This window comes from Schistocerca piceifrons, chromosome 4 (genome assembly GCF_021461385.2).
Source record: "Schistocerca piceifrons isolate TAMUIC-IGC-003096 chromosome 4, iqSchPice1.1, whole genome shotgun sequence".
In the NCBI taxonomy this organism is placed as follows: domain Eukaryota; kingdom Metazoa; phylum Arthropoda; class Insecta; order Orthoptera; family Acrididae; genus Schistocerca; species Schistocerca piceifrons.
In genome coordinates this window covers 302,140,942-302,262,837 of record NC_060141.1, presented here as the reverse complement: position 1 = coordinate 302,262,837, position 121,896 = coordinate 302,140,942, and the positions used below count along the sequence as shown (strand labels likewise).

The 121,896-nt window shown below is 41.9% G+C and overlaps 1 protein-coding gene, 1 non-coding gene and 1 pseudogene across 4 annotated transcripts; 1 reads left to right on the top strand and 2 right to left on the bottom strand.

The window, feature by feature from the left end:
• Window positions 1-1,695: 1,695 nt before the first annotated feature.
• On the bottom strand, window positions 1,696-80,753 carry LOC124795091 (UDP-glycosyltransferase UGT5-like). 3 transcript variants are annotated; one of them, XM_047258922.1, is made up of 6 exons: window positions 80,649-80,753; window positions 53,479-53,626; window positions 52,559-53,401; window positions 32,067-32,286; window positions 3,187-3,406; window positions 1,696-2,746 (listed from the first exon to the last, which is right to left on the bottom strand). In XM_047258922.1, the coding sequence occupies exons 3-6, from the start codon at window positions 53,399-53,401 to the stop codon at window positions 2,476-2,478; spliced, it is 1,554 nt and encodes a 517-aa protein (XP_047114878.1). In that variant the 5' UTR covers window positions 53,479-53,626; window positions 80,649-80,753; the 3' UTR covers window positions 1,696-2,475. The 3 variants fall into 3 exon arrangements, with proteins under 3 accessions (XP_047114878.1, XP_047114879.1, XP_047114880.1); XM_047258923.1 differs by lacking the exon at window positions 80,649-80,753 and adding an exon at window positions 80,242-80,618; XM_047258924.1 differs by lacking the exon at window positions 80,649-80,753 and adding an exon at window positions 79,684-79,957.
• Window positions 11,644-11,718, bottom strand: Trnat-ugu. The gene has a single exon. It is a non-coding gene; the product is annotated as a tRNA-Thr (tRNA).
• LOC124796623 lies at window positions 42,392-42,509 on the top strand (annotated as a pseudogene).
• Window positions 80,754-121,896: the final 41,143 nt, after the last annotated feature.

The following is a 121,896-nucleotide window of genomic DNA, read 5'->3' as shown; positions in this document are numbered from 1 at the left end:
AGGAAGCAGGCAAGGAGATTTCATATCATTTAAAAAAATCTCAGCACTCCCAGAGGAAGTTTTCAGATCCTTAAACTAGAAAAAATGATGAATGATTATGTTATGAAAAGGATAGATTGCTACTCACTCTGCAGACAGACACAACAAAAAGACTGCTACACGTTTAAGTGTTTGGTCAAAAGGCCTTCTTGTTAAATATATAGCAGTCTTTTTGTTGTGCCTGTCTGCAACTCAATATCTCCTCTACTTGATAAGTCACAATTTATCATTTTCATAATATTGTCATTATTCCATCCTGACTTTTCCATTGTTTGAAAAATGATGAATCAATATTTGTTACTAGAACATATCTGAGCCACCTCCATTTTACATGTGATGTTACACTGCTTCCTTCTGATACAGATAAATATAACAATGAGTGAAATAACTTATTAGAGCAAATTTGTAAGTAGATCTCAAAATGAGTTATAATAAGACAGAACTAATTGTGATGGAAGTTGTATGGCAACAGTTCAACAGCTTTGTCCAACTAGTTTCGTGGCCAAGGGTTATACTGATCTGTTATCTGTCCTCAATTTCTTCTTCTGAAATTTTTAGTTGTTGCAGGACTTCTTGTGTTTCTTTCATCCAACTGGTCTTTAATTTGCTTGCATGAATGATGTTAAAAATTTGCTTTGGGAGTCTGTTTTCATCCATCTCCAATAGGTATCCATAGACTTGTTGGTGTCTTTTCCTAAATTTATCTGAGATGATGTTCGTGTGTTCACAGATTTCCTATGTAGATCATCTTACCCAAGTTTCATCTTGGAGAAGAGCGCCGTATATTTTTCTATGAATTTTTCGCTCTTATTTCTTTCTGTTATGACTTTTGGTCATCCCTGCAATAACTGTGGTTTCTGCTGCATACAAGGCTTCTGGTAAAACAACTTTGTTGTAGCGCCAAAGTCTTACATTACAAGACACTGTCAGTTTGTGCCAGTGATTCCAAGTCAATTTGTACATCTTTTCAGTTTAAATATTCTTTCTGTGTTTGAGATTGTGTTCATCCCTGTGTTGGATGGTTTGTCTTAAGTACCTGAAGTAAGTGACCTGTGAGACAATGTTTTCAGTGGAAGTTTTCCACTTGATTTGGTATCCATATACTGAGTTTTTTTTAAATAGGAAATTTGGAGTTCAGTTTTACAGGAGATTTAATGTACTGTAGTAGATCTATCAGTAGTTCAGCTTCATTTTTGTTGTTTGTTAATATAGACAGGTCATTAGCAAAGGCCAGGTACTTCAGTGATGTCCATGACATGTCTACAGTGTATGTCAATGATACTTAAGTTAACGGTATTGTGCGTTTCTGTGCTAAAAACATCCAACAACGCATATTCAACAATCAAATGCTCACAAGGGAACTGTAATTCCCTGCCCCCTCCTATGCTCAGGGTGGGGGTATTTTGTTGAGCACGTTGCTGTTTGACATATTTTTGGCCATTTACCACACAAAATGGAAAATATTACCACAACTTTTTTAAGTGTGGATCATAAACAACTATTGCAATGGTATCATTGAAAAAGTAATGCCCAGATTTATTTTCATCGAATCCATAATTCCAACAATGAATTGTTGAGGAAGTTTGTATTGTGATTTGCTTAGTTTCCATAGACAGTAGGAATAAATCAATTAAACAAAGGTTTCTGATTGTTCTTGTTTGAACTCTAAGCTGTAATACACTGCATAGTTTGAATATTTCACATAAGATCTAATGTAAAGAAAAAGAACAAAAACAAAAACTGCATATCTGTTATTACGTAGAACCATTAGTGAGATGCTATTAAGTTTCCTCCTGATCTAACAGACTGGAAATTTACAGTTTGAGTAACAGTAACACTTGGAAGCTTTTATAAGTAAAACAATAACACTGATCATCATTGTAGTATTAGCTTTAGTTGGTACTGAATAAAACAGTGTACAATTAAAAACTGCATCATATAACAACATATTTGGCATCATGTCTGACAAAATTATACTACACAATAAATATAGTAATTACTAAAATCACCAACCTCAATAATATACACAGATTCATCATCTCAGTTTAATAAAACATGAATGAACAAGCTGCTACTAAACGAAAATGCTGTTTGTTGTCCATGGAAATTGATGGACCAGAAGCAGCAACTGAGAAGCTTTAATCATTTGTAATACACTTGCTAATTTTTGAGATCATTATAACTATACCATCCTCAAGAAAATTCTTCATTTCTGAACCTCTATTTTGAGAAGCATTTCACAATAAATAGTAACAACAAAATGTTCACGTCACTGGTAAACTACATGACTTCTGATGCAGAAGTGCAAAAATTGTTATTACATTCTGTGTAGTTCATAAACTTTGCAAACTTAACTACTGACATACAGAACACCGTTTCATTACCCTCCACTGCCCTCCATGTCAGTGAGTTCCTGCTTTCATACCAGTCCATATATCATAAAAGTTTCTGTTTGGGACGTAATACGGAAAGCAGAATTTTAAAACAATAGCCAAGGACTACTAAAACAATGATACTAAAAATCAACAGAACAGCCACTACATCCAAGAGAAGGTACTGAAATATATTGAGTTCTTTAGCTGCTGACTGTAAATGTGGTGCACCTCCATGTCGAAGAACATATTCTGTCCAGTAAACTGCAGTTTCCATTGGAGACTTAGGACGATCACGAAATATCTTAGATGTCTGTATCGCATTCTCCTTATAACTGAAACAATATGTTAAAATAGGAATTTTTTGTGTTTCAGTCAAATTGTCACAAGCAATAATTTTGCATGGAAAAAATAAATGATTCATTTTTAAAATATCAGAAGCTGCTTACAATCTTTAGCTGAAAAAAAAAAAAACAGTTTAACACTTGGTCCATCAACTTTTGACACAATGAGAAACACTACATGTTTACTACATCTGGCAAATAACAGATTGAAAAATATTTTAGAAATAGCCCTTAACTAGAAGTAATAATTTTCCTTAAATTTATAGTAGTTAACTATGGGGAGTGATGTTGTGAAACATTTTACTGTGACAAGAATAGGGCACTTACATGTCTTACATTATGCCAGATTACATACACACTAGTCTTCCAAAGCTTGTTTTGCAAACTATTCAGGTTTAAAATTTTTACAAAAAATGTTGTGAACTACATACCTCATATTGTAAATTACTTGGTTCAAAGCATTCAACAGGTTTGCCATTGTTAAATTGCTATAGCTTAGCTGAATACCTATCCCTTGTCGAACAATATTCTTAGCATTGTGATCCTGATCTCCAAAGAAAGGTATAGTCACCATAGGAACAGCATTATGTACGGCTTCAATTGTGCCCAATAATCCACTGTGTGTGACAAACGCTTTTACATTGGGGTGATCTGTAAGGACATAAATAACAGAAAAAACAGTTTTATTAAACTATGTAGATGCACAGAAATAGCAGAGGAATAAAATTGAGAATGGGGAGGGAGGGAGAGAGAGTTCATGCAGTTACGAAATGGGAAGATAAATATCTCTATCTCAAGCTATTGTTTGATGGCAAATGGGAACACACTAACCTAAACATAGAGACTGAATGTGAAGTTGGTTCTGAAAGCATGTGATCAGCATAATCCCCTTGTGCTGTATAATACTGATGATCTTTCAAAATTATTCATTCTGTACACCCATAGTTAAAATTGCATAAAAGTTTAACAAAACTTGATAAAATTCACCTGAAGATATGTGACTAAGACACTTCTTCAAGACTGTCAGTGCAATATGTGAATTATCTTGAAATAGCAGCCAGGGCAGCCTACAATGAAGTACAGGGTGATTATAATCAAAGTTCCAGTCTCAAAATGCCATAAAAAAAAGAACTACTGCTCAGAATGGCATTAAATTTTAACAACATATTATGGAAACGTTACGGGGGAAAAAAAACCTAGCAAAAACTCTACCTCTAGATGGCACCATAAGTAGCAGAATATGCAAAATTGTCTGTTGCCAATAAAGCTCTTTACAAGAACCATGACTGTGTGCCACTAACTCTGCAGACATTCTGGACCCCCAATGACGTGAAAAAAAGGCATTGGTCTGATGTCTGCCAACAGCCTGGAGAAAATGATTATGAAATTAAAAAAGAAAGGTTCTTTTGAATACCAATTGGCAGGAAAAATTTAACAAAAAGTGGTGATGGTGGTAGTGGGGTGCAAATATGCAGTACAGGGAGAATTGCCTGAACTCTGAACGTACCTGCAAGTAAAGTGCAGAAAAGATCCTGCATTATTGTCCATATAAAGTCACCCATGCTCAGGAGTTGTTTCATGGTCACCTGCCAATAAGACAAATATTTGCCCTAGCATTTCTTGCTTGCATGGAAGTGGACAATGACTGCCCATGGAATGCTCTGTGGACAGACGAAGGCTGTTTCCATCTCCAAGGACATGTCAATACAGAGAACTGCAGCCTATGGGCAATGGAAAATCCACTCGCATATCAGCCAGTACTGCTTCTTTTTGCAGAGGTAACTGTGTGATGTGGGTTGATGCTTCATTTTGCAGAGGTAACAATGTGGTGTGGGTTGACAGTATCGTTTATGGTAGGGCCATACTTTTTCGAGGAGAATGGTTAATATACCCTCACTGGTAAATGCTGTGAGAGTTTTTTGTGCACCAACATCATTCTAACCCTTCAGCAGCATGAATGTGTGGATAGGATCCTTTTTATGCAAGATGGTGCTCCTCTGCACATTGCATGCCTGTGAAGCAGCAAAGGCATTTTGGAAATGGTAGAATTAACAGCTGTCATTTCCCTACAGCCTGGCCATCCAGATCACATGATCTTTGCCAGTGTGACTTCTGGCTGTGGGATTATCTGAAAGATACTATGTTTGGTGCTCTGATTATAAATGCAACTGGATTGCAGATGTGCATTGTGCAATACTTTCTGAACATTGTCCCTAAGACCTGTTGTCGAATAAGCTGTTTCTCGATTTCAACTTCGGGCAGAACATATCTTGTGCCAGTCTCATCACAACTAAAAACTGATTTCATTGTTGGTTTTCATGCCGTTTGTGGCCTTTGAACAATTAAAAACCAGTTTTTCTCATCCAATCTGGTATAACCTTGCTGTTGTGGATGGGCTTACCAAAGTAACAGTGCCACAACTGTTGACTACCGAACTTGTATGCCAGTGCACATTGCATAATACAGTTGGTTTAACATGCAACGGTCATATTGACTCGCTTCCCACGCCCGGGTTCCCGGGTTCGATTCCCGGCGGTGTCAGGGATTTTCCCTGCCTCAAGATGACAGGGTGTTGCTGTGTTGTCTTCATCATCATCATTCATCCACATTACGGTCAGAGGAAGGCAATGGCAAACCACCTCTGCTAGGACCTTGCCTAGTCGGCATCATCCCCTATGCTTCTCAATGTATGGGACCTCATCATCATCATCATCATCATCATCATCATCATCATCAATGTTTCTCCCATCTTTCATAACATTCTGTCCAAATTTGACGTCATTCTGAGAGTGATTCTTTTTTTTACAGCATTTTGAAACCAGAACTTGAATTATAATCACCCTTTATATACCACAGAAATCTAAAAAAATCCTTATAACTGTAATTGCTGGTCCCCATTTGAAAGCGAGGTGAATTAAAAGTAGCATGACAATGATCAAAAACCCTCATATGTATTTCTCTGCTGAGAATCTGCATCCTATATGTTCTGTGCACTCTACAAGCCCTCTAATTTTGCGACTGCAACTGGTAGTGTCTTGGCGATGGGATGGAGGAGGAACAAAAATGGTAATAATAAGGAGCACTGCACTGTACTACTTACTGTGTGTGCTCTTGATGGCATGGAAGAGAGGGTTATGTTCAAAAATGAGATGCTGTTTATATAAGAAAGCAAGTCATATGGTTACAAGTGCATTACCAATTGCAGGTAGGTGCCCATGAAACTGTAACGGAAGTAACTACGGAATTTCCTGGCTTCCAGGAGTTGGACCATATATTTTTATGATCCCTGGTTTGAGCAGGGGAGAAAACTGTCTTCCTGCAAGTGATGATAAATTACACTGATGAGCCAAAACAGTATGACCAACTGCTTTACAGCTTGTTTGTCAGTCTGGAATGAAATATGTCACACATTCTGCATATCGCGATTTCTTGGTAGATTTGTGGAGGTATGTGGCATTACATGTCTATGCACAGGTCACGTAATTCACAGGAACCGCTGATTTGCATATGCGGTAATGGCACCTCCTAGCGACCCAGATCGGTTCCATAGGATCTACATCAGGTGAAATTGATTGCTCAGCTATCAATGTGAGTTCACAATAATGCTCCACATACTACTGTAGCACAGTTTTGGCTCTGAGACACAGACAGTTATACTACTGCAAGATGACATCGCCATCGCGGGATACATCAAGCATGGAGTGATGACGGCAGTTCACAGCTGTCAGCCTGTCTTCAATTACTACCACAGGTCCCATGCAAGTATAGGAGAATGTCTCACGTAGCATAATACTGCTCCCACCAGCTTGCGTTTGTGGCAGTGGTGTGCTGTATGTTTCGAGCCACCATTCACCTCGATGACAGATCGACCTAATCCAGCAAAAATGTGATTCACCTGATGAGCCAACATATTCCATTGATCAACAATTGAATCCTGATGGTACTGTACCCACTGAAATTGTGATTGATGATGTCATTGGGTCAACAGAAGAAAATGTAGGGGTGGTGCTGTGGAGCTCCATGTTCAACAATGTATGATGAACAGTGTGCTCCGGAATACCTGTGCATGCACCAGCATTGTGCTCTTTTGATAGAGAAGCCACATATTACCAGCTACCCTCGTTTACTGAGCAGACATGCTTCCGAACCACATGTTCTATGAAGAGTCGTGAATGTCCAACCGTTTACCGCCTAACGGTAGTTTCGTTGACCAACCTCTTTCCATAGATGCTCACATCAGTAGCGGGTGAACATTCAACCAGTTTCACTGTTTTTGAGATACTTGTTTACAGGCTCTGCATAATAATAATCTGCCCTTTATCGAAGTCGTGTATCTCAATGGATTTCCCCATTTGCAGTCCAATCTTCACTATGACGATCACTCGTCTGTTTGTTCTATTTCCATACTTTTGTTATCGCATCATGTGCTTGTAATGCTACCAGGCGGCATCCATTGTCACGATGGGCAGTGGTCATAATGTTTTGGCTCGTCAGTGTATATTGTTTACCTTATTTTGTTAAACAGTGGAAGTGATCATTTGATGTCAGAAAAGTTAAAGGTACTACAGAAGCAAATCTGAAATGGCATTTAATAACAGAAGGCAGACTGAACTAAAATCAGGATACCCTAGCATTTGTGAACCTAGAGAAAGACTTCAACAGTTTAACCACATCAGTTAAAGACTTGAACGATTTCCAAGGGATGTAAGTAATTTTGATTATTCTTAAATTGCATCTGAGTTTCCTTCAGTAACAATATTTTCTTGTTTTTAATCAAGTCTACACCTAAATTTCCTCCCCACTCTCTCAGCAGTAAAACGTATGTCCTGATTTAAATTCTACTCGGTCTTCAATTTTTTCAGTACCCTTCTGATAACCTTATTGAATCCTATTTGATCTTATTAAATTACTGTTCCAACTCCACTCATCTGCCTTCAGACCCTAGAGTACTGCAATTTATTGTTCTTAGATACAACAGCAACTCAGCATAACCCAGTGAATGCTCCATGAGGTGCAGAAGACTTGTGCTTTTCAGGGATTTTTGGGACCTTGCCAGGACACAGTACAGAACAGGATACGGCATAAAGTAAATACAACTATAACCAGTCTGCATCCTAGTTACCTGTAGATTTTACACTAAGCATTTCATGTCTTGGAAAGAAATCGTTAGAACTTGAGGTAACAATGAATGATACAATTATTGACTGCATGTGCATTATGAGGGACTTTTGTAGAAATTTTGAACTAAACAGCATTAACAGCATTTAAGTTAGCAAGTTAATACAGTAAAAAGAATCCCAAAAATGGAGGTGCATGTATTTTTACCAAATTAGGTATCAGTTTTAAAAGAAGGTGTGAAGCTGAATCACTGAATGCAGAAAAGCATTTTGAAGCAGCAGCTGTGCAGTCACAATCGTAGTCTTATAGCAGTATACGGATCACCTACTGAAGATACAAAAATAGTTATTAATCAGTTAGAAACAATACTTAAAATTGTATTTACTGCAAGAGCCACTATATTGTGTTAGGGGATTTCAGTACAAACTTTATGAACAAAAGTAGGCTGAAAGACCCATTCTTATATCTCTGACATAGTTTTAACCTATTTCCTAACTTTTTTGACCCTAAGAAGGTAACAAATAATACTAACTGTCTTACATGTAATATTTTTTTTAAAATGTAGGTCCTACAGAGATAACCAATTTTGTTTTAGGGTTATCAGAGCACAATGATCTTGTCCTCAACATTCCTTCAGTGGCATTGAAAGAAAGAAAAGCACACTTCATGTATACAAGAAATTCTTCTACAAAAAAAATGTGCAAACTTTGTAAATATCAAAGCATTGAGTCTTGGTCAGAAATGCAGTCCAAAGCTAATACAGATGACGCATATAATTCCTTCTCCTGTTTTTTGAGATGTGCTTTCCAAAGAAGCTGTCAAGAATCAGACCCTATGGTAATGCACAGGCAAGTCCCTCTATCACATCTGGCATTTAAAAAAACCAGTTGTAGAACTCTTAAAAAAAGAACTGTGTTTGTCAGATAATATTATCTGACCTACATTTTCAAAAATAATATCTCTCTGGCATATAAATGTCAGACTGTTTCTGTACGTAGTAGCTTCACTAAATCAAATGGTGATGGCACTTTTTGCCCGTACACCACCTCATATGGAAACAAACCGGTATTTGTATGGACTTTTGCATTGTATGCACATACAATATGCTTTGTGTGTCTACAACGCAATTTTGTAAACGTTTCTATGGCAACATCTCTTTGTAGATGTATAGATGGTTATTTTTTTCACCTATAGCCATTTGTGCTTTGCAGTTGAAAGCTGTCAAAAGTGCTGCCAGGTGTCAGCGATTTCCTCAAGTTGACTCATATTGCCTCAAGTTGGCTTGACTGTAGGAGTGTCTTACAAGGGAACCTCCCCATCGCACCCCCCTCAGATTTACTTATAAGTTGGCACAGTGGATACGCCTTGAAAAACTGAACACAGCTCAACCTAGAAAACAGGAAGAAGTTGTGTGGAACTATGAAAAAAATAAGCAAAATATACAAACTGAGTAGTCCATGCAAGGTAGGCAACATCAAGGAGAGTGTAAGCTCAGGAGCGCCGTGGTCCCGTGGTTAGCGTGAGTAGTTCCGGAATGAAAGGTCGTTGGTTCAAGTCTTCCATCGAGTGAAATTTTCATTCTTTATTTTCGCAAAGTTATGGTCTGTCCGTTCGTTCATTAATGTCTCTGTTCACTGTAATAAGTTTAGTGTCTGTGTTTTGCGACCGCACCGCAAAACCATGCGATTAGTAGACGAAAGGACGTGCCTCTCCAATGGGAACCGAAAACATTTGATTGCAAGGTCATAGGCCAACTGATTCCTCCACAGGAAAACACGTCTGTTATATTCTATATGACACTGGTGACAGTATGTGCGTCACATGACAGGAATATGTTGTCGACCCACCTAACTTGTACACTTGGCGAATGGGTAAAAAGATTCGCTACCTTGCCCGATTTAGGTTTTCTTGTGGATGTGATAACCACTCCCAAAAAAGTGATGAAAACATAAGAGTTTGTCACATAAACTGCAAAAAATGAATGCAACAGTTTCACAGTCACACAGTTTTCACTGTGCTCTGTCAAAACATTTGATTTTAACGTTTTCAAATTTTTCCGTGTGTAGACCATCAAATCCTGCATATGCCCAAGCAAATCTGAACATGTCTTGGAATTTTGGAGAGTGAAGTTGATTATGTGTGAGTGCCTGAACTTTGATAATTGTCTGAAAATAAAAAAAAAAAAAAATTTTCACTCGAGGGAAGACTTGAACCAACGACCTCTTGTTCTGTAGCTGCTCACGCTAACCACGAGACCACAACGCTCCTGAGCTCACACTATCCTTGATGTTGCCTATCTTGCACATGGACTACTCAGTTTGTATATTTTGCTTATTTTTGTCATAGTTCCATACAACTTCTTCCTGTTTTCTCAATTGATCTGTGTTCAGTTTTTCAAGGCCTATCCACTGTGCTAACTTATAAGTAAATCTGAGGGGGGTGCGATGGGGAGGTTCCCTTGTTAGTAGTAAACTCCAAACATGATGTGGCATTTTTTCATGCATCTCAGTGTTTATGATATCTCTTGAACCATGTGTGGTACCATGAGATAATTTTGTAGGCACATTTAACTGCATATGTGGATACTGTCTGCGGAATTAATTTTTATAATATGTATCAAACAATGGAAAATGCAGCATGGAATAATGACACTATTATGAAAACGGTAGGTTGGTACTCACCTTGTAATGAAGATGTTGAGTCACAGACAAGAAGTCTGGCCTTGCCAGCCTGAGACAGTGGTCATGTGTGTGAGTGCGCGCGCATGCATGCAGGGGCAGGCACGGGTGTGCGCGTGTGTGTTGTCGAATTAACATGAAGGGCTTTTGGCTGAACGCTACTTGTTTAGCACATTTTTTCTTTATAATATGTATGGATGTTAAGAACAACAAGAGGGTATATTGAAAAATAATTGCTAAGGCAAATTTCTGGCTAATGATAGCTCCATATGGCAGTTTGAAAACAAATCAAATGCTATTTGGGGAACTGTGAGGACAAACAGAGAACAGATGCGGACCAGGTTATCATTCTCAAAAATGTAGAGAATATTAATATTAAAAAATAAAATTTGCCAAATTGTATAAACAGTTATTCTATTAATGGAACCACTTTATTCAGCTTGAAATTCACAATTCAAGAAAAATCAGAGAACGTTCAAAAGCTGTTTGTAGTGTGAAGGTAGATTCAACAGACAAACAAGAAGCATTAAAAGAGATTAAAAAAAATCCTTGAGACATAAAATGTTGGCAGGGGTAGATGAGGTACCAGTAGGTTTATAATCAAGGCTGCTCCATGTAATTACAAGGTCCTTAGCATACATAGCCACCTGACCTTTTAGTGAAGGAGACTTTCGTAGAAGGTTGAAGACATCACAAGTGAAGCCAGTGCTGAACACATTGACTGCCACAAGGCCACCAGCAGACACAGCAGAGGTTCATGCCATCACCCTGTGCCTGCTGGTAGTCACACAAAAATGTTCAAGTGTGTGTGAATTCCTAAGGGGCCAAACTGCTGAGGTCATCGGTCCCTAGACTTACAAACTAGTTAAACTCAAACTAACTTATGCTAAGAACAACAAACAAACCCATGCCCGAGGGAGTACTCAAACCTCTGGCAGGAAGGGCTGCGCAATCCGTGACATGGCACCTCAAACCGCACAAGCAGCCATACAGCCCACTTCTGAATAGACGACTATATTTTTAGAATTATATATTAATACCTTCAGCTGCTGTTGGCGTTGATATATATCAACGGGCACAGGTGAAAATGTGTGCCCTGACCGGGACTCGAACCCGGGATCTCCTGCTTACAAGGCAGACACTCTATCCATCTGAGCCACTGAGGGCACAGAGGATAGTGCGACTGCAGTAAGTATCTCACGCACGCCTCCCAGACTATCGGCCATGACGTTCATCTTCTGTGTGGATGCACACATATTACCCGACTCCTAAGGGACCTGGTAAGAATGTCTTCCATGAGTAATGAGTGTGTTGGGTAGGGACACTACAAATGTAGTGTGTGGACATATAAGGTGAGAATGTGGGTCTTGCGGGAAGCATGTGCAAGATAGTTCCTGCAGTTGCACTATCCTCTGTGCCCTCGGTGGCTCAAACGGATAGTGTGTCTGCCATGTAAGCAGGAGATCCCAGGTTTGAGTCCCAGTTGGGGCACACATTTTCACCTGTCCCTGTTGATATATATCAACACTCATCAGCAGCTGAAGGTATTAATATATAATTCTAATTTTGTTATAGATGGTTGCAGGTCATCAATGGTGTTTGTTCTTTCAGACATGTCTGAAAGAACAGACACCACATTCATATAAATATATAGTTCTGGCAATACTGGCCATGGCCTTCTTCTTCCATGCAGATGCACACATATTACCCAAACTCTTATGGGACTTGGTAAGAATGTCTTCCACGAGTAATGAGTGTGTTGGGTAGGGACACTACAAATGTAGTGTGTGGACATATAAGGTGAGAACGTGGGTCTCGCAGGAGGCGTGCGTGAGATAGTCCCTGCAGTCGCACTATCCTCTGTGCCCTTGGTGGCTCAGATGGATGAAGTATCTGCCATGTAAGCAGGAGATCCTGGGTTTGAGTCCTGGTCGGGGCACACATTTTCACCTGTCCCTGTTGATATATATGAACGCCCGTCAGCAGTTGATGGTATTAATATATAATTCTAATTTCATTATGGACGGCTGCAGGTCATCAATGGTGTCTGTTCTTTGACTATATATTTAAATGGCACCATTCTAAGGAGAGTGGAGCATGTGGTCACTGGTGGATGCATTGCATCACGTGTAAATCTCTGTTGTGTCCGCCGGTGGTCACATGGTAGTCAACATGTCAAAAGCGGCGACACGGATAAAACAGCAATCAGCATTGTATAAGTTGCTTGGGATTCATGTCGATGAAAACTTAAATTTTAATGACCATGTAATAAAACTTGTGCAGAAACTCAATTCAATCTGTTTTGCTCTTAGCATTATCACCAACATTTGTACATCAGACGGTTCCAGGACAGCATACTTCTATTGTAACATATGGAATAATGTTCCGTGGTTCAACCACTTGCCACCTAAAACAATTTTTTTGTTACAGAAGAGAGCTGTCAGAATAATAATTCACAATCTCTGACAGACATACTGAAAACCCATATTCTGAAAATGTAAAATACAGGGTGTATCAGAAGAATCATCCAATTTGGCACGTCTGTATTTCTGAAACTAATAAACATATACAGTGAATTTTGTTTTTTGATGACAGAAAACTCAAAAAGCTTTTTTCAAAACTTTTCATAGCTGTTTAATATTCCCCCCTTTAGATGCACGGCATATGTCAATGTGGTATTCAAACTGTTCACACACTGCAGCGAGCGTTCTTGAGTTACATTCTCTACAGCTGCTGTTATGCCATGTCCCAGTTCACACATTGTTGTTACCCTCACAAGAAATAATCACATATGGTCAGGTTTGGTGCCCTTGGAGGGCAGTAATGTAAGGTTGAATCATTTGGTCCAGTGCGACCAAACCATCATTCAGTAATCCCTTGATTTAAAAATTTCCCCACTCCCAGATGTCAGTATGGCAGTGCCCCATTCTATTGATAAATGAAGTCGTTTGAATCAGTCTCCAACTGTGGGAAAAGAAAGTTCTCAAGCATACTGAGATATGTGCTCCCTGTAACGGTGTTCACAGCAAAGAAAAATGGACCATATACCTTATCTCAAATAAAATATAGTTATGAAACAAATACTAACAAAGAGATAGAGGGGCTGGCCAGTACTTACCTCAGCTCAGTACAGCCGATAGATACACATAAAACAGAACTGAAAATTTACATTCCTAGCTTTCGGAACTTTGTTCCTTCATCAGGGAGGAGAGAGGGGAAAAAAGGGAAGAAGGGAAAGTGGATTCAGTTACTCACAACCCAGGTTATGAAGCAACAGGGAAAGGTAAACAGGGAGGGTGCAAGGATGGAGGCATGGTTGTCAGAGGGAAGCCAAAGATATTCTACTGTAAGTACCGTGCCAGCTTCAACCAAAGAGGATGCATACAGAAGTAAAGAGGTATATAGTATAAAGATAAACACAACTATGTAGGATGAAAAGATGCGTGAATGGCTAAAGAGGAAAGGGAAAGAGGAGAAGACTGAAGAGTGAATGGGAGTGAGGTTGTTTAACGTAGGTTCAGTCCAGGGGGATGGCGGGATGAAAGGATGTGTTGGAGTGCAAGTTCCCATCTCTGCAGTTCAGAGGGACTGGTGTTGGGTGGGAGAAGCCAAATGGCACATACGGTGTAGCAGGTTCCTAGGTCCCTAGAATTATGCTGGAGGGCATGCTCCGCTACTGGGTATTGGGCATCTCCTAGGCGGACAGTTCGTCTGTGTCCGTTCATGCGCTCAGCCAGTTTGGTTGTTGTCATGCCAATGTAAAAGGCTGTGCAGTGCAGGCATGTCAGTTGATAAATGACATGTGTAGTTTCACACGTAGCCCTGCCTTGAATTGTGTATGTTTTACCAGTAGCGGGGCTGGAGTAGGTGGTTGTGGGCGGATGCATGGGGCAGGTTTTGCAGCGAGGTCGGTTACAGGGGTAGGAACCGCTGGGTAGAGAAGGTAGTCTGGGAATATTGTAGCGTTTAACAAGGATGTTACGGAGGTTAGGGGGGCGACGAAAGGCAACTCTGGGTGGTGTGGGGAGAATTTTGTCAAGGGATGATCTCATTTCAGGGGTTGACTTGAGAAAGTCATATCCCTGGCGGAGTAATTTGTTGATGTTTTCGAGGCCAGGATAATATTGGGTGACAAGGGGGATACTTCTGTGTGGTCTGGGGGTAGGAACATTGTTGTTGGATGGGGAGGAATGTATTGCTCGGGAAATCTGTTTGTGGACAAGGTCTGCAGGATAGTTGCGGGAGAGGAAAGCACTGGTCAGGTTATTGGTGTAGTTGTTGAGGGATTCGTCACTGGAGCAGATACGTTTGCCACGAATACCTAGGCTGTAGGGAAGGGAGCGTTTGATGTGGAAAGATGGCAGCTATCAAAGTGAAGGTACTGTTGTTTGTTTGTGGGTTTGATATGGACATAGGTGTGGATGTGAGCTTCAACAAGATGAAGGTCAACATCCAGGAAGGTGGCTTGGGTTTTGGAGAAGGACCAGGTGAAATTCAGATTCGAAAAGGAGTTGAGGTTATGGAGGAAATTAAGGAGTGTTTCTTCACCATGAGTCCAGACCACAAAGATGTCATCTATAAACCTATACCAGGCCAGGGGAAGCAGCTGTTGGGTCTTCAGGAAAGCCTCCTCCATGCGGCCCATGAAGAGGTTGGCATAGGAGGGAGCCATCCTGGTTCCCATGGCCGTTCCCCTGATTTGTTTGTAGGTCTGGCCTTCAAAAGTGAAGTAATTATGGGTGAGGATGAAGTTGGTAAGTGTGATAAGGAACGAGGTTTTTGGAAGATCTTCGGGTGGGCATTGGGAGAGGTAGTGCTCAAGGGCAGAGAGACCATGGGTATGTGGGATGTTTGTGTAAAGGGATGTAGCATCTATGGTGACAAGAAAGGTTTCAGGTGGGAGAGGAGTGGGAATGGTTTTGAGGCGTTCTAGGAAGTGGTTTGTGTCTTTGATGTAGGATGGGAGTCTGCGGGTGATAGGTTGTAGATGCTGGTCTACCAGAGCTGAGATACGTTCGGTTGGGGATTTGAAGCCTGCTACAATGGGACGGCCAGGATGGTTCTCTTTGTGGATTTTGGGTAATAGGTAGAAGGTAGGGGTACGTGGCTCAGGTGGAGTGAGTAAGTCTATGGAAGCCGTTGTGAGGCCTTGTGAGGGACCTTGGATTTTTAGGATTTTTTGCAGCTCAGTCTGGATGGAGGGAATGGGATCCTGGGTAACAGCTTTGTAGGTTGAGGTGTCAGAGAGTTGCCGCAGTCCTTCTGCCACATACTCCACACGGTCAAGTACGACAGTTGTGGAGCCTTTATCCGCCGGGAGGATAACAATAGAGTGGTCTATTTTCAGCTCTTTAATGGCACGGGATTCAGCTGGGGTGATGTTGGGGGTTGTCGGGATGTTCTTCAAGAAGGACTGGGAGGCAACACTGGATGTGAGGAATTCCTGAAATGTCTGCAAGGGATGGTTTTGGGGGAGGGGAGGAGGATCCCTTTGAGAAGGCAGTCGGAACTGTTCTAGACAGGGTTCAACACTGGGTCTAGTACTTGGGGGGGGGGGGGGGGGGCTGTGTTTGGGTAGTGAAGTGATATTTCCAGTTGAGGTTCCGGGTGAATGAGAGGAGATCTTTAACCAAGGCAGTGTGATTGAATTTAGGTGTGGGGCTAAAGGTTAAGCCTTTTGATAGAACAGATGTCTCTGGAGGAGAGAGGGATCTGGATGAGAGGTTTAGGACTGAATTGGGACTGGTGATATGTGGCATTTGACTGTGGTTATAGTTGAGATTTGGTCTGTGTGGGGTATGTGCTGGGATGGGGAGATTGAGTAGGGTGGCTAGGCTAGGTTTGTTGGCTATGAGGGGGGTTTGTTGAAGGTTCTGTTGTGGTTGGTGTTTGTGAGGGATAGGGAGAGGGACCCCACTTCTTAGGTGTTGCACTAGCACTGTGGATAGTTTTTTCAGGTGTCGTGTGGCATGGAACTCAAGTTTGCAGCTGGCTTCTAGGATGATGTTCCTCAGTGTGTTCTCCAAGCAAGGGTTTGAGAGGTGGAGGACTTTGAAGAGAGATAGGAGCTGTTGGGAGTGGTGGTTACATGAAGTAGTGTAGAGATTCAGGACAAGTTGGGTAAGGGCTAAGTATTGAAGGTTCTGGAATTCCAGGAGAGACTGGTGGAAGGAGGAATTGCACCCAGAGATGGGAACTTTTAAGGTAAGCCCTTTAGGGGTAATTCCAAAGGTTAAGCAGGACTGGAGGAAAAGTATGTGAGATTGCAGTTTGGCTACAGTGAATGCATGTTTCCGGAATGAATGTAAATAATGTGGTATAGGATTAGGGTACATAGTGGGTAACTGGTGGGTAGGGAAATTAAATAACTAAAGTTGAGATAGTAATCATAAGAAGGAGTAAAACACGGAGGGAAGGACGAGAAGGAAAGAAATTGTGTGGGTAATGTTCAATACCAAAGGAAGACCAGTAAATAAGAAAAATACGGAAAAAGTTGACCAGACCAAGCAACTATGTCCAGATCAGGGGAAAAAAGAACACACGTAGCTCAAAAACAGAGAGAGCGAGTGGCAAAAAAAGATCGCGCGTGCCGCAAAATCGATCGCGCGTGCCGCAAAAGCGATCGCGCGAGCCGCAAAAGCGATCGCGCGAGCCGCAAAAAAGATCGCGCGTGCCGCAAAAAAGATCGCGGGTGGGGCAGAAATGTCCCAAAATATTTTCTTGTGGCAGAGAAAGATAGCCAATGGCACAAAAGTATCGCCAGCAACAAGAAATCGACGGAAATGGATGATACTGGTAGGTGTGGAAGAGATTGTTGGCAGTGATTGTTGGCTGGGAAACAGCGAATAACGAACGTTAAAACTATGGAATGTTGAATAAATAAATCAATAAATAAAAAAGAGAAGAGGACTATAAACGGAACAAGATAATAGGAGGAAGATGAAACTAGCACAGTTGGTGACGAAAATATTTATTTATGTATATATTATAAAACACTGAAGGAGAGAAAGTGTTAAGATGACAGACGTAAGTGATAGCTAACAAAAGGGACAAAACAATGAAGGATGTGGACCATATAGGTGATCTAAATGATTAATGGAAAATCTCATATAAGATGTGAAACAAATACTAACAAAGAGATAGAGGGGCTGGCCAGTACTTACCTCAGCTCAGTACAGCCGATAGATACACATAAAACAGAACTGAAAATTTACATTCCTAGCTTTCGGAACTTTGTTCCTTCATCAGGGAGGAGAGAGGGGAAAAAAGGGAAGAAGGGAAAGTGGATTCAGTTACTCACAACCCAGGTTATGAAGCTATCTTTCTCTGCCACAAGAAAATATTTTGGGACATTTCTGCCCCACCCGCGATCTTTTTTGCGGCACGCGCGATCTTTTTTGCGGCTCGCGCGATCGCTTTTGCGGCTCGCGCGATCGCTTTTGCGGCACGCGCGATCGATTTTGCGGCACGCGCGATCTTTTTTCGCCACTCGCTCTCTCTGTTTTTGAGCTACGTGTGTTCTTTTTTCCCCTGATCTGGACATAGTTGCTTGGTCTGGTCAACTTTTTCCGTATTTTTCTTATTTACTGGTCTTCCTTTGGTATTGAACATTACCCACACAATTTCTTTCCTTCTCGTCCTTCCCTCCGTGTTTTACTCCTTCTTATGATTACTATCTCAACTTTAGTTATTTAATTTCCCTACCCACCAGTTACCCACTATGTACCCTAATCCTATACCACATTATTTACATTCATTCCGGAAACATGCATTCACTGTAGCCAAACTGCAATCTCACATACTTTTCCTCCAGTCCTGCTTAACCTTTGGAATTACCCCTAAAGGGCTTACCTTTAAAGTTCCCATCTCTGGGTGCAATTCCTCCTTCCACCAGTCTCTCCTGGAATTCCAGAACCTTCAATACTTAGCCCTTACCCAACTTGTCCTGAATCTCTACACTACTTCATGTAACCACCACTCCCAACAGCTCCTATCTCTCTTCAAAGTCCTCCACCTCTCAAACCCTTGCTTGGAGAACACACTGAGGAACATCATCCTAGAAGCCAGCTGCAAACTTGAGTTCCATGCCACACGACACCTGAAAAAACTATCCACAGTGCTAGTGCAACACCTAAGAAGTGGGGTCCCTCTCCCTATCCCTCACAAACACCAACCACAACAGAACCTTCAACAAACCCCCCTCATAGCCAACAAACCTAGCCTAGCCACCCTACTCAATCTCCCCATCCCAGCACATACCCCACACAGACCAAATCTCAACTATAACCACAGTCAAATGCCACATATCACCAGTCCCAATTCAGTCCTAAACCTCTCATCCAGATCCCTCTCTCCTCCAGAGACATCTGTTCTATCAAAAGGCTTAACCTTTAGCCCCACACCTAAATTCAATCACACTGCCTTGGTTAAAGATCTCCTCTCATTCACCCGGAACCTCAACTGGAAATATCACTTCACTACCCAAACACAGCCCCCCCCCCCCCAAGTACTAGACCCAGTGTTGAACCCTGTCTAGAACAGTTCCGACTGCCTTCTCAAAGGGATCCTCCTCCCCTCCCCCAAAACCATCCCTTGCAGACATTTCAGGAATTCCTCACATCCAGTGTTGCCTCCCAGTCCTTCTTGAAGAACATCCCGACAACCCCCAACATCACCCCAGCTGAATCCCATGCCATTAAAGAGCTGAAAATAGACCACTCTATTGTTATCCTCCCGGCGGATAAAGGCTCCACAACTGTCGTACTTGACCGTGTGGAGTATGTGGCAGAAGGACTGCGGCAACTCTCTGACACCTCAACCTACAAAGCTGTTACCCAGGATCCCATTCCCTCCATCCAGACTGAGCTGCAAAAAATCCTAAAAATCCAAGGTCCCTCACAAGGCCTCACAACGGCTTCCATAGACTTACTCACTCCACCTGAGCCACGTACCCCTACCTTCTACCTATTACCCAAAATCCACAAAGAGAACCATCCTGGCCGTCCCATTGTAGCAGGCTTCAAATCCCCAACCGAACGTATCTCAGCTCTGGTAGACCAGCACCTACAACCTATCACCCGCAGACTCCCATCCTACATCAAAGACACAAACCACTTCCTAGAACGCCTCAAAACCATTCCCACTCCTCTCCCACCTGAATCCTTTCTTGTCACCATAGATGCTACATCCCTTTACACAAACATCCCACATACCCATGGTCTCTCTGCCCTTGAGCACTACCTCTCCCAACGCCCACCCGAAGATCTTCCAAAAACCTCGTTCCTTATCACACTTACCAACTTCATCCTCACCCATAATTACTTCACTTTTGAAGGCCAGACCTACAAACAAATCAGGGGAACGGCCATGGGAACCAGGATGGCTCCCTCCTATGCCAACCTCTTCATGGGCCGCATGGAGGAGGCTTTCCTGAAGACCCAACAGCTGCTTCCCCTGGCCTGGTATAGGTTTATAGATGACATCTTTGTGGTCTGGACTCATGGTGAAGAAACACTCCTTAATTTCCTCCATAACCTCAACTCCTTTTCGAATCTGAATTTCACCTGGTCCTTCTCCAAAACCCAAGCCACCTTCCTGGATGTTGACCTTCATCTTGTTGAAGCTCACATCCACACCTATGTCCATATCAAACCCACAAACAAACAACAGTACCTTCACTTTGATAGCTGCCATCCTTTCCACATCAAACGCTCCCTTCCCTACAGCCTAGGTATTCGTGGCAAACGTATCTGCTCCAGTGATGAATCCCTCAACAACTACACCAATAACCTGACCAGTGCTTTCCTCTCCCGCAACTATCCTGCAGACCTTGTCCACAAACAGATTTCCCGAGCAATACATTCCTCCCCATCCAACAACAATGTTCCTACCCCCAGACCACACAGAAGTATCCCCCTTGTCACCCAATATTATCCTGGCCTCGAAAACATCAACAAATTACTCCGCCAGGGATATGACTTTCTCAAGTCAACCCCTGAAATGAGATCATCCCTTGACAAAATTCTCCCCACACCACCCAGAGTTGCCTTTCGTCACCCCCCCTAACCTCCGTAACATCCTTGTTAAACCCTACAATATTCCCAGACTACCTTCTCTACCCAGCGGTTCCTACCCCTGTAACCGACCCCGCTGCAAAACCTGCCCCATGCTTCCGCCCACAACCACCTACTCCAGCCCCGCTACTGGTAAAACATACACAATTCAAGGCAGGGCTACGTGTGAAACTACACATGTCATTTATCAACTGACATGCCTGCACTGCACAGCCTTTTACATTGGCATGACAACAACCAAACTGGCTGAGCGCATGAACGGACACAGACGAACTGTCCGCCTAGGAGATGCCCAATACCCAGTAGCGGAGCATGCCCTCCAGCATAATTCTAGGGACCTAGGAACCTGCTACACCGTATGTGCCATTTGGCTTCTCCCACCCAACACCAGTCCCTCTGAACTGCGGAGATGGGAACTTGCACTCCAACACATCCTTTCATCCCGCCATCCCCCTGGACTGAACCTACGTTAAACAACCTCACTCCCATTCACTCTTCAGTCCCTCTTTCCCTTTCCTCTTTAGCCATTCACGCATCTTTTCATCCTACATAGTTGTGTTTATCTTTATACTATATACTTCTTTACTTCTGTATGCATCCTCTTTGGTTGAAGCTGGCACAGTACTTACAGTAGAATATCTTTGGCTTCCCTCTGACAACCATGCCTCCATCCTTGCACCCTCCCTGTTTACCTTTCCCTGTTGCTTCATAACCTGGGTTGTGAGTAACTGAATCCACTTTCCCTTCTTCCCTTTTTTCCCCTCTCTCCTCCCTGATGAAGGAACAAAGTTCCGAAAGCTAGGAATGTAAATTTTCAGTTCTGTTTTATGTGTATCTATCGGCTGTACTGAGCTGAGGTAAGTACTGGCCAGCCCCTCTATCTCTTTGTTAGTATTTGTTTCACATCTTATATGAGATTTTCCATTAATCATTTAGATCACCTATATGGTCCACATCCTTCATTGTTTTGTCCCTTTTGTTAGCTATCACTTACGTCTGTCATCTTAACACTTTCTCTCCTTCAGTGTTTTATATATACATAAATAAATATTTTCGTCACCAACTGTGCTAGTTTCATCTTCCTCCTATTATCTTGTTCCATTTATAGTCCTCTTCTCTTTTTTATTTATTGATTTATTTATTCAACATTCCATAGTTTTAACGTTCGTTATTCGCTGTTTCCCAGCCAACAATCACTGCCAACAATCTCTTCCACACCTACCAGTATCATCCATTTCCGTCGATTTCTTGTTGCTGGCGATACTTTTGTGCCATTGGCTATCTTTCTCTGCCACAAGAAAATATTTTGGGACATTTCTGCCCCACCCGCGATCTTTTTTGCGGCACGCGCGATCTTTTTTGCGGCTCGCGCGATCGCTTTTGCGGCTCGCGCGATCGCTTTTGCGGCACGCGCGATCGATTTTGCGGCACGCGCGATCTTTTTTCGCCACTCGCTCTCTCTGTTTTTGAGCTACGTGTGTTCTTTTTTCCCCTGATCTGGACATAGTTGCTTGGTCTGGTCAACTTTTTCCGTATTTTTCTTATTTACTGGTCTTCCTTTGGTACTGAACATTACCCACACAATTTCTTTCCTTCTCGTCCTTCCCTCCGTGTTTTACTCCTTCTTATGATTACTATCTCAACTTTAGTTATTTAATTTCCCTACCCACCAGTTACCCACTATGTACCCTAATCCTATACCACATTATTTACATTCATTCCGGAAACATGCATTCACTGTAGCCAAACTGCAATCTCACATACTTTTCCTCCAGTCCTGCTTAACCTTTGGAATTACCCCTAAAGGGCTTACCTTAAAAGTTCCCATCTCTGGGTGCAATTCCTCCTTCCACCAGTCTCTCCTGGAATTCCAGAACCTTCAATCCTTAGCCCTTACCCAACTTGTCCTGAATCTCTACACTACTTCATGTAACCACCACTCCCAACAGCTCCTATCTCTCTTCAAAGTCCTCCACCTCTCAAACCCTTGCTTGGAGAACACACTGAGGAACATCATCCTAGAAGCCAGCTGCAAACTTGAGTTCCATGCCACACAACACCTGAAAAAACTATCCACAGTGCTAGTGCAACACCTAAGAAGTGGGGTCCCTCTCCCTATCCCTCACAAACACCAACCACAACAGAACCTTCAACAAACCCCCCTCATAGCCAACAAACCTAGCCTAGCCACCCTACTCAATCTCCCCATCCCAGCACATACCCCACACAGACCAAATCTCAACTATAACCACAGTCAAATGCCACATATCACCAGTCCCAATTCAGTCCTAAACCTCTCATCCAGATCCCTCTCTCCTCCAGAGACATCTGTTCTATCAAAAGGCTTAACCTTTAGCCCCACACCTAAATTCAATCACACTGCCTTGGTTAAAGATCTCCTCTCATTCACCCGGAACCTCAACTGGAAATATCACTTCACTACCCAAACACAGCCCCCCCCCCCAAGTACTAGACCTAGTGTTGAATCCTGTCTAGAACAGTTCCGACTGCCTTCTCAAAGGGATCCTCCTCCCCTCCCCCAAAACCATCCCTTGCAGACATTTCAGGAATTCCTCACATCCAGTGTTGCCTCCCAGTCCTTCTTGAAGAACATCCCGACAACCCCCAACATCACCCCAGCTGAATCCCGTGCCATTAAAGAGCTGAAAATAGACCACTCTATTGTTATCCTCCCGGCGGATAAAGGCTCCACAACTGTCGTACTTGACCGTGTGGAGTATGTGGCAGAAGGACTGCGGCAACTCTCTGACACCTCAACCTACAAAGCTGTTACCCAGGATCCCATTCCCTCCATCCAGACTGAGCTGCAAAAAATCCTAAAAATCCAAGGTCCCTCACAAGGCCTCACAACGGCTTCCATAGACTTACTCACTCCACCTGAGCCACGTACCCCTACCTTCTACCTATTACCCAAAATCCACAAAGAGAACCATCCTGGCCGTCCCATTGTAGCAGGCTTCAAATCCCCAACCGAACGTATCTCAGCTCTGGTAGACCAGCACCTACAACCTATCACCCGCAGACTCCCATCCTACATCAAAGACACAAACCACTTCCTAGAACGCCTCAAAACCATTCCCACTCCTCTCCCACCTGAAACCTTTCTTGTCACCATAGATGCTACATCCCTTTACACAAACATCCCACATACCCATGGTCTCTCTGCCCTTGAGCACTACCTCTCCCAACGCCCACCTGAAGAACTTCCAAAAACCTCGTTCCTTATCACACTTACCAACTTCATCCTCACCCATAATTACTTCACTTTTGAAGGCCAGACCTACAAACAAATCAGGGGAACGGCCATGGGAACCAGGATGGCTCCCTCCTATGCCAACCTCTTCATGGGCCGCATGGAGGAGGCTTTCCTGAAGACCCAACAGCTGCTTCCCCTGGCCTGGTATAGGTTTATAGATGACATCTTTGTGGTCTGGACTCATGGTGAAGAAACACTCCTTAATTTCCTCCATAACCTCAACTCCTTTTCGAATCTGAATTTCACCTGGTCCTTCTCCAAAACCCAAGCCACCTTCCTGGATGTTGACCTTCATCTTGTTGAAGCTCACATCCACACCTATGTCCATATCAAACCCACAAACAAACAACAGTACCTTCACTTTGATAGCTGCCATCCTTTCCACATCAAACGCTCCCTTCCCTACAGCCTAGGTATTCGTGGCAAACGTATCTGCTCCAGTGACGAATCCCTCAACAACTACACCAATAACCTGACCAGTGCTTTCCTCTCCCGCAACTATCCTGCAGACCTTGTCCACAAACAGATTTCCCGAGCAATACATTCCTCCCCATCCAACAACAATGTTCCTACCCCCAGACCACACAGAAGTATCCCCCTTGTCACCCAATATTATCCTGGCCTCGAAAACATCAACAAATTACTCCGCCAGGGATATGACTTTCTCAAGTCAACCCCTGAAATGAGATCATCCCTTGACAAAATTCTCCCCACACCACCCAGAGTTGCCTTTCGTCGCCCCCCTAACCTCCGTAACATCCTTGTTAAACGCTACAATATTCCCAGACTACCTTCTCTACCCAGCGGTTCCTACCCCTGTAACCGACCCCGCTGCAAAACCTGCCCCATGCATCCGCCCACAACCACTTACTCCAGCCCCGCTACTGGTAAAACATACACAATTCAAGGCAGGGCTACGTGTGAAACTACACATGTCATTTATCAACTGACATGCCTGCACTGCACAGCCTTTTACATTGGCATGACAACAACCAAACTGGCTGAGCGCATGAACGGACACAGACGAACTGTCCGCCTAGGAGATGCCCAATACCCAGTAGCGGAGCATGCCCTCCAGCATAATTCTAGGGACCTAGGAACCTGCTACACCGTATGTGCCATTTGGCTTCTCCCACCCAACACCAGTCCCTCTGAACTGCGGAGATGGGAACTTGCACTCCAACACATCCTTTCATCCCGCCATCCCCCTGGACTGAACCTACGTTAAACAACCTCACTCCCATTCACTCTTCAGTCTTCTCCTCTTTCCCTTTCCTCTTTAGCCATTCACGCATCTTTTCATCCTACATAGTTGTGTTTATCTTTATACTATATACCTCTTTACTTCTGTATGCATCCTCTTTGGTTGAAGCTGGCACAGTACTTACAGTAGAATATCTTTGGCTTCCCTCTGACAACCATGCCTCCATCCTTGCACCCTCCCTGTTTACCTTTCCCTGTTGCTTCATAACCTGGGTTGTGAGTAACTGAATCCACTTTCCCTTCTTCCCTTTTTTCCCCTCTCTCCTCCCTGATGAAGGAACAAAGTTCCGAAAGCTAGGAATGTAAATTTTCAGTTCTGTTTTATGTGTATCTATCGGCTGTACTGAGCTGAGGTAAGTACTGGCCAGCCCCTCTATCTCTTTGTTAGTATTTGTTTCACATCTTATATGAGATTTTCCATTAATCATAAAATATAGTTACGATTTTTTAAAATTAGATGATTCTTTTTGAGATGCCATGTAAAACTCAAGAGTTTGCTCTTTCCAACAGTAAATTGCTCATGCCCATATCTCAAATAACATGATAGTTATTTTTTTTTTTTAATTGAATGGTTCTTTTTTTTGCACCCTGTACTAACAATACCTTCACTATACATATACTGAAATGTTTCATATATCAGGGCCCACCAAGAAGATTTCAGTTAAATGCTGGCTTTCATACTTATTTCCAGTGTATGTCAGAAAGTTGCAAGATGAAAATATATTTAAAGTAGAAGTTAAAAAAAAAAATACTTGAATAATGTTTTTAATCAGTGAGTAACTACACTGTTTGGTAACATTTTTCTGTTAATGTTTACATTAAATAAAAACTCAAAATACTGTCTCTTCCCCAAAACATTTTCATTATATTTACATATCTAACAGACAGCTGTTGGATGATATAAAACCTTTACTGCTCCACTGTTGTACAAAAGTACTTGCTGGCTCAGTATTAGTCTACCACAGTATTATTGAACCTGGGAATGAGGGCACTTCCGTCAGTTATTGTGAGCTTTTGTCATGATATTTCATGAGGACACAATGAACTACTTGATAGTATTTGGACAACTGTCTTGAAATCATTCACAATGCAATGGTTTTCCTTAGTCACCACTGTACTTGTTTACTGTAAAACACTACTTGTTTTTGATATCAGTGACAGGAGGCCAAGTGCAATAATATTGTGGTGGAGTAGAACTGAAGAACTGACAATAATTTTTAATAACAGAAGCATATCTGTGTATAAATTTGTATTACTATATACTTATCACCTATGTATTGTATTTGTCTGTTCTTTTATGCATTGTATTTATATATTATTTTGTGTACATATTTGTATCTTCCATTTTCTTGTAATGGTTTCATATAAAATTATCATGCGCTTTTGGACAACAACAATACAATATTTACTGATGACTGACAAATAATGAAAAAATAAATATTCATTATTTGGTCCTGATGCTCTTGAATTTAATGTGTTCACAGTCAAAATTACTGGATATGAAGTCTGCCTGTTACACAAAACCCCATGTGACCTAAACATGGTTCAACATCTCTGTGCCATTATCAACAGATTTTCTTTATCAAAATTTGTGAAATGTGAACATATTTTAACTGATAACTGATCTGCAAAAATAGGGCCTAAAGAATAATTTTTGTAATTTTTTTGTTATTACCTTAATTTTACATTATATGTTCATTTACTTAGTGCTTATGTACTTGTGCATGTATACTTAGCATACTGTCATGTACTGGTAGCGTGTTACCTGTGACCAAATGATGGTAATGTGAATTTGGTTTGAGAGTTAATCTTACAATGTAATTTTGTTGTGCCAGGATATTTCACGCATGTATCTGCTATTAGTTACATTTTGCTTTGGCAGATCCTTTTTCTTTTGCATTTGCATGAGTTACTGAGAAGCACAAACAAACTCTGCACATATTTTGCAGAATTTTGTTTGTAATGAGTGCTTTTCACTTCACCAAAACATAGTGTAAATGTTTTTAATGTGTGCCCTATTTCATGGCACCGAATTTGAATTTTGTTTACCCCCCCCCCCCCCCCCTCCCTCTCTCTCTCTGTGTTTGTGTGTGTGTGTTTTAAACTTCCTGTGCTGTCTTTTTGTAAAGTTCCTTTGCTGTGTTAAATAGTGTACCTTTGTATATTGTAGTGTACTCATTTATAACCTGTTTCCTTCTGCTACTGCCTTCTGTATGCAGAAGCTTTCCTCTATTGTTAGTTTATGGTAGAGGCCATGGATGTATTTTAGTACTTTTAAATCTGTTTCTACTGCAGTTGGGGTGATGGATGTGTTATATTAGGTGGTCAGCAGATCTGCTGTGGGAGCTGTTACTTTTTAGAGCTCTGAGGTGTCCTAAATATCTTGTTTTAAAGTTCCTCCTTGTTTGTCCTATGTATACTGTCTGGTGAGTTTATATGTGCCTGATGAGTTGAATCTGTGGATGTTTCCAGTGTTCAGATCATTTTCTATATTGTGCTGTCTGTTCTGTACCCTATGCGAGTCCACGGCTCCTGGTCTTGGGGTTGTGTTCTCGCTTCCTGCGCACGAGGTCCCAGGTTGAATTCCTGGCGGGGTTAGGGATTTTCTCTACCACGTGATGACTGGATGTTGTGTGTTCATCATCATCATTTCATCATTATTGACGCACAAAGTTGCCAAAGTGGCATCAACTAAAAAGAACTTGCAATACGGCAGCCGAACTTCCCCGCATGGGGCCTCCCGACCAACAATGCCATACGATCATTTCATTTCACTTTTGTACCCTATGCGAAGTCTCTGTTTTCTTAATATGTTGCCTATTATTGTAGGTCAGTAAGTGCCATTTAGTTTCCTGTGTGTGGTGTTTTTCCTGTGTGTGGTGTTGGTCTTATGTGCCGCACATGCTCATTGTCTATATTTTTAATAAATGTGTAGAATTTGAAGTTTTTCCTGATGCACTCAAGGTATCAAAAGTTGTCCCAGTTTTTAAAAAAGGAGACAAACATCTCCCCCAAAGCTACAGACCAGCCTCCATTGTTCCAATATTCTCAAAGGTATTTGAGGCGCTGATACACACACAAATAAGCAACTTCTTTGAAAAACACAATATCCTATGTAACAATCAGTTTGGCTTTCGAAAGGGGAAGAACACAACAGGGGCCATCTTGGAAATCATTGACCAAACCTTAACAGCTTTTGAAAATAATAACATGGTATCACTGGTATTATGTGACCTAAGCAAAGCTTTCGATTGCATTCCTGTTGACATACTACTGGGGAAACTAGAGTTTTATGGGGTGAGAGGGAGCACTTTATCTGTGATAAATTCTTATTTAAGTAACCGAAAACAATTCGTTTCAGTCAGAAATTTAAATTCTTCCATCATGGAAATCAGCACAGGTGTACCACAAGGGTCTATCCTTGGACCCTTCTTCTTCATTGTCGCTATTAATGATTTACCTAAAAATATAGCTCACTCTGTTGTGTGTTATGCTGACGATACAACACTACTTACGACACATCAGAACATTTCAGATCTGAATAAACCAACAAAAGATACACCAGATAAGGCCCTGGACTGATTTGCAGCCAATAAGCTCCTATGCAACCCTGACAAAACACAACAACTTTTAATGGGAACATCAAATGAAGTAGGCAATAAGTCGGTAAAACTCTTAGGTATTCACATTGACTCAAAACTATATTGGGAGGAACATGTCAATCATGTATGTGAAAAAATATCTCGGGTGGCATACCTTCTCTTGAAACTAAGGGAGGTAGTGAGCTTGGAGTACCTCAGGGTGACATACTTTGGGCTATTCCAGTCACATATTTCATATGGTCTTATTATATGGGGGCACTCCCCTCACATCAAAAACGTATTGAAATTACAAGAAAAAGTCATATGTATAATATGTAAAAGAGGTCATAGGGAGCACTGTCGTCCTCTTTTCTCCAGACTCAGAATACTTACAATTATAAATTTATACATCTATGTGTCTGTACTCTATATTAAAAATAATATTTCAGAATTTATTGCCAGAAAGGAAATACACAAACACAACACCAGGGCGAACGGTAATTTAGACATACCGCGCCACAGATTAGCGAGAACAGGAAATTCCCACAAAGTTAACCCACTCAAAATGTTCAATAAACTGCCAATTCATGTTCAGTCTATGGATACAAATTCTTTTAAAATTAAGTGGTACAGCTGGCTGTCAGATCATCCATTCTATGACATTAAAGAATTCTTTGAGATGCCTGAGGAGAATATAAGCGTTTAAAAGTTGTCTGTAGTTATTATTTTGTGCTGTGGTTAATCGTGTGTAATTACAAAGTTTATACTATAAACAATATATTAGATTATAAGATAGCTTGTTGTGTTAGCTTTTAAAAGCTATCCTTTGTAATTTGGTACACTGCCATGCTTCAAATGTATTTATAATGTATTGACAGAAGTTTATTTTGTTATTCTGTATGTACTCGTACATCTCGTATGATGAAGCCAATATCATAGTAAAATGATCTAGGGTGAATAAAATTCTTGAAATTCTTGTTGTGTTCTGTATTGCGTAAGGTCTAGTGTGCACGTGGACTGCTCATTCCTTCTCCGTCTACATATTTGTTGGTTTATATGAGTATCATAACCATTTTCCAATGCTATTTGTTTTATTGTGTTTAGTTTCTGTGTGTAGTTCTGTTTGCATATGGGTGTTCTGTTTACTCTGTGGAGCATGAATATGAAGCTTGTGTGCTTGCGGGCCAATGGGTGGTTTGATTGTGAATAGTGATGCTGGTGGTTGTTGGTTTCCTGAATATTGTGAAGTCTCGAGTGTTGTTTAACTTTTGTATGTTAAGATCTAGAAAATTCAGTAGTTGCCTTTTTCTGTTTCTAATGTGAGATAAATTTTTGGGTGTAAATTGTTTATTTCATTGTGTAGCTGTTTGTGTGTGTATGTGGTTCACCAATAAAGCATATATTATGTCACTGAAATAACGGCACCAGTTTACATCTTTGTATTTGTTTGGTTTTATTATGTTTCTGAAGATCTTGTTCTTCTAGTTCTCTGTCGAACACAAAGTAGTTTTGTGCTTTTATGCTCCTCAGCATAGCTACTATTTCATCAATGTGTGCATCTGATATGCCTCCTTCTTGTTTCAGTCTTCGTGTTATGATGACAATTGTTTCATCAATTGGAACGCATGTATACACAAATGTGACATCAAATCATATAAGGCTTATTGTGTCCGATATATTTATGTCCTGCCACCTCTAGACCCTGCACGCTCCACCGGGTGGCGCTGATTCCTCTTTCCTCACCTGTACCCTGCTATCCCTCCCCCTTCCCCACTCCACCCTGGATTTTGGTTCCCGTTCAATGTGTTTCTGTTCCAGTGTGACCAAAGTGGACAGAGGTAGTGGTCATATGTGTATGAGGTGTGCTCGCTCGTATGAATGTCTGAGCATTTGTCTTTTCTGAAGAGGGCTTTGGCCAAAAGCTAACATGTAGCAGACTTTTCATCATGACTGTCAACAGCTCAACACATAATTTTTATGGTGAGTAGCAATCTGCCATTTTCATAATATTGTTGATATTCCAACCTGAATATTCCATTGTTTAAATCATTAACTTAATTTTGCAATATTTCTTCAGTGCTTAAGCTTATTAATTTTGATTCTGAGATGTATATATAGCTGCAAAATATCCATATAAGAATATCATTAAAATAATTTTACATTATTTGTGCATAGGCTGACATATTACGTACTCATATTACTTACTATTTGTCAAGTAGAATGAGATATTCTCAAATATGATTTCAAAACATGTTAATGCGTCCACTGATCACCTCTCTTCCCTTGCCTTCAACATTGTGCGAATAGGATGGAACTGGCTGTCACTTCACTGTACAGTACTTCTCTTGTGGGCATTCATCGGCAGCAATGGTGTAGAGTGAGCCAAACAACCAGTGGGTGCAAAAGTTTAAAAACTGTACTTCCAATGCTCATAACTGTGTACCCTCAGAATTATGGCCCTAGTTTTCACATGGAGTTAATTGCTGGGACTCATATCTTGCAAGTATGGTTTTGCTCTCCTTAAAATATGAGGTCAAGTTGGTGATGTTTCCCTGTAAGATGGTCACCAGCTGGAGATCCTGATGGGGGACTATTTCACCTTCAGAATATTTTATCAACGAGGATTCAATCATCATTTAACTATACAGTAGAGCGCCATACCCTCAAGGAAAATGACGGTTGTATTTTCCTGTTGCTTTCAGCCATTCACAGTAATGGCACTTCAAGGCCATGTTGCCTAATGTTACAAGGCCAGATCAACCAGTCATCCATGTTATTACTTCTAAAACTACTAAAAAGGCTGCTGCTCTCTTCAGAAACAGTAGGTTAGTCTGGTCTTTCCACAGGTATCCCTCTGTTCTGGTTGCACCTAAGTACAGCTATCTGGTGAGGCCTGCAAGCCAACCCACCTTGGCAAGGTCCAATGTCCACAAGGGTTACATAAATATAGAAAGTCTTCATTATATCACCACTGAAGAAAGATCACTATAATCAAAAGCCAATTACATAATGTGGTTCGAGGTTTTGTACTCTGAATAATCTGTGCCGGAAGTTACAGGAATAGCAAAGAAAAGAATCAACTCTATGTACTGATAACTTTATAAGAGAAACACATAACAGAATATTGTGAATTCCTGCATGTTTCTTCTTTTCCATTCATCTCACGATGAAGAGATGCTAGATTTTGAAAACTCCAAATTTCTGTAAGCTACTGCTCTAACTTTGTTTCTTTGATTGGTAAGTAACTGCTATTCAAATTTGTATTTAATATAAATAAATAACATATTAACTGAAGAATATTATTTCCAATTGAAAACTTACTGAGTACATCAAACTGAGGTATCCAAGATTTTGTCATCAGATTAGCTGGACGTTCATACAGTTCAGATGACCATCGCCAAAGTACACGCTGTTTGAGACGTGCAAATGCGTGGACCATTGCATCGCGTTTTTCATCTGGCAAAGCATCTATTTTCAGTAGTGAACCAAAGCTAACATACACAACACCATGTTCTGCTTCATCCATGAACTTTGCTATGTCCTGAAATTAAGAGAATTTTTAACAAAAGTTCTGGAAGTATTAGCTTTATACATTACGTAAATAGAAAAGGAGCAAACAAGATATAGCATTATGCAATGTTTTTGATGCTTTACTGTGAGGTATCACAATTTCCATCTTTCATTTTTTCATTCAGGGCAAACTCTTTGCTGCAAACAATAGCACAACTGGTGTAAATATGAACATTTAGAAATCTGCTGAATGAGGTATGTGGTTACAGAAGTGTGTAAGGGTACAATATCTCAGCCCCTGGTGCTATTTGTGCTGATGCAACTCTTACTGGAAGGAACTGACTCTTGTAACTTCCTGTAATATGATGTGGCTCTTCTGATGACAGACACTGTTGAAAAGTATTGATGATACATGATCCGCACATGAAAGTTGGAGATAGGTACTAGGCAGTCAAGTCATGCACGAGCTGTAAGGAAACATTTCAATCATGTGACTACAAATTGTGGTTAAGTTTCATTACTCATCCATTATTTAGTTTGTGGCGACTATCAATCAAGTCGTATGTAATATCTTTGTTTTGGCAAGCTCTTTGTGGTAGTCTGTGGCCGCGCATGAAAGTGTACACATGTGCAGAGAGAATCAAGAATGTATATAACTGTACATGTATGCTTCCGAGTAATCAAATAGTGTTTATTGCATGTGGTATAGTGTGCATATTGGATTCGGCAGACCTACAATACTAAAACCCATACTGGTGACCCTGAATTTTGTTCACGAGTGCTACAACGAACTCTCGTACCATCGAGCGGTACACAATGGATCGCTTGCCACCCGCTACACCATACACATGCCAACTAAGTCTTCCAACGGACGCTTTGGTATGGTTTTCCAATTATCTATCTTGTGTTTGCAATAGTTCGATGCAGTTCTCGAACACACTGACTAGCTGTACTCAACAGGACAGTGCTTCTACATTGCCACAGCCATGTGTGCTGGCATCAGGTACGAACAATAACTTTCTGTTACCGTACATGAGTCAGCAGTTGTGTAGCAGTGTTCCTTACCAACAGAACGTTTTTCGTGCACAAAACTTTGAATGCAAACGTTTCACATTGAATATGAACTTCCCATGTGTTCCAAGTGCACAACAACGGCCGGCACAATGTACTCAAACCCCAGTGACTATGTTTACGGGTTTCCCAAGTGCCAGTGTGATCTTTCCACCTGAATCAGTGGCGGTACAAATCAAGCCGGACACTCAAGATGGGAAATTTCTTGTTTATCCTGGAACTCCAGATTTTGCACCAGCCACCTCTAGCCCCCCCCCTATACTACCAGCGTCTGCTTTACAAGTGTTTCCAATGGCACATGCTGTTCCTGCCATGTCTACCGTGTGTGTTCCACAAACATTAGGTGATTTTAACAGTTTCAATGCACCTGTAGGGGAGGGACTTGGAAACTGTACTCTGTCGTTCTCTGCACATCGGTCGACTACAGTTGACTCTACCACACTGGTCCATTCTATGCCTGTTGGCATTACTCCGTCGAACGCCCAATTTGTTGATTTCTCGGCCAAGGTCGAGGCAGCCACACCTACCATGCTGCGTGTCACTGACAGTGTGGAAGCTGGTGCACCGCTACTGCACCCGAGCCAATTACGCTGCAGAACTATGGACAGGGAGTGACAGTGTCTGATAAACAGTTATGTCAAGACTTCCCCATCCGTTGGCCAAAGCTACCACCCCTTCGCGAGGACCACCCACGCACATGGTTTGCCCTGGTTGACCATGTCTTGCAGCAACACGGCGTTGCCTATTACAATTCGAAGTTCCTTTACTTACTATGTCACTTCCATGATGAACTGACCTGATCTGCGATACTGTGTGTGGCTTCGTCCCCCATGACAGACAAATATGTTTTCGCCCGACGCACCATCCTTGAAAGACTATCCACATCAACAGAGGAAGCTATCCACCTCATCAGTCAAAAGTCGCTGGGTTCCAGATCCCCGTCGCAGGTCTGGCGCCATCTCCACGCCATGATAGACACACATCACATGCCAGACATTACGCTTTGGTCCATCTGGTTGCTCAAACTTCCTCTGGAAGTTCAAATTCAACTTCTCCATGTGACTTCAATCCCACTAGACGCCAGACTGAATATCGCAGACCAGGTTTACAACATTCTGCCCGCCCCACATACCCCCCCACCCCAAGACGGCCCTACAGAGTGCGCACAACTTGCTCCGCACATGTGAGCAGGCCCAACGCCACCTGGCAGCCACCACCGTAACTCCTCTCCCACCAGCACTACTGCAACGACACCGTCGGAGAAACCTACAAACAAGAACCCCTCCACTGCCACTTCCACCTCAGCCAGCACAACGGATGACACCACGTGCTGTCCAAGTTGGTGTTATTTCCATTCCAGCTTTGGTGACACGGCTAAGAAATGTCGTTCTCCATGCTCATTCCCAAACTAATAATGCAACCCAATTCAGGCGCTGCGGGCCGCGTTGCACCGCACAGACTCCTATCACTTAATACTTCTTCATCTCACGCACAAGGACACTTGTACATGAAAGACCCAGTGGCTTGCCTTTAATTTCTAGTCGATACAGGGGCCGAGGTTAGTGTGATACCTTTGTCCGCAGGTATTAAATTCGAGCGTCAGCCTTGCCCCCGCTTCGAGCTCCCAATAAGTCCCAGATCCAATCTCACAGAATAACTAATTTAAGTCTTAAACTGCAGGACATTAATACCCCCTTACAGTGGACTCTTGTTATCGTGGAGGTGGATGAACCTGTGCTTGGGGTAGATATTCTCTTAGCCTACACACTGTCACCCAACTTACAACAAGGTACACTAACCTTTAACTCGATAGACCGTACCACGGGTTCAGGCATCTCTTCCCTCTAATCTGAGTGTGCCACTCTATTGTGTGAGCTAGCTGAAACCGCTGTTGCAGTGCTCTCTCTTGGATCACACAATGACGAACTTCAGGACAGCAATGAAGCTCTCCATTTATGCATCACTGCCATGCAAGCCAAGCTCACGGACACTCGTAAGCAGGTCGCCCAACTGTCACACACAGCCACGCCCCCCACCCCGGGCACCGCTTACTCGCACCTGTCGCTGACACTGTGTGACATTTCTACTGCTGGACAGAAGCTGTGCCTGATACACTACCAAGTACCCCACCGAGCTCTATAACAAGGACTACCAGTGGATCATGGCCACTGCTACTGACCTGCCAGTCTGGGACACACAAGCGTGTGCTTTACAGGTTAGTCATAGTCCATCAGGTGTGGTTCCATCATCCCCATCAGTGTTCACGATCAGCAACGGTACTGTCCACAGAATCAATACCACGGAAGGCCCACCATACGTGCAAAGGCTAGGTGTTTAAACCCGGAAAAACTTAAACACGCCAAAGATATTATTCAGGAACTTTTAGATAGTAAAACTATTTGCCCTTCTTCTAGAAGTTGCTCATCACCCATTCATTTGGTGCCCAAGAAAGAAGGCACTTTTCGCCTCTGTGGTGACTATCGGGCACTTAACACCAGAACAATTCTAGATAATTATCCCATACCAAGTATTCAAGACTTTGCTTCCCAACTGCATGGGGCACAAATTTTCAGTGTAATGGACTGTCACAAGGTGTACTACCAACTGCCAATGGCACCAGAGGATGTTGAAAGATCCGCTATCACCACCCCATTCAGATTGTTCGAGTACGTGTTTATGCCATTTTGCCTTAAAAATGCTGCACAGACGTGGTAACGGTTCATCGACTCATTAGTTGGAAAACTTGACTTTGCATATGCCTACCTGGACAACTTGTTAATTTTTTCTTCCTCCCTCGAGCAACATGAACTCCATTTAAATACAGTGTTCCAACTATTAAAAGCAAATGGTGTCGCAGTGAACAATGTTAAGTCACAACTCTGCCACACTAGTGTCACTTTTCCGGGCCACGGGGTTTCTGCCGACGGCATCCGCCCCATACCCAAATGGGTCAAGGCCATTAGTACGGTGCCATTGCCCAAAAATTTTCAGGGCCTCCACCACTTCCTTGGAACGGTAAACTACTACCGCAAACACATCCCCCTTACTGCCGACATACAAGCCCCACTGATGGGTGCTCTCACAGGAAAAAACACTTCAGGGTCTCGGGCAGTCACATGGACTCCAGATATGCGTCGTGCATTTGATAACCTAAAGTAAGCCTTACAGACGGCCGTTAAGTTTGCTCACCTCATTCCTGATGCTCCCATCTCACTTACTACAGATGCGAGTGATACAGCATTGGAGGCCGTACTTCAGCAACCTGTGTGTTGTGTTGTACAGCTGCTCAGATTTTTCTCCCACAAACTGTCCGCTTCCCAACGTAAATGGGCAACCTTTGACCAGGGACTGTTTGCTAATTACGCTGCCATCAAATATTTCCAAGACTATATCAAAGGTCACCATCTCGTGGTATTTACCGACCATGAACCATTGATATACACTTTCCGTAACCCAGGAAAGGACTCATCCCCGAGACATTTTTGGCATATGGACCTCATATGTCAGTTTATGAATGACATACATTACGTCAGAGGGACAGACAATATCATTGCCGATTTTCTATCTTGTGTGTCGGTTTTATCTCGACAACTGGACCTCAGTGAACTCCCTAAATTGCAGACAGAGGATACTGAACTCGCTGCATTGCGCTCAGATGTTAAAACAGGACTCAAACTAGAGTGACAGACACTTCCTGGTTTTTCATCACCCATCTGGTGTGACATTTCAACAGCATGCATACATCTTGTGATTCCTACACCTCTCTGCTGGGACATTATTAATAGTATCCACGACTTGGCACACCCTGGCATTCGCACCACCACACATCTGGTATCTGAACATTTCATTTGGCCCGGGGTTATAAAACAATGTCACAGTTGGGTGTGAACATGTGTGGCTTCTCAGTGCGCAAAAGTAGGAAGTAGGACGTCATGCATGGCCCCCCATGGGTACGTTCGATGTGGCAAAAAGAGGATTCCAGCACATACACATTGATATCGTTGGGCCCTTACCCCCCTCGGTCCTCTTCTGTTACACACTCTCTGCCATTGACAGGTTTACCCACTGGATAGAGGTAATTCTTCTCACTACTGTCACAACCGATGCAGTGGCCTGAGCCCTTTTATTAATGTGGATCTCGCACTTCGGCTGCCCAGCTTCTATCACCACTGACCAGGGTCGCCAGTTCGAGTCCGCCCTCTTCCGACAGCTTTGTGAACTCTGTGGGGTGAAACGATTTAGGACTACAGCATACCACCCCCAGAGCAATGGGCTTGTTGAACGCTGGCACCGAACGCTTAAAGCATCCCTGATGTGCCACGGAAGTGAGTTGGCCAACGCCTTACCATGGATAATGTTAGGCGTTCGGACCGCGTACAAAGATGATCTTGGCGCATCCCTGGCATAAGTACTATATGGAGAACCCCTCACACTCCCAGCAGATCTAGTCGAGCCTTCACTTCCTCCAGATGAAATCTGCGACTCGACATTTGTCGGGCATGTCAAGGAGCTAATCACTAACATTTGCGTGCCTCCTCCTTGACCGCACTTGCTCCCTCCCGTACTTCCGCATATGGACTTGGTGTCGTGCACTCCCGTCATGGTGTGCGATGACACCGTCCGACCAGCACTCAGACCTCCATACTTGGGCTCGCACAGAGCCATATCGCGGCGTACCAACATGTTCAAAGTGCTCATTAACGGCACACCTCAAACGGTATCTGTCTGCCACCTCAAACTGGTGTGGTCTCTGGGAGAACTGCCCGATACCCCACCCAGTCAGCCTCAACCCCTTGATACACTCGCCTTGCACGAGGCATCTACCGACAGTCCGCGGATGAGTGACGCCCATTCCCAAACTTGTGACATTACCCATTTCCAGTCATGTGACAGTGCTACAGGTGCATGTGACATTCCCATACAGAGTGATGCATGTGACGACTCCAACTCCTAAAGGCAGCCCCCTGCCTCTCCTCTGTTAGGATTCAGTGACATATCAGGGGCCAGCCCCAGAACGTGTGATGTTGCCGACGACAACTCGTGTGGAGATTCTGTCAGCCCTTATATGGAAGTGGTAGTGAATGTGAACACAGATTTTATTTGCAGCTCTAAAGTGTTTTTTGTTATGCAGGTGGATAATGTGTGTATCTTCTACAAATGAGCCAGCACCCCCAATGACAACTTAACCCAAATTCATCTTCTCCAGTCTGTCTCATTGCCTCTTGGTACTGATCCATCAATGGTAAAAGTACTATGTACTGCAACAGGTATTCAGGTCCACTACTCCAGCTCCTCAAAACCCCTCCTCGGATCCCTCGACTGCTGTACGAGGATTCAGCCAGTCAGACACGACCATCCGGCCCCCTTGCTGGCTCGAAGACTTCAGTTACTAATGTAATGTAATGTAAGGTATGGTTTCAGTTTAAACACTCCCCCCCCCCCCCCCCCCCCCCCGGGTGTTTCCTTTACATGTATGCCCCAATATTTATGTTTTTTGCTCCACACTCTAGGGGGGGGGGGGGGGGGGGGGTAATGTGGTGACTATCGACCAAGTTGCGTGTAATATCTTTGTTTTGGCAAGCTCTTTGTGGTAGTCGCGAAAGTGTACACACATGCACAGAGAATCAAGAATGTATATAACTGTATATGTGTGCTTGTTGTTGTTGTGGTCTTCAGTCCTGAGACTGGTTTGATGCAGCTCTCCATGCTACTCTATCCTGTGCAAGCTTCTTCATCTCCCAGTACCTACTGCAACCTACATCCTTCTGAATCTGCTTAGTGTATTCATCTCTTGGTCTCCCCCTATGATTTTTACCCTCCACGCTGCCCTCCAATACTAAATTGGTGATCCCTTGATGCCTCAGAACATGTCCTACCAACCGATCCCTTCTTCTGGTCAAGTTGTGCCACAAACTTCTCTTCTCCCCAATCCTATTCAATACTTCCTCATTAGTTATGTGATCTACCCATCTAATCTTCAGCATTCTTCTGTAGCACCACATTTCAAAAGCTTCTATTCTCTTCTTGTCCAAACTATTTACCGTCCATGTTTCACTTCCATACATGGCTACACTCCATACAAATACTTTCAGAAATAACTTCCTGACACTTAAATCTGTACTCAATGTTAACAAATTTCTCTTCTTCAGAAACGCTTTCCTTGCCATTGCCAGCCTACATTTTATATCCTCTCTACTTCGTCCATCATCAGTTATTTTGCTCCCCAAATAGCAAAACTCCTTTACTACTTTAAGTGTCTCATTTCCTAATCTAATACCCTCAGCATCACCCGACTTAATTTGACTACATTCCATTATGTGCTTCTGAGTAGTAAAATAGTGCTTATTACATGTGTTATAGTGTGCATCATTGGATTCAGCAGTCCTACAACACTAAAACCCACAAGTTGCTTTATGATTTACTGTCAAGTGCAGAAGGCACAGTGCAAAACTTATGAAGCTCCAATAATAATAATAATAAAATAATTAGTGAACTTTAACTTGAATTCAGATGTTCATAGCAAACCCTGCTGACTGAGTGTCGTGCAAATACAATATTTCTTTTGAAAGGCAAGTAAACTTAAATTTATTTACTGAAAGGGATAAACTGTGGCTTATTCACTTCTAATTATGATCTTGAATAGTGGATAGTTGAGTACATGAGACAGAATTTGCCAGGAGAGTAATCCTGTGTGTTTTGGAACAATAAATCAACTCACTGAACACTTATTTCTTTTCAAATTCCCTTCACCTACCAAAGAATGGAATACAGAGCCAGAAAGATAAAGACAGCAGAACCTCTTCTGTGAGCAGTGAGAAGTCTACTCTTGCACCTAATGGGTGCATGTAGAACACCTTCTGCTGATAATACTAGGCTTACTACCACAGGGCCAGCAGTAAGGAAAGAAGATGCAAATACTGGCTCAAGTGAAGGGAAAATATGGTAAATTAAAGGAGATATTGGATTCAAGGAAATGAAGGCATGGATTGACAGAGAGTGGCTAGAAATCTGGGACAGGGCAGAACAGGGAGGTGAACCTGACATTTGCTTTCTAATGTAAAAGAAAGATCAAGAACGTCATAATTCCTTGCAAACAAGGGAGCTATACCTGTTGGGAGACGGTCTATATCTCAGCTACTTACTGAAAAAATACACCACAGAATGTGGAGCAATCAGTACGTGGATCACGTCATTAGACAAGCTATTACAGACCAGGAAAAGAACATGTTTGGCAATACGATAGCCCACAACATATAAATGGGGAGTTTTGGCACAATCTGAACTTGCTGACAGCTAAAGTATCAGCTTGTAAACTGCAAACCAACATGGGCAAGAGTGAACCAAGAAGAGGCCACACATCATGGCAAAGGGAGACACCATAACAGAACATCCACCTACAACAACCTTCTGGAGATGAGCCTCAGTAATGACTAGGATGGAATTCCAGGGACCCTGACAGCCATCTTGAAAATCTCTTCATCTCGGCTGACACTTGTAGCACAGTCCCTATGAATGCTGAGTTGTGCCTCAGTGCTGCAGGGGCTAACTATTCAGACTATGAGGAAATCTGGTTTCATTCTGATGCCAGTACAGCAGTGTAATGTAGTGCTTTGTAGTATAGTCTAGTCTGAAATTATTGTGATGTAGCAATATATAGCATAGTACAGTAGACCAACATCATGTGTCTTCTGGATTCTTGATGAACATGTATCCGTCTGCCAAATGCAGAAAGGGTTGTTATAGGTTTTTAAAATTATTTATATATTGTTTTTAAATAGATATTTTACTAATTTTTTCCTTAAACATCACAATGCTTAGGTATATTAACTCATCTGAAGATATATTAAAATATTAACTGTTATTTTCATACATTCTAATTCCTGTGCAACATTTGGTCTGTTCTTGTAGCTAGGTAACAGGCTAAAAGAAAATAGCAAATAAACAAACAAATAAGTAAATAGTACTACTGGCAGCAGCAGCAGCAGCTATAGTGTCCAGCCTGAAGGCCGCTTTGATGAAGCACACCATTCTAGTCTGATCTCTGTTTACAACTTCCACTCCCCTCCTCCTTTCCCACTATTAACTAATTGACTATTTCTTGGTGCCTCTTGATGTGGCTTAGCAGTCCTGTCTTTTACTCAAATTGTACCACACATTTTTTTCTGCCCAATTCACTTCAGTACCACTTCATCAATTATTGAATATATCCATCAAATATTCAGCATTCTTGTACTGAATCACATTTGGAAAGCTTTTGTTCCCTCCCTGACACCCTGCTGATTACATGAATCCAGGCTGCAGTTCGGCAGGTAGAATGCAGGTGAGGGGTTGTGTTGTGTGGAGGGTGTGAGAAGAGAAAAAAAGTGGAGAGTGGAGAGGGAGGGTTGGGTAATGATGGATGATGGCATGGAGGGAGGCAGCAGGTGGATGAGATAGGAATGTGGGAGGGACAGGCGGAAGGTGAATAGTACATGAATGTGACACACTCCCACAAAAACCGTTAGTTTGTGCAGCGATGTGCAGTGTTGTGAGGGAGTGAATTTGGAGGGAGCAACATAACAGAGGAAAGGGAAACTGCGGCGAAGATGGTGTGAGTGCAGGGGTTACAGTCCGCAGCACAGTCTTAGGTACCCTCCCATGCTAATCTGTTAACAAGTCATCTAAAGGAAGTCTTCATAGCCTTCATAAATCCCAAGTCCCTCGCCTGGTTCAGGTTCATGATCCAGATGCAGGGTCTAGACGCTCTAGCCTCATTTCTCCAATGCCTCAATTCTTTCTCACCCACTTGCTTCACCTGGTCCTCCTCAGTCCAATGTACCCTTTTCCTGGACATTGACTTCCAGCTCTCTGATGGATCCATCCACATTTATATCCACTTCAAGCCCACTAACCATCAACAGTACCTGCAATCTGACAGTTGTCATCCTTTGCACACCACAAAAATCACTCTCATATAATGTGGCCACCCTTCTCCAATCTGGTGTGACCATACTTGTCCAATATGCTGAAGGTGTCATTAAGGCTTTTACAGACAGGAACTGTTCCCCAAACCTACTCCACAAACAGGCAACAGCCTTGCCACAGTGGATACACCGGTTCCCATCAGATCACCGAAGTTAAGCGGTGTCGGGCATGGCCAGCACTTGGATGGGTGACCATCCAGGCCGCCATGTGCTGTTGCCATTTTTCGGGGTGCACTCAGCCTCATGATGCCAACTGAGGAGCTACTCAACTGAATAGTAGTGGCTCCGGTCAAAGAAGACCATCATAACGACCGGGAGAGCTGTGTGCTGACCACACACCCCTCCTATCTGCATCCTCAACTGAGGATGACTCGGTGGTCGGATGGTCCTGATGGGCCACTTGTAGCCTTAAGACAGAGTGCTACCTCGTCCAGGAACAGATTTCCCATGCCATTTCCTCAAATGCCATAATCCTCCCACTGCCTCCAACAATCAGCTGCAAAGGAATAACTTCCTCATCATCCAATATAATCCTGGACTGAGACAACTGAACTATATTCTTTACCAGGGCTTCAGCCATCTACCATCGTAACAAGCAATGAGGGACATCCTCCCTGCAATCCTTCCCATCTTACCTAAAGAGGTATTCTGCTAACCACATAACCTACAAAATATCCTAGTCCAACCCCATGCTGCATCCACTCCCAACGTCCTGCAACATGGGTTGTATCCCTGAGGAAGCTACAGATGCAAGACCTGTCCAATTCACCAGCCAGCGGAACCTACTCTTGTCCAGTGACAGGCTTATCCTATCTCAACAAAGGCAGAGTCACCCTTGAAAATAGCCACACCATATACCGACCCTGCTGCAATTTCTGCACAGGATTTTATGTGGGCATGACCACAAATCAACTGCCCACCAAAATGAATGGCCACAGTACCTGTAGCCAGAAGAAGAATTGACCAACCCGTGGATGGAACACACTGCTGAGCGTAACATACTCAGTTTCACAAGCTGATTCACAGCCTGCGCTATCTGGACCCTTTTCCCCAGCAACAGCTTTTTTGAAACATCTTTGAACTCATCTTTCATTCCTGAATCCTCCTGGGCTCAATCTCCAATAACCTCCTGCACTCAGCCCCTCTTCACCACCACCTCCCATTCCTCTATTCTGTCACTCCCTGCTAATCCACTCACTTACATCACCATCAACAAGTGCTGCATGAACTAACAGATTCAGGTGCCTCTGTATCATGTTCCTATCCCACACACCTGCTGCCTCTCCCTCCTTGTATACTTGTTACCTCATTCAGAGCCATCAGATGCCCTCCCCCACTTCTTCCTCCTACTCCCCACTTCACCCCCTCCCCACCCATTTAACCCCCTTCCCTCCAGCCTATCTACGAAAAAGTACCCTGGCATTGTGCAGTGAGCTGGCACAGTGTAGCTGTACAGGTGTGTGTGTGTGTGTGTGTGTGTGTGTGTGTGTGTGTGTGTGTGTGTGTGTGTGCGCGCACACGTGTGTGCATGCATGTGTGTGTGCATGTGCTTGTGCTTGTGCTTGTGCTTGTCCACTGATTTACACTCATGCTCATAAATCAAGGATAATGATGATACATGGTGAAACAATGCTCTGGTGGGTGGTTTGCAGCTTTAAATCACCTTGAGGTATGACCACACAGTGCATTTGACCTGCAGTTGTTGCATGGTGGCACTAGCAGCAGTCCACATGTGTAGAGGTGTGTGGGTGCATGTCAGAGTACAGTTCAGCGAGTAAGTGTGCAGATGTTTTCAGACATGCTAATGGTGACTGTGCGTTGAAAATGGCTCAAAGAACACGTATTGATGACGTTAGAGACGGGTAGAATACTAGAGCGACTGGAGGCTGGTCAAACACAGCAGGTCGTAGCACAGGCACTCCGTGTGCCACAAAGTGTGATCTCACGATTATGGCAATGATTCCAGCAGACAGGAAATGCGTCCAGGTGCTATAGTACGGGATGTCCACAGTGTACAACACCACAAGAAGACCAATATCTCACCATCAGTGCCCGCAGATGGTCACGGAGTACTACAGGTAGCCTTGCTCGGGACCTTACTGCAGCCACTCGAACAGTTGTCTCCAGACACAGTCTACAGACGACTGAACAGACATGGTTTATTCGCCCGGAGACCTGCAATGTGTATTCCACTGGCCCCTGGTCACAGGAGAGCCTGTAAAGCCTGGTGTCAAGAACACAGTACATGGTCATTGGAACAGTGGTCCCAGGTTATGTTCACGGACAAGTCCAGGTATAGTCTGAACAGTGATTCTCATCGGGCTTTCATCTGGCGTGAAACAGGAACCAGACAGTAGCTCCTTAATGTCCTTGAAAGAGACCTGTATGGAGGTTGTGGTCTGATGGTGCGGGATGGCATTATGATTGGTGCACCTACACCCCTGCATGTCTATGACAGACGAACTGTAACAGGTCACCACTACAACTGCCTTTTCAGGGGTGCAGTGGGTCCCACCTTCCTCCTGATGAATGATAACACATGACCCCACCGAGCTGCCATCCTGGAGGAGTACCTTGAAACAGAAGATATCAGGCAAATGGAGTGGCCTGTCTGGTCTCCAGACCTAAACCCCATCGAGCACGTCTGGGATGCTCTTGGTCAACGTATCGCTGCATGTCTTCAAACCCCTACGACACTTCAGGAGCCCCGACAGGCACTAGTGCAAGAATGGGAAGCTATACCACAGCAGCTGCTTGACCACCTGATCCAGAGTATGTCAACCCATTGTGCAGCCTGTGTATGTATGCATGGTGATCATATCACCTATTGATGTCGGGGTACATGCGCAGGAAACAGTGGCGTTTCGTAGCACATGTGTTTTGGGACGGTTTTCCCAACTTATCACCAATACCGTGGACTTACAGATCTGTGTCGTGTGTGCTCCCTAAGTGCTCATGCTATTAGCACCAGTTTTCTGTAGCGCCACATTGTGTGGCACCATATTCTGCAATTATCCTTAATTTATAAGCATGAGTGTACATGTACCTTTGGTCAGGAAAGGATTTGTCTCAAAGATGACAAAGTTTTCAGTCTCTTGCCACTTCGGCTTACTGCTAAATAGGTTGCTTGAAATAATGTAAAGCAACAAAACCATCAAAAGTACTACCATATTTTACAGACTATAAGACACACTTTTCTCTTTGAAAAAATTCCTCCAAAATTAAGGTGCATCTTATTGAAATTAATATAAAAATGTCCAGTGATTGATCTAAATTTCCCACCAGTCTTAAAAATTGCCACATATCCGATGACATGGAAAACCTCTCTCTATCAGGCAACACTGGATTCAACTGGCAGCGGCAGCGCACCAATGCAGAGAACATGAATTGCACGCATTCACAAGCTTGCTAACACTGTCTCCCTCCCATCCCACCGTCACACACTGAGAACATTGTCTAGCGTATGATGCATCACTGCAGTCTACAGTGCCATGAACTTGAATTTGAAGTGATTTGTATTATCAGTAATAGTACAATATTTTTGTTAACAGTTAGTTTCATAATAGAAAAATAAAAGGTATTCATATGATGTGACCTATAAATTGAAAGTAGTAGCACATTCATCAAAAGTCATTGGAATTAATTCAAAAATGATTCAAATACACCCTCATTAGCATTACAGTGGAACTTAACAGACGTTATCAAGGGTGGAGTTGGTTGGTGCTACAAGTTTATGAAGCATCATGGACTTAGCATGCAAACCAAAACCAAACTATCTCAGAAAATGCCATAAGCACATAAAGACAAAATATTATCTTTCCATCATTTTATTATTCAACACTGAAAGAAAACCAGTGTGGAACTAAGCCAAACAGTGACTACGGACAAAACTCTTCTGACATTTGATTTTCTGACTAACAGAGCTATTGCCATGAAACACACTAAAACTGTACGTATAAAAGCAAGTGGACATGAAAAAATACACTAAAATGTTGCCCTTCCACATTGTGCTGATGGTACTAAACTTAATCCAATGATAATTTTCAAGCACAAAACAATGCCAAAATCATCCGAAATACTGCCACGTATTGTTGTTCACGTACATGACAAGAGTTGGATGGACAAGGCTGGTATAAAATTAGGGATTAACAGAGGGTGGGAGAGAAGGACAGGTGCTTTATTGAAGAAGAGTTGTCTTCTTGTGCTGGATAAATCTAGTAGTCATTTGAAAATTTCTGTGAAAGAGAAATTGAGACTGGGAAGTACAGAGTTTGCTGTTATTCCGGGAGGACTTACTTCACAATTGCAAACTCTTGATGTCTCAGTAAATAAACCATTTAAAGTTTATATAAAAGAGAAATGGAACAAATGGATGATGGATGAAACCCAACAAGAATTCATACTGAAGGGAGCTTTAAAAATGAACTACAAGCAAACAAGTGTGTCAGTTGATAAAACAGTTGTGGTCTATAGTGAGAGAAGACATTATTGTTAACTCTTTCAAGAAGTGCGGCATAAGAAACACTCTCGATGGCAGTGAAGACCGTCTTATAGATGAAGAGGAAAACGATGATGACAACGAGGAGGGGGAGGAAGAAGAAGAAGAAGAAGATAGTACAAATAATGATTTTCAGGGATTTTAAAAGTCAGTTCAGTTTTATAAACTAAGAATTTTTTTGTCTGGCTTTGCAATCTAATAATATAACTGGTAAAAATGTTATTAAAAATGCTTAAAAATTATGGTGTGTCATACTGTCCACAGTATCTTATACCCCATAAAATATGATGGATAAAGTACACACCCAAGTGGGCTAGTGGATAAAGGGATACATTAGGTACAGGTAAGAAGCATATTTAATACATAAATGGTGACACTGTACCAACAAAATATTTAATATATCACTGAATTACCTAGTCGGCTAGGAATCTATAAGAAGTATAAGCTTTTAAAAGCAACATTAAACATAATTACATCAATGAAGTAAAAACACAATACAAACTTGAAAGTATTTACAAATAGGTTAGCATAAGGTCATGCAGATCATAGAGGTTCAGGATACAATGTCAATAATCCAACAGGAATAAGAGACAAAGTACTACAATGTAATGTCCAAATACGTGTAGAAACAATGGGTTCTTTGAACACCAGCACATATACTTAAAAATCCACAAAGTAACAAAATGAAGTACCATCATGATCGAAGCTGACAAATTAAAATTCAATAAACATAAAATTACTGACATACTTGTTTAAAAAGCAACTAAACAGTAGTGAAAAAGACAAGGTTTAAATGGCCTTGTGCTATGGAAAAGACTTTGTTGATGTAATAATGTTTAATGTTACTTGTAAAAGCATTATACTGCTTATGGATTCCTTGTTTACTAGTTAATTCAGTGATATAATAAATATTTTGTCAGTGTAGTAGCACCACTCTGTGTAATAAAGATGCTTCTTCTCCATTCCTGATGTCTCGCTTTATCCACTAGCCTACATGGGTGTGTATTTTATCTAGTACATAGTGTGTTGCTTTAGATAATTTTGTTTTTACATGATTTTTGAATTGTGATTGGTTTGTTATGCCGCAATATGCAGCACCCCCTTTTTCCACCTCTCCTGTTATCCTTTCTCTCCCTAATGAACTACGTGAAGCTTAATGCACTTTTGTGTGTATAATTTTGAATTATTGTATTTAGTTTGAATCACTGTATTGCAATTTTGAATTATTTTATTTAGTTTTACATATACGTCTTTCTTCCTATTTCTTACAAATTTTCAATAGTATTGTGTAATCAAGTTGTTCATTTATTTTTGTGCACACTAGTGATGCCACTGTATCCATACAGCAATGCCACCTGGTGGCATATTTTGATACCTTGGTTTTGGAACACTAACGGTGAGGAAGCATACATCACATTATACTTTGCATGAAGGAAAATTTTTCTTTGGTATAATTATTTTACCTTGTATATTTTATAATGCTTTCAGTACCTTTACTCTGAAGGACTTTTGTAAGTTATGCTTGGGCTTAAGACATTACATTTCATTTGGCACACATTCTGAAGATGGGCTGTACCCAAAACGTGTCAGTATAAATTTTTGGAACAACAAATGACCAGTTTATTTCAACTGACCTATTCAACAGTGTTAGAAGTGCTCTCAAATGTTATACCATGGTTGCAGGCTTCTTGAGTAGTTTTATGTTGCAACTTGTTTACAGCCTTGTCTGTGTGACTGTTGACAACTCAGTGCCCCTACTATTCAGTGAGTTGTTACCTGTCTCCTGTATTATTAACATACATTTCTTTATGCATAAATTTAATTTTTTTCCTATATATAGAGTACCTTTTCTGAGCCTACCACTAGTTTAACTTTGCTCTTGGCCACAATTAGGCAGTAGCTGTTCATTTGGGTACACAGTTGGCTGATGGTCATGCCCACATAAAAGGCTGTGGAAAAGTTACAGCAGAATTGGTTTTTGATAGGACTGGTTTCACATGTGGCCTGGCGCCTGATGGGGCACAATATGACGGCAACAGGATGGGGAGTTTCCATCTGAGACACAGGTATCAGCAGGATGCACCAGGGAAATGTGATAGGACTGTTCGTGTTTGTTATATACATAAATGATCTGAAGGATATGGTGAGCAGCAGCTTGTGACTTTTTGCTGATGATGTTGTAGTGTACAGGAAAGTGTTGTCTTTAAGTGACTGTAGGAGGATACAGAATGAATTACATGGAATTTCTGTTTGGTGTGATGAATGCCAGCTTACTCTATATGAATAAAAATGTAAGTTAATGCAGGTGAGAAGGAAAAACAATCCTGTAATGTTTGAAAACAGTATTAGATGTGTACTGCTTGACACAGTCATGTTGATTAAATACTGTGCCTATAGTTGGGAAGGTAAATGGTCAACTTTGGTTAATGGGGAGAATTTTTGGAAAGTGTAGCTCATCTACAGGGTGTTACAAAAAGGTACAGCCAAACTTTCAGGAAACATTCCTCATACACAAATAAAGAAAATATGTTATGTGGACATGTGTCCGGAATTGCTTAATTTCCATGTTAGAGCTCATTTTAGTTTCATCAGTATGTACTGTACTTCCTCGATTCACCGCCAGTTGGGCCAATTGAAGGAAGGTAATGTTGACTTCAGTGCTTGTGTTGACATGCGACTCATTGCTCTACAGTACTAGCATCAAGCACATACGTGCGTAGCATCAACAGGTTAGTGTTCATCACGAACGTGGTTTTGCAGTCAGTGCAATTTTTACAAATGCAGAGTTGGCAGATGCCCATTTGATGTATGGATTAGCACGGGGCAATAGCCGTGGTGTGGTACGTTTGTATCAAGACAGATTTCCAGAATGAAGGTGTCCCAACAGGAAGACGTTCGAAGCAATTGATCGGCATCTTAGGGAACACGGAACATTCCAGCCTATGACTCGCGACTGGGGAAGAACTAGAACGACGAGGAAACCTGCAATGGATGAGGCAATTCTTCATGCAGTTGACGATAACCCTAATGTCAGCGTCAGAGAAGTTGCTGCTGTACAAGGTAACGTTGACCAGGTCACTGGATGGAGAGTGCTATGGGAGAACCAGTTGTTTCCGTACCATGTACAGCATGTGCAGGCACTATCAGCAGCTGATTGGCCTCCACGGGTACACTTCTGTGAATGGTTCATCCAACAATGTGTCAATCCTCATTTCAGTGCAAATGTTCTCTTTACGGATGAGGCTTCATTCCAACGTGATCAAATTGCAAATTTTCACAATCAACATGTGTGGGCTGACGAGAATCAGCACGCAATTGTGCAATCACGTCATCAACACAGATTTTCTGTGAACATTTGGGCAGGCATTGTTGGTGGTTTATTGATTGTCCCCCATGTTCTTCCACCTACGCTCAATGGAGCACGGTATCATGATTTCATACAGGATACTCTACCTGTGCTGCTAGAACATGTGCCTTTACAAGTACGACACAACATGTGGTTCATGCACGATGGAGCTCCTGCACATTTCAGTTGAAGTGTTCGTACGCTTCTCAACAACAGATTCGGTGACCGATGGATTGGTAGAGGCAGACCAATTCCATGGTCTCCACGCTCTCCTGACCTCAACCCTCTTCACTTTCATTTATGGGGGCATTTGAAAGCTCTTGTCTACGCAACCCCAGTACCAAATGCAGAGACTCTTCGTGCTCGCATTGTGGACGGCTGTGATACAATACGCCATTCTCCAGGGCTGCATCAGCGGATCAGGGATTCCATGCGACAGAGGGTCGATGCACGTATCCTCGCTAACGGAGGAAATTTTGAACATTTCCTGTAACAACGTGTTTGAAGTCACACTGGTACGCTCTGTTGCTGTGTGTTTCCATTCCATGATTAATGTGATTTGAAGAGAAGTAATAAAATGAGCTCTACCATGGAAAGTAAGCATTTCCGGACACATGTCCACGTAACATATTTTCTTTCTTTGTGTGTGAGGAATGTTTCCTGAAAGTTTGGTGGTACCTTTTTGTAATACCCTGTATAAAGGAGACCACATACAGAATTCTGAGTCCCATCTCCGAGTACTGCTTGAGTGTTTGGGATCCCCATCACGTCAGATTAAAGGAAAACATTGAAGCAACTTAGAGGCATGCCGCTAGATTTGCTATTGTAGGTTCAATCTGCACATGAGTATTACGAAGATGCTCCCTGAACTCAGGTATGAATTCCTGGAGGGAAGACAATGTTCTTTTTATGAAACACTATTGATAATGTTTAGAGAAACAGCATTTGTGGCTGACTGCAGAATTATTCTACCACCGTCAATGTACATCTTGCAGGTGAGGTGGACCACAAAAAACGGATAAGAGGAATTAGGCTATGTAGAGGAATTACAGCATATAGACAGTTATTTTTGCAAGTGGAACAGGGAAAGGAATGACTAGCAGAGGCAGAAGAGATGTAAATGTGATTTTAGGTAGCTAGGAAGAGAGATGACACATAAACAGGTTGCCCTTCAATGATGACGTGGGTGTCCATGGCCATGGTACAGTTTTGTTTGTATATTGCTCACTTATAGGAGAAGCAATTACTGGTAAGAGTGTAGCTTGTTAGGTGTGTAAGGAATGAGATGGTGGGTTTGGAGTTGATAGGACATTGTAAAGGTAGTGTTTCATAGGTGGTGATGATGTAAAGGGAAATGTGGTGTCAGTGGTGAAAAACATGGACCCAAGTGGTAATGAGGTGACGTGGTAGAGGGCCAAAGAAGAAAGTGGTTTGTGTCTCTGATACGGAAAGTTAGGCTGTGGGTAATGGGTTGGAGGTAATTCTAATAATCTGAGTAGGTGCTGAAGCTTATGCTGGACTTCTGGGATGGGATTACTGCAACAGGATTTGAAGCTGGAAGGGAGACAGTTGGCATACAACTCCTGTCAGGTAATCACTGTGGTTCATCATCACAGTGGTGGAGCTCTTGCCTGCAGGTAGAGTGATCAAATTAGGTGTGCCTTAATGTTCTGAGTGATTTCTTTCCTTCACAAAGAGACCTATGTTTTTGGGAGGGGTTTGAGAAAAAAGGATAAGGCCAGATTGAAGGTAAGAAATTTCTGTAAGGTAACCAAGGGTACACTGGACAGGAATAGGGAACAGTTACAGTTGGACAGAGGAATGAACTGGGAGACACAAGGTTCCATATTGGATTTTGGTTAGTTTTGGTCAGAGATGTTAGTGTCAGAAAGTGTTTCCACTATAGGGATTGGGGGAAGGTGAGCAGGTCTTTGACCAGTTCTGCTTTATTGAATTTCAGCCCTATGTATAGGACCAACATTTGTGAGGCTGAGGTTTTTGGTAGACAATAACTCTTATGAATTAGATACAAGTAATTGGAACATCACCTGAAAGAGGGTCATAGACAGACAGTGCAGGTACTAAGGAGGAATAAAACAACACTGCTTGCTACTCCTGTGTTAGTAATATTCCCATTCTCACCCCCCCCCCCCCCCCCCCATTTTCAATAAGATTTCTCCTTTCCCTTGCAACATTCTCACCAACAATTTCCGTTTTGAATTTTTGTTCAGAAATAAATTTATAGTTTCCAAATATCATCAGGTGGTTGATTATGAGTACTTCTGTTAGTCCTCCAAAATTTTTTATTGGTGTAACTCCATTATTTTCACACTTTGATTAATACGTACTTTAGCAAGTATTGCTACACTATTACACAGAAATATTCAGAATTTCTCATTAATTAAAAAAAAACAATAATACCCACCTGTGGAAGTTTCTTGACTTTTGGCAAGTGTATTCCACCAACTTCAATTATACTTGGCACATATGGTCTTGGAGAATTGATAACAGGATGTGTATTGATGAGCAGCAGACTGGTGTTGTATGCTATGCTACTAAGCCTTGGAATGGATAAACCAAAATGGTACCAAGCCACTAATTCTGAAGGTATGTCATACATAATGTAAAATACTGCCTTTGTCCATAAATACATTAGAGTGTTTGAAACTCTCTCAAAAAAGTTCATATTATTTGTAAGCGGCAGAAACATATTTGCAATATATGCTGGACTGTCAGGATTTCCAAATCGATCAAGAGACGTTGGAACAGGGACACAGGAGCTTAATGCTATATGGGGAGCACCAAACTTGTGTACAAAGGGCAGCACACAGTCAGAGTTGAAAAGCTCAGTAACAATGAGATCAAACTTCTCATCGGATTTCATAAGTTCTTGCATTGGTTTAGAGCCAAGAACTTCTGCACACTGGACAACACCTCCCAACCCAAAGAAAAATGCAGTGATATAAGCCTTCAGAGGCAACAGTGTAAAAAATGGTGGAATAGCATTTGTGGCATAATCCTGATGCCTAGAGCCAAGCAAACTTACATCTGTGAAATTAGGGGGTGGATCTTTCAGTGGGAAGTGGCTGTATACGACAACATCATGTCCTACTGCAGTGAGGTAACGCAAGTAAGGTTCAAATGCCATGAAATGACTTTTACCAATGTGTGGCAGTAGAACAAGTACTCTGCCAGTTTTTACTTCCTCTGGTGACCATATTACCAGTAGAAGAAACACAAGAAGGTGAGATGACCATCTATCACACATCTGAAATAGATAAAGAAAAAACTGTAAACATGAAACAATATTTTACCTGGTAGTTGTATTTAAAATCAATTGCTTACTTTCTCAGTGATCGTATCCTTTTCTCTTCCACAGAGCTCAATTTTTTTTTCAAACTGAAGTGCCTAATCAATCATTACTTTTTCTTCCAGCATTGGAAATGTGCCAGCTTAAGCTTGAGGTCAATGTAATAACATAAAATGATTAGTCCTGAAAGAAACACCATTTTAAATTACTTAAAAGAACAGGTACATGCTCTCCGTTACAGTATATGCAATAAATATGAGAGTAAACTAGTAAATTTAATCAACATTATGATGAAAGTACCTCTCAAAAAGAATTTTATGATTTTATGTTGTCACAGAAATCAGACTAACTAACAAATTTAAATAGTTTTTGGGGTATGAAATTCACAAATGAAAAGTTTTGTTTGTGTATGTTACAGATGATATGAAGACTACAGAACAGTAATAGCTGTTTAAGGACAGAAAGAATTGTTTATGGTTAAATGCCTCGCTATTGATGATGTCATTAGAGATGGAGCACAAGTTCAAATATTGAAAATATCAGGAAGGAAATCGGCTGTGCCCTTTGAATCCATCCCCACATCCACGATAAGTACTTTATGGAAACAATGAAAAACCTAAATGTGTTGGCAACAATGGGTTTAGACTCACAAGCCCAGCCATAACATTAAAGGAAAGGAGTAATGTTTTACATGATTTATTCAGATCAAACATTACACTCAGTTTCAAACTAATTACCGAACACAATATGGGAAGTAACCCCATGGTCATCGTTATACCACTGGTTCAGCAATTTCATATATACAAGGTGTATGAGAAAAGTAATGAGACTGACAACACTGTGAGCAATCTGGCAAAACCGTGTTGCTCTGCTTGTGTAGTCTGGTGTGTTCATCCCTTCCAGGTGCTCAGTCCAAGTTCCAGCTCTGCACTGCCATCATGTGATTTTTGAGAGCACCACCATCAGTGAAGTTGTGTTTTTGTTATGAGTACAAATATGGAGCAGCAGAATTTAGAGCAACATTATACCATCAAGTTTTGTTTTAAATTTGGGGACACTGTGAGTGTGACTTTTGAAGAGTTGAAACAGGCCTGTGGGTAACATTCCTTATAAAGTTCACAAGTTTTCTGCTGCCAAAATCATTTCTGGAAGGCTGAGAAAACGTTGAAGATGAATCTCACTCAGCCGGCTGGGGTGGCCGTGTGGTTCTAGGCGCTACAGTCAGGAACAGCGTGACCGCTACGGTCGCAGGTTCGAATCCTGCCTCGGGCATGGATGTGTGTGATGTCCTTAGGTTAGTTAGGTTTAAGTAGTTCTAAGTTCTAGGGGATTGATGACCTTAGAAGTTAAGTCCCATAGTGCTCAGAGCCATTTTGAATCTCACTCAGGGAGATTTTCAACTTCAGAAACTGACAAAAACATCAAATATGTGCATGCTCATGTGAGATCAGACCAATGTTTACTAACAACACTTTCACTGTTCATCGAATTTTGACCAAAGTTTTGTACATGTGAAACACTTGGGCCATAACTGTGCCGAAAAACCTCACAGCTGAGCAGAAGGACAATCGAGTAGACGTGTGTGTTGATCTTCTTGAGAGGATTCCAATGACTATGATTAGTTCAGTTGTGTGATCGCAGGTGATGAATCCTGGATTTTTCAAGTATGATCGTGAGACAAAGTGAGGTGTGGCACATAGAGATATCTCTTCAACCAAAAAAAGCTTGAATGAGCAAATTGAACATCAAAACAGCACTGACTTGCTTTTTTGACAGTAGGGGTATCATGTATGAAGACTTTGTCCCTACAGGACACACTGTCAACCAAGTGTTTTATAATGATGTCCTTGAAAGGCTCAGTCTGCAGCTCATGGTCTAGTGGCTTGCGTTGCTGCCTCTGGATCACGGGGTCCTGGGTTTGTTTCCCAGCTGGGTTGGGGATTTTCTCTATCCAGGGTCTGGGTATTTGTGGTGTCCTCTTCATTACATCATTATCATCACCATCACCATCATTTGTGACAGTGGTTAAATTGGACTCAGTAAAGAAAGTGGACTGTGCGAAAAATTGGGACTTTGTATGGGCACTGATGAGCACACAGTTGAGCACCCAACAAAACCAAACATCCTCATCCTCATCATCATCATCATTGAAAAGCTCAGGAAAATGGTTAATTGAATGAGATGAGACACTACAGTTAAGACGATGCTGCATCTTGAAAATACCCTACACCACACAGCCACTTCCATCACAGAAGTTTTGGTCTCAAAAGGCATTCCTGTTGTTCCACAGCACCCCTATTCATCTGGTCTGAGTCCTTTTATCTTTTCCCAAAATTGAACAGTGTCTTACAATATGTCATTCTGGGGCTCTGGAGATCATTCAAAAGAATGTGACCGACATGTTAAAGGCCCTATCAGTTGAAGTCTTTCAGTGCTACTGCCAACACGGGAACGATGACTCTGGTGGTTTACAGCTGCCGAAGGACCCAATATTATCGTCTGAAAAAAATAAATACTTTGGTAGATAAAAAATAAGTCTGATTATTTTCTTCACACACCTGATAAAACAAAAAGTGAGGATGTCAAGCGTGTCCCTAGTTGATCAAGGATGGGTGGAACTGAGGTAGAACACACTCGGGTGATTTTCCAGTGATATAATCTTGGACTTTTACCACACATCGAGTTTTCGTGGGGCCTTTGACAACATCTACAATTTGAAGTCTTGAATCACTTATACACTCCTGGAAATTGAAAAAAGAACACATTGACACCGGTGTGTCAGACCCACCATACTTGCTCCGGACACTGCGAGAGGGCTGTACAAGCAATGATCACACGCACGGCACAGCGGACACACCAGGAACCGCGGTGTTGGCCGTCGAATGGCGCTAGCTGCGCAGCATTTGTGCACCGCCGCTGTAAGTGTCAGTCAGTTTGCCGTGGCATACGGAGCTCCATCGCAATCTTTAACACTGGTAGCATGCCGCGACAGCGTGGACGTGAACCGTATGTGCAGTTGACGGACTTTGAGCGAGGGCGTATAGTGGGCATGCGGGAGGCCGGGTGGACGTACCGCCGAATTGCTCAACACGTGGGGCGTGAGGTCTCCACAGTACATCGATGTTGTCGCCAGTGGTCGGCGGAAGGTGCACGTGCCCGTCGACCTGGGATCGGACCGCAGCGACGCACGGATGCACGCCAAGACCGTAGGATCCTACGCAGTGCCGTAGGGGACCGCACCGCCACTTCCCAGCAAATTAGGGACACTGTTGCTCCTGGGGTATCGGCGAGGACCATTCGCAACCGTCTCCATGAAGCTGGGCTACGGTCCCGCACACCGTTAGGCCGTCTTCCGCTCACGCCCCAACATCGTGCAGCCCGCCTCCAGTGGTGTCGCGACAGGCGTGAATGGAGGGACGAATGGAGACGTGTCGTCTTCAGCGATGAGAGTCGCTTCTGCCTTGGTGCCAATGATGGTCGTATGCGTGTTTGGCGCCGTGCTGGTGAGCGCCATAATCAGGACTGCATACGACCGAGGCACACAGGGCCAACACCCGGCATCATGGTGTGGGGAGCGATCTCCTACACTGGCCGTACACCACTGGTGATCGTCGAGGGGACACTGAATAGTGCACGGTACATCCAAACCGTCATCGAACCCATCGTTCTACCATTCCTAGACCGGCAAGGGAACTTGCTGTTCCAACAGGACAATGCACGTCCGCATGTATCCCGTGCCACCCAACGTGCTCTAGAAGGTGTAAGTCAACTACCCTGGCCAGCAAGATCTCCGGATCTGTCCCCCATTGAGCATGTTTGGACTGGATGAAGCGTCGTCTCACGCGGTCTGCACGTCCAGCACGAACGCTGGTCCAACTGAGGCGCCAGGTGGAAATGGCATGGGAAGCCGTTCCACAGGACTACATCCAGCATCTCTACGATCGTCTCCATGGGAGAATAGCTGCCTGCATTGCTGCGAAAGGTGGATATACACTGTACTAGTGCCGACATTGTGCATGCTCTGTTGCCTGTGTCTATGTGCCTGTGGTTCTGTCAGTGTGATCATGTGATGTATCTGACCCCAGGAATGTGTCAATAAAGTTTCCCCTTCCTGGGACAATGAATTCACGGTGTTCTTATTTCAATTTCCAGGAGTGTACTTTTGCCACAGTCAACAAAGGGATGTTGTGGAAGGGATGTTGTGGACAGAGTCAGAAGGCAAATTAATTAGATAACGTTTGTGACTAAAGAAGTATTTATTGAAACAGTAAAAAAATGTTGTTCAAGTGCTGTAATACACTGAAGTTTTAAAATACCATAGAGATACTCTGTACAGTAATGAAAAACTGTGATGCAAGGAAATTAAACCACTCATCTACATTTACATGGCTACTCTGAAGTTCATTGAACCAGCTTCACAATAATTCTCTGTTATTCCACTCTCAAGCATAGTGCGGAAAAAACTAACACCTATATCTTTCCGTGTAGGCTCTGATTTCCCTTATTTTATTATAACGATCATTTCTTCCTATGTATGTTGGCAGCAACAAAATATTTTCGCATTCAGAGGGGAAAGTTGGTGATTGAAATTTCATGAGAAGATCCCGCTGCAACAAGAAATGTCCTTGTTTTAATTATGTCCACCCTAAATCCTGTATCATGTCGATGAGATTCTCTCCCCTATTTCTTGATAATACAAAACATGTTGCCTGTTGAACTTTCTTGATGTACTCTGTTAATCTTACCTGGTAAGGATCCAATACTGCACAGCAGTACTGCAAAAGAGGACAGACAAGTGTACTGTAGGCAGTCTCTTTAGTAGAGATGTTGCACCTTCTAAGTGTTCTGCCAATAAAAAGAAGTCTTCGCCTTCTCCACAATATTTCCTGTGTGTTCTTTCCAATTTAAGTTGTTTGTAATTGTATTTCCTATGTATTTAGTTGAATTATGGCCTTTAAATTTGATTGATTTATTGTATAACCAAAGTTTAATGAATTCCTTTTAGCACTCATGTGGATGACCTCATACTTTTCATTATTCAGGGTCAGTTGCCAATTTTCACATCACACAGATATTTTATCTAAATCATTTTGCAACTGGTTTTGATCTTCTGATGACTTTACTAGATGATAAACAACAGTATCATCTGCAAACAACCTAAGACAGCTGCTCAGATTTCTCCTAAATCGTTTATACAGATAAGGAACAGGAGCCCTACAACACTACCTTGGGAAATGCCAGAAATCACTTCTGTTTTATTCTATAACTTTTCATCAGTTACTGCGACCTCTCTGACAGGAAATCACAAATCCAGATGCATAAGTGATATGATATTCCATAAGCAAACAATCTGATTACAATGCTTTTGAGGTATGGTGTCAAATGCCTTCTGGAAATTTGGAAATAAGGAATCAATTTGAAATCCTTTGTTGATAGCACCCAACACTTCGTGTTTCACAAGAATGATGTTTTCAAATCCTTGTTGACTATGTGTCAGTAGATTGTTGCTTTTGAGGTAATTTGTAGTTTCCAAACACAATATATATTCCAAAATCCTGCAGCACATCAATGTTAATGATATGGGCACGTAATTCAGTGGATTACTTCTACTGTCTTTCTCGAATATTTGTGTGACCTGTGCAACTTTCCAGTCTTTGGGTACGGATCTCTTGTCGAGCGGGTGATTTTATATGATTGTGCCAGCATACTATAAAAGGAAATAGCTGGTACACAATCAGGACCAGAAGACTTGCTCTTCTAAGTGATTTAAGTTGCTTCACTACTCCGAGTATATCTACTTCTAAGTTACTCATGTTGGCAGCTGTTCTTGACTCCTGGAATATTTACTTTGTCTTCTTTGGTAAAGGAATTTCAGAAGGTTACATTTAGTAACTCTGCTTTAGCAGCACTATCATTGATAGTATTTCCATTACTATCATGCAGAGAAGGCACTGATTGTGTTTTGCCACTAGGATACTTAACACACAACCAGAATCTCTTTGGATTTTCTGCCAAGTTTTGAGACAAAGTTTTGTTGCGCAAACTATTATAAGCATCTCACACTGAAGTTCACACTAAATTTAAAGCTTCCATATAAGATTGCCAATCTTGAAGGTTTTGTGTTCATTTGAATTTGACATGCTTTTTCTGTTGTTTCTGTGACAGTATTCTGCCCCTGTTTTGTGTACCATGGATGATTAGCCCTGTCATTTGTTAATTTATTTGGTACAAATCTCTCATTTGCTGTTGATGCTATTTCTTTGAATTCAAGCAACATCTGGTGTATACCTACACTGTTAATTTGGAAGGAGTTGATGTTTGGTTTGTGGGGCACCCAACTGTGTGGTCATCAGAGCCCATACGAAGTCCCAATTTTTACACAGTCCAATCTAGCCACAGTCATGAATAATGATGATGATGATGATGATGAAATGATGGGGATAACACAAATACCCAGTCCCCGGGCAGAGAAAATCCCCAACCCAACTGAGAATCGAACCCGGGACCCCGCGATCTCGAGGCAGCAATGCTAGCCACTAGACCATGAGCTGCGGACAATTTGGAAGGAATGGAGACTGTCTCTGATGAAGGTGTCATGTAAATTTTTATCTGCTTTTTTGAATATGTTTATTTTTGATGGATTTGGGAGTTACAGTATTCAGTCTTGCTAAGACAAGCCTGCATTCCCTAAACCAAGTATCCATTTACATGCTCATTGTTAGCTCAGAATTATTTATTGTTAAGAGATGAATAGTGTTTTCACAGCTGTCTACTGTTCAAGTGGTCTCATGAAGTAGTTGCTCGAAATAATCTTCAGAGAATGCATTTAGCACAATTTTGGATGATATTTTATGCGAACCTCCGGATCTTAACATGTATTTTCGCCAACATAGGGTAAATTGAAGTCGGCACCAACTATAATTGTATGAGTCAGGTACATGTTTGAAATTAGACTTAGGTTTTCTTTGAACTTTTCAGCAATTGTATTATTTGATTTGGGAAGTCAGTAAAAGGATCGAATTACTATTTTATTCCAGTTGTCATGACTAATGACCTCTATCCATATTAACTTACAGGAACTATCTACTTCAGTTGCTACAACATAAACTACTTCTAACAGCATCAAACATGACACCGCTAAATGTACTTAGCCCACCCTTTCTGAACTCAATTAGGTCCTTCGCAATGGATCAGTGCTCAGAGCACCTCGGAGGTTCGGACCCTGGACAGTTGACTGTTGCTGGCGGCCTAGACGGTTACAGAGCTTGGACCAAACGTGCAATGAAGAGGCATGCATCCCCAGGGAGGAAGCATAGCACTCATAGCATTCCTTTTGACTCCACTTAATAAGATAACAAGCCTTAACATGGAGACGCTTAAAACCGAGGAGGTTGGTCTGTGAAGGATGTTGCTTAAATCGCTACAGCACCTGTCGGCAGTCCTGGACAGTGACTGCAACATCCTTGGTCCACCAAGGAGCACCACTTAAATAATTTGACAATTCAGGGGCTTCTTTTATCAGGATACAGCTTATCTGGCTGTTTTTCAAGGATTGCCTTGTGGGGTGGAGGGTGGCTATGTACATAAAAAACAGTATTCCATTTGAGTCCATAGACCTATCATGGCACTGCACTGAACAGATATTTGAATGTTGTGCAGGGGCAGTTGAATTGAGTGAAACTAAACTCCTAATTGTTGTTGTTTATAGGTAACCTAACTCTGACTTCAGAGCATTTCTACTCAAGCTAGAGAGGGCTCTCGATTCACTCTGTAGGAAGTACCAGAAATTAGTTATATGTGGTGACTTCAGTATAAATTTTGTGTATGATGGTGCAAGAAAAAGGATGTTGGTAGATCTCCTAAATTCATATGATCTGATGCAGACTGTGTTTTTCCAACTAGGGTGCAGGGGAACAGTAGCACAGCCATAGACAATATTTTTATTCATTCTTCATTACTAGATGCATGAATGGCCTTTCAGACCATGATGCACAAATTTTAACACTAAAAGGGTTTTGTACTCAAACAAATGTCACAAACTATGTAGGATAGTTAATCCAACAGCAATAGAGAGTATTTTAAAAACTTGTCAAGGAACAAGAGTGGCAGGATGTTTATAGTGCTGATAACACAGATGATAAACATAATGCTTTCCTTAACACATTTTCATGCTCTTTGAGAGTTGCTTTCCATTAGAACATTCTAAACAGGGTACTAGCAGTAATGGGCAGACCAGGTGGCTGAATAGTGGGATAAGGGTATCATGTAGAACAAAAGTGGGAATTATACCAAAATGTTAGAAGTAGTTACAAGTTGCAGTAGCCTTTTACAGACAGTACTGTAAGATGCTTAAAATGTTATTAGGAAGGCAAAGAGTATGTGGTATGCAAATAGAATAGCTAATTCACAGGATAAAATTAAAGCCATATGGTCAGTTGTGAAGGAAGAGTCTGGTCAGCAACACAACGTCTCCGATGTAAAGTCAGTTTGCAGTAAACATATTTCTGTTACTGATAAATCAGACATATGTACAGTATTTAACAATCATTTTCTGAGCATTGCTGGTGAATTAAATAAAAATTTAGCTTCTACAGGGAATAATCTAAGACTCTTGGCAAATGCCTTTCCGAGACTGGTGTCTGAAATACTCCTCTGTGATACAGACAAGGGAGAGATTGAGTTAATAATTAAATCACCAAAGAATAAGGACTCTCATGGTTATGATGGAGTGCCTAGCAGAATATTAAAGTAGTGTGCTGCACATGTTAGCCCTATATTTAGCCATATTTATAATTTTTCCTTTATAATGGTCAGTTTCCTGAATGATTAAAGTACTCAGTAGTAAAGCTGCTTTATAAAAAAGGAGAAAAGGATGATGTAGACAATTTTAGACCTATTTCTATGCCATCAGTGTTTGCTAAAGTAATTGAAAACGCTGTGTATGTAAGGATAATCGATCATTTTATATCACATGATTTGCTATCAAATGTACTGTTCGGCTTTAGAAGTCGCTTAACAACTGAAAATGCTATATTCTCTTTTCTCTGCAAGGTACTCAACGAGTTAAGCAAAAGGTTTCAAATTATAGGCATATTTTTTATTTAACTAAGGCGTTTGATTGTGTTGATCACAAAATATTGCTCCAGAAATTGGACAATTATGGAATACGGGGAGTAGCTCACAATTGGTTCATCTCTTACTGTAGAAACAGACAGCAAAAGGTCATTATTCACAATGTTGAGAATGGCTATGATGTGGGGTCTCTGAGTGGGGTACGGTCAAGGTGGGGAGTGCCTCAGGGATCATTGTTGGGGCCACTCCTGTTCCTTATTTATACAGGGTGTTACAAAAAGGTACAGCCAAAGTTTCAGGAAACATTCCTCACACACAAATAAAGAAAAGATGTTATGTGGACATGTGTCCGGAAGTGCTTAATTTCCATGTCAGAGCTCATTTTAGTTTCTTCCACCTACACTCAATGGAGCATGTTATCACGATTTCACACAGGATACTCTACCTGTGCTGCTAGAACATGTGCCTTTACAAGTACGACACAACATGTGGTTCATGCACGATGGAGCTCCTGCACATTTCAGTTGTTCGTACGCTTCTCAACAACAGATTCGGTGACCGATGGATTGGTAGAGGCGGACCAATTCCATGGCCTCCATGCTCTTCTGACCTCAAACCTCTTGACTTTCATTTATGGGGGCATTTGAAAGCTCTTGTCTACACAACCCCGGTACCAAATGCAGAGACTCTTCATGCTCGTATTGTGGACGGCTGTGATACAATATGCCATTCTCCAGCGCATCAGGGATTCCATGCGACAGAGGGTGGATGCATGTATCCTCGCTAACGGAGGACATTTTGAACATTTCCTGTAATGAAGTGTTTGAAGTCATGCTGGTACGTTCTGTTGCTGGGTGTTCCCATTCCATGATTAATGTGATTTGAAGAGAAGTAATAAAGTGAGCTCCAACATGGAAAGTAAGCATTTCCAGACACATGTCCACATAACATATTTTTTTCTTTGTGTGTGAGGAATGTTTCCTGAAAGTTTGGCCGTACCTTTTTGTAACACCCTGTATAAATGATACGCCCTCTAGTATTATGGGTAAATCTAAAATATTTCTGTTTGGTGATAACACTAGTTTGATAGTAAAGGATGTTTTTGTGTGCAACATTGGCTCCATTTCAAATAGAGCAGTTAATGACCAAAGTTCATGGTTTGTAGAAAATAAACTAACGCTAAATCACAGTAAGACTGTGTTTCTACAGTTTCTAACAAACAATTCAACAAAACCTGACGTTTTAATTTCACAGAATGGGCATACGATTAGTGAAACTGAACAGTTAAAATTTATAGGTGTTCAGATAGATAGTAAACCATCATGGAAAGCCCACGTTGAGGATCGTGTTCAAAGACTTAATTAATGCTGCTATTTTTACTATTCGAACCGTATCTGAACTGAGTGATCGTTTGACACAAAAATTAGTCCACTTTGCTTATTTTCAATTGCTTATGCCATATGGTATTATATTCTGGGGTAACACTTCCCATTCTAAAAGGATATTTTTGGCTCAGAAATCGGTGATTCGCGCAGTAAGTGGTGTAAGTCCACGAACCTCTTGTCAACCCCTGTTCACGAGTCTGGATATTTTGACATTGGCTTCTCAATATATATATTACTGCCATTTCTTGCTAACAATATTAACTTATTTCCAAGAATAATCAGCTTTCACTCAGTTAATTCTTGGCAGAAATCAAACCTGCATTTAGATCTGCAGTATACTGCTGCATCCATTTTCAATAAGCTATGACTCGAATTCAAAAATCTTAGCAGTAATCCATGCACTTTCAAATTGAAACTGAAGAGCTTCCTCATGGGTCACTCCTTCTGTTCTGTCATTGAGTTTCTTGAAAAAAGTAAGCTGGTTCTTGTTGTACTGTTGATTGCTTTTACTTAAACTTATGGACTGACTTCTTTTGGGTTCATAAACTTTTTCTTTTTATCTGTTATTACTTTTATGCTGTAATTTCATGTACTGACATGTTCCATGAGCTTGAAGATTTACTCCCCAATTTGGTCTTAAGGAACTTGATATGTAAATAAATAAAAAATAAAATCAGTTGGCGGTGAGAGGGTCCTGTGGATAGGGGGACAGCAGTACCAGCAGCATGAAAAACAGTGGCAGAGATGCCTTTCACAACTACATCAATAGAATTCAAGAGGGAGGTGTCAAAGTTCACAGCAAACCTATGTGTGTCAAAGTTCACAGCAAATGTATATAAAGGCCAATTGGCCCTGCGGAATGCCCAATGTGGGGGCCTGTCTGCCTGGTGGCAGCAGGGGAATGATAGAATCACTGGAGAGTGGTCACTGTCATAAAGGTCATCATGGGATGACCAGTGTAGGGAAGTCACGAGGGTAGGGGAGGAGATCATGAGATCGATAGCAGAGAAGGTGCCATGACCAGCACTGAAGTGCGTAGTGGAACCATCATTAAGGAGAGGCAAATCGAGATCCATGATATGTTGGTCAATTAGGATACCCCTACCTGTCGAAGTGACACTCCCCCACAGTGGATGGTGGGCATTGAAGTCCCCAAGGAGGAGAAATGGGGGCAGGAGTTGAAGGATTAAGGTAGACAGTGTAATTTAAGGAAGTGGCCTACCTGGAGGGAGGTGGACACTGGAAATGGTGATTGCCGGAGTTGTGTGCACTCGAACTGTTATCGCTTCCAAGTTGGTACATAGGGAGATCCAGTTACTAATGACATTGGAGCAAACCAAAGTGCAGACCCCACCAGATGCTACCCGGGGCCACCACAGTTCTGACAGAATGCCTGATAATCACAAAATATTGGAGAGTGTTCATCACAGAAATGTGTTTCTTGTTTCTCTGCCTCGTGATGACTGGGTGTTGTGTGATGTCCTTAGGTTAGTTAGGTTTAAATAGTTCTAAGTTCTAGGGGACTGATGACCAGCCCATAGTGCTCAGAGCCATTTGAACCATTTTTGTGTTTCTTGAAGAACAAGACAGAACACAGAATAGGAAGGGACAAGATGTTGCATTTGGGGTAGGTGATGATAGTATCTGTTGCAAGTCAACTGTATGATTTGTGGTGAGAGTCCAAGATAGACATGAAGAAGCTGAGGGGGGAGGTCAGGTCACTCAGTCAGTAGTCATCACCGACAAAGGTGGGGTTACATCCATAAATAAGGTATGAGACTCATCAGGTTAACTTCCATTCAGAAGGCTGTTACACTCAGCGACTTGTAAATAATAGATTTCAGCTATCAGCTATCAGTCGTACTTTTAAATTTTATTGGCAGATCTAGATTTCAGCTAGAAACTAGCCAGTATCAGACTCAGGTCATGAGGGGGGAGATGGCACCTCCGGGAGCACTGGGGGTGCCTTGTCTTGGGATTTATGTTTCTTCTTCTTCTCTTTCTGAGGTGGGGGTGGGCAGGGCACAGAGAGAGTACAGGCTTCTGCAAGATCTGGAACTGAAAGAGGGGTGACCTTGGGGTGCACAGATGGTGTGGCTCGTGGCTGAATGGTGGGAAGAGTCTTCTGGCCTGAGAGACACTGGGGAGAGGGGTACCGGGAGGGAACCTGATCACCAGCAGATGCCGAAGAAGGGGGGCACTTCTTTGGCTGATACGGGGGAGTGGCTCCCTGATGGGAGGTCATGGGAACTGCATGGGAGAGGGAGAGAAAGAGGGACGGGGCTGGGATAAGGACAAGGGAAGAGGAGGAAATGAAGTAACAGAGGCAAAAGTTGAAGATAGTGACACTGGATGGAGTCTCTCATACTTTTGACGAGCCTCAGCATAAGATAGGTGATCCAAGGACTTGTATCCTGTAGCACATAACCTTGCCCTTCTCTGGGAAGCCAGAATAAAGGCACCAGTATTGGTGTGGTTGTCTTTGCGACCCTTCTGCACATGTTGAACAAAATGAATGCCACGCTGCACCAGATTAGGCCGGAGTTCGTCATCAGTTTGCAGGATGAGGACCCTAGGAAAAGTAGCTCCCTGGACCATATTCATAGATCAGTGGGGAGTGACAGACGCCGGGACGTTGCCAAGATGATCACAGGCACAAAGAGCTGTGGATTGGGTGGCAGAAGCATTTTTGACCAAGAGGGAGCCCGACCGCATCTTACTAAGAGACTCCACTTCACTAAACTTATCCTTGATATTCTCAATAAAAAACAGTGGGAATGTGCCCCCATCCGTCCTAGTACAAACAAGGTAAGGGAAAAAGGGTTTCATCACAAGATGGCGAGCTTGGCCCTCCTCCCATGGTGTAGCCAGGGAAGGGAAGGTTGCCAGGTCATACAAAGCAGCATTCAATGATCCTTCACCATTTGAAGAGACAGCTGTTTGAGAACAGCCAGATTTTTGGAGTTTGATATGCTTCATGTGCCAAGCATCTGCCTGGATACCATCCACTCCGACCAGGCGCTCTACCCATGGGCGTCACCTAGCCACAGCAGTGGTCGTCTGGCACGACGGCCATTGCCAGGTGTTCCGATGCCCCAAGAAGTTAAGCAACCACTCCTTGGCATACAGGGGGAGTGTACAGCTCAGATATCAGTAGTGTGATCCCCGTGTTGTCAGTGCACTCAGACATATGGGTACATAACAGCCCCACCACATGGACTGGCTATACATGCTGGTGACCTAGCGGGTGGAATGGGGCTACAGTGGGGAAGGGAGAGGGGAAGGAAGCGGGGAAAGGAATCCACATCATAGATGCTAGAGAGGGAGTTCTTTCCCATATGGCTCACACTAAAAACAGGAAATTTTGAAGTGGAGGTCAAACCTCAAGCGGGGACCTAAAGGATGAAAGAATAGGCAAAAGGAACAAAATTGCAACCAATACAGGAAACCAGGTGAATAGCCAGGTCAACATAAATCAGAACACCAAGAGAGGGGAAGGTGGTGACAACAGGAAAGGAGCAAAGATAGGGAGGGAAGGCAGGGTGAAGGAAATGCTGCCAGGGAAAGAAGAATTTTCTGCAATAGCTTGGGGCCCCATGTGCGCCACACATGAACCCACGAAAGAACGGTGAGCCCCCTGCATGCGTGCGCGCGCACCTGTGTGTGTGTGTGTATTTTCATTATGTTTCACTTACATTTTCTTTTTTCCTCATCTTCACACACACACACACACACACACACACACACACACACACACACACACAGGTACACATACAAGCTTCCACATAAATTTAATTAATTTCAGACACAGCCACAATAGTTTCCACATCGTAATTTTTGCTTAGATATTTTGTACACATTAAGTTGTATTTGGTTGCAGATGACAAAAATTGTAAAAGAAAACAGACACTGTAAAAACATAATACAGCAGGAAAACCACACTATGCGAATAAAAGGTATGAATAGATAATTTTATGCGTTCTTCAAGAATCTGTAATTACAATTTAAAAACCAATATTTACATGTTTACAAACAGTAAAGAGCATTCTTTATGTTTAACAGCCATACAGCCATAAAATAAAAGCCCACTGATGATGCTGCAACTGCAGTGAAACAAGTTTGGGGTAAAAAACAAAATTGTGTTTTGCTAAGAGCGGACCACATCCAAAAACATAGTACATATTAATAATAATACTGATTATCTTTGCTCAGCAATCAAAGTTGAGTTCCATGGAGGAGGGACATAAGGTACCACAATCTACTGAGTCCTGTCATCTGCAAAGGTAGGTGTGAGATTCCAAGTAATGTCCTGAGTCAGGACAGGTACCATGGACGAATGAGTGACTTTACAGCTTGTTGTATATTACTTGCAATCACTCTTCCTCCCTCAGACTCATAAATGCTTCCTTCTCAGTAAAGAGATCAGAGAATGCAGGGATATAGTATAAGTATCTCTGCAGACATCTTTGGCTACTGTGTCTGAAATATTATTTCCCCCATTTCTCACATGTCCTGGTACCCAAAATAAGGAAACCTTTCCTTGGTTTTGAATATTGGTACGGTATCAAAAATGTTCCCCCATCATTGTCTCTGTTAGTACACTGTTTGACCAAATCTGAGCCAATGAAGAATTTCTGGCGGCAGTGACATCATCTCATCATCTACTTAACTGCTTTATGAAATCATGCCTGTAAAAACAAATTAGCATCCAAGGATATTGACTTGCTTATATCGAGGAGTATATACTAAATCACGATGATGATAAAAAAATTACTTAATAGCTGATTTAACTACATTATTAGGTAGTGCAATGGTTCTTGTATTTTCTTGTTTCTAAAATTAGTTTGCGTCTTATAATCAGCCAGGTCAGTGAACTGCTCCTGTTATGATTGAGACTTTTAACATCTACAATGTCAAACTGTGTAAGACATATGTCTACTTCTAAACTACTACTCATCAGATTTACTGGTGAAATTATTTTATGTCAATAGTTACAGCAGTGGCTAGATCCTTAAAACAGGTGTCATTACCAAGATATGCTGTCTCATTCTTCTTGGGTAACTAGAGGTCACATGGCTGTTCCTCTTAAGATGAACAGTACCTAACTACTTTGAGTTACACATGCCTGCAGATTCATACATTGTATAATCATATTCAAGTTGAGAATAAACAGAAGGAGGATGATAGATTTTAAAAAGGAACAAAGGCGAGGGTTTTACAGTTTTTTGATGAAGAATTCATTAGAAATTCAACAGAAGCACAGCTTCGACATTGTCTTTTCAAAAGGACAATTCCAGCTTTCATCTGAAGTGAAACTATGGGAAACCTATATCTCTCTGAACAGGATTTGAATCCTACTCTCAGAGAACATGAGTTCAGTGACTTAACCATTGCAGCATATCCTTTGGTAAGAGACAAAAGTTTTTAAAATTTAAAATAGTATAGTTTTAGTGGACATTTGGTAAGTTGAAATATGATTTGATCTATGAAAATTACTGTGTACACACTCAATCCTCAGTATATAGCTTTACCACAAGAGGCCTCCATCACTCAGGCACATCATTTGCCATGATGTGCCTCCTCAGTTCTGAACAGCAGCCTCCGAATGGCACTCGGCAACTGGGACTATCTTCTGCTTCCACAGTGTGTCATATCCATTCAATAATGGTGTTTCCAGTCGCCACAGAGAGAGCTGTCAATCATGGATTACTTTGATTTTGTGAAATACAGGTGCCAATGGGGATCCTATGCCCAACAGGGATAAAAGTCGACATGCTGCCACAGTTCCTACAATTATGCTATGTAGCACACTCCAATGCTACAACTGTTCCATCTCTTCTACAAGCAGAGTTATTAAGTTCTACAATGACTACATTTCCAAAATAGCAGTTGCTATTTACAGAAGTAGGAGCAGATAAGTAAAAGTGTCTGTAGAGTACTGCCAGTCATAATGTCTAAACCACAGAGTGCCAAGAGACAGCAAAGTTATTTGCAAGGGGCAGTCGAATAAAAATGAAAGACTATATGATTTAGACAGGGTTTCTATTTTGTGTGACAAATGAGAGCTTGCTCCAAAAGTAGAAAAATGTAGGTTATGGGAAAAACGACTCTGTAATGCTGATATACAGTATTGGCGGTGTGCTGCTAGACACAGTTATGATAATTAAATCTCTAGGTATAATGCTGCAAAGCGATATGAAATGGAATGAACACACAGTACGACGTGAAAGTTTGGGTTGTTCTGGGGAGTGTGCATAAATAGCCGATTTGGTTAATGGGGCATTCCATGTCAAATCATCCAGGCCTTGAAACCCACTATCTAGCTGAGAACTGAGATATTGTGTACTGCAATTAAACTTGATTTTATAAATTCTTGCAATTTTTTTTGCTTTATATACATCCTATTGGCAATAGGTAATTGCAAAACATCTTATGCAACATACAGCAAACTGTGAAAATTTGAGAATTGGCTGCAGTTTTTATGTGGAAACAAGTAGGTTGACAATTTTTTTCCTAAACATCGTTTCTGACGTGTCGTTTATGAAAACATGGAGGAACTGCCCATACAAAATTTTGTATATTAATTTAATTTTACTTTTTTTCTAAAATTAAAGAATGGGACAGTTGCACCCCCCCCCCCCCCCCCTCTGAAAATCACTGAAAAATTATGAAGTGATTTACAATAAGAGTAATGGAAAAAAAAAATTGAGAAATGAATGGCACTAAAAAGGGGGGGGGGGGATTCGAATTCTGAGAACATTTCCATTCAGAGCTACAGCTGCGGGGATAATACCTACATTCAGTGGTTGATGGGTCTCTTTAGTTCTCTGAGTCAATTCAGAGCTTTCCATATATTTTTTTAAAATCTGGACATTACACATACAGCTGTTCGTGCCAGAACTAGATATCTCTTAATGAACTTGCCCTCACAGCTGATCTAATGAGCGTACATGCAAATGGCACACAAAAGCTAGGTGTGCATCCCTTATAGATCTTCTTCAATCTAACATATGGAACACAATTATTTTAATTGTTTAAAAACAAAATGTCCAGGCTGGAGTATCAACTATTATGGAAAGGATAGATTTTTACTCACCATAAATATGACACATTGAGTTGCAGGCAGGAACAGTGAAAATACTGGAGATAGTGTTCATGTGTGCATGAAGTGTGATGCTTGTGTGAATGTATGCATTTTCCTTTCTTTTCTGAATAAGGCTTTGGCCAGAAGCTCGCTGTGTAACTGTCTTTTCATTGTGCTTGTCTGCAACTCAATGTTACCATCTTTTTGGTGAGTAGTAATATATTTTTTTCGTAATTGTTTGGATTTTCTGCTGTTCATTGAAATTTCATAACTCCACGTAAGATGTTCACCTGTGCAATTAATAGCTGATCATGATTTCCAGCTACCACCTGTGACATGCCAGCAGAACAGCACCTTACGTATTAAATTTTTTATGTGATTTTTATGTATTCTTAGGTTAATTCTTAAATTCTGTGCATGTTTTTTTATGTGTGCTTTTATAATTAATTCTTAAGTTAGGAGTACTAGGATGGACAGGGCATACTCATGCTATCTGTAATGAAGAAGGAACTGGTCACAGTTTGCGAACACCTGAAGATGCTTTCTGCCACAGACAGCCGTCTCCAGACTCCTGCTTCTGGCTGTAGCAGTAAGAAAGAGTTGACATGTCACATTGGACACCTCGGTGTCTCTTGTTTTGCTCACGGGCTCTGGTGACAAGGCACCTCCCAGTATACACAACGAGATGAATGCTACGGCACCACACGATAAGTGGTGGGTGGTAATGCATTCTACATCTACATTTACACACGTACTCTACACGCCACTGTAGGGTGCATGGTGGACAGTAGGCTGTACCATTACTAGTCATTTCCTGTCCTGTTCCATTCACAAATAGAGTAAGGGAAAAACTACTTTCTATACAAGCCCCAGTTTCCTTTATCTTGTTTTCATGGTTCCAACATAGAACTGTTCTGCAGACAGCTTCAAATGCCACTTTTCTAAATTTTCTCACAAATGAGCTGTCTGTGAAAGAATGCCTTCTTCCCTCCAGGGATTCCCATTTGAGTTCCCGAAGCATCTCCATAATACTTGCATGTTGTTCAAATCCACCAGTAAAAGATATAGCAGCTCACAGATAAATTGCTTCAGTTTCTTCCTTTCATCTGAGCTTGTGAGGATCCCAAACACTCTAACAGTACTCAAGAATGGGTTGCACCAATGAACCAAACTTTCCTAAAATTCTCCCAACAAATCGAAGCCAACCTTTCCGCCTTCCCTAATACGATCCTTAGCCTACATGCTTATTCCATTTCATTCCGCTTTGAAACTTATGCTGATTATTTAATCAATGTGACTGTGTCAAGCAGCTCACCACTTACGCTATATTTGAATATTACAGGTTTGTTTTTCCTACTCATCTGTAGTAACTTACATTTTTCTACATTTAGAGCGAGATGCCATTCATCACACCAACTGGAAATTTAGTCTATCATCTTGCACTCACTTGCTCACCCTGTCTGCCAGATGATTAATGTATAGAGAAAAGCAGTGGTCCTATCCCACTTCCTTGGGGCACTGCTGACGGTACCATTGTCTCTGATGAACACTTACCGTTGAGATAATGTGCTAGGTTCTGCTACTCAAGAAGCCTTGGAGCTACTCACATATCTGGGAACCTATACCGTATGCTCCTATCTTTGCCTACCTCCATTAACCTTCTGTAGTACGGCAGGGTCTGAGAAGGGATTATCAGCCCCTTAGGGAACAATATCCGGCCCCGAAAGAAATCCAATGTACACTCGGTTTGGCAGCCAGGGAGGGGGGGTGGGGAGGGCTCATCCGAGATGTTTGGAGGAGACTGTGCCTGTAGCTATCGAGCATTCAAGGTGCCATCTGCAAGTTGTGGCTCATGTCAGCACACTGATGTCTGTTGCTTGGGTTTGTACAGGCGGCTGGCGGAAGTGGTGAAGCCTCCTGGCATTGTGCACGTGATGTAAGCAGAGCTCAAAATTTGCAGCATTGTTTCCAGAACTGATCGGATCCTTTGCTTTTGAGCTGAGTGAACATCTCAATCAAAGGTTCCATTGATTCTGTCACAGTCCTACCTGCATATTTTTGGACCTGTGTTATGGCATTGAGAAATGTAGGACTTCCCTTGATAGGTCAGGGGTCCACTGCACAAAGGTAGCACTTTCCCACACAGCAGAGTACTTGTCCTGCATACAGAGTATAAGGGAGCAGTCAAATGAAAATAAGATAGATGGAAAAATAAAGTAAGAAAGTTGTGTATTATTTCAAAAGTAATTACCACAACTGTTTTATCCCACTGTGAGACAAGGTGGTCAATGCATTCATCGAAAAATGTTTGCAGTTGCCTACAGAGCCATGATTGTATCCAGGCATGCACCTCTTCGTCCAAAGCAAATCTACAACATTAAAGTCTTTCTTCAGGGCTCCAAAAATATGGAAATCACATAGGGAGAGATTGGGACTTCATGGAGGATGTATATGGGCTTAGGATGTGTATGACTGAGGTGCAGTGGGTTCTGCAGAGGTTAGCCACTAATGAGTATCTTGCCTTAAAAACCATCCACCCCACAAGCACTTAACACACCTTGAAGGTGACTGAGCTTCTTTTTCTACCCCCCCCCCCCCCCCCCCCCATTTGAACCGTCTTCACAATCATGGCAGTGAAGTCAAGGTCTTCATTCCATGTGACGTACCATGTTCCGCTATTGCATCGAAGCATGCACAGATCTTATAGTTACACAGAATTGTTGATGTTAACCAGTTCTCTGCTAATGAACACTGGGATCGCAAGACCCATACATAGCGTCTACTGGCTAGGCTCCTGAGGGTAGGGATAGGGCAATCAGAGGTTCTACAACAAAATCATAAGAGATAGCTTACTGCTTGTGGCTGCTGGATGTATTAAGTGGATGACCAACAAACAAAAAGCAACAGATGTTATCAGCCAACTTTCTTGCAGTGTCACATTAACTGCTGGTTTCTATTTTTAAATGTGCCTCCATTGAATTTCGTTATGACCCAAACCAGCTCCTGGTCAAGTGAACAATGTTTTGGTGCCCAGTCCATGTCGGACACATCCTTAGAGCCTACACTGTAAATTTTAAATTAACAACAGCCTCAGTTAAAATGTTTACCTAGATTTGGGATAACCCAACCTTTTTCAGAATAAAAGTAACTACAATTTGTCCATAATGGTCACCGTCAAAAACTAAAAACTATAATACAGTAATACATGTCATATTTCAATAACTTATTTGGGAAACAGCCTCGGCCCCACTTCGTGACTTCAGTACGGCTGCAATGGATGTTGTACTGGAACTGGCTAAAGCCTCGAGAGGGCATGCGTGATAGTGTGTCATGCGTACTTGTTAACACTGGTACTAACATGTATTCCTAAACTTAAAATTTTCATGAATAACCAGGTATGAATAACAGTAACTATGATGTCCTTGGCAGCCAATACTCTGCCGCCTTCTTCACAAGACTTATCTGCCACCAACTCTTGGTCTGAGATGCGAACAGACTACCACCCAGCTTTGTGCTTCTGAGGAACTGCCGCTGCATGATTTAGTACTGCAGCCTACAATCTAGGGATCATCTTCTTGTAAAGCACTACCTGCTGTCACACCACTAGGACACCACCAGCTACAGTGTTAAGATACCTTCGCTGTCTTGTCACTGGCCGCCTGCTTCTAGCTGAGGGCCGTGACTGCCTCCACACTCTCAACACCCCAGCTTCTCAGCAATGCTCAATTCAGCATGCCACCTCCCAGGCAAAATGGGGTATGCCTCAAGCTGTTTGCTATGCCTATCACATTGAGGGGGGGGGGGGGGGGGGGGGGGGGGGGTGGGGGGGGGGGGAAGGTTACTAGCTTGGCATTCTGGTGTGAGCTGTCAGAGATGGCAGTTATGTATGCATAACGTGAGCTTGCTTGTGTGTATGAATGGTGTGTGTTTCTCTTTTGATGATTAAGTCTGTAGCTGAAAGCTTTGTGTAAGTGTCTTTTAACTATACCTGTCCGCAAGTTAATGTACTATCTTTTCAGTAAGTAGCAATTTATCTTTTCCTACATTGTTGATATTTCTACCTGGGGTTTCCATTGCTTGATTTTATTAGAGAATGCGTGAGACAAAGGTGCTCCCATATAACTGTCCACAGCACACTGAACAACAAAGAATTGTTTTGTTCATCAATTGTTTTTTTTTTTTTTTTTTTTTTTTTTTTTTTTTTTTTTGCAGCCTCCTACAATGTCTGTGTCTCCCTCGCCATCAAATGAACCCAAAATGTCCCAGATAGGGGTCGAGCACCGCCTGACAAGCACCACCCAGAAGCAGTCATTGTACAACCAACCCCTACATTACTATATTTTACAGAATTGGGCTGTGGCGATTGCTTCAGCCCATAAACATATATAACTTGATTTGTTCCATATCCTTGAAGGCTCTCCTTTATGATGGGATTTACAGAACATGAATGAATGGGGCTTGTTTCCAAGATCAACTCCTGCTCTAATGATATTAAACCACAGATCTGTAATGCTTAAATACAACACATTTCCTATTTTGTAACAAGCCCTATTTTTGATGGCCTAAAAACTTCCAAATGCTCAAAGGAAGGGAAGACATTTTGATGTACAGCAGCATAATAGCAATAACTTATTGTCACTCTCCCACACCAGTACAAAATGGTTACAACGGGGATTCAGATATTGGTATGGTTCACGAGATTACTAGTTACTGGTTTCTTCTTATGTAATTTCTGACTTACATGGTTCATGTTGCAGTTGCACAGTAAATTTAGAACAAATACACATAAAAATAAACTAAAAATTGTTTGTTTATGGGGGAGAGGGATTTTTATTCTGGAAATATTAAATGAATTTCATAAATGCAGGCAAAATGATGGAGCGGGGGATGGGGGGGGGGGGGGGACACAGTAAAAGAGAGTAGGAATAAATGGCAAAGGAATATGGGCAAACTGAGACTGTGATTAATGTTTCTTCTATATGAACACCACACAATGCCGTCCTCCCTATTATTAACATTTCTGGTCATATCCTCCCCCCTCATCTGGTGTCTCAAGACTTGAATGTGGATAACTGAATACCTACCTTTTATCTTTTGTTCACACCATTCCATAAAAAAAAGTTGGCAGAAACATGTAATTTGAACTGCTACAATTCATTGTAACACTTTTGTTAATTGAGAATAACATACCTTTCTTTTTTAAAAAAAAAATACAATTTCTTTTATTTCTCATGGGAGACTGGTCCCCAAGTTGTTACTTTGGAGCTGAATCATTTCTAAAATAAAGTTTTTCACCATCTGTTTGCAATTAAAGTATTCACAGAACTAGTAGGGCCAGTGTTTGGTAAATGTGACATACTGGACCCCCCCCCCCCCCCCCTCCCTTTAAATTTTTCAGTGCAGTGTAGATGTAAACATTATGCATCACTAGCTGTCAATTTGTTACCACAAGCAGGTTTTCTGCATTTACACGTGTTCGCTCCACCAACTCACAATCTAATTATCATCTTCCAAGCTAACCTAGACCTCAGACTGCATTACATATGAGTAGGCTTACCACAAACCACACTTACATCTGTAAGTAGACACTAATTCTATTTATTAAATACTTTTACTTTTGTACTTATAGGATTTGTTGTAGATATCAGTGAGGTATCTTCATCAGACTCAAATATACACAAATTAACACTCAACACTTGCAGTTAAGTACAAAACACAGCAGGTGAAAATAAAATATAGGTACTGGTTCTGGGAGAGGCGTGTTCCTGTGAACATGTGCAGAAGAAGCCAGGTGAAAATTACATGGGTAGGTTGGATAATTAATAAGAAGGTACTGAAGCCAACAGGGAAAAAAGAAAATTATTGTACAATTTAATTAAATCAAGGGATTAGTTGATAAGAGACATCCTAAGGTATCAAGGAATTATCAGTTTGACTGTGGAAGTAAGTGTGACAGATGTAAATTGTGGAAGAAGACCAAGGCTTGTATAAAATATGCAAGTCCAAATTGGTGTTGACTGAAGTTACACCTAAAATGAAGAGGCATGCACAGGATGAACTAATGTGGAGCGCTGCATCTACGGACTGAAGACCACCACAACGCTATGAAAGATGTCAGTGCAACAGTATATTTTTGGATGTAAATTTATACCAGAGCTTCACTGTCACCCCGATCTTAAATGGCATATCAGGCCATGATAGAGAGCTCCTCACTCTACCTGACTACAGACCTCTCAAGAAAACAGTCCCATCCTGGAAGGCAATCAGACTTATGAACAAAGAGTCCCAGGAAATTTTTAGCCGTACGCTGCAGCATCAAGACTGGAATTCAGTGCATAGAGTAGATGATGTTGATAAAAAGTTTAACAAATTCATAAATGAATTCCTATCCCACTTTGAAGAGGCTTCTTCTAAAAAGTTTGCTAGGAACAATATTTCCACATCCTTAAAGAAGCCATGGATCACAAAGGGTATTAGAGTGTCATGTAAATGTAAGAGGGAACTTTATAGAGCAACCAGAGGGTCCAGGGACAGAGAATTAATCAGACATTATAAAATGTATTGTAAAATCCTAAAGAAAGTTATTCAGACTTCAGAAGCACTGTATTATGTAAAAGAAATTGATAGCTCCAATAATAAAATGAAGACTGCCTGTCAAATAGTTAGCAAGGAGACAGGGAACAATAAAAGAAGCCTCACAGAAAACTTCAAAATCAAACACGAAGGGAAGCTTGTGCAAAATTCTGAGATCATAACTGAAATCTTTAGTAAACACTTCCAATGAGTGTCTGAGCAAATAGGCTGCAAGGGTTCTGTGAATCACAAACTGATAGAACAATTGTCTCCATGAAAACCAAGAACTCCTGTGGGGTAGATAATATTTCTAGAAAATTGTTAAAACAGTGTTGTGCTTCTGTAAGCAGTATACTGTGTCACATTTTCAATGCCTCTTTGCAACAAGGAATTGTTCCTGATAGGCTAAAGTAGTATGCTATTGTGAAGCCTCTCTTTAAGAAATGGTAGAAAACTGATGTTACAAATTTCAGACCAATATCTCTCCTGGCTGTGTTTTTACAAAGGTACTAGAAAAACTTATGTATTCCAGTATTTTAGAACACCTACATAAATTCAATATTCTTAGCAAACATCAGTTTGGAAAGGTCTGTCAACTGAACAAGCAATATATGCCTTATTGATACGGTTTTGGAATCTCTAAATGAGAAAATGGTGACAACATGGTTATTTTGTGATTTATCTAAAGCCTTTGACAGTGTGAACCACCAAATACTATTACTGAATGCAGACCATCTAGGAATAAGTGGTGTAGCAAACAACTGGTTTCAGTCATACCTGACAGATAAGAAAGAGAAAGTAGTCTTAGATAATTTTTGTGTGGTGGAATGATTTCATCAGAATGGAGAAACATAAATTGTAAGTACCATAGGTCTCTATTCTTGGTCCTTTACTGGTCCTGTTATTTATAAATGATTTACCTTACTGTACCATGATACAGTGTAATTTTACCATGTTTGCACATGACTCGAACATAATGGTTAATGGTGATAAATGGGAAAATTAATATTATTATTATAGATTTAATGAAATGGTTTACTGCAAATGGTCTTTCACTAACCTTTAGTAAGACTAATTATATTCAGTTCACCCCAACTACCAAAACTGAGGAAGAAATGACTGTTAAATATGCCACACAAGTCATAGAAAGAGTGGAAGTAACAAAGTTTCTAGGTGTGAAGATTGACTGTGGAGTGAACTGGTCCCATCACATTTTAGATCTTTACAAGAGACTCATCTCTCTGATTTTTGCAATGGGAATCATCTCTGACAGTGCAAACTTAAGCATTAAAAAAGCAGCGTACTATGGTTACTTCCATTCTTTGATGGCATATGGAATTATTTTCTGGGGAAATCAGCCTCGTGGAAAGAAAATATTCATTGCTGAGAAGCGTATTGTAGGAGTGATGTGGTGTAGACCCTAGCTGCAGTTGCAGAAGCCTATTCCGGAATCTGGGAATTCTTACAACTACTTCTCAATATGTGTATTCACTTACGTGTTTCATAAGTAAAAACACTGATTTATACAAAGGTAACAGTGAATGCCATCAGTATAACACAAAGAGGAACACGATTTCCACACAGAAGGTAAAGATTTGAAGGTTGTGAAGAAGCGTGTACAGTACTCTGGTATAAAGATATTTAATGCTCTTCCTTCAGAAATCAAATGTGAAATAGCCAACAAATCTACATTTAAAGAGCTTCTGAAGCAATTTCTTTTAGCCATGCCATTTTACAGTTTGGAAGAGTTTATGAAACACAGTGAGAAACTGCCTTAAAACAAAATAATATGCGTTATCATTTAAATTGAACATTAAGCTATACATTCTTGTCACATATGGAACACTTTTAGTATTAACTGCTTATATTTAACCCTCTGGGTTATATGACCTTTTCATATTTAATTTACTATGTTTTATGCTTTGTAATCTGTAGGCCTAAGGTTTCTCATTTCATCATGTAGTGTTACGGATCATTGTAGTAGTTACGTAACTTTCTAATCTTCACTTGTAAACAGTGTATAAGTACTTGTCATTAACAATGTAAAAATTGACACACACTACTTCCATGTGAAATTCTCACAGTTGTATCCATGGTGTAAGAAATAAATAAATCAATAAACACACATTAGAGCCCGTTCATGTTGTGGTTCTGTGTAGTTAATGCGGTGGCTGTCATTTGAATTCAGCGCCATTTCCAGTGTCTCAAAAACTAATGAGGCGTCTGGCTTATGTTTCTCCTTTCTGCGTGTGCTCTTTGGGGCAGCTGTGTAGTTCGCTCCAAAGCATCTTTGTGTAGTGTGTAAATACTTGTGCCGGTAGTGTCATTCTGTACAGTGTACGAGTCTGTTTCTCTGGAATACATTTATCAACAGTGAAGATGTGTTTGTTGTAATCCAACCACCTATCCTCAAGCACATCTTAACAAAATAGTGCACTTAAAAATTACAACAGTTCATTTTCAAAGTTGTCCAGTATCGTACAGCGTATGCATTCTGTATCATTAAAGTTGACTGCATCACCTAGGACGAATATTAAGTCGCTATCAACAATTCCTGGTGTTCTGATTGCAAAGAAATGTTTAAAAGTGCCGGTAACTCAGTTGCTGACTGAATGACAGCCCAATTTTGAGGCTGCTCTGGAGCCAACGAACTACACAATTTTACGCCTACTTTAGCAACTCACCCACTGCATGCTGCTGATCGTTACATGCGATTTATAGAGCACTTTTTGTCATCTAAAAATATCACTTCATTGTCCCACAGACAACGCAGCGCCTTTCAGTCCCTTAACAGGAAAGCAGAAACGCCGAAATGCAAGTATGTGAGGCCAACTGGTGCAAAGTAAATCAATAAGTAAGAAAATGTTACAGACAACTGGCGGAAACTTGATGGTTTTTCTGCTGTCTAGATTCGTCCGTGATAACTTTACAGCGTTCCGAAAGCAAACATGAAGCAAAGTACTATTTTGAACATCACTTCACACGTATCTCCTACAAGAAAGATTCGATGTTTCCCACGGAAGTCTTAAAACATCAGTGATGTGTGAGCAAAGACACGAAAGTAAATAAAACAGTAATTCTGTTTACAAACCACTTGTTACAAAATCGAGCATCCCGCGTCAGCCCGGCATACGCCAGGAAAACAATTGCTACTCACTACTGGCGTGCGTCCCACAGCGTTGGCTGCCAGTGGTGGGGGAAGAGACGTGTGGTGGGTCCGGACTCCGGTCAAGGTCACCGCAACAGCTGGCCAAAGCAGCGTCTCCTCAGCTGGAGAGTGCAGCACAAGCAAATTGCAAATGTGCTGAGTAACGGTGATGCTGCGAATAGCCCTTTCTCTGAAGCAACCAACGAGTTAAAATTTCATAGAGTGGCTGAGATACTAGTTACAGCGCTCCTAGCGGCAACCAACGCTAACTCGGCCGCCATGTTCTCCTTAGTCAAAACATAAGGAAAGCGTTACTGTTGTTTGTGTTTGAAGTGTATCAGCTGTTGTGATATTACTGCAATATTTAACTTTTTTAGTTGACTTTTTTGTTACAAAATATAAAGTCAACATGCCTGCAGTGTGTTCAGCGTTCAACTGCACAAATCGCAGCGATAAAACAACAACTATTTCATATTATAAGTAAGTATATTAGTACCGAAATACGACATACGTTTTTTAATGTTTATTAAAGAGTCATTTGCATTGGAACTGTAATTATGCTTAAGACAAATGCAGGAAAGTAATTTATTCATCGTTGATTACAGATTTCCTTTAAAAGATAAGTAAATTACAAAAAGATGGGTTATAAATATGAAGCGAGAAAACTGGTTTCCTACTACAGCCAGTTACCTCTGTTCAGCTCATTTTGAAGAGAAATATATGTACCAGACAAATATCCAGAGGCGCCTTTTGTCAAAAGCAGGACCTACTATCTTTAACTTTCCACCACATTTACAAAAGCAAGATAAAGTATTACGACCACAACCCAGAAAGCGATATTTCGACAATTTGCAAGATAGTGCTGTTACAGTGACATCATTAGCACAAAGTAAGTCAATAATTTAATTTTACTCCGTGCTCTTATTACTTTGAATTACATACTTTCTATTATAATCTTATGGTGTAACTCCGTTATAAACTTATGATGTAGGCCTAACTGCATTCTTTCAGTGCCTGTCGGACCCACATCTGTTTCTGCTGACCACAATTACTGTCTACCAAGCCCTAAGAAGTTGAAAACACAATATAACAGAGTACAAGCAGAGAATGTGCGACTAAAGAAGCGGATAAAGCAAATGAAGCAACTTAGTGTACGACACAAAAGAAGAATAGTGCAGTTACAGACTTTAGTTGCCGGTTTGAGAAGAAGGCTATGTAGTTCAGTTTCTGATATGTTAAACAGTGAACATGTAGTTGGTTTGTTGAAGGAGCTATTGGAACTTCAGTGCAGTGCTAAAGTATGCCATTATTCTCAGCAAATAAGGAAATTTGCCCTGACCCTACACTTTTATTCTGCCAAGGCATAGCGACAAAAATATCGCATTTCTGCGCCCGTTACTGTTTCTAATAGTTAACCACAGCATGTTTAGAAGTTTCACCGTATTATTCTGGTGGTACCTGCTCTAATTGCATTAATTTATGGGCAACAAGTAACGTTATAGTGGATGGACAGACTTATTTGAGTTGTCTTGTAGTGTTATCTACATCGAAAAGTTTAGCCATATTTCGACAAAAACATCCCTTTTTGCTGTCAGTGTACACTGAAATCATTGTTGTCTATTGCTTGTTTTAGAAAAAATAAAGCTAGTATGGGCTATTTCAAGTAAGTCAAACGCAGTTACAAGGGGGCGGGACACAGCAGACGAATGCCTTGACTAAAGAAAACATGGCGGCCAGAACTTCAATTTGCTTCAAACATGGCGGACCTATAGCCACTCTATGAAATTTTAACTCGTTGGAAGCAACCGTCTAATCGTAACATCTACGGTGGAATGTAATGGCAGCAATTATATGGCGTGACAGAAAATTTCATTTGAGAAACCACTAACGCATGTCTAAACAAAGAGACAATGTTCAGTTCGATAAGGGATACGATAAACTACGGTATGCTTCCTATGTGAAACAAATGGCATATAAAACTACTTCTTTGTATAGATATAGGGCACTGAAAACGTCGAAGCTGAGTGATCTACTTCGAAGTTGTTACCGGCCAAACCAAATACCGGGAGTATGCTGAGATGAATTGTTTAAGGTAACTGGTATTGCGACTGTATCGTGGAAACGGATAATCTGAGTGACAGGTTACTCGTTAACGCATTTCTCTGTAGACAATCTGCTTACAACTTTTCAAACATTCTTTTTAAGTAAATCAAGCGATGCATCGCAGTTTTGAGATGAGATTACACTCATAGCTAAAAATGACTCAGCGGAAGAACTGGAATAAAGTGCCGCTACAAAAAAGAGGTAGGCTTATAAATATTTTTGTGAAAACAACTTGTTTGCAAACGCAAATAAGACAATATACAGACAATTACAGGCCGAGTGGTTCTAGGCGCGTCAGTCCGGAATCGCGCGACTGCTACGGTTGCAGGTTCGAATCCTGCCTCGGGCATGGGTGTGTGTGATGTCCTTAGGTTAGTTACGTTTAAGTAGTTCTAAGTTCTAGGGGACTGATGACCTCAGATTTTAAGTCTCATAGTGCTCAGAGCCATTTGAACCATTTTTATACAATTACAAACACCGGACTCAGTGAGAGGGCTTCAAATCCCCGTCCGATCGTCATGGATTTAGGCTTTGCATATTTTCCTTAAATGGATAATGTGAATACTAGGACGATTTTTCTGAATAGCACGCAACAGATTTCCTTCTTCGTCATGTACAAATCATAAAGGTAAAATTACGGTAACTATTGCTCGACCAGGTATACAGTGTGTGAAATCGCCATTCTTCCCGCGCTCCATCCCCTAATAGTATGGAAAGAAAAATGAGTTTCCGTATAAAACAATGCTACATATTTTACAACAAAGTATGGATGTAATCGATGGATTTTCGTCGTTTACGTTTCTGACCGACCATAGTCCAGTGCTGATGCAACCCTCTATTTAACAGCACAAAAGTTATTAGACCACTGCGTTTCGTACTGCCTAAATGCCAACCTAATTTAAGTGGCCTTTCTCTTGCAGGCCATGAACTCATCGCTGAAACCGACCCAAACACAGACTACCTTATCTAACTCATCAATCGCAAATGAAGTCTGCAACCAATCTTTTCTTTGCTCTGCTGTCATACTGTTCATCTCCTTAGGCTCACATCGCACCTATCAATCCCTCCACACACTGATTGCCTACAGTTTTTTCCATATAATAATCTCCTCAATACTTCCCACATTCCAATCCCACACACAGTGAGCTGGAGCCCCATCTTTTCATTCTGTATGTAAATGATATGACAGAATCGTTTTTGGGATGACATTACACTCATAGCTAAAAATGACTCAGCAGAAGAACTGGAATAAAGTGCCGCTACAAAAAAGAGGGAGGCTTATAAATATTTCTGTGAAAACAGCTTGTTTACAAACGCAAATAAGACAATACACAGACAATTACAAACAAACTACAAAGACTAACAATATCTGCCTTGGACTAGGTAATTTAGTTCTCAAAAAGGAGAGAATTACAAATCCTTGGGTCTCATCGTTGATAGACAGTTGACATAAGGGGACTATGTCAGCAAAGTTTGCTCAAAAATAAGCACTATCATATTATTAATGAGAAAGATATCTCGGACAATAAACACAATCACTCTATTAGCAAATGGCCTAGTGTGACCCCACTTGTCCTGCTGCGTTATAGGCTACACAAATGCAGTAGTGAGTCTTTAGAAGAAAGGATTGCAAATTTGACCCCAAGATAATCACGCAGAGATAAATTCAGAGGACTAAATACTACGACTTCCAGACTGTCCTTCACTGTATACATTTGCAAAAGTTACGCATTCGAAAGCAAACACTACCGTACTGTTAATTAGAGATATGCGATTACAATATGCGAAATAGGGACACTTTTATCTGCGTAAGAAACGACTCAAATTAACCGAAAAAGATGCCGTAACTTTGTGGCGCATTTTAAACAATAAATTTACATTCAGAATAAAATGCCTTGTAAAGGGGTCATTTCCTAAATCAACTGTTTCCCAATAGAATTGCCACAATTTAATCTTCGTACCATTCAAAGGATGAATGAAATAAATGTTAGTGTCAGTGGCGTTAAGAAACAGCTGAAATCGTTAAAATTGAACAAAGCTCCAGGGGCGGATGGAATCTCTGCCTGCCGGATTCTATACTGAATTTGGAGTTTAGTCAGTCCCTCTTCAAACTACAATCTGTCGTAGATCCCTCGAACAATAAACCGTGCCCAAAAGCACAGGTAACATCCGTCTACAAGAATGGCAACACAAGTGATCCACAATATCCTTGACATCGATTTGTTGTAGAATCTTAGAACATAATCTGAGCTCAAACATAATGAGGCGTCTCGAAAAAAATGACCTCCTCAATGCTAACCAGCATTGATTTCGAAAACATCGATCATGTGAAGCACAACTCGCACTTTTCTGACATGACATAGTGAAAGCTTTCGATCAAGGCAATCGAATAGGTGCTGCATTTCTTGACTTCCAAAAGCATTTGACTCAGTACCATACCTATGCTTACTGTCAAAAAGTATGATCATACGCGATATCAAGGGAAATTTGTGACTGGGCTGAGGACTTTCTCGTAGGGAAGACGCAGTATGTTATCTTGGATGGAGAGTGATCATCACGAACAACTTAAATCGGAAAGAACACATAGAAAATGTTGTGAGGAAGGCTAACCAAAGGTTGCGTTTTATTGGCAGGACACTTAGAAACTGTAACAGACCTACTAAGGAGACTGCCTACACTACGCTGGTCCGTCCTCTTTTAGAATGCTGCTGCGCGGTGTGGGATCCTTACCAGATAGGAATGACGGAGTACATCGAAAAAGTTCAAAGAAAGGCAGCACGTTTTGTATTATCGCGAAATATGGGAGAGAGTGTTACAGAAATGATACGGGATTTGGGCTGGAAATCATTAAAAGAAAGGCGTTTTTCGTTGCGACGGAATCTTCTCACGAAATTCCAATCACCAACTTTCTCCTCCGAATGCGAAAATATTTTGTTGACACCGATCTACATAGGGCGGAACGATCACCACGATAAAATAAGGGAAATCAGAGCTCGTAAGGAAAGACATAGGTGTTCTTTCCGCGCGCTATAGGAGATTGGAATAATAGAGAATTGTGAAGGTGGCTCGATGAACCCTCTGCCAGTCACTTAAATGTGCTTTGCAGAGTATCCATGTGATGTAGAAATAACTTCAGGTATGCCCTAGGGAAGTGTGTTATGACCCTTGCTGTTCATGTTGTATATTAATGACCTTGCAGACAATATTAATAGTAAAATCAGGCTTTTTGCAGATGATGAAGTTATTTGTAATGAAGTCCTATCTGAAAGAAGCTGCATAAGTATTCAGTCTGATGGTGGTGGTGCAAGAATTAGCAACCTCCTTTAAATGTTGAGAAATGTAAAATTCTGGACTTAACAAAATGAAGAATGACTATAACACCAATGAGTCACTGTTGGAATCCGTCAACTCATACAAATGTCTGGGTGTAACACTTTTTAGAGATATGAAATGGAATGATCACATAGGTTCAGTCGCGGGTAAAGCAGGTGGTAGAATTATTGGTAGAATACAAGGAAAGTGCAATCAATCTACAAAGGAGATTGCTTACAAATCACTCATGCGACCGGTTCTGAAATATCGCTCAAGTGTGTGGAACCCATAAGAGGTAGGACTAACAGGAAGTATTTAACGTATACAGTTAAGGGCAGTATGAATGGTCAACGGTTTGTTTAAGATGGGAGAATGTCACAGTGATACCGAAGGCACTAAACTGGAAGACGCTTGAAGACAGACGTAAACTATCCCGAGAAAGTCTATTAAAAAGTTTCAAGAACAGGTTTTAGATGATTACTCTAGGAATATATTACAACCCCCTCTGTATCGCTCACATAGGGATCGTGAAGATAATATTAGAAAAAGTACTGCATTCGCATAGGCATTCAAACATTCATTCTTCCCGCGTTACATACGTGAATGGAACGAGAAGAAACCCTAGTAACTGGTACAATGGGACATACCGTCTACCGTATCTAGTTGCAGATTTCTTCCGTAATTCAAGATTTCTTTGCAGTTGCCTTCCTTATATCAATATTTGTCTGCCGAACTTCTGTAACTGTGCTTTTTAGGGACATTCATTCCTCTTCAAATAAACTGCCTACTGTGATATACACTGAATAGCCAAAGAAATTGGTAAATCTGCCTAATATCGTGTAGCGCCTTTCCGAGCACGCAGAAGTGCCGCAACACAACGTGGCATGGACTCTAGTAATGTCTGAAGTAGTGCTGGAGGGAACTGACACCATGAATCCTGCAGGACTGTCCATAAATCCGTAACACTACGAGAGGATGGAGATCTCTTCTGAACAGCACGTTGCAAGACATCCCAGATATGCTCAATAATGTTCATGCCTGGGGAGTTTAGTGGCAGCGTGTTTTAAACTCAGAAGAGTATTCTTGGAGCCACTCTATGCAATTCTGGACTTATGGGGTGTCGCATTGTCCTGCTGGAATTGCCCAAGTCTGTCGGAATGTACAATGGACATGAATGGATACAGGTGATCAGACAGGATGCTTACGTACGTGTCACCTGTCAGAGTCGCATCTAGACACAGTGGTCCCATATCACTCGAACTGCACACGCCCCATACCATTACAGAGCCTCCACCAGCTTGAACAGCCCCTACTGACATGCAGGGTCCATGGATTTATGAGGTTGTCTCCATAACCGTACTCGTCCATCCGCTCGATAAATTGAAACGAGACTCGTCCGGCCAGGCAAAATGTTTCCAATCATCAACAGTCCAATGTCGTTGTTGCTCGGCTCAGGCGAGGCGTAAAGCTTTGTGTTGTGCAGTCATCAAGGATACACGAGTGGGCGTTCGGCTCCGAAAGCCCATATCGATGATGTTCCGTTGAATGGTTCGCATGCTGACTCTTGTTGATGGCTCAGCATTGAAATCTTCAGAAATTTGCGGAGGGGTTGCACTTCCGTCACACTGAACGATTCTCTTCAGTCGTCGTTGGTACCGTTCTTGCAGGATCTTTTTCTGGGCGCAGCGATGCCTGGGATTTGATGTTTTACCGGATTCCTGGTATCCATGGCACACTCGTGAAATGGTCGTATAGGAAAATCCCCACTTCATCGCTACCTCGGAGATGCTGTGTTCCATCGCTCGTGCGCCGACTGTAACACCACGTTTAAACTCACTTAAATCTTGACAACCTGCCATTGTAGCTATAACAACTGTGCCCGACATTTTGTTGTCTTATTTAGGCGTTGCCGACCGTAGCGCCGTATTCTGCCTGTTTACGTATCTCTGTATTTGAATAAGCACGCTTGGAAAAATATGAAAATTTGTGGTAAGTTCCTATTGGACCATACTGTTGAGGTTGGCTTACTAGGCTTACACACTACTTAATCTAACTTAAACTAATTTACGCTAAAGATAACACACACACCCATGTTCGAGGGAGGACACGAACCTCCGACCGGGGGAGCCGCGCGAACCGTGGTAAGGCGCCCAAGACCCTGCGGCAACCCTCGCGGCAATACGCATGCTTACACAAGTTTCTTTGGTCCTTCAGTGTTCATTACCAGATTATCTACAGCTTCAGAGAACTTCAAACGCACATCATTAATCAATACTTCAGCGTTCCTCAATACTTCAGTACCCAAAGTTTTTCATGCGATTCTCTTAAAATTCACCTTACTTATACATCAGTAATAAGTTTTGCTTGAATCTTAATCTGTTCCGGGTGGAAATTACAATCCGGTATCTGATTTCGAAGTTTTGTAAGACCACGATGTAACCCAGATGGTATCTTTCCGCCTTTCCAGGTTTCCCATTATGCACCTCATTTCTTGTTATTTTTGAAAAATACATTTGTTATTACTAGATGAAATTTATAGGGGTTTCAAGGATACTTTCTTCTCTTTCATTACCGTTATCTATCCCGTATTTTTCCTCAAATCTGTCTTCTATTTCTTCTCCTATTGTAGCGTTCCAAGACTCATTATTATTAGATTTTTTCTCCGTTTATATACCGGTACTGAGATACTCGTTCAATACCTCGTACACTCTTATATTTTCATCTCTGCTTGTGACGCTCACTGCTGTACTATTTTATGCCTTTGTTGATGTTATCCAGTATTCTTCTGAGCAGATAGATTATTATCTGCTTTACAGTTCACCTCACTGGCCATCTTCTACTAGACTGAACTTTTGCATTTCCCTTTTCAGATTCTCTAGCTGCCTATACCACACTCAGACTTCTGATATTCCACGCTCTGATTCTTAGAATATTACCTTCTCACAGGTGTTTCGATCAGTTTCTCATAGTTACCACCCACTGTGCAGTCCTTCCCCAGAGATCTGAACAAGGGGGTAGCCCAGATTTTTTGCCAGTGAAGATATAATTATGACACTTATTTAGTTAGAGGCCACATTTCCTGTGTCAGTGATTACATGAATACCTGGTGTCCCAAAGGACAGATACCACCTGGAATGTGCAGCTGTGATACTTATTCTGTAATAGAAGATGGAGGGGCAGAAAGGAGAGGAAAGGTACTAATGATATCACTTGCATCAGGACTTCATGCGTAATCAGCAGCGACGAGTGAAAATGTGTGCCAGACCGGGGACTTGAACCTGGGATCTCCTGCTCACTAAGCAGTTGCGTTAACCACTGTGTCACGCGGGCACAGTGTTTACAACAAATGCGCGGACCACCTAAATACGCTCCCACCTATAATCCGTTCATCATAAGAATATACGTGATGTAAACATTGCACTATGTATTCTTCCGCGTTTGCTGGAACCTCGTTGGATTTCATTCTCACGTGGGACTGCAGCCAAGCTGTCTCGAGTACTGTCAAGTATGATAATAAGGGTACGTTTTGTGCTGTGCGTTACGCGGACACCGACTTGGGACAACAGCATTACCGGCGCATGTAACTTGAACAGCTAGCCTGTAGTGAAGCGGCCAGCTGCAAAAAGAGGAGCAATACAGCTTCGAATGTCATTTATTTTTTAACCAGAATGAAATAATATACTGCAAATCTTCCACAATCCGCTTCTTAGACGACGACACGAAAACCGCAACACGTTATCGTTTTTAGCTAACGTACTATTGTAATTAAAAACAAAAATTATGAACAGTCCTGACCTAACCACTGGGTAATTGTTTTGCATAAGCTGTGTGTAACGTAAGAGAGTATTGAAGGATTTCATCGTATAGTTAAATATTGAAGCCACTGAAGGTATTACTTACACTCAGACGTCTGGTAATCTCTTAGCTCCTTCCTTATTCGAATCCGAGAAATACATTTCAGTTCTGGAAGTGTCACCCGCTACGTTGATAACGAGCCTGTCAACAACAGAATCCCCGAAGCCATTCACAGGCGCAGCACTTTCTCTTCGTCTTTTATGACGAACCGTTCTACACCCTGACAGCGTTGGACAGTGACGTGTAAAAAAGCTGCGTGAATTAGTTCCAGTACGTCTGGCAGCTTAATAGTCTTGTTACTTCTCGGGCCAAATCCCTCAGCTTGGCTCCAGATCCGTTATGTAGGGTTCACATTGTAATGTTACAGTAGCAAATGTAAAAATGCAGCATTTGTATGATGTGCTCGATGCTGTGAAAAAGATTGTTTTTCATGTTTCTACGATACTTGTTTACCTTTGTGATATAAAACAATGGACATAGTCCAAATAAAGAGGATTTGGCTTTTCATTTTCTTAATTTAAACAACTTTTATGAACAGTCTTTCATAAAACATCGATAATTAAAAATTTGTATCTGAAATGGAAACAGGCATTTCGTGTCCAGTATATAATGAGAAACAAGAAGACGTGTATTATTCATAAAAAATGATGAGTTTTATAATTACGAGATGTAGGTATTTCAAATTGAACGTGAAAAAAATATACTAGGGAGATTTGAATTAGTGCACGAATATCCGCATTTCGTTCTTATTCAGTTACATTACCGACTGCGCTACACGTTCAATGTGGATACATTTATATACAACGCTGGGAAACTTCAAAGCCGATTATCTCCGTAAATTTATGAAAAACATTAGGAACAGTCTATTTCTCGGCACTTTTTAACCGTGTTCCACGCGCGTGTTTCACTACCTGAACAGAAAGCAGCCTCAGCCATTTTCATACTGCATATTGCAATCAGCACAACGCTGCAGAGGCTGACTGTCCACGATTTTTGAAATAAAAAGTACGTAGCTAAATCGCGATTAAGCAAAAGGTTGATGACTATTAATACATTTGAGTATCTTAAAGTTTAATTTTACGTAACTTACTAATAAGATATCTAATACACAAGTAGGACCTACTTCCAAGAGCGTAACAACAGCGGTGTACGCGTGCTTCGGCTTCTGACCAATCAGCGCGTTTGTGTTTGTTTACATCAGGTTCATTCTTACGAGGACCGAATTACAGTGCCACTTATCCACAGTCCCCGTCCACATCCTCCATGTTCGCTAATTTTATATTCCCTCAAGAGGTCGAACGTAAATGTGCGTCTATAATGAAGGCTATGAGTTAATTGTCCATCGAGGTGAAACAATTATACGAATGCGTAGTGTCTGTTCTTACAGAGTTGTCAAACAGAACGGACACGACGAGGAATCTTCAGCTGTGGTACATAATATGTAATAGAAGGTGGAGGGGCCAGAAAAGAAATGAAAGGGAAGGAATTAAATGATATCAGCTGAAGCGGGACTTTATGCGGAATCAGTGGCGATGAGTGAAAATGTGTGCCAGACTGGGACACGAACCCAGGATGTCTTGCTTACTAGGCTAGGATTCCCCATAAAGTCCCGAAGTACATCTACATCTACATCCATAATCCGCAAGCCACCTGACGGTGTGTGGCGGCGGAGGGTACCTTGAGTACCTCTATCGGTTCTCCCTTCTATTCCAGTCTCGTTGTTCGTGGAAAGAAGGATCGTCGGTATTCCTCTGTGTGGGCTCTAATCTCTCTGATTTTATCCTCTTGGTCTCTTCGCGAGATATACGTTGTAGGTAGCAATATACTGCTTGACTCCTCGGTGAAGGTATGTTCTCGAAACTTCAACAAAAGCCCTTACCGAGCTACTGAGCGTCTCTCCGGTAGAGTCTTCCACTGGAGTTCATCTATCATCTCCGTAACGCTTTCGCGATTGCTAAATGATCCCGTAAAGAAGCGCGCTGCTCTCTGTCGGATCTTCTCTATCTCTTCTATGAACCCTATCTGGTATGGATCCGACACTGCTGAGCAGTATTCAAGCAGTGGGCGAACAAGCGTACTGTAACCTACTTCCTTTGTTTTCGGATTGCATTTCCTTAGGATTCTTCCAATGAATCTCAGTCTGGCATCTGCTGCTTTACCGACGATCAACTTTATATGATCATTCCATTTTAAATCACTCCTAATGCGTACTCCCAGATAATTTATGGAATTAACTGCTTCCAGTTGCTGACCTGCTATATTGTAGCTAAATGATAAATGATCTTTCTTTCTATGTATTCGTAGCACATTACACTTGTCTACATTGAGATTCAATTGCCATTCCCTGCACCAAGCGTCAATTCGCTGCAGATCCTCCTGCATTTCAGTACAATTTTCCATTGTTACAACCTCTCGATATACCACAGCATCATCCGCAAAAAGCCTCAGTGAACTTCCGATGTCATCCACAAGGTCATTTATGTATATTGTGAATAGCAACGGTCCTACGACACTCCCCTGCGGCACACCTGAAATCACTCTTACTTCGGAAGACTACTCTCCATTGAGAATGACATACTGCGTTCTGTTATCTAGGAACTCTTCAATCCAATCACACAATTGGTCTGATAGTCCATATGCTCTTACTTTGTTCATTAAACGACTGTGCGGAAGTCAAGAAACACGGCATCTACCTGTGGATCCGTGTCTATGGCCCTCTGAGTCTCGTGGACGAATAGCGCGAGCTGGGTTTCACATGACCGTCTTTTTCGAAACCCATGCTGATTCCTAGTCTCCAGAAAAGTCATTATACTCGAACATAATACGTGTTCCTAAATTCTACAACTGATCGGCGTTAGAGATATAGGTCTATAGTTCTGCACATTTGTTCGACGTCCCTTCTTAAAGACGGGGATGACCTGTGCCCTTTTCCAGTCCTTTGGAACGCTACGCTCTTCTAGAGACCTACGGTACACCGCTGCAAGAAGGGGGACAAGTTCCTTCGCGTACTCTGTGTAAAACCGAACTGGTATCCCATCAGGTCCAGTGGCCTTTCCTCTTTTGAGCGATTTTAATTGTTTCTCTATCCCTCTGTCGTCTATTTAGATATCTACCATTTTGTCATCTGTGCGACAATCTAGAGAAGGAACTACAGTGCAGTCTTCCTCTGTGAAACAGCTTTGGAAAAAGACGTTTAGTATTTCGGCCTTTAGTCTGTCATCCTCTGTTTCAGTACCATTTTGGTCACAGAGTGTCTGGACATTTTGTTTTGATCCACCTACCGCTTTGACATAAGACCAAAATTTCTTAGGATTTTCTGACAAGTCAGTACATAGAACTTTACTTTCGAATTCATTGAACGCCTCTCGCATAGCCCTCCTCACACTACATTTCGCTTCGCGTAATTTTTGTTTGTCTGCAAGGCTTTGGCTATGCTTATGTTTACTGTGAAGTTCCCTTCCGCAGCAGTTTTCTAACTCGGTTGTTGTACCACGGTGGCTCTTTTCCATCTCTTACGATCTTGCTTGACACATACTCATCTAACGAATATTGTACGATGGTGTTGAACTTTGTCCACTGATCCTCAACACTATCTGTACTTGAGATAAAACTTTCGTGTTGAGCCATCGAGTACTCTGAAATCTGCTTTTTGTCACTTTTGCTAAACAGAATAATCTTCCTACCTTTTTTAATATTTCTATTTACAGCTGAAATCATCGACGCAGTAGCTGATATCATTAGTTTCTTCCCAGTCCTTTCCTTTCCTTCCTCCTCCCTCCACCTTCAGTTACATAATACGTATCGTAGCTGCAGATTCCGCGTGGTGTCTGTTCTTTTGGACACCACACATTTATATAATCACTGACATTAAAAACGTTAAATATTTTACGAAGTGATAGGAATTATGGTAAAATAGCAATGATTATAAATCAAATTGTGATTGGTAAATGAGATGCGCCAGTCCGGCAATAGACTGCCACGTATCAGCATCATTGCACGAGTTAGGTCTTATTCTTTTTAAAAAGTAGTCTGATCTAACACAATGAAGGACGTGAAGGAGCTAAGTGGTGTACAAAACTGGAAACGAACTACTGAACGAAAAATGTAAGATATCGGCGAAACTTAAACATTTGGTGGCTATAAATTCAGAATCTATCATGGCATGTTTCTTTTAATTAATTCCATTATTGATCATAATTTTTGTAATATGGAATCTTAACTTCGTAGGGTAATAAAAATGTATGAAAACTGAAAACGTTGAAATGGGAAATAAAATAAGGGGACACCAAAAAGTGTCAGGCCTAGGGTGCCATCGTAAGTAAATCTAGTTAGTCCTGCTGAGAAGGCGATGGAAACCGTTCCATTAAAGACGCATAATGTGCATCCACAGGAAGTGTGGCCTCTAACTGAAAACTTGCCATGATTATCTCTTTATCGGCAAAAAAAAAAAATCTCATTGGCGCATGAGAATTGCAGAGATTTGCAGAGTGGAGAACGAACTCACTTCTCGGCAGGGGCACTCCAGTTCGAGGAACAGTGGAGGACAATTCTGTTCGAGGCACAGTAGAGTACACTTTGGTTGGAGGAGTGGTAGAACAGACTTCAGCTTGGAACTTGGTGGAAACTTCTAGTCGAGGCACGGAACAAAACACTTGAGTTAGGTATGGCATCTATGTGGTGACTTCGAGAAAAGTTAGTATTTTGCGTCCCGGATAAAAGTAGAAAAGTCTAAATATCGTGGGAGGCGAGGACGCTATCGAATAGAATGAAGGCAAAAGATTGTGCGAGATATAACGAAACCTGATTAGCTACAAACACACTTCTTCTTATATCAGCATGTGTTATCGTTCTGTTTGTTAAGGTGATTGAGTGGCTTAGAGATGTATTAATCAGCAACACTGCTGGCGGCGATCAGAGACTGTTTTCTGAACTGCTGACTCATTCTGAGATATGTGTGAGGAACGACGGCAAGTAATTCCCAGAACAACAGACATTTATTTAAGGGTCTAGGGATATTCACAGTAGCTTCTCTGTATATATACTCTCTTATGAAATTTGTTATTAACAACCAAACCCAATTCAAAAGTAACAGCAGTGTCCATAACTACAATACTAGGAGAAAGGATGATCTTCACTATTCAAGATTAAATCTAACTTTGGCATAGAAAGGGGTGAATTATACTGCCACTAAAGTCTTTGGTCACTTACCAAGTAGTATCAAAAGTCTGACAGATAACCAACAAGTATTTAAGAAGAAATTAAAAGAATTTCTGAACGACAACTCCTTCTACTCCATAGAGGAATTTTTTGATATAAATTAAGAAAAAAAGAAAAAAAAACCAAACAAAAAATTATAAAAAAATTAAAAAAGAAACAAAAAAATAAAAAAGTTGTTATATTAACTTAATTATGTTGTTAGATTAACTTAATTATGTCATGTATTGAAAAATATGACTCGTTCCACATCATTACGAAATATCATATTCATGATCCATGGAACTAGTATTAATCTAATCTAACCAAGATCAAAGAACGGGAGAAGCTTGTATGTCTCCAGTCGGTAGCGTTTCACGTCTACGGCTTTTGTTTATTTTCGTCTATCACGGAACGATTTAAAAACGTGAACATCGCCTTACTTTGGATTTGTGTCCAATGCGATCATGCGAGCTTCAACACTAATATAATCTGTAAAAGTTTCCTTCCTACCAGAATACGTTTGTATTGTAAGAGCTTCAATTTTCTACTTATTGTACACTCTTGGAAATTGAAATAAGAACACCGTGAATTCATTGTCCCAGGAAGGGGAAACTTTATTGACACATTCCTGGGGTAAGATACATCACATGATTACACTCACAGAACCACAGGCACATAGACACAGGCAACAGAGCATGCACAATGTCGGCACTAGTACAGTGTATATCCACCTTTCGCAGCAATGCAGGCTGCTATTCTCCCATGGAGACGATCGTACAGATGCTGGATGTAGTCCTGTGGAACGGCTTGCCATGCCATTTCCACCTGGCGCCTCAGTTGGACCAGCGTTCGTGCTGGACGTGCAGACCGCGTGAGACGACGCTTCATCCAGTCCCAAACATGCTCAATGGGGGACAGATCCGGAGATCTTGCTGGCCAGGGTAGTTGACTTACACCTTCTAGAGCACTTTGGGTGGCACGGGATACATGCGGACGTGCATTGTCCTGTTGGAACAGCAAGTTCCCTTGCCGGTCTAGGAATGGTAGAACGATGGGTTCGATGACGGTTTGGATGTACCGTGCACTATTCAGTGTCCCCTCGACGATCACCAGTGGTGTACGGCCAGTGTAGGAGATCGCTCCCCACACCATGATGCCGGGTGTTGACCCTGTGTGCCTCGGTCGTATGCAGTCCTGATTGTGGCGCTCACCTGCACGGCGCCAAACACGCATACGACCATCATTGGCACCAAGGCAGAAGCGACTCTCATCGCTGAAGACGACACGTCTCCATTCGTCCCTCCATTCACGCCTGTCGCGACACCACTGGAGGCGGGCTGCACGATGTTGGGGCGTGAGCGGAAGACGGTCTAACGGTGTGCGGGACCGTACCCCAGCTTCATGGAGACGGTTGCGAATGGTCCTCGCCGATATCCCAGGAGCAACAGTGTCCCTAATTTGCTGGGAAGTGGCGGTGCGGTCCCCTACGGCACTGCGTAGGATCCTACGGTCTTGGCGTGCATCCGTGCGTCGCTGCGGTCCGGTCCCAGGTCGACGGGCACGTGCACCTTCCGCCGACCACTGGCGACAACATCGATGTACTGTGGAGACCTCACGCCCCACGTGTTGAGCAATTCGGCGGTACGTCCACCCGGCCTCCCGCATGCCCACTATACGCCCTCGCTCAAAGTCCGTCAACTGCACATACGGTTCACGTCCACGCTGTCGCGGCATGCTACCAGTGTTAAAGACTGCGATGGAGCTCCGTATGCCACGGCAAACTGGCTGACACTGACGGCGGCGGTGCACAAATGCTGCGCAGCTAGCGCCATTCGACGGCCATCACCGCGGTTCCTGGTGTGTCCGCTGTGCCGTGCGTGTGATCATTGCTTGTACAGCCCTCTCGCAGTGTCCGGAGCAAGTATGGTGGGTCTGACACACCGGTGTCAATGTGTTCTTTTTTCCATTTCCAGGAGTGTATATTCTTCTAGGCACAATTTTTTCTTTAAGCACTAATTTCCTCGAAACTATGATCTTCGTTACCTGCTTGCTGATAATTTCGCTGCCGAAATTGTCATAAGAAGTAGGTACACTATACGATCGTGGGATTACACGGTCCAGTCACATTAATGTGAGCACCGTCTATGTTCGATGTCAGCGTGCAACAACCAATCACAGGCGGCAGGTGGCAGCAGTATCACTGAAGCGTGTGCAAAGCTTATCGGGGTACGCCGTTAACAGTGCTTTCGTTTTAATGCGGAAATGGAGTGATTTATCTGACTTCCAGAAGGGCATGATAATTGATTTTCGGCTAAGGGTTCATGCACCCATGGTGACTGCTGTTTATCGGTGACGAAGGATGGCATTTGCACACCAGTGCAGCAACTGGTGGTACGCTGAGTGGCGAATGGTGACCGTTTCAGATGAATCACGTTTTATGCTTCATCAGACAGATGGCCTTTGGTGTGTATTGCCTTGCCACAGTCGTCAGAAGGTTCAGGCAGGAGGAGGGAGCGTTATGCTCTGGGAGATGTTTTCATGGCATTCCCTGGTGAATCTCGTCATTCTGGAAGCCACAGTGAATCACAACTATTCATGTCCATCCTGACATGTAGTGGCATCTACCAGCAGGACAACGCAACGTGGCACATTACTCGCAGAGTACGAGAGTAGTTCAAAGAGCAACACGATGAGTTTACCATACTCCCCTGCTACCAACCCTCTCCACCCTCCGAATTTAAATCCAATCGAGAAATGCGGGAATCTGTTCGCGCTGTGGATCATCAACTATGAAACCTAGCCCCCTGGCCATGGCATTGGAGTCAGCATGCTCCACATCGCTGTTAGTAACTTCTAGAGCCGGCCGGAGTGGCCGAGCGGTTCTAGGCGCTACAGTCTGGAACCGCGCGACCGCTGCGGTCGCAGGTTCGAAGCCTGTCTCGGGCATGGGTGTGTGTTATGACCTTATGTTGGTTAGGTTTAAGTAATTCTATGTTCTAGGGGACTGATGACCTCAGAAGTTAAGTCCCATAGTGCTCAGAGCCATTTTTAACTTCTAGAACCTCAGTCACTCTTTTTCTGCACGTCTGCGCTGCAAAAGGTGGCTACTCTGGCTTTTGACAAGTGGTCATATTAATGTGACTGGACCGTGTACGATCAGCTATCTAAAACCGTGTAGGTATTCTTATGCATTATTTTCACCGGCAAATCAACGTGACGAAGTTGTATAAGTTGTTGACAGTTCGGTAGCTATCTTCTGCTAAGATCAAGCACGTCAGGCAATGCGTCCATCAGAGTCGATTTGATGGTATGGCATATGTGTAGTTGCTGGACATGTAGTTCTGTATAACAAGATCTCAGTAGGTAACTAATCTGATGAGCTTTGGGTACTGCTCAAGACTGAACAAGTCCTTCAAGGCATTCGTACAGGGCACATGCGAGTCAGCTAGTTGTGTTGTTTTCAAAGATATCATCGCCAACTTGAAACGAAACATGTATTCGAGTTCACCAACTACATACATGCTATATATTCAGATCGATACTGATGGACACACACTGACCTAGGCTATCAACCATGTTGTCGCGAGAGTAGTTTACCGTTTCTCCATGCCATCAGTGGCTCAAATGGTTCAAATGGCTCTGAGCACTATGGGACTTAACTTCTGAGGTCATCAGTCCCCTAGAACTAAGAACTACTTAAACCTAACTAACCTAAGGACATCACACACATCCATGCCCGAGGCAGGATTCAAACTTGCGACCGTAGCGGTCGCGCGGTTACAGACTGTAGCGCCTAGAACCGCTCGACCTCTCGGCAGCCCATGCCATCAGTCCTCATTCATTTTAGCTAAGGCAGCGGTAGAGTCCGAACTCCTCAGCTGCGATGCCGTGCTCAACATTGCGGCGCTCGTAGACTGAGTATCCACTTTATCTTCTTTATGAAATACCTATAAATCCTTTAGTTTTCACGTCGCACTGGAATAAGCACCACACACTGCTCAGTTGCTCTCATTGTAATGCTATGCCTGGCTGTCCAATAATTTGTCATAAACGTCGACAGACGGCACACCCGAAATGACAAGTTTGTACAGTGGCCATATGTTTGCAGCTGACCACTGCAATTGCAACACCAGTAATTCTACTTCTATATATATGCAATATAAAGGGAAGGATACATGATTAAGTTTGTAGGTGATTTGGGTATATACAGGGTGTAACATTTAGTACACAGAGATGCTGCCTCTGAAAGCAACAACCCAGCTGGGAACCGAGACGAACTGAGCCTCGATGAGAGATGCTGCTTCAACTCTCTGCCATAGCTCACCAGTCCCAATGGCTAGCTCGATGTGGTTTGCCAGTTTCTGGGCAACCCAGAGACCTATAGCCTGGGGAGCATAAGGGACAGGGCAACAGTCGAACATGAGCAACGCGCAGTCTTGTCCTATCTTGTTGAAAGATAATGTCAGAGGGACCGCCGGTCTTAACACCTCAAAAATGTAACGGCAGCTGTCCAAATTATTAGACATGTGAACTAGAGGCGATGGTGTTGTTTCTCCAGTGCTATACCACGCCATCACACCAGGAGCTGAGTCGCAGTCTGGCAAAGTTCATTTTCCTCTACACACAGATATATCCATTGCAAAGCTGTGCGCAGGAGCGAGACTCGTTTGGAAAGGCGACGGAGGTGCCACTCCCTGAGTCAAGTTCTGTCATTGCTCGTACCACTGTCGGCGCGCCCCTCTCTGATGCCATGTCTGGGAAGTCGCAACAATCGTCGCCGAGTTTATAATCCATGGATTCCAGATGTCATCACATTGTCTTGATACAATGAAGCACATTTTATGAATCAAAGCACATGGCGCAAGTCGTGGGAAACCTCTTGAAATCGTGTCCCACCTCCTTTTGCCCGGCGTAGCGCTGCAACACGGCATGACGTGGACTTAAAGTCATTGGAAGTCCCTTGCAGAAATAATGAGCCATGCTGCCTTTATAGCCGTCCATAACTGCGAAAGTGTTACCAGTGCAAGATTGTATGCACGAACTGACCTCTCGGTTATGTCCCATAAATGTTCGATGGGATTCACGTCGTGCAATCTGTGTGAACAAATCATTTGCTCTAATTACCTAGAATGTTCTTCAAACCAGTCGTGAACAATTGAGGCCCTATGATAAGACACATTGTTATCCATAAAAATTCCATCGTTGTTTGGGAATGTGAAAACCATGGATGCTGCAAATGGTCTCCAAGTAGCCGAATATAACCATATCGTGTCAATGATCGGTTCAATTGGACCAGAGGACCGACTCCGTTCCATGTAAACACAGCCCACACCATTATTTTGCCACTGCCAGTTTGCACAGTGCCTTGTTAACAACCTGGGCCCATAGCTTAATAGGATCTGCGCCACACTCGAACCCTACCATAAGCTCTTACCAAATGAAATCGGGACTCATTTGACCAGGCCAGGGGTTTCCAGTCGTTTAGGGTCCAGTCGATATGGTCACGAGCCCAGGATTGGTGGTGCAGGCGATGTCGTACTGTTAGCAAAGGCACTCGCGTCGGTCACCTACTGCCATATTCTATTAGCGTCAAATTTCCCCGCACTGTCCCAACTTTTACGTTCGTCGTACGTCTCACGTTGGGGTCTGTGGTTATTTCACGCAGTGTTGCTTGCCTAACTGTACGCAAACGCCGTTGCTCTCGGTCGTCCACAGCATTGTGCTTGTGCGTAGTGACAAGTAATGTCTGGAGTTTGGTATTCTTGGCACACTCTTGACAAAGTGGATCTCGGAATATTAAATTGCCTAACGATTTCCGAAATGGAATATCCTACGCGCCTAGCTCCGATTACCTTTCCGCATTCAATGTCCCTCAGTTCCCATCGCGTGACCATCACTACGTCGGAAACTTCTTCACTCGAATCACTTGAGTACAAATTACAGCTCTGTCAGTGCACTGCCCTATTATTCCGTGTGTACGCCATACTACTTCCATCTTTATATGTGCATATCGCTATCCCATGACTTTTGTCACCTCAATGTAGGTTGAGTATGGCCGTCCTGAAGCCATTTATTCCATATTCTCGTAACAGTCGATGGAACCTGACAAACGCAAGCAGAAATACCAGGGCATGATAAATTGTAGTCTTGAAAGGCATCGATCCGCCACCGTTCAATACCAACGCATGCTGGTAGACATTTCCTCTCCTTGCACGACCTTTTCAGAAACAAGCAATATCTGACTGCGATTTCTGAATGAGAAACCAGCAGTGTAATCTTTCTCCCTGTGGGGCGAACCAGAGCACCTCCGAAAAACTTTCAGAGGTGCTAGTATGGTCAAAACCAAAAAAGGAAGTCTAGTCAACATGCGCTCTAAAACGTATGAGCACTTGTGAAGCTTTTATAGTGAAAAAGTGCTCATAGCTTTTAAGGTATGCACTCTGGATCCCATGTTTACCAGACCTTTTTTTTCTTTTTTTGGGCCGTATTTCCTCTTCTCAAGATGTGGGAAGCGATGAACTTGCAGTAGAAGAGGTGTGATTCGCAATATCGAAGATGAACAAGTGCTTGTAGCTGTTAATGTATGCATTATAGAGCCCATGTTTATTGGACTTTTTTTCTTGTTTTGGTGCATGCTACCACTTCTGAAAGTTTGTTAGTGGAGTCCTGGTTCGCCCTGTACACAGAATGTATGTTCAGACATGTGGTACATTTCATGTTAATCTGAAGTTTGTTTTGTGCCATCTTCATGGTGCTGCAGTTTTCGTGAACAGTTATTTCTAGACAATGAGCGTTGATATCTTCCTAATGTAAATGCCATCTGATGTTGGAAGTAAAATTGTTAATGCACCCTATTTCCGCACTAATACTTGTTTTGCACCACATGTAAAATGAGTGGAATTTCATCCGCTACGCTGAATGCCTTTTCTGAATAAGCAAATATTCGCTGTACATGAAGAAGTCTCTTTGCTCGTCATATGAGGCTATTGATATGGGTCTTCATACACGTTGTTCATGTTGTACATTGTCAATAACTTTAAAATATCTTTGGATAATTGAGCCAAATCCTAAGCTGAGAGAGTGAATGGCGGAGAGTTTCTTTAGATAATGTACAAATGAACCTATACATGAAATTTATTCGCAGTTGCGAATACGTAAAACCATTAGCTATGTTAAGGGAGTGACGATAATAAAAGTTTGTGCCAGACCGTGTCTCGACCCCGGATTTCCCGGTTTAGGCGAGCGGTCGCCTTAACCGCTTTGGCTATCCGTGCACGATCCACGACCAGACCCAAGCTTCCATATGTCGTCGTTACTAAAATGTATTGATAGTTGCGGAAGATGGTGTCGACTTCTACATAAAATGCAAAATACCTTCTCTGGTTTTGAACAGGGGAGAGGTGAAGAAATATTATTTTCGGTTTAGGTTCTCTGGTGTACCTTTATGTACTGCTACTCTTCGATGGACTCTTGTATGTATTATGATGCATTAGTACAGGAAGAGGCTCAGAAGACGAAAGAATTCATTTCACTACACAAAGAAGCCCCAAGCGCCCTTGATGGCTATCTCTCTTCTGAAGGACAAATTGCGGTCAGTTATGGAAATAGAAAAGGAACGCCATATGGCGAACATACTAAAAACTGTAGTGGAGATCAGTTAAGAGGTTTTTCTGCCTTCAACCATTTAAAAATAACAGATAGTTTTTCCTCCCCATAAAGATATTCATAAATTTACATATAGTGCTAGATCTATTATACTCTACGTTGTTCCAAGTGAGAAACCTATCCTGTTAATAGAAGACACCGGAGTCTACAGATCACAGGACGTTAATACTGACAATTTCCAGGTAATATCAAAACTAAGAATCCCATTGTATAAAAATAAAAGCACAATCAAAAAACAAACAAACACCAGAAGAAGTCTATACGATACATTTTCTACAAAATTCAAGCATTAATTGGTTACACAGAAAACGATTAGATGAGGAACTAAAACACATACCAGAAAAACAGAACATTAAAGAAGAGCGGAAAGAAATACTAAGAATAATGTGCATAGCTGCTGGTGAAACTTTAGAGAAAAGGATAAAGTATAAAAACAAAAAGAGACTCCCAATCTGGAACCAAGAAAGAAATTAGCAGATGTAAGGGCTACATGAAATATTTACAAGAAGGCTATTTGAGTACCAGCGACACACAGCAGTGGTCAATCGAGACACAAGAAAAATAAAATGACAAAACTTGGGATATTTTCTGGCAATGAGAGAAATTGGGCATGATGTGCATGGGAAACGAACTAAAACCTATGGGATGCTGAAATGATGAAAGAGAGATGATTCAAATTAACCCCATTTCAGAAAATTAGTGGTTGGATTATTTCCAAAATAAATCTATGGACAGGTGAAGAGGAGAAGTGAAAACTGCAATTAGTGACGAGCAAGTTGATCTAATACCAGTGGAAGAAATAAAGCTTGTGTTAAAAATATCTAAACTTCTAAGAACAGAAAAATCGTAGGTGATGACAACCTCGATGTGGAATTATTTAAATATACTTTGGAATCATTAGTCACAAAACTAATGAGTTTCGTAAATACTTGTAGGAAATACAGCAACATACCATAAGATTGGCAAATAGCATTTGTTATGCCATTGTTTAAATATGGGAATCGCAGAAAATGTGGTTATAATCCAGGTATTAGTTTTCTGAACTCTGGATACAAGATATATGCAAAACAAATATCAAACAGACTGAAGGTACTTTCAGAAACGTGCCTTACTGAAGAACAGAGCAAGTATTGGATGGGAAATGATTAGGTTGTGTTTTCCCAGTCAGCCAAATTATTGAAAACCATGGCAAATACAATCACCCCATATGCATACATTTTATTGACTATGAGCAGCCGGCCGCGGTGGTCTAGCGGTTCTAGGCGCGCAGTCCGGAACCGCGCAACTGCTACGGTCGCAGGTTCGAATCCTGCCTCGGGCATGGATGTGTGTGATGTCCTTAGGTTAGTTAGGTTTAAGTAGTTCTAAGTTCTAGGGGACTGATGACCACAGATGTTAAGTCCCATAGTGCTCAGAGCCATTTGACTATGAGCAAGCGTTTGACAGAGTTAATGGATTCAAATTATGGGAGGTTTAAGAAAAGAATGGTGTACACCAACAAATAGTAAATGAAATTCAAAGTACACTAAAGAGCCAAAGAAAATGGTACACCTTCCTAACATCATGTAGTGCCCCCGTGAGCATGTAGAATTGCCACAGCACGACATGGCATGGACTCGACTAATGTTTGAAGTAATTCTGTAGGGGCCAACAGCCTTGCCACAGTGGTAACACCGGTTCCCATCAAGTCACCAAAATTAAGCACTGTTGGGCTGGGCTAGCACTTGGATGGGTGAACATCCAGTCTGCCAAGCGCTGTTGGGAAGTGGGGTGCACTCAGCCCTCGTAAGGCAAACTGGGAGCTACTTGACTGAGAAGTAGTGGCTCCAGTCTCGTAAACTGTTATACAGTCGGGAGGGCGATCACATACCCGTCCATATCCACATCCAGTGATGCCTGTTGGCTGAGGAGGACACGGCGGCCAGTCGGTGCTGTTGGGCCTCCCAAGGCCTGTTCGGACGGAGTTTAGTTTAATACTGGAGGGAACTGACACCATGAATCCTGCAGGGATAATTCCGTAAGAGTACAAGGCGGTGGAGATCTCTTCTGAACAGCACATTGCAAGGCATCCCAGACATGGTCAAAAATCATAGCGTGTAGGCTTTCACGGCCGGCGTCTTCAGTAATTAAAACGTCAGGGAGAAGTATTTCTACTATTGGACCACGGCCTCTTAGCCCGGAAGTTTTAATTACTTACGGATGGTCAATAATGTTCATGTCTGGTGAGTTTCTAAGGCGTCTGGATTTTACAGAGCTTACATGAGCTTGAGGCATAATGACAAGACGACACAGTATGAGATCCTCAGAAAATAATAATTATATTACATCAACAAAAGGCAACTGCAGTTAATCTCATGTACCAAAAACTAATAAAACAATATCTACCAATAAATGGACTGGCATGAACAAACAAGTTAAAGTGAAATGCAATTTGGAGACAAACCGAGCAGGTGGTTAATGATATCGTAAAACTCCCATTTAGCAAGGAAACGGCGAGCTTCAGAGCAGAAAGGGATAAGGCCAGAACAATACATTATTCCCTTTAAAGCAAATAAGGCCGGTACCAAGTGTAAGTGGCTGTACATCATTAACAGGGCTAGGCTGTGACCCAGCAAGAAAAACAAAAATGTTTTTCACCTCTAGCGAGACAGTGATTGGCTTAAGCCATACTTGGCTATGCACATGCGACACAGTGGGGAAATTCCCATTATACAAAAGCATTTTCAGACCTTAAGGCTCTATCTCCCCTCATCTCCTGGCGGACCACGCAAGTGTGTGGAAATAAGCGAGGGAGTTGAGAGCTTTGCTTTCTGGGAAGAGAGGATGATACGCTTCATATACCATGGCGATAGATAGCAAATTTTTGCAGGCAAAGAAATTGTGCATGTCGCTCCAACCCATAAAAAGTGTGTAATAGCCATTACTTCGACTAGGGAAGGATTAACGTTCAATGGAATGCAGGAAAGTTGCGACCGAGTGAACTCAGTCAAGGCCAGAGTAGGGAATTAGCGTTTCAGATCCATCACGGAGACAACGCCGTTGCAGATGCTGCTTGGTAAAGTACCATCGTGCATTAGGCCCCAGTAAATGTTGAGTCGAGATTTTGCTCACTCCAACTTGCGTATGCTTTTGACCATTGAATATCAAAAGCTAAAATACTAACCTACCCTGACATTGAGTACATGAGAATTTTTTCATTGGTTCAGAAAGAAAATTTATTCTCTACGAACTCAGTCCATTGGCCAGCTGTGACAACATAGATTTGAATGAGCTGATCAGGATTTTTAATAATCATTATTTCCTATGCTAGAAATTTTTCATGTGTAGAGATAGCGATTTTAATAATCGTCATTTCAATATCTCCAAGAATTAAATATTTTGTTATTGAGCGTCAAAAGTAATTGAACATGATTGTTGTTTATCGTTTGATCCCTGAAAGCAATAGCTGATAAATTATGTGTAGAATAAAAAAAGGGAATAGCTGTGTTGTCTTTCTAGAACAGACCCCAAACTTTCACTGTTATTAATTCATGCATTCTAGGTACACGACAGCAGCATTTCTAATGATTTTTGTTACAATCCGCACCTGATATTAGCTGCTTTACAGGGCCAGGGTCATATTTATTTAGAATGACTGTTTGACACCGTGGGCTTCAGAACACAGTTCAGATGTTTTGTCCATTTGCGCAGTAAGTGGTAACCTAGGTTTGCACACATTACTACGCTCACTGTGCGCATACAAATGTCGGATGTATGACAAGTTTGGTGGGCAGTGGAAGTGTTTAAACTCAGAAGAGTGTTTCTGGAGCCACTCTGTAGCGATTATGGACGTGTAGTGTGTCGTATTGTCCTGCTGGAATTGCCCAAGTCCGTCTCAATGCGCAATGGACATGAAAGGATGCAGGTGATCAGACAGGATGCTTACGTACCTATCACCAGTCAGAGTCGTATCTAGACGTTTCAGGGGTCCCATATCACTCCTGATGCACACGCCCCACATCATTGCGGTGCCTCCACCAGCTTGAACAGTCCCCTGCTGACATGCTGGGTCTATGGATTCATGAAGTTGTCTCCATACCCGTGCACGTCCATCTGCTCAATACAATTTGAAATGAGACTCGTCCGACCAGGCAACATATTTCCAGTCCTGAACAGTCCATTGTCTGTGTCGACGGGCCCATGCGAGGGAAAAAGCTTTGTGTTGTGCGGTCATCAAGGGTACACAAGTGGGCCTTCGGCTCCAAAAACCCATATCGATGATGTTTTGTTGAATGGTTGGGACGCTGACACTTGTTGATGGCCCAGCACTGAAATATGGAGCAATCTGCGGAAGGGTTGCACTTCTGTCACGTCGAACGATTCTCTTCAGTGGTCGTTGGTCCCGTTGTTGCAGGATCTTCTTCCAGCTGCAGTGATGCTGGAGATCTGATGTTTTACCGGATTCCTGATATTCACAGTACACTGGTGAAATGGTCGTATGGCAATGTCCCCACTTCATCGCTACCTCGGAGATGCTGTGTTCCGTCGCTCGTGCGCCGACTATAACATTGCCGACCGCAGCGCGTATTTTGTCTGTTATATATCTCTGTATTTGAATATGTGTGCCTATACTAGTTTCTTTGTTGCTTCGGTGTGTGTATATACACAACAAAATCAAAGTACAAAAAGGAAGACCGTTTGCGAGAAACATCTGTCAAGGAGTGAGACAATGTTGTCTTTTATAACCCACATTATTTAATATATACACCGACGATGTCATAAAGATATGGCTGAATAAACTAGTTCACCATTGTAAGCTGAATAATGCAGTTATAAATACACGCCAGTTGACAAGTTGCAGAGAGCAATTTGGTTCTTGCACAGATGGCAAATGATTATAATATGACATTATCTAAAAATGAAACTCAAATAATGCCGTTCTATGGTAAGGAGCATTTAAGGGCAAAACTAGCCTCTAGAACAAATAAATACTTTTAAATACCTGGAATGTGAGGTCTCATATATCGCACACAGTGATCAAGAATACGGACTGCAAAAATTACAGCTGTTGGTAGGTACTATAAATCGTACCCTTCTCAAAAAGGTTAGAAAAGAGATTGTACTAAACTCTTATAATGCGGTGTCAGTGCCTGTTCTAATGTGTGGGTCAGACACTAATCGTCATTCAGTAGAGGGGGATTGAGGCTGCAGAGATAGGACTCCTGCGACCTATGACTGGTTACAGACTCATAGATCGGATGAAAAATAGTGGAATAAGGAATGAACTGGGTATCAAAAGCATATTTCAGAAAATAGAGGAGTGCAGAAAGAAATGGCATGAACACGTTCAAAGGATGTCAAAAGAATGGACACCTAAAATATTATACAAATATAGATGCAAGGATGCTTAAACCAAACCTAGACACGATGATGATGATGACGAATACAGTAGAGTGCCTGGGCCAGTGGCCCTACACTCATAGGAAAATTGATTTTTTTCTGGAAGATATTTTTAGTGAACAACGTATTAAACCCAAGAGCGGAATAAGAAGAGGATGTCCCCTGATACGGCTGTCTAATAGATAATTTGATAGGCCAGAATAAAAATGCAAGTGGGCCAAGTCATGTAAAATACACGCTCTTTCTGACATTTGCTAATGTTGTGACAGGAGATAGGGCACAAAATGAAGTACTAAATAGAGACAGGCAAGGAAAGACGTTTGTGGTTAAGCCTTACCAGAAGAAAATCTTTAGCTACTGACAGATGACAATCTAGCTTCGTACAAGTACACACCGTCGGAAGGTATGTAAACGATTAGAGTTGAAATTCTCTGTGACAAATAGATAAAGCCACCAAAGTGCGTTAGTGTTATTCTTCTTTACTGTTGTTACCACGCTGGTAGCGTACATAAGGCACGTGAACACTGTCAGATGGTTATTCTTGTTTAATGTTGTCAGCACGCCTCTTAGGGTGTATGAGGGACGTAGAAAGTGTCAGATGTTGAGTGACACTGTGAAGGACGCGGAGATGCCAAGTATCAGTGGGAGACAGCACCTGACATGAGTTTAAGTGTAGTCTTATTGTGTGTCTCCATTTGGTCTTCCATTGATGTGGCTGTTGTTGATGTTAGGAATATTTCTTAAAAATCTTTCATTGAGATCTTTATTGTATTGGCTATTGTTACTGTGATCAATATTGCTGTAATTTTTTTGGCTGCTTCATCTATATTATTAGTAGGCTATAAAATGCCTTGTAATTTGTTCTTCCATTTTCTTTAGTTTATCGACAGTTCTGAAGAGGTATAGTTCAGATTTTGGCCGTCAGTGGCGCGAGCGATGCATTCACTTACGTTACGGATACACGGCCTCTCTCGCCGGTATTTCAACTTTCGCTTGTGCATAATACGGGACTAACAGGTGTGTATGCAACACTGGTAAGTCACAACCTCCACTCAGGGATCACATGGTCTACTCACACATGCCTGTAGTTGTATAGACTATATATCCTTTTTTGTTTGTTTCAGTATTTGAAAGACTGCCTACCCAACTTTTTGCAGATCCATGTCTGGCAGCCGCTCTGAGTGGCCGCGCGGTTTGAGGCGTTGCTGCACGGGCTGCACGGCCACTCCCGCCGGAAGTTCGAGTCCTCTCTCGGGCATGTGTGTGTGTGTGTGTGTGTGTGTGTGTGTGTGTGTGTGTGTGTGTAGTTCTTAGCGTCAGTTAGTTTAACTTAGTTTAAGTAGTGTGTAAGTCTAGGAGGGACCGTTGACCTATGCAGTTTGGTCCCTTAGGAATTCCCATGCACCTTTAGGCCCGAACCTTCGTAAATTTTGGATTGGTGATTATAGGATGTTTGGTCGTATAATATTTTGATCTTATTTACGATGGTTCCGCTCTTTTAATTTAGGGACCTATGTCTTTTTATGAAGATGCTACTCTGTGAGAGGTTTTCTTTTAGGCCTAGGAATTGATGGGGTCTCCAGTTTATGCCATGTATCCGGGATGCACTATTTTAACATAATTTAACCTCTGTTATTCGACTTTTATGGACTCACATTTGATGTACGTACACTGGGTTTTTTCTTAAGAATTTTATTATGAGTTCTGCTCAGCTTTTATAATGCTAACTATTTGGGTATACATCATTATTTATTTATAAACTTGCAGATGCACCTGAAGATGGAACACAGGTCCCCAAACCGGGCTGGCCTTTCCTTTTAGGAAATAAAAAATTTTACCAGTGCAACTGATCTTATCATTGATTGGCAGTGTTCGTAATATTGCAAATTTTTAAGACAGAGTGCGTCTCCACGCCAAGAAGAAATTGGCACCCGTTAATAGAACAACAGTCAATGCGATATCTTCGGGTAACGTGCTTATATAGGGCAGGAGGGCTAGGAATGACAGCTGTGGTTAACTGAGTACGTGGTATCATATCTAAAGAAAGCGAAATCCATTAGAAGACTAGTGCTATTACGTCACGTTACAATATTGGGACATAGTTAACAGGTTTGGAGATAAATATAGCTCGAAATTTCAAAGATACCTGGTAATTGATTCCCAGCTTGGAAGACGCCAGTTTTTAACTTAAACCTAATATATATTTCAAGAGAAGAGCTTCCCCCCAGAAAATACTTTCAGTTACAGTGAGTTTTATTTTCAAGAAGTATTATAGGATTTTTAGAGCATTTTAGTCTCAAGAAGGGACTTAGCCGGCTAGAAGTTTGGTGTGGTTAAGAGCAATCTCAGGTTTCTCCTAACAGAACTTTAATTTATTAAGGGGTTGTATTTCAAGAGGATTATAATTTTAAGATGATCTTCATCTTTGAGAGTTTAAGTTTCAAGAGGATTTACGTTTTTATGTTTATTTATAAACAAGGGAACGTTTGGTGCCGAAAGACTTCAGAGTCAGTAAGAAGTTCTCCTTCCTTTTAATTTTACTCACATCGCTCCCGCTCACCCTCGTACTACCGAGCACGTCACTTGCGGCGTAGTGGGAAGTGAGGGAAATGCGTTCACACTGTGCACCATGTGATCCTGGTAACAAGGGAGTGTGAAGTACAGGAGCGTAAGTTTTGACAGCGGCGCCAGCTAATAGCAGTAACAGCTAGTCGTTATTGTTAACACCGACAATGTCTGTGCATGTCGATCCGCAGTTCGAGGAATCTTCTACATAGAAAGAGAGGTGCACAAAACGTTTAATGTATCGCGAGATACTGCTTTCACCAAGTTCAGTCTACAAAGGCACTACATGGGTTACTACGTCGAAGAATGTGGAAACGGGTAATGGGAAGGACCTGAGTGTGTACAATAGGTTTTAAAATTTAAAAGGAAGCTCTGAGAAGAGCAGGAAGAAAAATCAACTGAGCGTACCGTTCTGATGAGCTTCAAAATTGAACTACCATTAGCAAAGTATTTGCGCCATTTTACGGACGATTTAATAAAATAATACTTAGTAGTTGTAGGTGAACACTAACGTTCACTTCAGGTACAACAGTTTCGAGTGGCGTCGTTACATAAAATATGAGAATCATGCGCCCTGTACAGGTTATGGCACACGATGTTCAGACCTATCTGGAAAAACACTTGTAAATAGTTCGTTGCGTGTCCGAATGAACAGACGCCAAATTTGACCCTGCTTATTTATGCGACAGTTAATCAAAGAAATAATGGTAGTAGCTGCTATTGGACAACGAATTAAATCACTAGAGACGGTCGATAATTTGTGCCGGATCGCTACGAGTAATGGGGATAATGGCCATAGGCGCTACTTCAGTATTGTGTGGTAAGCGTATTGTGTGGCCGAAGCGATCAACGCGAGAGTTCGCGAGAAACGGAGACATCTGACTCCCGAGTCCCGGTGCGGCACAAAGTTTCAACTTTCGCCAATGATTTAATTCATTTCCAAAGCAGCTACTGCCATTATTCCTTTGATTAATTGACATATGAAGCTGCAGGATCAAACGTGGTGTCTGTTCTTTCAGACATGTTCCAAAGAATAGGTACCACACACACACACACACACACACACACAGACACAGACACACACACACACACACACATATATATATATATATATATATATATATATATATATATATATGTATGTGTGTGTGTGTGTGTGTGTGTGTGTGTGTGTGTGTGTAGATAAATCGGAAATTTGGGTCCGTCGGGGACCATGTCCACATGGCCGAGATGGTTAATGCTACTGTTAGCGAGAATCGGCGAAATCCGGGTTCGAGTCCCGGTCTGCCACGAAAGTTCAACGTTCCCCACTGATTTAAATCATTTCTGAGTGTCATTATTCCTCTGATGAATTGTCTCTAACAGCTAATGGGTGCTTTACATGCTACGCTGCCAGTGAACGCGTCTTGATCGCTCTGAACGGCGAGGTGAGCCATCGTTATTAGCACTTTTACATCGAGCAGTGTGATTTCATTGTAACTTCACATGTTCTACATCCACCGAGAGCTCCCATGAACTCGATGCTCTAGCTGCGACAGTTGTCGCTTTCAGTGAGTACTGTCATTCTCTTCGTCAGTATAGTGTGACGCGCTAGGCCAGCTGTCATTAATAGTTGTCCTGAACGCGTAGTCATGTAGGAGGTAGGATAGCTATTATACTAGGTTAAGGTCGCTGGAGAGTCTTTGCCTAAGTGAACTACTATTCCGCAGAATTTCACAGAATGTTGGAGAAGAGGAACCTCTCCATTCTGAGTCAGAAAATATGACGTGCTAGAAACGGACTTGATGTTAACGCAAACAAGTAGTTAAAAGACCTTGTTTTTTCGCCATCAACACTGTCACTTTTTTGCGGGAAATGAGAAACGTGAGAACGGGCAACATCAGCATGATAACTAGAGAAGTACAATGGCAAATAATCAAATCTGTTCCCCACACTCAAGTGCCCGCCGCTGATGCGTCCAGGAAGGTACATTTCCCTATACTCATCCTTTCTGACAAGGGAATCGACGAACATGTCATGCTGTCCTGTACAAATGAATGAATTTTGCTGCAACCCCTCGTGTACTAGTTTTGATATTATCTTTATACCTTAAGCGTAGGAGCTCCTCACTGGCTCAGCTATCCGAACAAGCACGGGGCACCGACAATGAGCCACAGCCTCCAGTGGTCACTAAAACAGCGTCCTGTCTGTTATAAAGGTTCTAACCGCTTCCGCAGCCGATGTCGGCAGAACACTCCTTTCCAATGACTCTCAGCTTAGAGGGAAGTGGAGTCGAATCCTGTGGATGATATTTTTACTGCTAGCACTTGACCAACAGAGGAGGAGGACTTTCATTGTGTCCGAACAAGCCTCGGAAGGCCCAGCGATACTGACCGATCGGCATGTCACCTCAGCCTATAGGTGTCACTGGAGGGTCATGTGGTCATCATACCGCTCTCCCAGCCGTTGTCAGTATACGAGACTGGAGTCGCTACTTCTTAATAAAGTAGCTCCTTAATTTGCCTCACAAGGACTGAGTGCACCACACTTGCGAACAGCGCTCGGCAGTTCGGATGGTCATCCATCCAAGTGCCAAATCCGACAGCGCTGAACTTCAGTGATCTGACGGGAACCGTTGTGACCACTGCTGCAAGGCCGTTTGCAAGGGGAGGAGAGGTGGCGGCGTAAGATTGCTGGTCAACGATCTTTGGAGCAATATCCAGGTTTATATTCTAAACCTCTCCGAAAATAAAATGAGTGCGTGCAAGACTCTCTGACGATGATCCATCAGTCGGACGGAAACGTAAAGCTCGGCAGCCCCGTTGGTGCTATTGTATGTGCCGGCACCGGGTTTCACTCTTTCCAGTCATCATTCCAGAAGACTAACACGACACTACACTACATACACATGTATTACACCTACATACACTCTAAAAATATACACACGACGCATCTCTCACACATCCGCAAAGAAAGGGGCTAATTTGCACGAAGAAGGGAAACCTACCGACAGGCGACTGAACCTACCCTCTCCTTTTACCTCCCATCCTCACCCCCACCCCCTCGATATCTTGTGGGATATAGCAGTTAACAGTGCCATACGACATTTTCATTTTTTTAAAAAGGAAGTTCATTTCGACGCAGCCCGTTTGAGATGACACATGCATTGCGGTCTCAAGTCCTACTCTTCACAATTTGCGTAACATACGAATACGGTAACTGAGAGAAACACTTCAAAATACATTCCTGTAAAACCAGATGAGACACAAAAATTGTGGGCCACCCACTCCGCATACACCACTATCAACAAGTATCTCACTTACTTAACAGTTCAAATTGCAGGTATCCATTGAGAGGTTTCTGGAAATATTAGAGAAAAAGTCTACATCCAAAGAGTAGTTACCTTTGAAGAAGACCGAAGAGGATCAAAGAAAATAATACCGTTTTTCTTTCTATCAATTCGGAACTTCTCCACATATTTCTTTTTGGTACTTCATTCTTGATTGCGGAAGAGAGTGAGTGTGTGAATGAGAGAGAGAGAGAGAGAGAAAGATGTTCTGTAGAGATTCGAATAGTTTTTTAACCAGTGTTTACTATACGACGCGACATATTTTCCAGGTTACTCACATGTTCATGCCTATTTTGTAATGTCAATTATTGTCCATTAAACTGGAATTGTGACCCTCAATTGACTTATGCAGGTAAAATAAAATTAATGACACCGCCCAGTCAATTTTTAGTGTTGTTTTAATTTTTGGCTTTCCTAAGCAATGTTCTTTACTTTTGATGCATAGCTCTCTGATTTTGTGATTCTTGTTTCATTTTTCTTAGTGTGTTCGCCCGCTCTGTGCCTCTGTGTAGATAACTTTCAACAACTATTGAAAGAATAGATGAAGTTTGGAAGTAGACTTGAAAATCAGTTTTAAAAAGGCTAACATAATACACCGCCTGGCAAAAAAAGTGCGTTACTTAGAACCCATGTCGGATGCCAATGTGACATCGATGGTGTGCACGTAAATGGTTACAGAGTTGCTATTCTTTGTAACAACTAGGACGGCCACCATAGTGCTTTAGTGTTTCTCGTGTTTGTTGTTGTTTCGAGGCCTGGTAAGTTATATAACAGACATTGAGAGTGTCAGGTGTTGTGTGAACGCTGTGAAGGACGAGATACTTCGCGTGATCATGTGGCACTGCATTATCAGCACCTGACAGTTTCGAAAGCCCCTCATTGAGGCCATTTGGCCCACTCGTCGAACCATGCAATATCCAGATTTGACAGGCATTCAGATGTTACAATGGGTCGTTGTTCGACTGCTCATAAGGACAGGCGTAATCGTCGTCGCAGTTCTGGTCGACCATGTCTGACAATCACAAGGTAGATTCGCCCGTATTGTGCATGAAGCACGTCGTAACCCCATTTTTATCTGCGCCTGCCATCCGAGATCAGGTAATGAACTCCGCGCAACAATCTGTCATTTGCACAATTGGGTGGAAACTAGCAACAGCCAGACCAGGGAATTATCGTCCCATGCGCAGGACTGCCATTAGCATCACAAACAGCTACCCTTGGAGCTGTGCCGTGACAGGGAAGCATGGATTGCTGATCAATGGCACCATATTGTTATCAGTGATGAATCGTGGTTCTGCACCAGCCGGGATCACCGTCGTCATTGAGCGGCGACCGGGTGAGAGGCCCATTCCTCAGGTGTTTTGGAGCAGCATAGCAGAGTTATTCTTGGCATCATGGTGTGGGGAGCTGTCGGTTATGACTTCAGGTCATGACTGGTAATGATTGAGGGAACTCTGACTACACGGACATCCCGGGCCCACAGGTATTTTCTCTCATGTTTCGTGTTGCCATTTTTCAACAGGCGCATGGGTCTACGAACTGTCTGCATGACGCAAGATCCCCAAATGTGTCGCCGACAGGACATGTTTGGGACTAACTTAGACTTTAATTCCGTCCCAGTTCCAGCAGCCAGGATATCAAGGACTAGTTACAACAGTCGTGGACCAGTTTCCCTCAGCAGAAGGTACAACGGCTTTGACACCTTTCCCAACCGCATCAGTGAAGGCATCCACGGCAGAGAGGGTGTACCTCATAGTGACAAATGCGCTCACACTGTGAAATCCTTTGGAAATTTGACTCGATTTTGTCGTTACTGCAATAACATTTCATATCCCCTCAACCAGCGAAGTTTCATTTCGTTTCCTCCTAACCTTCTGGGTGCTCACCTATTTGCAGCCAGTGTATATAATGACACCAAAGAAAGATTATAAATTAACAATTAATTTGTATAACCGACTTACGAGTTTCTGTATGTAGAACAACTGAAGACACGATTGAGTGACACAGAATATATAATAAATAGGAGAGCAAGGATGGACTGAAGTGCTCTCTAAAGGTAATCTAAGTAGAGCTACCGAATTGCAAGAATCAGTTAGTGGGAGTTTTTGTGTTTTGAGCTGTAGTAGTGGAACGTTGTCTTTGAATAGAAAACTATTTCAAAATGAGAGTTCTGATCATCTAGTGGTGCTATAGTGGTGGGGGCACATATACTGTATGACTTGGAGAAATAGAAAAATGAACTAATGGATTGGGATATAGATTGGGGAGGAAAACGCAATTACACGAAACAGTGCAAATGAAATGGAAGGGAACAGGACATGTTGACAGGAAACTGGATAGCTTAGGGCCTGAAGAAGCTCTTCGCTGGTTTTCAAGAGTTAAGAACAGAATGATACAACGACGTAATCGAAGGTCACGTAAGATAAGAAAAAAGAGCAGAATGGATACTTTTCGCCGAAGCCCACGTAACCTTAATCCGTCAACGACTGTCGAATGAAAGTAGCAACGCCGGAAGACAGAACCGATTCGCAGTGTGACTTGCAAGGGATTGATGAACGATGAAGGCTGTTGCAGTTGACCCCGAACGTGAACAAATTTAACATATTGCGCATGCATATGAAAAGAAATCCACTACTGCACGACTACATTATTGATGACAAACTACTGGAAACTGCATCCAGTGTAAAATTTCTAGTCGTAACTGTGCAGAGTGACCTTAAGTTGAATGATCACATAAAACAAATAGTAGGAAAAACAGATGCCAGATTGAAATCCATAGGAAGAATCTTAAGGACCTGTAACTCATCCACGAAGGAAGTAAATTACAGATTCTTGAGTACCGTTAATCAAAATGGGATCCCTACCAGCTAGGATTGATAGAGGAGATGAGAATATCCAACGAAGAGCGGCGCGTTTCGTCAAGGGATCGTTTAGTCGGTGCGAGAGCGTTACAGAGATGCTCAACAAACTCCGTGGCAGACGTTAGAAAGAGGCGTTGTGCATTACGGGGAGATATACTACTGAAATTTCGAGAGAACATTTCTTCCACATAAACTCGCAAAATGGCTCGACGAGAAAATTCGAGAAATTAGAGGTAATACAGAGGCTTACCGACAATTCATTCTTTCCAGACGCCATTCGCGAGTGGAACAGAGACGGACGGATCAGGTAATGGTACCAGAAGTACCCTCTGCTACGCACCGTTAGGTGGCTTGCCGAGTATGACAAAAGGTTTTGTTATAATTTTTATGAATAGATATTCTAAAATTTTTACTTAGAAAACTAGTAAGCAAAGGAAAGAGAGGAATTTCAGTAAATAAAAATAATGGCGTGTGTAGCAGATTATAATGATACTAAGTACCTTTGGCTGTTTCGTGAGGTATTGTGGGAGGAAACACGTGGTACGTTTTATCCAGTTACAATTTAAATATTGTGTTTTAATTCTAAAATTTATTGCTAGACCGATATATCGTCACACGTAGACTGGGATCAATCAAAAAAGGTAGAACATATAGGTTGTGGATTGTTTAGGTCTTTGATGTGTTCTCTATATACCAGCTATCAGGGAGCTTACCACGAAAAGTAGAGCTACGGGTTTAAGTTCTTATCTGTCATATGGTTTTAGACATTGTAAAGGAGCAAAAGACCTAAATGACAATGCCACGGAATATGAACATTCTGCCTGAGAAAAGTCCTGATAGATATAAACTGTATGCCGATTGGGACCCGGATGGCACCCTTGCCTTTCGTGGGCTATGTTCTTACCAGCTTAGCTATCCAGGCACAACTTACGATCAGCTTTTACAGTTTCAGTACTGCCAGTACATGTTCCCCTACTTTGCAAACTTCGTAGAAACTTTCCTGCATATCTTGCCAGACCAGTATTTCCGGAAGAAAGGGTGTCAGGAGAATTGGCTTAGCCACATCTAAGGTCCAGCATTGCGTTCCGGTCCGCAACACAGGTTTAATCTTTCAGGGAGTTTCAGGAGTTTCACACTCCGCTTTGGTGTGGAAGATTCTTCCTGGATTTTTTTGTTTGTACCGACGGAAGCGTAGTCAAAATACGAGAAATCAATTACTTACAAGCACGTGTGTTAACTACGAGACACCAACGAAGAAGTGTCACGAGTCACTCCACTGAAGTGCAGCAGACGCCGAGAAGTTCAGCTGGGTGCTACACAGCTCGTTAAAATCAACAGGGATTCAATTCTCCCGTCACTGATTACTTCTCTCACATTAAGTTTAACTTGTAACGATGCTGCTCCAGATGTCTGACACTAACGCTGCTGTACGATACAAACAAATTAAACGTTGTCGCCCATAAATCCACGTAGGGTTTTGACTAATGTAGCTGCACTCACTTTAATACTCTCCTTTACTGACTACGCCATATGGCACATGATATTGGATTACGTACATACTAACGGCATTAAAATAGTAACCTTGTGCACACGATGTGTACTGACCTGCTCTCAGCTCGACGCCTTTCTGCGAGAAAAAATTAATGCATATCACTGCAGAGAAGTTATCAAATAGTTTCTTATCACTGCTTAACTTTGATGAAACATTGAAACACAAGGTAGGTATCTAATCGTCATCGTATAAACTCCACTGATAGCTGTTGAAAGTCTGATAAGCCACATTCTTCCAATCTAGTCCAGTAGAAGGCCGAACACGTAAAGGCATCGACGACTACACAAGATCATAGAATTTCTGGGTTACAGGAAACGCAACATCATGATAATATTGTTAAAAAACCATGAAAATTATACTTCCTGTGACTTTCACTGACACATTCTGGATGAAGTCGATTTTGCCTTTTTTGGCGAATTTTTACTGTCAAGAATTTGTCCAAAACAAAGCACTTTGTGAGGACAAATTATTTGAGTTTATCTATTTCAATGGGATTCATACAAACGAAAGTACTCCACTGAACAAACTGACACTTGATTTACGTTGTTATGCGACACATACTAACATAAGCTAATTTTCTTTGCTATCATCGCGATGCCTATGCCACGCTGAGTGCTTTCAACGTTGTCCCTGTACAGTACCGTTAGATGGAAAGCACAGGTCTATCATTACAGAGGTGCTACCTATTAGTGGAAGGTAATGCCTACAGTATACGCCTTCTTTCTAGTTTAAATGATACTTGAAACAGGATACAAAATATATTGCTGAGACGTCTCCGAGAGTACTTCACCGTGTCACATCAGCAAACAGACCTATTTTAAAAACTTGTATGACTATTTAACAGTTTACAAGCGGTCTATACCGCTTTTCGTTGTTTAAAAAGGACTTCAGACGTATAGAATGTATTAGTCTCTCCAAAAAACATTGTTACATACTGGGATTTGAAGCACCATCCTTCCGAATGCGAGTTCAGTGTGCTAACCAATGCACCACCTGCATTGTCACAGACGTGAAATCCGTGTGTGAACGTCGAGGAAAAAATCAGCAGTGTATGGAGTGAAACTTCTCTAACATTTATCCTGGAGATGCATTTACTCACTATCTCTTGGGAGAGGCAAGGTGCTCTACTGATTCAAATTATTGGTAGAGATACAAAACTAAATACAATTCTCAGACACAGCAGCGAAGAAGCAAGTTGAACTAACCGTGTGTGAAAGACAGCAATGCGTAACTAACTTCCCAACAGATTTTTTTAAAAATGGCGCAGCAGATACAGATTATCAGCGACATACCTATAGAACCTGCATTATCGAACGTAGTGTATGAGTGACGTCATGAAGCGGAGGAGGCTGGCTCTACGCTAACACTGAAGAATTTATATCCATTACGGAATCATTTTTTATATGACTTTGCTATAACTTAGGACGTTTTGTAAACGCCACTAGGATTGCAGACTACACCAATGATTATGGCATTTCAACATAGTAAAGCAATTACACAAAGAATGCTACATTCCACCCTATACCATTGCCCTGTAGGTACTAGGCAGCATGGATATGTCTAAACTGGACGATCATCCAATTGTAAATTCCTAGTTCGATTATACTATATTGTGTGTGGGCTGGGTTGTCAATATAATATGTGTTACAGGCTAGACTCGAGAATTACTGCGAATCTTCCTTTCCTGTTTCTGAAGCATCGTTAGTGCAACTGAAGCTCCGACAACGCCTCGTCTACGATAGTGTCATTTATACAAATAAAATCGGGTACTTTCCGAGCCTTAGGATAAATTGAGTCAGACAGGGATTTTACTAATATTATCACAGAAAAAAGTACCCTATAATGACTATCGAATTGAACAAAATGATTCTTACATAGATTAGCTAAGGTAGAGCTGAGCCAGTACATCACTACAAATAAATATATCGGTATTCGATCTAATGCATAGTAAGGATCTGACCTCAGTAAATTTGTTGAAAAAAAAAAAAAAGCCCCACACTTGGTACTTGCACTCGTGTCTTCCAGGGTAAGTTTTAGTTTTTTTTTTTTCCAAAATTGATACAACAGCAGCAGTTATATGCGTACTTCAGAAAATGTACAAACACTTTAAGCTCGCTTATCAATAATTTTTTTAGAAAAGAGCTTTGTATATATTTATTCACTTCATATCTTTTTCCCACCTCCTCACTATCAGGCTTCAGGTAAAGATTTGACATACGTCGCCTAAGCATAAAACGTCGCCCGAAATCGTACTGACTGCTTTCTCAGAAAATAATTTTAAACAATTATTTAAGGGGCCCACTCGAAGTGAAAATGGTTGCGAAAACATACTTGACCTCTTAGCAAAGAATAATCCTTAGCAAATAGAGGGAATTAGTGACCACAAGATTGTTGCAAGAAAACTGAATACTATAACACCCAAACTCACCAAAAATAAACTAAAAAAACACCTATTTAAGAAAGCAGATAAAAATTTGCTTGCCACCTTTCTAAGAGACACTTTCCATTCCTTCCCTACCGGCTATGTCAGCGTAGACCAGACGTGGTTTGATCAAAGAAATAGATCGAGGGCAATTGAGAGATATATACCAAATAAATTAATGAGAGCTGGTACTGATTCCACATGGTACACAAAACATGTCAGAACATCGTTGCAGAAGCAACGAAAAACGCATGCCAAATTTAAAAGAACGCAAGTTTTACAGAAGCTCTAAATTTAGCCCGAACTTCAATGCGAGATGCTTTTAATAGTTTCCACTAGGAAACTCTGTCTCGGAATATGGCAGAAAACACAAAGAGATTCTGGTCATATGTAAAACACAACAGCGGCAACACACAATAGCTTCATTGCGCGATAATAATCTGAGGCACAGTGCCACTAAAACCGTGTTATTAAACACAGTTTTCCGAAATTCTTTCACCAAAGAAGACGAAGAAAATATTCCAAAATTCGAATCAGGAAGTACCGCCAACATGAGTAAGTTAGAAGTACGTATCCCCGGTGTAGTGAACCTGTTTAAATCACGTAATAAAGGCAAGACCTCCAGTCCAGAGTGTATACCCAGTCAAGTTCCTTTGACAGCATGCTGATGTAATAGCTGCATAGATAGCAATCATATACAGCCGCTCAGTTGTTGAAAACCATCCTTAAAGTAGCACAAATTACACCAGTGCCCAAAAAAGGAAATAGGAGTGATCCGCTGAATTACAGACCCATATCACTAACGTCGACTTGCAGCAGAATTTTGGAAAATATACTGCGTTCGGACTGCATGAATTACCCCGAAGAAAAAGATTTGTTGACAAGTAGCGAACACGGACTCAGAAAACATCGTTCTTGTGAAACATAACTAGCTCTTTATTCTCACGAAGTAA

Coding starts and splice junctions, on each gene's coding strand:
- LOC124795091 (XM_047258922.1), bottom strand. CDS start 53,401: ATGTGTGATAGATGGTCATCTCACCTTCTTGTGTTTCTTCTACTGGTA. Junction 32,287..52,558: donor AAGTCAAGAAACTTCCACAG/GTGGGTATTATT, acceptor TCTTAATTTCAG/GACATAGCAAAGTTCATGGA. Junction 3,407..32,066: donor ACCTCAGTTTGATGTACTCA/GTAAGTTTTCAA, acceptor ATGTCCTTACAG/ATCACCCCAATGTAAAAGCG.